Source organism: Amblyomma americanum, chromosome 2, assembly GCF_052857255.1.
Source record: "Amblyomma americanum isolate KBUSLIRL-KWMA chromosome 2, ASM5285725v1, whole genome shotgun sequence".
In the NCBI taxonomy this organism is placed as follows: domain Eukaryota; kingdom Metazoa; phylum Arthropoda; class Arachnida; order Ixodida; family Ixodidae; genus Amblyomma; species Amblyomma americanum.
Window position 1 is genome coordinate 24,132,073 of NC_135498.1, and position 144,179 is coordinate 24,276,251.

Consider the following 144,179-nt stretch of genomic DNA (forward strand, 5'->3'; position numbering starts at 1 on the left):
GAATGAACAAGTCGCAATAACGGGCGAACTGGTTCTTCGAGCCCGCGGGGCTATCTCCGCGGTGTCGGACGATTGGCTCAAACAGAAACGTGCAGTGCATCGGTGGTTAGAGTATACTAGAGCACGCTAAAGAGACGAAGCGAAGCACGGTCACTTTGCGCCGAAGCACGGCTGAGATCCCAACAACTCCGCACTGATCCCGACGTAAATCGATTTGGACAAGAAGTAAGAATTATTAAGTTATGACGCACTGGCGGCTGAGGGTCGACAAAGGAATTCAATGACTGCGAAACCGTGCAAACTACCAAACGTCAAGTTGTCGCTGTTATTATGCTCTCGTCAAGTTCCATGTTTGGTGTCAACTTCATGTAGTTCGGCATGCTGTTGCGTCGCCTATATACCTTACAAAAGCTAGAGTAAACGAGCTTATAAGGTGCGCCTGGCTGCTACCCCGTGATTGCGTTCAGTGCCCCCATAAATATCTCTTCATATATTGTTTGGTTAGGCAGCTAAGTAACGCAGCTTAGCGCTTCGAGTGAAAAGATTATACGAAGTTTGTGCAGCAACACACTACTCTTGCACTGTGCATTGCATGTCATCGTCGTCTTCAACTTCCATCTGCGGCGCGAACAGATCAGACCAGCTTAACCGTGATCAGAGCTTAACCTGAGTCTAATATCGCCGCCACACGTGCCGACGACCCATCAAAGCAAAACCATGAGCCAGCCAGGCTAAACACAAGCTTTCGCAAATCTACTTAGTTTAAGCACCTTTACATTTACCTCTTCAACACCTTGGTTACGCAATGCCTACATGACTGTTGACGTTTCTACTAAGATGATTTCTGGTAATATATGAAGGCCGTATTAGGACTCAGTTATCTTCCGTGCTTTTCCTTGTCACCTGGCTCATGGTGTGAACATGGTAGATTGTCGAGTAACCCTTCCGAAGGTCAGCCTGGTCCTTTGGTTGACTGATGTCAGAGGCTGATCTAATTGGCTTAGCGATTACCTAGTGAACACCTTATAAACCACGGATAGTAAGCTGCTGATCGATCAGAAATTTTCAAAGTCCTTGATAGTCACTTTCTTATGAATTAAGATGATGTTAACGTTCTTCCAAATTTCAGGTACGCTAAAGGTTGTGAAGCACTGCGTATACAGGACGTCAAGTTTTTTAGAACTAGTGCACTGTCCCCACCGTCCTTCAAAAAAATCAGTAGTCACTTGATCCCCTTTAATTTGCATTAGTAACTCTTTATTTTCTTTCGTTACCAGTTAGATGCCCACTTTTTCCGCACTAGCGTCGTCATTAGGATCCTAATTATTTCGGCTGTTGCACAGATCGGTGTAAAATTATTCGGCTACTGTAGGCTATCTTATTCGTATTCGTTATTCGTACGCTTCCCTACTTGTCTCTTAGGGCGTACCGCCTTTGACAAAAGTGACAGCAACTGGTTTTGCTTCTGAGCCGTGTATATATATATATATATATATATATATATATATATATATATATATATATATATATATATATATATATATATATATATATGTGTGTGTGTGTGTGTGTGTGTGTGTGTGTGTGTGTGTGTGTGTGTGTGTGTGTGTGTGTGTGTGTGTGTGTGTGTGTGTGTGCGCGTGCGTGCGTGTGTGTGCGTGCGTGTGTGAGTGTGTGTGTGTGTGTGTTGCCCCAAAGGCACAATGATATATAAAGGTGAGGACAAAGGTTTTTCTTGTCTTCACAGATTTACAGATTTGCAGCTGTGAGTGGTACCATAAGTGCTACGCTTCATGGCTAATAAACAAACACCATTCATTGGTTACTTTTGGCAGAGACGGTACATCGCATTTTTGCTCATGCAGCTGCCTCTTTCCTTTAGAGCCTGCTCGATCCTTTCTATATTACAGTTCCTTATGCCGTTTAAGCATAATGACTAGCTTTCACAGGTCTACCAGTTCTATCTGTGTGATTAGATGCTTCCAAGCTTTGGCGCTTTTTTAAGCAGGTCTTTCGTCTCTTGTGAAAGCATACCAGTATCGTGTCTAGCTACCTTATCCCATGCTTCTTCTGCGCTCTAATGAGATTATCCTTCATCGCTTGAACACTAAGGTGTTCGGCCTTGGTTAAAGCATATTATGTGTACTCCAGCGAGATCCCGAGTTCATCTACTTTCTCCATTACCGCTAACTCGTTTATGTGTTCCTTCTTTTGTTTTTCTGCTCCCTGTTCCTAGCTACTCTAATCCTCCTACGGTCGCTATACTTCACCTTATCTATCACTTCCACATCTTGCACCATGGCCGGATGATCGTGCAGTATGAAGTCTATTTCATATTTAGTCTCTCCGTTTGGACTCTTCAAAGTTCACTTGCGGTTCTCCCGTTTGCTGAAAAAGGTATTCATGATATTCGTACGCTGTTGCGCTCTGCAAATTATAATAATAGCTCCCCTGTGCTATTCCTAGAGCCTATACCAAAGTCTCCTACAGCCTGGTCGGCTGTCTGCTTCATGCTTAACTTCGCATTGAACAAGCCCGTCAGCATAGTGTACAGCATTTTTACCTTAGTCATTTTCCGTTCCATGCCTTCTTAGACCCTTTCAACCATCCGTCATCATAACTGGATGTACGCGTATGTGCGTAGGCCTGAACAACACCCAAGAAGCGGAAATGGCGATAGCCATTTCCGATAGCACATACCCTTCTGTAAGCGTAAATCTCTAAGCGTAGCGCCAAGACATGACGAGAGCCGGCACTTAGTGCACGCAAACTAGTTTCTCATTGAAAGCGAGAGCTCGGGCAGGTTTATCATGGCACGAACATAGCCTATGCACGGATAGGGCGCGAACCCGCATTATCAGACTACCTCACAGAAACGTTTGTTTTTCAAAATGCGAAAACAGAGGCTTCTAAAGTGAAAGAAGTGAAAGTGAATGAAATTTAAGCACTAACAATTTTTTTGCAAAAATATTTCTCCTAAAAAGTGGGTCGCTTAAACGAAAAAAAAAATTATTTTCCACAATTAGCTATATTTGGTGACATGAAGAGAAAGCCCTCTCTAGTTAATGAAAAATTCGGTGCTCGTTAACGCCTACCTGTATGGTTTTCTACTCATTTATTGCGACGAATAGTAAGCATATTTTATTAGAGGGCATATTGATTGCGAAACAACGCTTTCTTGCATTATATAATTTGCGAAAATTTGTATTTCTGCAGTCGTAGTTATGGTTTAGGGCCACACCATGTACGATACGCTGTCTTGCATTGACGGTGATGCCAAATTTCCCTCTAGGTAATATTTAGAAACTCTATGGGGTCATATTCGGTTTGGTTTGGTTTATGGGGGTTTAACGTCCCAAAGCGACTCAGGCTATGAGGGATGCCGTAGTGAAGGGCTCCGGAAATTTCGGCCACCTGGGGTTCTTTAACGTGCACTGACATCGCACAGCACCGGGGCCTCTAGAATTTCGCCTCCATCGAAATTCTGCAGCCGCGGCCGGGATCGAACCCGCGTCTTGTGGGCCAGCAGCCGAGCGCCATAACCACTCAGCCACGGCGGCGGCCTTTATGGGGTCATATTCAGAGTTTCACATCAAAAAGAGCCAAATCCAAAGTTACATGCTGAAATTGACTGAATATTCTCATAATCTTTCATTACAGCGTGATGTAGCGTTGCTCCAACTAACATGTAAATCATACCATAATAATTTTTACCAACAAAAAAATGCCACTAGATTTTTCATACACTTTAAATAATGTCTCAGTCGTAACAACAAATTCTGTAATATACCTAGGGGTGACTTTATCAAGCAATCTGAGCTGGGAACAACATGTAAGTAGCATATGCAAGAAGGCCCAGGGAAAGTTGTATTTCCTCAGAAGATTACGCAATGCTCCTCCTGCTGTAAAACTTAATGCATACAAAACCCTCGTGAGACCGTCCTTAGAGTACGCTGATATTATTTGGTGTCCCCACCAGAAATATTTAATAGGCAGATTAGAACGAATTCAGAACCTTGCAGCAAGCTTTGTATACTGTAACTATTGCAGGCACTCCAGCATCTCTAACCTACTAAAGAAAGCAGATCTACACAGCCTAGCTCAGCGTAGAGTGGTATCAAGACTGAAGTTCTTGTACCTCCATTATCACGGACACTTCAACATAAAAAAAGAAACATACCTTCAGGAACCATTCTACCGCTCCTCAAGGACTAGCAATACGAAAGCACTTCGTCAACCCATAAGCCACATTAATGTTCACAAACATTCTTTGTTTCCTTCAGCTATCCATTACTGGAATAAACCCCCATCCACTGTTGCGAACTGCAGCACAGTAGAATCTTTCTTACAACATGTTAGTCACCTTGATCCAACATTCTCACCGTGATGCTTCTGTAATGATGAAACTGTATTGTGTATTTATCTGTGCATATACCTGTCTCCCTTGTTGAATCTGCCATTGTAATTTTTTGTGCCTTGTATCCACTCCTGCGTGGGCCCGAGAAGGGCCTGCAGTATTCGCAAATAAATATCATACAACAACCTGGATAGCGTGGGGGTTTGTGCGGATAACAAACTTTCGTACTTTTCTCGATTTGCGTTCAGGTGGATTTGGCTCATTTCGAAAAAAAAAAGCTAGCTGTGATTCAATCCTGCTGAACCTAGTACGACAACCGGAAGCTCTGCTAAGCATGGTTATCTGAGTCTCCCAACCTAACCTAACCTAAACTAAGATTCCGCTTGGGCGGCGACGATACATCGTCGAAGCACCAGTTCCGGCACTTTGCTCATCCATGGCTTTGCGTGAAGGTAAGCACACGACGCACGCTTTTATATAGAGAACGCAATGAAATGAAATGTAAATTCGTTGTTGGGGAAAGGAAATGGCGCAGTATCTGTCTCACATATCGGCGGACACCTGAACCGCGCCGTAAGGGAAGGGATAAAGGAGAGAGTGAAAGAAGAAAGGGGTGTCGTAGTGGGGGGCTCCGGAATAATTTAGATCACCTGGGGATATTGAACGTGGTAATAATAATTGGCTTTTGAGGAAAGGAAATGGCGCAGTATCTGTCTCGTATATCGTTGGACACCTCAACCGCGCTGCATGGGAAGGGATAAAGGAGGGAGTGAAAGAAGAGGTGCCGTAGTGGAAGGCTCCGGAATAATTTAGACCACCTGGGGATATTTAACGTGATAATAATAATTGGCTTTTGAGGAAATGAAATGGCGCAGTATCTGTCTCGTATATCGTTGGACACCTGAACCGCGCCGTAAGGGAAGGGATAAAGGAGGCATTGAAAGAAGGGGTGCCGTAGTGGAAGGCTACGGTATAATTTCGACCACCTGGGGATCTTTAACGTGCACTGACATCGCACAGCACACGGGCGCCTTAGCGTTTCGTCTCCGTCGAAACGCAGCCGCAGCGGTCGCGTTCGAACCCGGGCGCCTCACGCGATTTCTGGCCGTCGGCTCCGCATACGCAACTGTGACGAGGCGCAGCGAGTCGCGGGATTCGATAGTTGCGAGGCGAGCGAGCGCCGTCGCCTCAAAGCGCGCAGCTGTGTAATGGTGTTCTTCAGCTTCGTACGGGAGTAGACCTTTCGCTCTAAAGAAAAAAAAAACTTATTTATACAGTGTACGCTTATGGACACATGAATTGTGCTTAACGTTATCCACACTCGTAAGTGCAGACGTAAAACTGCTCGTCGAAAACCTGTCACACCAGGATAGACTGCGTTTAATAAAAGAAAATAAAAATGTTCGCCTCTGTAATTATATAAAGAAATCTGCACACGGCTGCAGAAGCACGGCGTCCGGCAATGTGCATAGCTGTCGATGGATGGAAGGATGGATAAGCCTAAACCCTTTAAATTGGGCGGTCGCTCACGCCACCTAGCCATGACTCGTGAAATTTCCCTCTTCTCCAGATTTTAGCCATTTTAGCCGCCAGTCAGATAACCTTGGCTTGGTTATTTCTAGGGCGTTAAAAATCTATTTTTTTTTCTACACTGTTCTTAAACAACTGTCCTGTCACTCCCTCTGAATGGCGCCACTGAGTGGACTGGTACGATGTGGAGGCTACAAAAAGCATTTGCCACATTTGTGTTGTCCACTCACTGATAACAGCAAGAGCGCGATCTATCGAAGAGGGGAAAACCGCGCCATTATCTTATCCGCAGCGTCTCCCAGTCGCCGCACCATATGTAAAGAAAGGCGCGTGCGATACAACACGCTTCCCACGCTTCAGCCGACAAGAAAAGAGGATTGCATGGCTGATGCGTGACTCCCTGCTCCCCTCCAAGCTGCGCTCACTGCTTTAACTTCTTCAGGGGAAGGGGGGGGGGGGCGCTTGCAGATTGTTATGGTTTACTAATATGTAAAAAGAGCCGATGGGGCCTTCTGCAAAGGGTTAGCTGCCTGATCGTCCGGGGGGGTCGAGGCTTGCCCAGTGGATCCTCGTAAGAGCAATCATTCGGTCAAGAGAGGTGGCTGCCGTGAGAATGCGATCCTTATCAATGATGGAGTGGGCCCGTGCAAGTGTGATGGCGGCTCCCTCCGCCTCTACCGTGGAATGAGTTGTGATAGCGGCGACAGCCCCCACTGTGCCGTCTTCGCTGGCTAGGAGTGCCCTGAGGAGTCCTGCTGGCGTGCTCTGCCGCGCCGACATAGAGGATTTCGAAGCCGTTTCTGTACCTCTTGGTGCAATAGCTCGCTCGAGCCTGCCGCCTCCTGCCTGATGGAGGGTAGCGCTCATGGCGCGTGGGAGGGGCTTCTGCTGTATACTATTGCCTTGCGTGCGCGGGAGAATCATGAAACGGACTTGTTGGTAAAGGAATGTGTAGACTCGGACGAAGCAGTCGCAGTAGACGCTGTCCCATGTACGTATGGCGGCTCAGGCGGACCAACCGGCTGGTGCGTTGGGCCTCTTAATTCGGTCACGGTATTGTGGGTGTCGTCGACCAGGAGACATGCCGTGCTAACCCAACGTGGAAGGCGTAGGGTGGAGCATGACGGCCATGAGTATTACGATGTCTGCCGGTTCTGTTAAAAAGATTCGGAAACTCGCTCAATCACATTTTGTTGTGATGAAAACCTGAGCAAAATAAATACACTTATACGCGCAGCAGAGAACCCACAATCGCGCGCGAAAGTTGACGATCTCTTTCCGGCGATTTTTTTAATGTTCGCGCGCTCCTGCATAAGCCAGTCAAGAGCGGGCGATTGGTTAGATTCTTTCAAACGTCAGGCAGCTACCTGCTTCTAATCGCGGAGGTCCACGCAGAAAATTAGTGATCCGCTTTAGTGAAACACCTGGTATACATAAACTTCTATGCTATCAAAACGTGCAATTCTGCAAACAGGAGAAAAATCTGTAGCAGTGACCATACTGGCATTTTGTTCAGCGCCACTGCTTTTGCCCTAATCTCACTAACACTTCTGTCACACGGGCACCGCAAAGGCCTTTGAGAATCAGGTCCTTATATCCAAAGGCGTAAGGCGGGAGAAACAAGTTCGCAACCCTCCCAAGCTTAGGACAGTCAAATGTGCTCCAGCCCCGCTACACGGCTTGGAAGCGAACTCCTAGGGCTGTATATTTTTGACAAAGACTGTACCATTAACCTAAGGAATGGCGTCAAACTTGATACGCGGCACCCAACCAAAAGTTTTCAGCAGGCAAGCCCTGTGCCTTGCTCCTCCTCTCAATAAATACAACACCCACTACACCCACCTGTTCACTGCACTGGTCGTTCCTATAACACATGCGGGACACGTATACTGTTTACACTTCGCAAAACAAATACAGACCACTGCTTGCTTAAGTGACATTCAAAGGTTATAAGTTCCCTAATATATGTGCAAAAAAAAAAAATGCAGTGGCGCTGACATTGGTTTTGTGCCTTCCACTACCGGCATTTGGCTTAGCACCGGAGGCTCAAAGGTACTGGCATGGTGAATAGTTATTTCACGACTCAAGATGTTCAGTTAGCTGTGTCACTGTTGCCAATAAAAGATGAAAAACTAAGCTTAAGGGGGGATGTGGGCCTTAAATTTTTATTCTTCGTCCAATCTGAATGAAACTTCAGTGTTGACAAGTTTTTTCAGGCTGACTTCAAATCTGCAATTAGATTTTTGATAGCTGTAGCGGTTCAAGAAATGTTAAAGGTGCACTAAAGAGGAATCTGAACTTGTCTTTCTAACGGGGGAACTCTACACGTTCCGGGTATTCTTAAAAATTTCGAAGTATTGTCCTGTGCGGCCGATAGCCCTAATTAAATCAAATTAAACGTCCCGGATCCCGCTTTTTTTTTTCTTTTAACCCAACGCGGTAGGTAGGCGTAGTCAACAAACGCATAGTGTGCCTTTCAGCCAGTCCAGTGGCGGCTTCGCTTTTATTGTTTTTTAGGTTTATGTGAATAAACAGTTTCAGTAACAGACATATAGCCGCTAATTAGGCCCACGGAAATCAAAATACACTTGGACTCTGATTTACGTATCACTCCGCCGATGGCAGAGCGGCAAGCCGCCACGGGACTGGATGACGCGTTGGTTGACTACTACCTACCGCGTCGAGTTCAAAAAAAGGGCGCGAGCCGGGACGTTTAATTGGATTTATTTAGGGCAATCGACCACACGAGGACAATAATTCGAAGTTTCTAAGAATGCCCGGAACGTGCAGATCGAGTTCCCGAGGTAAAAAAAGAGTTCAGATTCCTCTTTAGTGCACCTTTAAGGCGTAAAAAAAAGGGGCATTTCTAACGGGGCTTTATAGAAATTTCGTCTCTTAAATACAAAAAGCAAGTGTGTGGCCCAATGCCAAAGACATGCTCTAAGGGGCGATGCTATTTTTATTCATATGAAAGAAATTTATGGGCAAGAAACGACCAATATTTACTGTGAACAATTTTGCTCAGTTTGTCGTTACTATCCTAATTTGTAACTAGCAAAATAATGCAAGAGATACATATAGCATCACCCCCTAGATGTATGCAGCGCGATTAACGTGATACATTTGTTATCGCCGCTCAATAACATAGAAAAAAGCACCGCAACGCCGAGTGCAATCTTCACAAACATCAAACTGAGAAAACCTCCTTTACAGTTATAAGGACAACTGCAACTTTTACTAGGATGCAGGTACAGCAATGCAAATAGCATCATTGTTTAGCTCTGCTCTTCAGGAGAGAGGCCATAACAAATGTGACTGCAGCTTCTCAAAAAACTGGCTAACGCTTGCCATAAAGCCATGTACCTACCCTTAGGATCAGCAAGAAAAACTGAATTTAGCACTTGACGTGCCTGTTTCAAAGCTAAAGAAATGCTCGAATTGTGTAATAAAGCAGTCCTGCCATAGACAAACTTATACAAGGTTTAGGTTTGAACATGGCGGCTTGTTTATTCAAATGGCTGGTCACTGTCCCAGAGTGAAACTGCTCTACAGCAGACCAGGGCTGTATGCAGGATCCCTTGCTAGCTTGTGTCGCTTATCAAGCCTGGCCTTGGCAGCACTACTGTCGAGGGGCTCCCTTTGAGACTTCTGCAGCCTGCTTCGGTCCTTCTCGAAACTGCAGCGCACGAAGCAACTTCCAGCACTGTAGCCGAACTTCTCGGTAATTTGTGTGCCGCTTTTCAGGACACCTTGGTTGAAGCAGCCGACAGCCTCGGCCACTGCCCTTTCAGTGCTGCGCAGTGAGGCATGCAGATTCTTCGGGACCTGCTCCCAAATCGTGTCGTGCAGGCTTTCATTTGAGTTGTGTGTGATCACATCACTGCTCCTCGCACAAGTGCTACAGGAGAGCACGAGCTTAGCACATAGCCCATATTCTCTGCCTGACTTTAATAAAGTTGCACTTTTCGTGCCGCACTCAGGGCAAAGCTTAAGCCCAATGAAAGTGTTCACGGCTAAGTCCACGATGATAAATTCTGCGCAATTTTTCTTGCTGCTCTTGCTCACCAGTACAATGTCTAGAAGCTTGAACTTTCTGTTGCGCTCTGCGATGGCAGACACTCCTTCGCGACTGCAGCATTTCTCGCGCACTCACCAGCAGAATAGAACTGTCAATGCAGTCTTGGATGCCGCCAGAAGGGCCCGCTGACGGTTCGATGATGCCAGATGTACTGCAGCTAAACTGGCTAGGAAGAGAACAGGCCGCTTTGGATGCAACAGGCGATCCCTGGTAATGTGCTGTTGTCCTTCGGTTCCATGTTCCGTGGACGCTTTCATTTCTTTCTGTACGATTGACGCGTCTCCGGACATTCCGGCACGAAACGGAAACACGATGCGCCGAGAAAAACGTTCGGACGAGAACTCTACTGCAAAAGCAAGACGCGCGAAGCGGTAATCGCAGAAAAAAAGAAAACGTATGACACGCCCGTCACGCCAGCCAGTGGGAGGAGAGGAGCGGAATGTTTGAAACGTGCGCCCCACGAGCCAATCGGTGGCCCGGAAACGGCCCTCGGATAACAGACAACGGTGCATGTTCTCCTTCAGCGACGCCACTTTGAGAAGCTGCGTAATGCGCACAAAGACACCAGCTTCAAAAATGCCCAAGATGGCGGCACTCAGCCGGCTGCTTCGCCCGTGGCGCGCAGGAAGTTTGAACAAAATTTTCCCTTTTCAGGCCATTTCGCGGCTCCCATGGCGTTCTGAAAACAGATTTTATTGTATTTCTCGATCAAATTCAACATTAATAATTTGACGGAAATGTGCTTTGAACATTAAAAACATTCCAAAAACGTTTTCTGAAAATCGATTTTTTTTTTGCCATTTTTGATCGTTCTAAGACCTGCGTCCCCCATTAGTCAGTGTTCTTGGAAAAAAGCTTAGCTATCAAACGATGTGAAACAACCAACATGGGAACCATATGGCTTCCGACCATCCATTTAAAATGAAGACCAGAGTTCATGAGCACAACCATGAGTTTCATTTACAATGAAATGGTTTGTTTTAATGTTGCGATGTTAGTCAAACAGGCCAAAACCCATGTCGTCGTCCTCCTCAGACTCTTCCTTCTTTTCCTCTTTCTTGGCTGATTCTGTAAGACGAGGGGGGTGGGAATAAGTTGAATGTTGCAAAGCAAGTTTTGTCTCAAAAGTGAGAACACTGAAAACAAATTACACAGATGAACAACCCATACATGATTGCATGATGACTAAAGTTATCGTGTACACACAAATCTAGCTTTGCCTAGCACTTCGGCAACAATGAAATCAATGAAACAAATTATGAGAACAATGGTGCACCTTATAAACAGTGCATTAGTTTTATGCAGCACTTTTGCAGACAGTTGTTAATGGAAGTTTGCTGGGGCGTTCACACAGGTGGCAAAGCGCTGGATATGTTGGCTGCACGCAGTGCCTGTCTAATTTAGGAGAAGACCCTAGCTGCAGTGAAATACCCTCTAGAGAACAAAGGCACTTCAGAATGACTCAAAGCACAGCTGGCGTGGAGATCAGTTGGTGCCTGCCAAGCCACACCTTGCAGTAAATACAGAAGACTTTGTTGTACACTGCTCTTAACACGTGGGTGTAGCTATGTCTAGGCCCAGAAAGGTACGCACTGCACCAAATAAGCGGGAAGTGAAAGCAAAAGCTGGTTGAGAAAAGCTATCAGTCTTGGCAGGATCCCGAAGCATCAGCGAGGGACGCCACAGAAATGTGGTGCAAATGACAAGTTCATTATCAAATCCACAGCATTCCTATAGCTATTGCAGTGTTAGATGTACTTCAGCCCGATTACCAAATTTATTGTCCTATCTCTTGTACTCTGTGATTTCCTGACCAAACTTAAGACTCCCAATGAAGCTTTAAAGCAGCAAAATGGAAGCATGCAATGAAACATTAATATTGTGCCAGCAAGTAATGGCCAAATGCTCTTGCCGCTCAAGCAGTCAGACAAGTTGAACAATTAAAGTCATTAAAGTGCAGCAACGGAGTTAACCCATGCCTTCAGATAAGGCTAGGCACAGCAACTCCAACCAGTCTACTCAGATGCTAGAATATGCGGGCCTATTCAGCACCTCTTTTATGGCAATGAGTGTTTTCCCAATAGCAACTGCCACAACTACGAACTGCCTGCCCGGTTCCAGGGTCTACCAGAACAGTCAAAGGGTAATAAAGAAGTACAAATCAAAAGCAATGGTTTAAATTCGTTCCAGATGTGGACACTCACCCTTTGGAGCTGCTGCACCACCACCGGCAGCCGCTGCAGGAGCGGGCGCTGCGGCAGCAGCTGCACCACCACCAGAGGGCATGGTAGCCAGCTTTTCCTTGCCTGCAGAGAAAGTAAAAAAAGGACAAGTTCTTGAGCAACAGCTCAGAGGCCGGTCTAATTAATGAAAGTCTGGCTAACTACCATGCACAATAATGTTAATTAATATAGTGTGCTCTCTGCATGAAAGGGAGAGACTCCAAAGACAACAAACCAACACTCCCGAAAGATGCCAAGTGACATAGTGTACCAAACTTCATTCCTTTAGCTGAAATGTGAAATTTTACTGACTTGTAAAAATGACCAATACCACTAATGGACTTAAATCAATTGCACCCTGAAGACTAACCAACCGCTGCTTTTGTCTGGCCTTCACCAGAAACTAACAACAAATACTCTCCTGGCAGTGGTTTGTATTGAAACTTGCAGCAAAATTTGTCTATTTCAGATTAACCTCTCTCTCTCATGACACACTGTCCTTCACCTTTATGCCCCAAGCAAAAAGGCCATTTGAAGCTAACCAACAGAAGCTATATTTTCCACTATTCTTATGGTGGCAAAACGGCCATGTCTCTGGTAACTGCAGATGCTGGAGGTTGATTCTCCTTTTGCAATTTCATTACCTTCTCACAGCCAAAGCAAAAAGAAAACAGCACTCTTTCCACCTTAAATGCAAGCATATGTGCTCTAAAAAGCTATATCAATGACTTTGCTGAATATGCATAATCAGCCTTAAAAGCATTTTTGGCATGTACAGGTAGAAGCAATGAGCTGGAGGCGGCCATACTTCGCAGACTGTTGTCGCAGAGAGAATAAGTGGCAAAGGCACATGCCTAGTAAGCATAGCCAGCTGCAAATGCCCATTCTCATTAGCTGTAAGCGGCGGTGCTTTGCGAAGCACGGAGGCCACGCACTCCAGTGGTTCCTCTTGTATTGCTTCTACCTGTACAGTTGTGAGCATGCTTATCTAGAGTGCTGGACTAGCAGAACAAAGTAAAATCTTAGCTCATCTACACGGTTAAGAGTACAATGCTTGTAATAAACTGCACAACTCCAACCAAAAGTGTTAACTTTAACCCAACGTTTCGAAGCCGACTCGGCTCCTTCATCAGGGGTGACTGAGGGCAGTAGCTAAGCGTCTTTAGCGAAGACGCTTAGCTACTGCCCTCAGTCATTCCTGATGAAGGAGCAGAGTCTGCTTCGAAACGTTGGGTTAAAGTTAAAATTTTTGGTTAGAGGTGTGCAGTTCAAACCCAACCAGACAGGCAAATCTGTCCAAATGTTTAGTTTACAATGCTTGTACCACTGAAGTTTATAAGTCTATGCATCTTGTTTATGGACAAGCACTGTCTGCAGAAACCATTATTGCTTTAGGATTTTGCTTCTTTTTTTTCTTGCACTAAAAGCACCACTTAAGTGCTCTAGACAAGTTTGCTCCAACAGGCGTTTCATACACCTGCCGTTTCCTCCCAGGCTCAATTAAGTTCTTTACAGCTTGAGCCCGAGATCTCAAAGCCACAATTCATACGAAAGTGCATGCACAACAGAATGCAGCAGCAAGCCCTTGCCTGACTCCAACTGATGTTAATGTCCACTGCAGTGTTCTGTTTGCATGGTATAGATGTGTGACTAACAAAAAACAAAGCCTATGGCAAAATTTACACTTCTATCTCTGGCTCTTGAGAAAAATGGCAATATTATGCGCAACTTCACTCACAGCAGCACCGATACTCAAATTACATGTTGAACAGCACATACAGCAAAGTAATAGAAGCACTGACTAACAATTCAGAAATTATTTTACTTAAGTAATTGACGTGTTCATTGCTCTTGCTCGCATTCCATGTCAACAAAGCTGAAGTACAGTGAATAATGCATGCCTTACAACAATGAGTACAATATCCTGATAAGCAGTGGCTCTTCCAGTCAGCTCAATTGTTGAAATGCGAAAAATATTTGCCTAGAACACCCTTCTGCTCTCCTGTGTTCTTTCCCAGCTTCCTTTCCTTTTCTCAATACTACTTTGCCAGATTACACAAACAATCACCTACTGCATGCTGAACACTGCAATTGGCTGGCCTTCTCGTACAAGACAAAAGTGGTAACCATGAGATGCCTCATTGGAAGGTCCACCATCAATTTCAGTCACCCGAGATTTCTCAACATGCAGACATTGCACAACAAGTTCTCGCCGCCACTGAAATGCAGGTACTATGGCTGGGATTCCGTTCCACAACCTTCGGCTCGGCAGTTATATGCCGTAGCTACTCAAGTGGGTCAAGACTAATAGAATGTGTGCGCAAGTGCAAAGCGATCCCGAAGATCAGAATGAAATAATGCATTCACACATGATTTGCTGCCCAATTGGAGCAGCGCACTTGGCATCAGATGGCTGTGAACGCACATGTGCTCCACGCCTTTTGAGAAACATGTTTCAGAAACCTTTAGCAAGTGAAAAGATGTCGTACAAAGCAGAGTTCTTGCTCACTTCTTTGTGCAAGTGAAAACCATATAGGTATATTCTTCTACCTACACTGTGACATGCAGTGTGGTGTATGACTGTGCAAGTTACGGACTTGCAACTAACTTGCTTCTTGAGCAGCAAATAGTGATATGTGTCAATTTGCCTGTCCAATCCTCGCTTATACTACTAATCAATGATCATGCTGATCAAAACAAAAGCACACGGTAAAATTACTGCAACCCAGTCTGTTCTCAACTCTTAAGACTGCAACTTGGGATGCCTTGGATAATACTCGTCACTGTATAAATTCGCGCACTACCTTCGCACTAGCAGCTTGAAAATTCAGTTTCCAAACGCGCGGTCTAAAGACACGGCTTCCCTTAAGGATTCAATGCAGTGATCAGTTCGTGATGAGAAAGCCTGCTCACCCTTCGCGATAACTTCGTCGACGGACTTCCCCTTCAGCTCGCTGATGACCTTCTTGAGTCTTTCGGAGTCGGACTCGATACCGACACTGCCCAGGATCTTCTCAATGTCGGCGGCGGAGGGGTCCTTGTTTCCGCCCATGGAGGCCAGCAGGTAAGCGGCGACGTAACGCATCTGAAACGTCGCAGTGCGCATTCAGACATCAAGCTCGGGGCAAAGGAACTCTCGAAGCAGATCAAAATCTGGGTTTTATTACTTGATGGTCCATGAAGAACTTAAGAAAAGCTGCGGAGGCAACGACGCACACAATGACACCTGCCAGCCTTTCAGTTTGTCGCTACTTGCGCTGCTCTACCGAGCACAATTACGCCTTCGCAGAACTACGAAGCGCGTCTTCTAGAAACCCTGCCCAAGCACTGTGGGGATAATTCGGGCAAACACGTGTCTGCCAACTGCCATATGTTAACTGGACTCGCGCTCTTCCTGTTTTAGAATAAGCTTAAACTTCACGACCATGACAACTCGCGCAATTTTAACCTTATGCTTGCATTTGAGAGGCGACAAAAAAACCTCAGCACACGTGCTTCACATTAGCGACTTCGCATCACACACCGCTTGTCCCGCAGTGGACAGTAACAAGCATAACTAAAAAAGAATTATAGCAATTGCGGCATTAAAAAAGGAAATGAATTGTGTAAAGCATGTTAGATCTGCTTCGTCATGCGGTGACAACGACGCAATACCCAACCTATGAGTTGGCCGCGACACCTCGCCTGCGCTCAGCAGCAACGCAGCCAAGAAAACTTAAACTATTACCACGCACCCGCTAACTACAAATAACTAGTATTTATTTGAATAAAAGCGATCCAAGAGAATGGCAAAATACAGTTTATTTTCAAGCAACACAGCGTGCATGTAGTACGCTCGCAGTCCGCGCGCGCAGCACACGTGTTGATCTGCTTAGGCTTAGTGGACCACAGACGGACAGTCGCTTTTCCAACTAATCAGCAGTTCAGCGTTAAATTCAGCACTATCGGCAAAACGGAGATAAAGCTATCCTCTAAAGAGAGAACTTATAACCTGTTGGGCAAACATTAAAAGGTTTTTAACTTACGTTTTAAGTCTCGAGGACACGAAACGTCTTCAACACCGCAACACAAAAACGATGAAAGGGAAGAGGAACTTCGGTAAAGCGCCGGTTCTCGTTTCGACGCCAGATGTCGCAAAAGTTGCACAAATGAGAAGTATTTAAAATCAATATATCTCAAACAAATAAAACATGCGGCTATACAATAAGCATTGTTTTGTAGCAAATAAAATTACCTGCAAGGTACTAATAATTTTTACAAAAGAACGTATTTTTGGCGCTAGTGAGCAGCCAACCTTCTCAACCTAACAGTAAAAAATTGGAAAGCCACAAAAAAGTATTACGTTCGTTCTTATGTGAGTAGAGCACAAAAAAATTTAGTAAACAAGGTAATCAATACGTACTAAGACGAAAATGAAACAAAAAATAAGCGCGCTGTAACTATGGCGTTTCTCAAGCGTGCGACTGCATGCGGCCGCGCAAGTGGGAGAGATGAAGAGTGAAATAGGTACGAAGAAGGCGGACTGCGCTACCCAGCCGACGCAGGCACGCAGGCGCCGTATTCTGATCCGGAGTTCCCGGGTTCGAACCTGACCGCGGCGGCTGCGTTTTTATGGAGGAAAAACGCTAAGGCGCCCGTGTGCTGTGCGATGTCAGTGCACGTTAAAGACCCCAGGTGGTCGAAATTATTCCGGAGCCCTCCACTACGGCACCTCCTTCTTCCCTTCTTCTTTCACTCCCTCCCTTGTCCCTTCCCTTACGGCGCGGTTCAGGTGTCCAACGATATATGAGACAGATACTGCGCCATTTCCTTTCCCCAAAAACCAATTATTATTATTATTATTATTATTATCGCAAGCAAAACTAGGAAGTCGGCTGAGGAGTTCACTTTATATGTATGTGAAGAACCAGGCTAGAGAACATTACTATCGGTCTCAGCCAGTTTGTGTGAAATTTACTGCATACAATTTCCCAAAACTACGGCACTCTATAGCCTGAAATCAGCGCAGGGACTAGGAGGAGGCACAATATGAAGTTGAGGACATATTCTGTAGCATAACTGCAGCATTTCGACGAAGGAGGTACATAAAATGCCTGAGCACTCACATTTTCATGTTTATTTTATAACTTACTCAACTCAAAATTGTGCGAGGAGGCTGCTGATCTACACCTTGTTGAACAATTGTTCATGTTGATAAAATGTTAAAGTGCCTCAGTGCATGTGCATGTGCATGTGCGCCCGCTTTGGGTGGTTGCCAGGAAGCTCCATTTTGGCACTCTAGTTGAAATGAATCCAGTGCCCTCCACAAATGCACGCCTCATAACCGTGTTGCTCTGGCATGTAACTAAATTAACCAAACATTATTTTCACCAAGGTACAGCTGGAATGCTGACAGTAAAAATGCAAACGGGGTGCAAACAAACGATGCAAAAGCTAGCTGGCCGGTGTTCTTGCAAGACCAGAATCAATGAGTAAAGGGAGGGAGCTGTTGCCACTGGGCTCATACTGCTAGGCCTGGTACGTCCTCAGAAAAGCTTGCAGAACACTTCATAAAAGCTGTGTGCAAATAGCACGAAGCCGTGAATAAATTCATGGCTTGCTGGACTTGCTGGCATGAAAAAACAATTGCAGCGGAACCTAAGGTGACAAAGTAGGAGACACTTTTTTTCCATATTCAACACAGTCTTAGGGCTGATGCTGTTTGTGTCTTTTTGTATCATACAGCAGTTTTTTTCATAGAAAAATTATACACAAGAAATGAGAATGTACAAGAAAAGGGTATGTACTGGCAAGCACTGCTTTTGCAATGCATGAGATATTTGTTTTCAGATAGCCTGGTCTACTGATGTTCTTGTTGGAGTTGGTTTGGTTTGGTTTGTGGGGGTTTAACGGCCCAAAGCGACTCAGGCTATGAGGGACGTCGTAGTGAAGGGCTCTGGAAATTTCGTCCACCTGGGGTTTTTTAACGTGCACTCACATCGCACTGTACACAGGCCTCTAGAATTTTGCCTCCATCGAAGTTCGACCGCCGCGGCCGGGACCGAACCCGCGTCTTTCGGGTCAGCAGCAGAACGCCATAACCACTGAGCCACCGCGGCGGACTGCAGAGAGTTGGCCTCTCAAGATTGTTGCCTCTTTCACAAGCATTACATATGTGTCCACTTGCGCTACTTCCAGGTGAGTTAAGCAGTGCTGCAAAGAAGGTGCCACTATGGAGAGCTGCATATCAAAGTGACGACAATAACCCTTGCTGTTGAAATAAAATGTTTATTAAATAACCTCTGAACAGTGTGTACAATGTCAGCAAAATAGAGTATTCCGGGTGTAAAATAAATAGTTGCTTCTTTTGAAGCCTTTTTTTGACAATGCATTCGTGCGTGCACAACACTCAGAAAGAAAGGAACAAAAAGTTAAAAACAATAAAAATAAATAAATAAGAATAAAACTTGCTCAGCACAAACCACAACACTGAAGGACAACAAGCAATATCAGTGGACCCTAACAAGTGTAAAAATGTGAAGCTAGTGGTGCGTAGATGATGCAACAAAAATGCCTCAGGAATGGTCGCCCAGTAAAATATTAACCCGAAATGTCTAGATGCTGCATGGAATGAGGTGGCTACTACACTTGGCACTTAGGTGGTTACTACACTCGACCCTTCAATAACACTTAAAGCATCACCAAGCAAGTATGGTGCTTGCCGAGGTACAGTCTATTGCAATGCACTCTTCACAGATGCATCTGGAAGAGGCTTACTGAAGAGAGATACTCTGAAGAAATGATAGCTTACAAAAAAGGCCAAGTAGTTCGCGCAGTTTCAGCACCGAAGAAAGCTGCTCTTGAATAAAATTAGAGCATTTAGCTTTTGTACTTCCTAAACGTGTCAGCTTTTATGCACAACAAAGCAGCCTGAGAACTAGAATTAAGCTGTGCCTGAAGGAAAAGATGCCTATTGTTCAGCTTCCTTCAGGAGGGACATGAATATGCTCCCTCTTCTCTGTTTCAACTCAGCTGGTGAGCCAGACTCAACAATCTGCCCAGCTTCAAGGACGATGACCCTGTCGAAGTTGAGCAGGCCAGTCACTCGGTGCTGGGAAAGAAGAAAACAAATGCTGCCATCAATAAATGCACATATGCATGCAAAGCAAAAAGAAAGAAAGAATAAAATAAAACCTCAAACTTTACATCTATTGATAAAGCAAAAAAGTGAAAGTGATGGCTATACAATAGCCTACACCTACTCGTGACCACTGTGCCCAGCACCATGCTGACCTGGACCACGTTTTCCATTCGCCAGCACGTGAATGGAGAACTTTTTTTGGAACGACATAATGACTATGACAAACACCGCAGAATCTAGAGAAAGTCCTACAACAAGTGCCAGAAAATGTGCACAAAACTGAAGCTGCAAATGCACTGAAAGAGCTCCCAGATTTTTCCTGCTCTCTGAGGAACAGAAAGGTCAGTAATAGCAGTGTCGCAGCCCCTTTGCCAGTGGCATCAATGAGCAGGCCTAAATGGCCCAGGACCACCGCAATTACTTTTTCGCTGGCCACTGAGTGAATGTGGGAGTGTTAACGCTGGAATGCATTTAACATCTAAGTGTCCACAATGTCCGTCCTCTCTAAAGTTACTGATTGGACGAGTGTTGCTATAAGGAACATGCACGAGCACAGTGAAAATGCAGATGCACAGCCAAGATGCAGATGCAACTTCCAGATGCAGGTCTTAAGAAATGTTTGGGCACAAAGTTCTTTAAAACTACATTTGTGCTAATGCAAGCACTTACAGCTATGGCCAGAACAGTTGAATCAGCCCATTCATTGAGGACAGTTTCCTGTATGAGACTGTCCAGGTTTGCATCCAACGATGACGTCGCTTCATCCAGCACCAGCACCTTTGAGGGTTGCAATAGTGCCCTAGCAAAACAAAACAGCTGCACAACAGGCAGAAGAAAAGATTAACAAGTCAGAGAGTTCCAATCTTCAACTTCAGGTCACTGTAAGGGCGTGTGTTCTAAATGAACTGACATTCACGGCTACTGGCCTCAAATCAAGCAATGTAGAAAATCAATGTAGAAAATAAGGAGAAAATTGCATTTCAGAGCATAGCAAAGGTAAGTAAAAAAATTTTACTTGACGAGTCGCCGCGATCTCTGTAAAAATCATTGCTATTATCATTTACAAATAAAATTATATGTCCCAAAGTTACAATTGTGCTCTTAGGGCTGTTATGGTGGAGACCTCTGGACTGATTCTGACCTCTTTCAGATCAAGTATCTAAAATTAGGCATCTAAGGGAGCAGGTATCCAAGATATCTTGGGCATAGGTACGCACAAGTCTCTCTATAAGGAGGGGGGCACAAAGTTTATGGTAGTGATAAGGAGGGGGGCACAAAGTTTATGGTAGTGCCCTTTCATATACGTCTTCTGGGTAGCAGGGAACAGTATGGGACAAAATTTGCAGCCGCCTCGCACAGGTTCGTTAGCCCCCCTTGCCTCCCGTCTAAGCACGCCTATGATCTTGAGAATCAGCCATTTCAGTACAGGAAAGTTTTGCGTTCCATTTCTCTTGAAACAAGACTGCATTTGCTGGGTATCATTCCTGTTACCTTGACTTCAGCTGTCCTATTCTAAAGCTCTCCAGAATCCACTGTAAAAAATATGCACTAAAGTTTTTACTAATGAGCAAATCACAACATCCAACCTGTTTCTGGCCACTGCTGAAGTTTGCACCCTCTTCAGATACCTCCCCATCTGGAAAGTAGAAGAATAAAGCAAAGGCTGCACAATGGAGTACAGACATTAGCAGTGTCTGATGAGACGTATGAACTTACCTAGCCCACCAGCAAGAATGACAATCTCCTTGAGATGCGCTTTTTCTAGCACATTCCAGAGCTGTTCATCTGTGTGAACTCTTTTTGGGTCCAAGTTTTGCCTGAAACATAGTCGGGACACTAAGAAGCTTGAGCAGCATAGATATAACCCACATGGATCAGTTTACAGGCCAGATCACACTTCACTTGTCTAGAGTGCTTGACCGGTGTGCTGCTGAGCAGATGAAGTGAATTCTTACCGCAGCTGCTCTGCAACGAGTAAAATGCTTGTGCCTTTGTGGTTCGCATGTCTACAAGGCTGCACAGGACGCAAATAATTTATCAGTGAAAGTCAATGCTCACTATAGAAATTCGCTTTATTTTCTCTGTTTGGCACCACTCGAGCACTCTAGACAAGTGTGATTGGGTCTGTACACACACATAAATCAATGAAAAAAGTTACCTTGAAATGGCTACTGGATACAGTAGTGAAATAAATGTGGTAAACATAATACAATCAAGATCTTCGAGATTTTAATGACAGAGCTAATTCATTCCATCCCGCCTAAGACGAAATTAAAAGACAGAAAAATATGAGAGGACCACACTTAATAAGGGTTCGGATTCTTTCCTTGCGTTTATACTGACATACAAGTCAGCATAATAGAGTAGCACCTGATATTTTGCCGTGCAAGAGAGAAGTCTTAGCATGACTAAAAGTGGCAACAAAAGGACTTGGAGAGCAGTCTAGAAAGGCACAATACCTATATGCAAAAGACAGCAAAAGAAAACAAACACGAGAGCCATTAAAAATAAAATTCTTTCTTGTACAGCTCCAGACTGAAATATATGCATGCCCCAAATTTGTGTATGTTTGTATGCATGTGTGTTTTGGCTGTGAGCCAGACCAGGTTTCCTTAACCTACTCTTGCATGTAGTACCTGGATATTTTCCTACTGGGCATCATTAGAGCCCTACTAAGGTGTCGTCACATAGCCTTTGCGTTCCCTAAATTTTTCATGAAAAGAAACTGAACATTACGGACTGGGTTTTCATGGCAGTCTGCACACTTATCAGAACTATACAGCAACGGGTTGCCTTAATGAGGAACATCACTACGAAAAGCATAGAAATGCCAAGACATTAGACAGGAGTAAGGTGAAATGCCTTTATCATAATCTTTTATCACCGTATCACTGCCTTTATCATAAAAAAAGGGTAAACATTTGTCCGAGAAAGGTACATAGTATCATGTTTTTGACAAATTTCTTGACATCAGTAAGGGCAAGAAAAATTATCAGAATACCTGCACTATGAATAATAGCAGCACTGTTTGCCTAAAAGCACATTGCAAGAATGTAGTGGTGCCTTTCTATAAAATGTAGGGTGAAATTATTTTTAAAATGCAATAGTATAACTACAGCTAATAAACCATGCATGCTAGCACAGCAAACTGAAGTATGAGCATGCTAAGAGTGCTTACGATTATTCCATCCTGCTTCCAGCAGAAAGAGGCAAGAGGAGGAGGGGGCAGAAGAAGAAGAAGAAAACAGGAAAAAAATGACCAAGAGGAGGAAAGAGAGAGAAGAGAAAGGCACGAGGCAAATTGTGAACAATTAATTGAGTGGTAATTTATTTCAATCACACTAGATGTTGTTAGTTTAACGCTGTTCTTTACTGTTGTCCAGAGATGACTCATTTAAGCTACATTGTCCAAGAATGTCTAAGCTGAGATTATTACAGCATACAAATGCTTCCCTAAAGATATGACAGCAACACAAAAATGTGAAGGTCTAAATCGCCATGAGCTGACTACTCACTAAAAGAGATTAACGCATGCAGACAGCAAGCTTTATTGAGCAGCGACATTACAACATCTGCATAACACAGCTCGGCCTGTAACTATCACTAGTGTTAATCACTAGCGTAGTTAATATTTACCACCCATGAACACTGCTATCTGAAGAAAACTGAGGGTAAATGTATTCGCACAAACCTTATTGTTCCAGAAAAAAGAACAGGCTCCTGGGGAATGATGGAGAGGCGGGAGCGCAGCACATCATAGGGAACCAAGGAAATGTCAATGTTGTCAACAAAGATCTTCCCTTCCGAGATGGGAACCATCTTGAAAAGACCCATGACCAGGGATGACTTGCCACTGCCAGTCCTTCCACAGATGCCAACCTTGGGGAAAGAATTGCCAACAGAAGATTTGCACTGAGCAGTAAATTACTGCACACCTCATTTATTGCATGTCCTACAAGGCAATGTCAGAAATACACCTTGCATGACTTAAAGCTGCGAAACTGACATGCTACAGAGAAAAGCAACAAAATTAAACACAAAGTCTTACAGCTCAAATTCAGGCATCAGAAAGTTCTGTTTTGAAAAATAACTGAGAAGTATTTCTGAAACATATTATAAACGAAAACGTAGCATATGGACGGGACGTAGAAGGGTGAAGCTGTTATCTTATCCACCTGAGGATGAAATAAATTAATGCATGACAATGTAAGAGTCACCTCAAACCCTGGATTCTTTGACAAAACATATATATAACAAAAAAAGGGACCCACAAAACCAATTTTCCAGGGCCTCACCTTTTCACCGGGTGCGAAAGTGACTGAGATGTTCCGCAGTATGGGGTCTAGACCAGCCTCATAGGTCATGGTGACTTTCTCAAACCGCACCTCACCTTTACTGGGCCAGTCAACAGGCACTGAAGGACCGAGAATGCAAGTCACTGTTAATAAGGGTGCGAGAACTTTGCCCTTCGCTTCCCACGGTAAGAAATAAACCGAATATATATGTGTGCGTGTTCACGTGTAAGGTTTCTGCCAAAAGTATTCACGTAAGAATCGGAAAATAATGAAATGAAAACCACATGGATTATGTCTGCCGCCCACATGTCAAGAACAGAGGCAAGTTGCATGTGAGCTTCTCTGGGTGCCAGAAGCGATTTGAACCTGAAACTGCATATTTATGAATGCCCATCCAAGTAAGTAGTTATGGGCCCCCACCTTAGACTTGTACCAGAAGTTCTCCAACTATTGAATGGAGTTTGCTCATATACAAAACTGCTTAAGCCCTCCGCAAAAGTACAGTTGCAAGTAAAAAAAGATTAGCACAAGTGACCGATGGCTCTATGGGCAGAAAAAAGAAAAAAAAAACTGTTTGGAGGCAATAACTTTCTGCTGAACCTCTCGCAAGATGGAGGATTGAAGAAGGCCTGCCATTCTTGTTATTGGCATTTTCATGAACCAGAGCTTGCAATGCTTGCACTCACTTAAAAAATAACTACTCAATACAAAGTGCAAACTGATTTAAGAGTATGCTGTTGCCTGCTACCTCCCCATACCATTTATTTCAGCAATGTTGTTGTTGTTGTATGGCGTTGTAACGTCCTAAATCAACTTGGGCTATGAGGGACGCAGTAGTGGAGGCCTACAGATAATTTCGACCAACTGGGGTTTTTTAATGTGCACTGACATCACACAGTACACTCGCCTCCAACATTGCGCCTCCATCAAAATGCGATCGCCGCAGCCGCAATTGAACCCGTGCCTTTCGGGTCTGCAGCTGAGCACCATCACCACTAAGCCACCGTGTTGGCTTTATCAGTGCTGCTGTTCTTTCGTATATTTAACATTCAAGGCATAATTTTGAAATATTAATGCACTGTTGTGGACTTTTACAAAATTCGATTCAAATTTGGAATATTTTTCATGGTGACGCGCTGTACCTGTAAGTGAAACCAAATGTAATCTTTTTTCTACATGCATTTAGGCACATGTGCACTTGGCTAAGTAACATGTAAAGTGTGACTGAATTTTCCAAGTTTTTCACAAAAGCTGACATGCCTACTTTTGCTCAACAGCATTTAGGTTATGTATATATCAGAAGTTGTAACGACAAAATGAAAAAAAAAAGAGCATTACACCACTTTACCACGTTAACCTAGTGTGGAAAAAAAAGAAAGTAATGTCTAATTTCAGTGAATAGGTCTGTTAAATGCAGTATCCCATCAGGGCAAAGACGTACTGTAGCATCACATGACATGAGCAGCTCTAATTTACATAGCAAGCTAGACAGATGCAGGAAGGCTGTGCAACACACAAGAAAAGGAGAGAGAGAGAGGACAGAATTTATTCGGTATGTAGTATCAATCACAAAAACTCACAAGTCATGGCACCAATGGCGGATGTTATTAAATTAATGCATCAGAATTAGAAGGGTCTGTGCAAGCAGAAATGGCGGCCACCATCAGTCAGTAGCCAGTGGCAGGTGGCAACCAGCCCATCAGGTTTAGTAAAACGAGCTTTTGGGCAAGTTGGTCACTTTGCTTCCACATAACTGCAGCGTAAAAATTACGAGCACAAAAAAGGGGAGAAATACATACAACACGGACAAAAGCTGCACTCACAACTGATTTTATTTCGCCAGGAATGGGAAATATAAAGGTTCCGCCGCGGATGCGCGCGCAGCAAGTACACGTACCTTGATCACAAAAACCAAAAAAACCAAGAAAACCAAATAAAAAAACTAAAAACAAAACTTTATCACACCGTGAAACCCATCTTATCGCCTGGCAGAGAGTCGGCCAGTCTGGCAGATGTGTCAACGATCGATTGAGGGAGCATGAAAGAAATTTAGAGAGAGATGAAGATGTTAATTTAGTTAAACATTGCAGGTCTTGTCAGGATTGTTCGCCGCATTTTGAAGGTGCAAGGATTCTAGGCAAAAGCAAAGATCAAACTGCACGTGAACTACTGGAAGCTTACCATATAAAGAAAAAGGGCGTTTTTTGCGTAAGCGATACTTCTGTTCATCTGTATAAAGCGGAATGTGACCTTTTCTCTGCCAGGCGATAAGATGGGTTTCACGGTGTGATAAAGTTTTGTTTTTAGTTTTTTGATTTGGTTTTTTTGGTTTTTGTGATCGAGGTACGTGTACTTGCTGCGCGCGCATCCGCGGCGGAACCTTTATATTTCCCATTCCTGGCGAAATAAAATCAGTTGTGAGTGCAGCTTTTGTCCGTGTCGTATGTGTTTCTCCCCTTTTTTGTGCTCGTAATTTTTACGCTGCAGTTATGTGGAAGCAGCCCATCAGGCTGTGAATGAACTTAGTATGCTAATTATACGAACTTAGTATATTACCTTAGATATAATGAGCCTTAGTATGCCACCTCAGATATAACGATCTTTCATTTGTTAAACGCAGATACAATGAACCCTAGTATGCCATCTCAGGCGTAACAAACTTTAGTGCGTTAACATCGGATATAACGAATCCAAGTATATGCCACCTCGGATAGAACGAACTTTCGAGTCTGGACCTCGGATGTAACGAACGTCGTGTGCTAACCTCAGATATAATGAACCTAAGTGTACCACCTTGGATATAATGAACTTTAGGGTGTCAACCTCGGATGAAATGAACATTTGGCTGCAACGCATTCAAATGATCCACCCAGCATCGCCAAGAAGTTTTTTTCCTGTGGTAGATGGTACAACAGAACTGTATGCAAAGAGCAAAAATGCCCACCTTGAATTGGTGAAGGGATGCGTTCAATTGGAAGCTGACAGTACTTGGTGACTCGCTCCACTGAACTCATGTACATCTCCACATTCGAGACTTGCCTCACAAGCCAGTTCAGGTAGATGGGTACCTGCATGACATGCCAAAAAAAAGAATCAGTTTTGCATGTGATAAAAAGATATTGCAGAGAATAAATTCTTTAGTAAAACTCTAGGTTAATACCTTGTATGGGTAGCACTATATCCGCTATGCACAGCCCAGAAAAATGCTGTTTAGAAGCTAGAATGAGATCAATTTTAGTTCATATAATCAGGGTTTAGCGATATATACTTAGAATTAATAAGTCCATGGGCTGTTACTTATTGAGGTGTCATCTATAAACACAAGGGTCATCCATAAACGCAACACAAAATAGGAAAAAAAGAAAGTATTAACAGGGCCAAAGGCATTGAGAGAAAGAAGGGGCTAATACATCATGAAAAAAAACGAAAAATTACAGATGCACACGAAACCTAAATATACTGAATTATTATGCACTATGCACCTGAGGTGAAAACTCTGAAGACTGCCTTATTCAGGGTAGGTAGTGTTAAATTAGGTAAAATCAATATGCTATCTAGCACTGTCTTGACAGAGGTTATGCTAAAAATGAATAAATACTATGAAATGAACTATAACAGAAATTAGACACTGAATAGCGCACCTTATTAGCAGACAACAACACTTGGCCTCGTCTATAGCCAAACGGCAAATTTAATTGAAAAAATCTGCCTCACTAACATGTCTGAATTCAAAGCCCTTGATCAACTAAATTCAAGCTGAACTGTACTGCCATATTACAACAAAGGTTCCAAGAAGGGTCCACTTACAAGCAGTGTGTATGTCATTGCAATACCAACAAAGGATGTGCTGGCTGTTCCTGTAATGGCTGCCGTTACAGAAGACACAGTTGCCAAAAACAGGATCACACCACCTAAGTAGTCCTGGAAAGAAAATGAAGATGCACGAGTGAGGAGGAGGAAAAACTTTTATGCAAAGAAAATACTGAAGACGAACGCCAAGACTGGAGCCCTCAGTCCAGGCACGAATAAAGCAAAAGAAAAAGAACAGTGCATAAAAAAGCATGCACTATATACACACATACAAGATGTGATTGTAGTCATCCTACTGACACTCCTGCAGTTCTGTCTGTTTATGCCTTAACTATTTAATGTGCCAAGTTGCAGCTTTGAAGGCTGTTGGTTTGATGCAACCAAATGAAAACTTTGATGGACTTATATGCACATCGACTTAGGCAGTGCAGCAAGGTTCAGCTTGGTTGCACCAATTTCCTGGGTTCTTGATTAAAACCATAATACGCTGTCATACACAAATATAAACCTGGTTTGCAAAGTGAAGTCTGGCACTGAGTACTGACTTTCAAAGCTCAGTATGGCCGGCAACACCGCCACGTGAGTAAGGAAAGCTGTGCTAATTTCCCCGAGATGCTACGAGAAAGAAAAAAGATTGTAAACGTCCAGCCTCACCAGCGAGATCCCAAGCCAGCAGTTGGCACAGTTGACCATGATGAAGGCTAAGTTGTTGTCGTTGATGTGCTCATTCATTTTCTCAACAAACCTGTGCTCTTCCCTGAGCGCACAAAAGCATGAAAAATTCGAAAACATGAGACAATGAAGGGCGAAACATGTTTCTGCACATAAGGAGAGAAGCATGAAGTATTTGTTGTAGTTCTGAAACTTACCTGAAGGCTCTAATTGTGCTCAGTCCTGCCAATGTTTCCGAGAAGTGAGAAAACACGGGACTTTTTGTAATACTGTCAAGGCGTTGCAGTTCTCTAAAATGAGAAGAAAAGCAAAAACGCGAAAATTAGACCAATAATCCTTTCAACATTCCTGGGAGGAATGTAACAACAGATTTTTTTCACTTGGTCTATCCCACTTCAAACTTACAAGTAAGCTGAAGCCACCTCAAGTTTAAGCTTGTCAAGAGAGATGATTCAGCTTTAGTGTTACTATTTGCACAGGTTAATTGTACTCACTACATTTTTAAAGCCTTATGATCACAGTATGCTTGTGAATACTAAAACAAATATTTGTCCCTGCTTTTTGCAATAATATTGTAGTGTTATCTTATCTTAAGTCAATATTTTTAGAAGCTCACAGTGCATTTATTGTCTACGTCTGAACACTGCATATGGGCAGAAATTGTAACCAATTGCTTTCACAAGTTTCACAGCTCCTAGGAGCATGGCACTGAAGCACAACTTGCAGGGCGCCAGAACAGCAAAAGGGAGGGGGGGGGGGGGGGGGGGGGGGTTAGCCCCGCCACTTCCTGTTCAATTTACATTTTTAAAAATGTATTAAATATTCATTTATATGCTTGCCCTCCCCCCAGCTCTCCCTGGTTCCGGCGTCCCTGACAATTTGTGTCTAATTAGTGGCTTATTCAAAATGATCGCAATTTACACTAATCCAAGTCATCACATAACATGCTCAAAATTCTCCACCATGCAAGTCCAATGTGTCATAGTAATCATGGCTGTCTTTTATCTTTACAAGTTTTTGAAAACTATGTCAGAACTGTCAGAACTGTGTCACACTTAGCAATGCATTATTATAATAGCAAACAGCCCATTCATGCTGTAATTACTATGCATTTCGAAGCCAGACTGCCATGTAAATTTGTTTTTCATTTACTGGCTGCTCATCAGGATGTGCGTGTAGCATATCTGAATCATCATGATGCCTGAGGATGCGAATTTAAACATGACGTGGTCAAGATAGGCTATTGCACAACCCACCACTTGCTAATGCAGTTGATAGCTATGCTGACAGTGTGTCTCAGATCATTTTTTTCAACACAGTGTCATGTCACCTCACAAACAGGAAGTGCCATCTGGTCATCTGGTCACATGATAATATAACAGTATAAGGCAGCTTTCAGCTCTCTGAGTCTGCGTTCACCTACATGCATGGTGTTCAGCAGTGTTGTGAGACATGTAAATGAAAGTATCTGGCTTTGTATTACACAAGCTCACTTTTCGGGGATCCGAATTCTAGCCACGATTTTATTCCTTTTCCCAAGGCTGCAAAAGTGAATGCTAACAGCGTAATGAAAATGAAAGTACAAGTTCACCTTGAAGAGTGTCGGAAGAAGGACTGAATGTAATAGTAGGCTGCCACAACGAACACCACCACAAGCAGGAAGTAGGGGGTCACAAAGACGTCCACCAAGATGGCTGAGATGCAGAGCATTAGGAAACGCAGCAGAACAGGCAAGGTGACGGGCAGTTTCTGCAAGGCGCACATAAAAGAGTGGAACACAGAATGAAAAAAGCGGGTAGGCAAGGTCCGAGCTGCTGATGTCAAAGAGAGCTCATCACATCATGAGGTCTGGATGATTCTAATTCACACTAATCCATACTAAGTACAGCCGTCAGCAGAAGTCTGTGGAATGTGTGTGCTTGAGAACACATTTCCTGTAGCAATGCTTTGCGACGCAACTGCCTGGTACTGATACCAGTGGATGGAGTGTGCAAGTCCGCCTATACTTACGGGCATTTTAAGCGATTGGCTTGCATGACAGCACAGAAATAAATTTTTTCCATACAACTGTGCCCTGCAAACGTTTGCTGCCAACTGCACACTCCAGTCTTGGTAAAACCGACAACCAGGCTGTATTCTATCATGCACGTCAAATTTGAAGGAGGAAACAAATACCCTAGAACTGTCATAGTACACAAGGTTAAATAATGAAGCCCACAAGAAAATACCACCTGATGTAAACAAAAAATGAAAGAAATAAAAAAAATAGAAAAGATTATAATGTTGAAGCCTGATGGATTGCATTCAATGAATACGATCCAGACAGGGCAGTGAATTTCATCATACAGTACCTTGTCAATAACTCCCATGTCACTAGAAAATCTATTTATGATTCTTCCAATGGGGTTGGCATCAAAGAATCTGCAAGAAAAAACATTACAGCAAGAAGTCATTGGGAAGAAGGCACATAACTGCAAACATACTGCTAACATGTCAGGCTGTTGTAACGATGCTATGCTGACAAATAATTTCTCAGATTCTTTTTTACTGTTCAGGCTGCATGATGACATTTCATAGCTCACTGATGTTATGAGTCACAGATAAGTTTACTGCATGAGGAATCTTGCTATTTTGTAAAAATACTCTAACGACCTCGTTTTGCCCAAACCTATTTTATAATTCCAACTACTATGTGAGTCCAACAAAAAAGGAAACTTTCAATTGTGGGGTGAACTAAGCACAATTTACTGCTATAAGGCATGTATTTAGCTCTGCAGAGGGCAAACCATATTTTTTCTTGCGGCCATGGACTAGTCTTTTGCAAAAACGACTGCAGTTACAGATCGCACTGAACCAGTTTTCCAAATAGCTGCACTGAATCTTTTTGCACCATCTAGCCATCCCTTTTGTAATGCCCTCATGGGAACTTGAAAGAGGAGCCTTGAGGGTTTTCTAAAAAATAAACAACTAAATAAGTTCATTATATCCATCCAGGTGGAAATGTAAGCAGTTTCATGTGCGAACCAAAACATAATGATTATGCTGGCATTTATGCTTGAAGTATTACTCGAAATGCTCCAAAATGTGAAAAACTTTAACAAGATGCTTAATGTTTTTTTTTTCCACCAAATTTTTCAAAAATAACTAGGCACTTAGAGTGCCAGCATATATCCCGTTCCTAAACACACCTAGTAACTTTGTTTGTTACAAATCATGACAAAGAACAAACATACTAACTTCTGTTGATCCAAGCTACGTGTTCATTCGTAAAGTCTTTGTCAAAACAGAGTAAAGCAGCTTAGGGAGCGTTTTCTGCAAAGTTCAGTACAGTACATACCTCATAGGACACTGGACGATATTGTCGATCATACTGTTGTGGAACACCTTGACTGAACGAAGGGAGACAAGCTGAGCGGACATGTTTGTCACCAGTGAGAGAACGATGCAGAAGAGGGACAGGCCCAGGTAGCCCATCAGGTAGCTCCATGCCAGTTCGTCCTGCATTTTATGAAGTGCTTATTTGTAATCTTTACTCCATGACTAATGAGCCATTACCACTGGCCGCAGAGCAAGAATATGTGAGATGCAAAACTGCACTCTAGCAAGGTGTCAGTGTCATACATACTTCTAGTAGCTCGGAGACAGTAAATTGCGCCCCAACACCATTTGGTGAAGAGGCAGCTACTGCTATGTGCTTGTGTCTTTTATGGTGCCAGTTTTTACCGTAGTGCATCAAATCATTTTTCTTATACACACGTACATCGTTGGTCAAAAGTAACCACGCCACGAGGTCTAGTCTTGAGCACTATAGTAAGGCACAGCGCCTAAAGTGCTCCTCACAAATGAAAAGGAGATTACCACCCCATCCACCCTTCATAGGTTTTGAGCTTCAGGGGTGTGATAAGTTCCCTGCTGCAAGGCTCGAAGGCAGATCCGGTGGTCTGGAAACATTAAAGGGACGTGGAAGACAACTCCATGCAATTCATGCTGCCTCTCTAAGATATGACTCTACGGCTTTTTCTGGGTATGTCGACGTTTGTCTGCAGCAGATAACAGATTCGCTGTTGAGAAAATAGTATTAAAAATTTCCCCGCCAGACAATGCAAACTCGTGACATCTGTGCACTGAAAAGGACTCCAATATCACCAAGTGAATGGTAGTGCAGTCCACCCTCCACGATCTGTGCCCCAAAAAACCTACGTTGATGCACGTAGTCTACTTGCGAAATCAATCGATAATGGAAATACCTCTGCTTTACCCTTTGGCCTTTCCTAGTAGGCCTCTTATAAAAGCTATGTGGTATCTATTAATACAGGCCAACTTCAATTTGTGCTCATGTGTCGCATTAACTCGCAGATGCCTTGAAGCCCATCTTCGAATGTGAAAATACTGCACATTTGAAAACACATTAGTACACATACAGGACCAGGCATGTTCTGTACCTTTCAGCATGCAAGCAGTGCCAAGACAAGAAGAAAAGGTTCAGAGACAAAAAAAAAAATTTTTGCGTTGGCAAGCAGTGCTTCAGAGCTCCCAACAACAAATGCACGATAACAGCCATGTGAACAAGACAGCACAGACCAACCTGGCTTGCTGGAACAGTGGCATTGATGTCTCTGGACGCTTCCGACCAGCCGGTGAGCCAGAAGTCGGATCCGAGCTTGGCCCCCTGGTTTGCCGCAAACAGAATGCACACCAATGCCGCCAGCACGAAACGGCAAGAGCGCATGTACGCTGTGTAGACCGAGCATGGTATCTTGCCCTGCTCCCGGTCTTCGTCCTCGATCACCTTCCACTGGGCCTCTTCAACAAGAGCAAGGGAGTCGGGCCCACTCAGAAGAGGGCCAGTTGCCCCTGGGTTTCAGACAAAGAGAGCACTGTTAGGGGCCCCAAGGTCACATAAAACAGTACCAAATCTTGAGAAGACAAGGAAGGAAATAGAGGGGCTCATTACGACATATATGACAGTAGCCAACAGTCATCGAAACTAAGCAGCATAGGGGATGGTTTTTGTTCTTAATTTGTGGTGTTCATCAATGGGAGATTAATATGGTAACTTTTTAATTATTCTTTTAAAGATAACGGATTATAAAGTCAAAGAAAAACCAATCACATGCCGCTGGTGAGAACCAAAAACGACCTCTGAATTTCGAGTCCAGTGCTCTAGCAACTGCTGCCTCAAGCTGCTGGAGGTCATGGGTTCGGATCCCACTGGCGGCACGAAGTGGCTCGAGGTCTCGCTTTCCAAGCCAGTGGGCCTATTGAGGGCTTCTCAGACAGGGATCGTCTTGTGTATTACAGAGAGATCACACAGCATTAAGGACTCCATAGAGCGAAGTACCCCCAATCATTGACAAAGATTCAGGCCACCTCTTGGCACGGTCTCCAAAATCATACATTCCCGAACCTGGTTATGTATAGTCGTTATTATCCGAGACAATATTTAAATCAGTGCAAAATATGTAACGATAAAGCGGATCTCAACCATATTCTTTGGGAATGTCCACCTGGAGGGAAAAACAAAGTAGCTTGACCAATGGGAGGCTCTCCTACTCAGCTCTGATTCGGGGGCTCAGACAAAGGTCGTCCAACTGGCCAAAGACACCGCCAGGATCCAAGACTTTCTGGCCGTCGTTTAGGTGAGGGGCCTAAAGCCTCTCAAACTGTCGGAAATAAAAGTTTTATAATCCAATCCGCATTTCTTTAAATGCATTAAAGAGGCTTTACTGTACTGAGTTTCCATCGCTTAAGATCTTCTCATTTTGCTATTCTTGTTTCAATTGTCTTGTTCGCATTTCATTTATTCGCATTTAATTTATTGTAGGTGATAGTACCTGTCGACTAGAAAGGATGAAAAGCATTGTGCCAGATGTTGTGTCGCAAAATCCAGAATCACCGCTGAAAGTGGTAGTTCGACAGCACGGCTCTCAGGCTACTATCTCGGCACTCATTTTGTACCCACCATCCTCTCCGGGCTGATCAGTGCCATTGGCAAGCAGCATCTCTTTTTTCTTCCCTTCGTGATCCTCCTCCTGCTCCTCCTCTTCCTCAATGAAGTTTTCCGCTGTGTTCGAAACCCGTGAGCTCAGGCGGGACGGAGGGCTCCGCATCCATGCACCGCGAATGAGTGACGAAGTGTTGGAGCCAGCGGTTGACGTTGAGTGCATACTGTCTGTGGAGGCACTGGTCCTGAACCGGAAGCCCACCGAATTGGGCCTCGGAGTACAGGCCCCACGTGGCGCCGTGCCCGCTTCGTCATTGCTCAAGTCGTGCAGTGGCAGTGGACTTGAGGGGTCGTGTGACAGCTGACGACTCAGGGTAACGGGGCGTGGCTGTGGTCTGACATCCTGGAGACAACACGAGTAACAACAAGAACACTATGAGAAGCGCGAATTTTAGTTTTATTGAGAAAAGAAAAAAAATCTAGTGTAATGTGTTTGAGGAAATCCCCGGAGTTTGAGCGCAGTATGTATGTCAAATAAACGAATATTAAATACTAATACTACAATTAACACCGACCCAGAAGCAACAGTATGGGCATAAAAAAAAAAGCTATGCCGTTTTAAAACATATCTGCATTCATTGATAAATTTGGCTTCACTTCGTCGTCTGCTAACCAGGCCCACTATGTTCTTTGGCAGAGAGACTGTCCCAGCAAAGCAGCTACTTTCAGTTTGTGCCCCAGGTGAAAAAACTAATATTTTTTTATCGTAATTTCAAGAAAGAAGTGAGGCCTTCTTCAGCAGTAAAGCTCAGGTAGATGTTGATGCAGAGTGAAGAATTGACAATGTCATGTGAGCTTACCTGTGTAGAACCCGAGTTAGCCAGGTAGAGGGACTGCTTGGTGATCATGCGCATGAGCTTGTGGCGCTCCTTGGTTGTGTTGTCTCTTGTCGACGGAACCTCCTTTTTGGTGGAGCGACTTAGCACGGTCGCCAAGTCTGGCTCCAGCTTTTCGATCTCGGCCAGGTTACCCTGGCACCTAATTTTTCCTCCTTCCAGGATTACCACCTGCAAGCAAGGAACTCTCGTCATTCCTTTCCTGCATTCCTTTTAATTTTTTGCTTGTTTCATTTGTGATCATAATAGCTCTAACTATGTCCCTAAAAACAAATTTATACATTCGACTATAAAGAGGGATAATATCACAATAAGAAGAAGATGATTCATTACATTTATGAACACAGGTGTACACTACTTGGCATATGACAGCATACCACGGCTTTCATTTGAAATGTTCCACACAAAACTTGACACACATCTGCTTTGAAAAAGCTTACAAAAGTAGTGCAGTTTTTCTAAACCAATGAAACCTGGATGTAATTGATAATTTGAGAGAATGATGATGACAATGGATTTTTATGGCGCAAGCGCATCTATGGCCAAAGAGTGCCATGACACAAGGTGTTTTCTTTTTCTCAAGGTGGGGTCAAAGACCCATTTCCCAAGCATTTGACCCTAAATAAGCCGAGCACCAGACCAGGGGAAACCTTGTACCCATTGTATCACCGGTGGGTACCCGGCAGCACTAGGGATCGAACCCCGCACCTCCCGCACGCGAGGCGGATGCTCGACCACTTGGCCACCGCTGCGGTCAATTTGAGAGAATGATCTGTGCAATTTCTCAAGGCCAAGCAAACGTAAAACATGAGAAATAAAACCACAAGCATGTGAAACTGGTGCACAATAATGGCAGTGCAAGAGTATGCAGATCACCCTCTGTGCTGTTAATTGAACCTTAACAGCTCATAAAGTTTTCGGAATAAGGTTTTTGCAGACACTGAGCAAAGTGGAAATAAGCTAATGGCATTTCCAGAGAGACATCAGATGATGCACAACATGCACTGATAAGAAACAGTCATCACCTTTGAAGCATGAATCAGCAGTTCCTGCTTGTGGGTCACAAGGACAACAGTACGGTGCCTTCTAAGCAGAAGGTTCCTGACGCCTTGTTCAAACACGTGCATGCCAACATGGGTATCGAGTGCGGACAAAGGGTCATCCTAAGAAGCAGATAAAGAGGAAAAAAAAGAAAATAGAGTGCAGACATTTACGAATAAAGCCTTTCAGACATTCGCTTTCGAATATACCGGGTGTCCCAGCTAACTTGAGCCAAGGGTTTAAAAAATAATTAGTAGAGACAGGCGAGTGAAACCAGCTGCATATTGATGACAGCCATCTTGAGCACCACAGGCAATTTTTTTTTCGCAAATAACTAGTAATTTAATTAAGTTTAATTATCTAAATAATAAATATCGATTTTAGACAACAAATTGCATTTGAAGAGTTGTCGAGCACCTTCAGAAACCCCCCTTCCACCATTTACGATAAGGAAATCCTCACGTGCGTCTTTTTTTCCCAGCTCCAAAGATAGCCCGCGAAATACAAAATAAACCACGTGACTAACGCACTTGCACACCATGATCGTGCTGCTTTCAAGCGTGGCTTGAGCAAACGAAATCGCCCGCAGCCTTGACTCGACGGCCCTGTAGCAGCGGCAGGCCGATAAGTTGGCGGCGGCAACTCGCACCGTCACGTGCGCCACTGGCTGACGCAGACAAGTACCCACCGGCAACATATCGACCTGCCACTGTTGCGGGGGACATCGAGTCAAGGCTGCAGGTGATTTCGTTTGCTCAAGCCACACTTGAGAGCAACATGATCATGGCCCGCAAGTGCGCTAGTCACGTGGTTTATTTTGTATTTCGCGGGCTATCTTTGGAGCCGAGAAAAAAAGACACACGTGAGGGTTTCCTTATCGTAAATGATGGGATGGGGGTTCTGAAGGTGTCTCGACAAGTCTTCAAATGCAACTTGTTGTTTAAAGTCAATATTTATTAATTTAGATAATTAAACCTCATTAAAATATTAATTAACTGTGAAACAGAAAATTGGCTGTGGTGCGCAAGGTGGCTGTCACCGATATGCAACTAGTTTCACTTGCCTGCCTCTAACAATTCATTTTTTAACCCTTGGCTCAAGTTACCTGGGACACCCGGTATGTGAGCGCTACCCTGCAGTAGGTGTATCATTTATGAATTATCCAGGATATCTTCCCACACTGCAGTCTACCCCAGTCAGCTATCTGGCTACTGCTGCCTGCCTGCAGAAACCATAGCTATGTAATCACTCCAGTGAGGGATATCTTCTGACGATTTCAGTAACAACGCACAGAGATACAAGAAAAAGGCGCACGACAGCACACGCAATTAAACAATGACACAGTGTATCTTCAACACTTCTTCAAAATGGTGCGATGCTCGTGAAATGCAAAAAAAATGCTCGTGCAGTGAGGTTTTAACGCATGTTACGAGACCTAGGTGGTTGAGATAGGCCCAAAGCACTCTGCTCAATGTGCCACAGAGCTTGCCAATGGTTGATGTGGCTTGTAAAAATCCAGCTACCATTAACCTTTGATGAGCAGTTGCATGGCCTTACCAGAATAACTGTCTTTGCTGACGAGTAAAAGGGCTCGAGCAAGCGCAATCCTCTGACGCTGCCCGCCGCTCAAGTTGAAGCCACGTTCACCAATCTCCGTCATGTCACGCGCTGGCAACAGGTCTATGTCTGGTTGCAATGCGCAGGCTTGAATGACTTGGTCGGTACCTGCAGTGCAGTAAGTCCTGCTGTAGGATCCCACAACATCAAATGTCACAGAAACATGGTGATGCATATCGCAATGTGCAATGAAGATGTACCGAGTGTTGAGACCCTAGCTTATCTAAAAGGAGCCCTTTAATCATGTAATTATCTGCAGATTCTTTGTGGCTATGGAGAGCCTGTCTGATTTACATACAAAGACTAGCACAAAAGTATGACATGAACAGCACAAGATAAACGGATACTGCATCAGCACTGGTGACGCACCTCCGACCATCATACTGCTGCCCAAACAGGATGTTCTCTTTCAAGGTAGCATTCAACAACCAAGGCTTCTGTGGTACATAGGCAATGCAACTGGTGCTGGAAGATAGAGACAAAAAAGAAAGAAAGATGATGTTTCCATTTTATCATCTTACCCTATTTGTTATTCACTATAGGCAGTAAAACATTGCCTCAACATCTTTTCCTTCTAAATTTAATACAGGAATTACTATAAGCATCCTCTGACCTAATATACGGTTGCAGATGAAAGCTTCAGGGGGCAATTTACTAAGTAAATTCCAAACACAAAATTTCGTTCCAAGTTTTACCGCAATGGTTCGGAAATGTTTTTATATCGAGAATAATATACTATTTGAAATTTTATGTCTGAGAAACATCAAGAAGACGTGTGAACTTAACTTCCATTTGACCAAAATACAAATCTGCCATTATAAAAAACTAAGGATTGCAGAAAGTACATTATCTAAACAATACCAGACCAATCAGCAGCTGTATGTTCTTTTTGGTAACTTCACCAGGGAAGTCAGAACAGTATGCGAAAACTCTGGTAGTCAGTCCTGATTGAATTACTCTAATGCAGGTGTTTGGAGCAACAAAACTAACAAGCACTAAACACTGCTATGGGCATATGTGCAATATAAAAATATTATTTCAATATGTAACATAAGCCAGAGTTGGAGCTGTATTGCTTTGTTTATACAATTACAGTATGCAAAATTCCTAAATAAAGTGCTATGACAAACGACACATCACATGCTGCAAAAATAACATGAAAACATCAAATTAATCTACCTTTTATAAATAATAAAGTAGAACCAAAGATTACCCACTTTGCCCACTGCACTGTTCCTTTGTACGGAGTCAGTTCTCCCAGCATGCCGGACAGCAGAGTTGTCTTCCCACTGCCAACTGGTCCGATTATATCGTGAGCTTTCCTAGAGAGAGTGAAGAACAATTTTAAAAGCAGCAAATGTGCATTTAAGATGGATGTGCTACCAACATCCGTCCCCCCCCCCCCCCCCCCCCCCCCCCCCCCCCCCCCCCCCCCCCCCCACCTTCCCAAAGAAAAAAGAAAAGGAAAAGAGACAGGCAAGCAGGTCCACCTTAAGCAGTTTCTCACCCGTGGGAACTGTGAAGTTCATATCCTGAAGGATTGGTATTTTGGTGTTCATGTCATATGTGAAATAGGCATGGTTCATGTTGATCACAGAAGGGCTATCAATAGGAGAATAGGCTTCTGACAGGAAAACATCAGAATCTTCTGCAGACCCCAAGAACTTTTCCAGCAGTTCACTGTCCCTGATGTTGAGCTGAAAAGAATGAAAGTGAAATAAAGCAGTGGACATATTTTCAGCAATCTGTGAACAACCCACACAAATGCAAATGAATCAATCTAATTTAGCAAAGAAAAGCAGAAACCAACAAAACAAAATCAAGTATGTGACGTGTATTGCAGATATCTTGAGCATGAGGCTTTATGTAATGGATTCTTCATAAGGTTACCTTGAATGTGAGCCAATACATGACATTCACGAGCCTATCAAATACTGTATCATTTTAGCCTATATATAGTTGAAACTCAGATACATCTTTAGCAGCACGCTGAAAAGAGGAATCAAAACATCACAAAGAGGTACTTACTTTTAAAACATGAAGATGAGCTTCAATTAGTGAGCACAAATGTCCACATACTTTATAAGCACACACATTAAACACGTACAGTTCAGTATAAGAACTGCCCCTCACTCCCTTTCCTTGAGTGTTGGTGCATAATGCAGAACAAAGTCTTGAGGCAAAAGCATTGCAATGAAAATATGACAATCAATAGATGACCTTACCAGAACACTACCACTCTCTGGCATGAACTCAACAGTAGCCTTGGTGTGTCTTCCTTCTTCCGCCACGGAGCATCAGAACCAACTTCGGGTTGGTTCAGAAATTCCGACAGCCTCTTTGTGCTCACCTGAAACAATGTTTATGCTGTCTTGTAGTAAAGATTTGCATCACCAATTACACCCTCGGCACCAACATTCTCACGGTGGAGCTAGTGCCTCGGCAATTAAGAGAGCAACTTTCAAGTGTATGAGGAATTGACTTATGCCTCATTAAAAGACTTCCAAGAGATCACAATATCCGGATAACCGCTGCAGCAAATTCTCAGAACATAAAAGATCAAATTTTCCAGGCAGAAACAAGTGAAAAGCAAAACGTTGGCGCCTCTTCTTCTAATCAATCATTAAGATATGATGCAAGTTAAAATCACAGTAACAGATTTGCCAAAGCAAGCAGATGTTCCTTTAACCTTGGTGCTCTGGTTGTTCAATACCTGTGATAACAAATCAATTTCACCACACTCAATTTGCATGCATTACAAGGTTGGGGTAATAAGTCTTAAGAAAAGGTGCCATTTGCATAGATGTTTACTTGGCCACCTACCAAGGGGACTGAAGATATCCAAAAAAACTGGGAGGGGGGGGGGGGGGGGGTGATTAGTATATATGCTGTGATGTGAGAAATCAGCATTAACAGTACAGCTGCACATTTCCCTTCTACACTGATCGCCATCCATTGTATCTTTTAATTTGATTTTTCTGTCACTTTTTTGGTCCGCTGCTGAGTGGGCTTTTGGAAGGTGGGAGTGGGTGGACCTTCTGCATGGCAGAGGAGGGTGCAGGTGAGTGGGTAGGTGGGTGGGCGAATGGAGGCTTTGGATATACAGCCAGTGGAATTTTTGCTGAATGAGGGCTATACTGCTAATACAGTAAAAAAAAAACTGTCTTTATTTCACGTCACGACTTCCTTGGTAACACATTTATGGAAATGTTTCAACTAGCCACAACACATCTATTAGGATGAGACAGTAATAAGAATGAAAATTACTCACAATGGAGTTGATGACAATAGGAATGACAACTGGAATGATGTACAGTGGAACCGTGAGCTGATTGAACAGTGCAAGGCCAGAGAACACCTGTGATGGCGTGAGTGGTCTTCCTTCAATTACGGAGTAAAGTGAGAACGTCTGAAAAATAAGCAAACTACCATGCGAGTTTGCACTGCCACACCAAATGTGCACTTGAAATCAGCGAAAGAGCAGTCAGTCCTTTAATACATTTTCGACAGCATAACTTTTGTTTTCATAGAAAATGGCACAAAACATAAAGCATGCATGTCCTAAACAGTACAATGAGGAAAATGGTGACGTTAGGAGTAGACTATAGGAGGTGCAGTGCTGATGCTTTGCAAGCAAAAACAGAGTGTAGACATGAAGCATAGATATCACAAGTGTGTTTGTTTTTTTGCCAATACTGCTAGCCATGTTTGCATCCTTCTTTAGTGCGAATCATGAGCCCCTTTTCTGGCCATCTCAACAGAGCACTGTAACAGTGAAATGCAGTCAATCTTGTGTCATTTGTTTCTTAGCCGCAAAAAAGCACACCTATGTCTCACTACATGCCCAGGCGATGGTGGCTGCTTTTCAATGATGGCTAAATGCAAAAGGTGCTTGGGTGCTAAGCGATGTTAATGAGTCCCAGATGGTCAAAATTAGTCCAAAGCACTCCACTACAGCACCCCGTATGTACTGCGTGCTGCTGTGAAATGTTAATCCCCACATACTGTGTCTGTAACTAATATTTTAGTTAACTCAGAGCCAAAAAGACTTGCAACAAAATAATATTTTTACAGCTGTAATAAGCACAGAGATTGCTGAAGACTGCTTAAAATGATGGAAGGCTTGTGACCTTGCAGCACAAGTGGATAGATAGATAGCGCGAGAAGATATACCCTTGCATGATGACATACTTATACGTACCACAAGTGTGAGCAAGATGGCTGAACCCTGCGTGATGAAAGCTGAAAAAAGAAAAAAAATGAACAGCCTGAATACAAAAATGAAGAACCTTGAATACAAGAACTCCATGGCTAAGCAAGGCATTAAAAATAAAAGCTGTGAAAATACAATAAAAAGACAAATCAGCTTAGTAATATTACATGGCTCTCTGATTACACAGACTTTAATAGTTTTCAGCAAAAAACAAGAAGTATTTGCAGAAAAATGTTACTGATAACAGCCCCACAAAGACCTAATGTAGTTGAAAATATAAAATAATTTGCTTAAAATACAAGGCTGAAATGTTCACATACTGTTTAGGGCAACAAATATTGCATCTTTTCTGAGAACAGCGAGTTCTTCTTTGCGAATCTGTTTGACCATGTTGGCATACACTTTCTCCCAGCCATGCAGCTTCAGCAGCTTGATGCCCTGGAGTAATTCACTTGTGTGTTTTATTCGTTTGTCTGAAATGGTCTAGAAAAGAAAGCATACGGTGTAAAATGTTAGAGATTCCAGGCTCGTAATATGAACTATGTGGTAACAGCTGCAATTAGTGCAGCATTGACAGCCAACTAGAACAGCTCATTTGTCCACACGTTATAAACTGCATACGAACAGTTAGACATTATTTGAAATTTACAGCACTGTTTATGCTTTTAGAATTACTGTGTTGTGCAGGAAATAGAAAAGAGCGATTTTTTTTGGTCTCCTTTATATGGTGTAACAAAGTTTCACTAATTGTGACCTATACTGTGCCACGAGATGTACAACACAGTGATTTAAGAATTTTAAGAATTACAATTTTCTGAAATCTCTGTGCAAAATTTCACCAGGAAATTTCCACTCCATATAGGGCACTAAAATCTCTCTTCCTATATTTATGCAACAGACGTCAGAATAATAAGTGTGGTCCTTAATTATGAGTGTCCCTGCACCACGCATTAGGTTGTGAAACTGCTGGATCTAAAGCTGTAACAGTAGTTGTGGTATGCTGGTCACATCACAATTTCATTGCTATGCAATCCAGTAAAACCTCATTAATCTGGAAAGTCAGATAATTCAGACTACCTACCACCAGAGTCCCCGGGACGAAATGCCCAGAATAAACGTGCGTCACAAGCTCGCTTACTCGGATGCCCCGGGTCTGGCACTGGTTAATTCGAACGAGCTCCTGAAGTGGTGCCATGTTGAGGTAAGGCCTACGTGACTAACAATCATCCATATCCCATTCTGTCACAAATTACGATCTTGTAACATGAAATCTTTCAAACTTTCAGCTTGCCGTAAGGAATATGCCCTGACAGCGCAAAAAAAAATTCAGTCCCCCCTTAATGATCAATATACGTTTTTTGTTTGGTCCTCATATCTCCATGTCATGACTCTACGCTGTTTTCAGGATATCAGTTGTAATTATTTTGAGTCATTTCTGAGAGAGGTCATTATGTGAATAACTCAGCTGATTTTAGTGCTTTTGGAAATGTTGAAGCATGCAAAACAAACAAACAAACAAATACACAGAGTGTGGCGCCACACCAATACTCCCGGGAAATGCGAAGGCGTGATTTTTGTGAACGGTTCTCGGCGTTCATTTCTCACGTCTGACTTAAAACGGTTGTACGTGGCTTAACACAAAGAGTTCAAAATATAAGCTCAAGACATTCATGGCATATTATAACCCAGGAGTAGCCGAAGACAACAAAAAAGAAGTTGTGCACATATTTGTGCACCCCGTGACTGAAGAGGATATATTTGTCCTCAGACCTGAACTGCATGTTACGTTGTTTCCCATGCCCTTCTGAAATGCATGCAACAGCAGGCGTGTTGACGATCTGCACGCCACTGTCACTGGGCCGAGAGGGTGTTCGATCACGTAATTTCGTTTTCGAAGCTCCGCCGCCAGCTGCATGCCATTTAACACAATGACTGCCTTGCCGCTGGTTTTCTTCACGTGGTATTCTCTTTCTTCCAGCACGCTGAAACTTTGCACTCGTCACGTGCTGTCTGCTGTCTGTATGCTGAAGCCTCCTCGCTTGCGATGCCATGCCACATGTGTAGCACACTAACAGCCGCAGAGACTCTTCCACTATGGAGCAGTTCCATTTATGACACACCCAATAGCATGTATAAATTAAAGCATTTGGTGGAAGTGCAAAGAATCACCACTGTCTCACATTTTTCATATTGAAAGGAGATCACTATTGCCTGGGTTTTCTAAAAGAAATTTTATGTTCATGTGAACAGAGTTTGGCAGCTCAGTGTGTGTGTATGTGTGGGGTGGGGGCGGCATCTGATAGTTTGACATTTGGATCATTCAGTCGTTTTGTCTACTCCCTTGAAGTCCATTTCAACGAGGTCTTACTGTACATGCAATTGAAGATGGCAAGATTTCTTGATACAAAATTTTTAACATCCTTTTTTTTTTCTTCAATGAAAATACCAATGCCTACAGGACAGTATGCACCCATCAGCAAAACAGCAAAAGAACCAAGAGCCAAGCAGAGACAAATAAGCGTGACTATCGTAAGCTAACGGAGGACACAAATGACAGCTGAAACCCCTGTAATTAAGAACAAGGTGTCCGTGACACTCACATAGCTCTTAGACATTTTATTTGCGCAGTCAAACATGATCTGAAGTATGTTTCATAAGCATGAAACAGTTTAGATTGCGTTTCAGCAGTGAAGTTTTGTTTGGCTCAGTGAACAAAAGGGCAACAGCTTCCTTAACCTTCTTTTTCCCTTATTGTTTTCTCGTGGCAGCTGAGTACCCCCCCTTTTCTTCCTTATATTATTTCATACCAATTCTCCTGGCTCCTTGCAATCTATACGATTGCACATACCTCCTCCCGTTCCATGATGCAATGGTCATTTTGCACATCTCATAATTGCATTATGCTACTAGCAGCAATGGTTCAGGCAGACGCCACCAGAACTGCAAGGTGGCTGCCATCATATCCACTTAATCTCCAAATTGTGTCCAAACCAAGGCATTACATTTGAATACCTCCAAATGATTTCCCACACTGCAGCTACAAAGTTAATGTCGGGCGTTTCCAGCAGGGCAGGATAGCTGTTACCCTGTGCTATGTGTGAGAGGGAACACAGAAACACAGCACGGACAGTGAGGGTTTGCAGCATGGTGGGAACGAACTGCTATGACATCACGCAAAATAACACTGTACTAGTAGACAGCGAGGAAACAAAAAGCGCCTTGCTACAGAGAGCACGGTGCAGATAGGAGAAATGTCAGTGAAAGAAAGGAACATCGCACATGTCACTTATTCCCACATTATGCAGCATAGCATAAAGCTCTGCCAGTTTTTTTTCTTTTTATGCCTTTCACTTAAAAATACAAAATTTGCTAGCCCAACAAGTGGAAGTACCCCAAAGTAACCGTTAAGTTTTTGTCAAGCTGTAAGTACTGCTTCATTCGAAATTGTACCAGTGACAAAAGCAACAACAGGCAGGTCTCAAAAAGTCATCTTCGAGATGGCTTTAGGTCAAAACCAAGCTGCACATATCATCGGGTCTATTTAGAGCCTTCTGGAGCCACTTATCATGATGCCCATTGGTAAAAACTAAGCTCCACGTGTTCGTGATCCATTTAGTGCCACTTGACCTATATAGACACCCGAAGAAGGAAGTAGGTGTTCACACTCCAAGGCACTCTTAACCCAGATCAAGCCTCAAGGGCCAAAGATAAGCCACTTTCAGGCATTGACATCTGTGGGTTTCCCCTGTCTTCAGTTATTCCTTGTTGTTTATTGCATCCCAGCTGTTATCAGTCTAGGTACTCAAAGATCTCCAGGGAATTGATATTGTCTGCAGCCATTATTTTGACCAAAATACAACTACCTCAAAAATAAAACCAGCATCAAAAGGAAGAAGAACATTTTATAGGAGCTGCATGAAATGGGAAAAACCCAATGAGCATGATACATGCTGTGTTGGCTTATCTACCTATGTCTGCTACATGCATTTTGATATATATCAGGTGCTTCTAACATAAGAACGTATAATTTTGCCTCTCGCAGTATGCTTTCAGAAATGCCAACACCAGATAACAGCAACTGCAATAGCGGAAGTCTTACCCAAGTAAAATATACAGCAAGTCCCTTTTGAAAGTTTGGTTCAAGTTACATGAGAAACATTGCAGCTTGCATGCATGTATGTGGACATATGCGCACGTGCACACACACGTACAGACACTCACAGTGAGCAGGCATATGTTTGTAAGATGCAGGCGGACAGAAAAAAACTTTATTCTAGTGCAGTCAAGCAAGCCAATTACTTGATATTCTTGCAAATATGATAGGGCATGCATGCTTCATCTACTGATATCAGTGCAGGTGACTGGACCGTGAGGCAGTGTTACAATATATTTGTTGCCAAGCATAAGCATCCTATAAACTTTTGCTGCTAAATGTATATGCGTGCGTGCATGCATGCACATATGTGCACGTGTAGTACTCTCCGGAGCAATGGTCAATAGCACGCGTTGCAGCGTGGCTTGCTGCTCTTAAGTGCATTTTGGCATTTTTACTAAGTACGAGTGATAAGGACCGAAACAACCAACTATCTGACATGCCTACAGATAAGAACACTCACCTTTTCATCTATATTGACAGCAAAAGCTGCTGGAAAGTGGCACGGCAATGAAGTCTGATCGAAGCTCGAGTAGTATTCCCCCACTTTGCTCCCAACAGTACACGTGCACATGCATATGACATTAAGCAAGAGCTGCCTAACTTGGCAAAGAAAGAATCCTTGCACAAAGGATCAAATCTGTGGCTCACAGTACCAAAGACTCCTTCTGTAGTTCAGACAGCTTGGTGCAGACCCAGTACTGCAGCGGTGCTAAGATGTAGATGGTGGCTGCCCCGACGAGAGCACTGTAGCCCAACTGCTTGTACAGCAGAGCCAGAAGAATGATCAGCTGTGCACACGAGGGAAAAGACGTGGGAGAAAAGAGCTTCAAACTACCACATCATTACATCCCAAAGCTACAAGTACAACAGACTATAGGAGATGCTACAGCGCAGATATTCAGTTTAATGTCGACCATATGGTGGAGTACTTGAGAGAGAGACCAAGGCATCCGATGCAAGGCCAAACAATGTAATCTTATCAAGAACAAGAATTAGATGGAGTGGAAGTAGTAGCCGCTTTGTCATAACAAATGCAAAAATGAATCACTGTTGGCCAACTGCGATTTTTCTTAAGTGTCTGTCTAACTTGCACCAAGATATCAGCATGTGAGCTTTCCTACAACCTGAAGAAAAGTTACACTAACTGATATAATTACATTCTGATGGTGCCAATTTAGCTAGAATGTATTCACCTACCACCGTGACTACAGGCCATAGATAACAACTTAACAGGTTCATAGCTGGTTTGGCAAATTAGTGGACAAATAATTATACAAGCACCATAAAGGGCCACTATTTTTGCCCCTAGAATGCTTTCTGACATGGTTCCGAAGTGAGAAAAACATGTCATATCACTGAATAAAAAACTGATTTACTCTATCTGATGCAACACTCAACATAAATGCAGCACATCACTGTACAAACACGCACTGAGCGGCATGGTGCAAGTTTCTGTTCTTTCCAAGGGCTACAGCAGTCCGCCCTCACCTTGACGGGCACGGCCCAGATGTAGTGGCCCATGGAAAACAGGAGCATTACGTTGAAAGAGTCCACTGACATGTGGTTCACAGCCATGCCCACATCTACATCACTGGCAATGGCCAAAGACTTCAGGTACACCAAGCTCTGGAAAAAATGAAGAAAGACTGTTGAGATGTGTGCGTCACTGCACATGGTACCGCTTTTAGTGCTGTTAAGCCAGGTAACTACAGGCACTAATTTAGAAAGAGCTACCAGCACGACCTAGTATGGCAGAAAAACAACAGGTACCATAATGTGAAGAAAATAGACAGCTATATAAGCACTGGAGTATAGAGGTTATTACTACCAAAGTAAAACCAGAAGTAAACAAAAAATCAAATAAAGGACTGGACACAAGGAACAGCTTGCTATAAACTGTAAAACACAAGTCCTTTTAAAAATCTCGAACACCTCTTACATTACAGATCAGATTCATGGACCCTGCTAGCTCTTCTGAAGGGTATTATAATGTCATGCTAAGAGGAAAAAAACCTATTCAGCAAACATTCCTTATTTGTTTATATATTTACAAAAATATTTTGATCATATCAGATTTAATATTATAAGTACTCTCACAAGCTTTCACTGTTATATCTCCAGAAAATTGTTTTGCAATATATCTTTTTCCTTTGAATCTTGTAAAAAGGCTGCAGAGTTAAGAAAATATGGTAGACGGCTGATTCAACATTCACTGCCTTCCTACTGGTATTCTTCAGGTCAAGACATGCTTAGAATTATTTTTTTGCAAAGCACAAATTTTTGTGATGCAGCGTTCCCTAATGTATCTAGAGTGAGAAGAAAATTTCATACAAGAAATTTAAAATTCACAAATTTGAGAAACAAAGAATGTCTTGACCTGCAATGTTGCCCTAGGAATGCAACAAAACAAACGAGGTCAAAAAAGAGTTCAAGCAAGTTGCAAAGAAACTCACAAAGTCAGCATCTAGTCAGAAAACCAAAATGGAGGAAAATGCCAATTACATGAGTGTTTCTCTGCAACATACGCCTGCCACGGTTCACGAAACAATTTTTTTAGAGTACTTCCTGGTCGATTTCAGCTAGGAAACTTCAGGATAGCATAAAAAATTGAGCATTCAAGCAGATTCAAAAATTATCAAAAAATTAATTTTTTGGCAATTTTTCGGGATTTCAAAGCCACGTCTCCCTTTACAGGAAAGAAAAGGATATACATCTGAAATATTTCCTGAAAGTGATGAAACACTTTTTAAGTAACTCGATCAACTGCAGGATGAGATTTTTTTTTTTCAACTGGTGCCATTACAAGTAAAAGCACAGGAAACAAATTTTAACAAATGCGCCAGAATTCATTCCCCGAGAACTCATTGCAAAGTTCATATGTTCCAATAAACCGCTAGCTTCTTAATCGCACTAACTTCCTTCACTAAAAAAGTCAAATCCTGGGGAAAGTATCAGTCAAATTTGCAGCTTTACCTACAAGCACTTGCACTTTTAAAATGAATTGATTCTGTAAGGTCACAATGACAAAAAAAAAAAAACCCTGGACATACTAAGGGCATGACTTAATTTTTCTCAGACAAGTCCAGCGTCTTGCCCAAGCGAAGATATGATGCATCACCGAGGAAAGCCCATCATTGAGATAACGGACAAAAAAGGCTATCTGTACAAAAAGCGCTCCATAGTACTGAGCAACAGGAGCAACTACAACCTATTGTGCAGAATAATAAGAACAGATGTCTCCTAGGAGTGTGCAACGGATTCCTGCCCACCGCTTAAGATAAGGGCCACAAACGCGTGACAGTGACAGCCAGCGCTATGGCCTGATAAACCTTATCCCTCCACATACGCAGCACCTAGCAACATTCATTCACTGAAAGGAAATCTTGACGGAGATAATTCTCTCTTAGGTCCTTTATTTTACATGCAATATTGCATTATACTTTCATATACTACCGGAAATGAATGCTATTTTCTTTTTTGTTTCTGCTGTTTAAACTGCAGTTGACTGAAACTTCCCACGTCAAGAATAACAGCACAAAAAGCCTCAGGAAGCGAGTGTCAAGAAGAGCTCAAGAGCCAGAACATATGATAAAGGCAGGAATGTGTTGTGTAAATGCTCCAAGCATTAGTCACAGTTGGGCATTGATCAGATACACATGGTATGCGAGCGCAGCATATTTTCCCCAGCTCACATGCACCAAAGCACTTAAACAGTTCAAAGAAGCTGGAGCAGGTATGGGGCTCCTTCAGTATATATGACAAGGAAGTCAAAAGTCTTCTAGTAAAAAAATAATGTGCAGGGAAATAGTAGGGCTTATAAGTGCGGCTGGAAATTTGCTTTTACTTTCTTTTTCAACTGCTACAAATTCTCCCAGGAAGCTTTTATATTACAGAATTTCTAAGCCAAGTAAAAGAAAGTTTAGACAACATGAATCTTTCGTTATGATTTTATTTTAAGTTGCCTCACTGAAAAGACAAGTTGTGACTGGACAAGAAGAAAAGGGAGATACAAACACAAGACAGAGCACAGCAACTTCGAAAGTGTCACATCAACAAGCACACCAAACCACTCTTTATCAGTATGAAACCTACAACCTACCTACACATGTTGCATGCTGTGCTCTGTACGTTTAGTCCACTGCAGCAGCAGTTCTATCTTCCTATCTTGCTTACGGCATGGAGGTTTAAAATTGCCCTTAGACTGTTAACTAGCATCACACTGACCACAGCAGTGGATGTGGACATGCCACATACCACATGCAATGTGGCATGTGTATATGTATTCCTAATTTAAGTTCATGTATTTTTTTCTTCGTGCCACAGGTGGTACAAAGTTAACCCAAACCAGTTGCTGCTAATGACACTCTTGTTTTCAGTTCCCTCTCTGCCTCGGCATTTTAATACATAAAGAATGCTTTTGCTTAATTTTGGCAATACATCTATTCACTGCTCAGGTCCAAGACACCCACATTAAAGGTCAAACCAGTCTTGACTTGCCTGAAGTGCAGACCGCACATGGACGCTTTCCATGATAGCCATGTGGTTGAAATTATTCGAGAATGTGCTCTGCAAGAAGGTGGCTAAGAGGATGACGACCGATAATATGTAACCATTCCCCAGGACTTCATATGCAGTTGGATAGGAGTCTGCACTCTGCAATAAGACATATGTTCACATGACATACAACACTATAACATTGACTTTGTACTTTTTGTTGGTTGCTTGTTTGTTTTAGCACCAGCAAAGGCTTCCTCAATTCTATGTGGTTGAAGACAACAATAAAGTCCTAGAAGCCATTGTACTCTGTGCGCCCTGTAAAAAGTCGCAAGCAATTTTTTCAACAGTGTGAATGTTATTAATAAGAAACATGCTGTAACTTGGTTTACTTTTTCTCAGCAGTTCTGGAAAACAAACCTCCAAGTTCAAGTTTCTTCTACCATGCACCACAAGTGATTTGAAAGAATTATAGATTTTCTGTAAAAATTAACTGCAATGATAATGACTGCCACCTGTAACACATAGGCAGCACCAGTGTACGAAAACTAAAATAGAGGACAGAAACTGCAAAATCACTGAAATAAAAATCAACAGCACATTACTGAAATTAAAACTGAAAAAAAAAATGTGCTGCACTACACCATAGCTTAATATAAACACTCCAAGCTACACAAATCATACTGAATTGCCCATTTGTTTACATCGTCAAGGCTAGAGGGAATTCGAGAAGGAAGTGGTTATACGCCGCACGGAACAAAATGGGCCATCATACCATAAATTGAAAAACAAAAATAAGAAACACACAGCAAGAAAATTTTAATTTTCTTCACCCCCAAAGACAGGCTCTCGTGTGTTACTCAAGGGCTGCCACCACTAAGCAGGCCTAGGTGGTATCAAAGAGCAGATGTCCAGAATTTCAAACTTATAGAGAGCTGAGTATAAACAGGGAGAATTGAACCATCAGAACTTGTAATTACTAACAGATTATCACACCTATACTGAAAAATTCTCAATTCGCAGCTTGCTGCAAGCAATTAATTTGTACACGTATTCACTTAACAATGTTTTCTAGAGTTTCACACTCACCACAGTGGGGCCACTGCTTGTAGTCACATCGTCCACATACTGAAGGATCAGGCTGATAGAAATTGGACCTACTAAGCCAACCACATCCCCTAAGACTTTGATGAAGCCACCTGCCAGTGCGGTCCGCCAGTAAGTTTTCAAGAAACAGCACCACAGTGACACATTCGTGCCCTTTTCTTCAGCCTTGGCCTAAGTGGTTAGCACCATTGAGGTGTAAAAAAAGGGGGGGGGGGGGGGGGGGGGGGGGGGGGGGCGTATAAAATTTAAAAAATCTAGCTAACCAATGAAGAGCTCAAAACAAAAAAAAAATTAAATGCATTTGTAGCTCATTCTAGAGATCAGCATAAGAATGTGTTAGCCACTCGAAATGAACAAAATTTAAGTTGGCCTGCTCTTAGTTAAAAGCAGCAATATGTTATTTTACTTGAAAGCAAACTTAAATGCATTTAAAAGCGACTTGGTAGATACCAGTATGACCATACAAAACAAACAGAGTCAACAAAATTTTACCTTTTCCTTTGAGTACACGTCATTAAACCGTCTATACTGATTTTCATTTGTATGTTTCTGAAAAAAAAAAAGAAATGTTTCTCGTAAATAAATCGTGGGTACATAAAACAGCAACATCAAAGCCTGCTGCACGATCCATGCCAAAGTCACACACATGAGGCTAACATTAATTCAAGCTACTGAAAGGCACAATTTTATTTTCAATTAGCAGAGGCCTGAGTTATCTCAAATGCAATTCAGTACTGTGTCAGACAAAATTACTATAGCCGAATGAGTAGCTATAAGCATAAAGATAACACTTTTGGTGCTTCCACCTCACACTCAAGCATTTTTTAGCTTTTCGTCACACAAGTGCAGTTGTACCAAGGTGCATACATATAATACTGCTGAATCTCTCCCAAGATACTTATTCAGCCAATAATTCTTGTTGAAAAGGACAAAGATATAAAGAAGCAATTACTTGTAAAAAAAAACTTTTAAATTCACCTGATGAATGAATATTTATACAGAACACACTCCACTTATCCAGTGCTGTATTATATTTGTCTGGCAGCCACTGGATCCAGGATATATATTTTTTTTTTTGCACAGGCATTTCGGGAGAAGTATTGTAAGAATTCTATACGCATATGAAGATGCAGATACTAGACCAAAGTTTTGTCGCACATGCTTCAGTCACCTGGAAACATCATATACCTTTCTCTTGAGTTATTGTCATCTAAGAGTACTAAGATGTTTGGAAAAAAAGGCAAGTTATCAAAAAATAAAATTCAAATGCATAGCGCTACCTTGCTTCGACACCTTTGAATACCACCAGGCCAATATTTTAAAAGCTGTCAAAATAAGAGTATTGTCAAACTAAAATTAGCAGGGTGCGCTTCAGTGAGCATAAACAATAGCATCAAACAAGGAACAGCCTATGACAAAAGGGAATGCGTCTTTACTTCTGGCAAGGAGCCAAGGTCGGCCAGCTCTAATGGACGGCGGTAGCCGAGCCGTAGCAGAGGCACAAGCCAGTGGAATGTGCACTTCGAGAGCAGCGACGCAGAACTGTACTTATACGTGACTTGGCTGTTGTCGGACAAGTCTCTGGGCTCCTCCTTGAACTCTGACTTGCAGTAGTACGTCTGTAAAAAACAGAACTGTCAAGCACCACCATTAGCATAATACTGCTTGGCTTTAGAGAAAGATGCATCACAAGAATATGCAGAGAAGTTCACTCATACAATTAAGATCCGCAATACCAGGGTTGTGGAGTGTTCTGGAACTGAAGACGAAGTGCCTCAAGAAAACACCCAGGGAAATGTCAGGGTCACTGAATTAAGTGATCACCTTATGCAAATACTAAGTACAATTTTTTTTTTCCACATTTTGACGTTAAGTGGCAAGCATAGTGAGACATACAACAAACATGCACTCTACATGAACATGCCCTCTGACTCCTTCGTGTTACTGTAACAGTGCAGGCCTGCACAAAGACGAGCTTATGCACTTACCTTATGCGTGAAAGTTAACAGCTCGACGACAAACATCGTAAGGTAGAAGATGAGACCAAGCCAAGTGCCTTGTAAAGTGGCATGCTCGATAGAGAGTCCTTTTCCGTACAGGATCACTAGCTTGGACATCTTGAGGGCGACAACACAGGGCCAGAAGAACAACAGAACGGACAGTCTCCTAAGCTTGCCGTATTTTTCAACCTTGTGGAAATAGTAAATGGCCAAAACGACGGCCACCAGTGACGTCACAGCGGACAGCACAAAGTGAACATTTTGTTTCAGCCGCTCGCGCCTCAGCAGGATTAAAACGCCATCGGCCAACTCGAACAGGTGCACGGCGATGATGACAAACGTGAGGATCCATCGCGAGTTGTGCTCCTCGAACAAAGTTCTTCGCACTCGGCGGTTTTGATCTGAGCAGAGAAGGAACGTGGCCACACACACTGTCACCACTAAGGCAGAGTTCAGAATGCACGTTCCCAGGTTAGCAACGCACTCTCTGTCGACGGTGTCGTCAAGTGTGATGCAAAAATCCGACACCGACATCGCTCACTTTCGTCGGTGCACACACAAGACAGCACAGCGCACCCACGCACTGGTGGATCAACTGGAGCAAATGCCGTTCTGGACGGTCGAACGTGCACCGATGCATAAACAGAGTCGCATAGTTCTTTTTCTTGGCGTCCCGGCCAGCGTTTTTCCGACAGACAAGTTTTCTCTGGAGCTAAACTTAGCAGTGAAGCACGCGGACAGGCACAGCTGGGATTCTGCTCAACTCACGCGCCGCTCCGCAACTTTGTTTCCCTTGCGTCGGTGACGTAAAACACTTGGCATTTCCCCTCGCACCTCAGCAGCTATCAATCGAGAGTCAGTTTCGTGGAGACGCGCAATGAACATTACGGTCCTCCGCGGCGTCACGCCCACGTAAACGCATTAACTCATTCCGCTCATTCTCGGCTGCTCCGAGCAACTTGAAGTTGGCCGTAGTGGCCGTGATGCGCGAGAGAAACTTTTTAGTTCTTGTGCCGGTGGTCAGATGGCGACACCTGTTCACTCTCGTCGTGGCTGTCTTCCGACTTCGTCGTTGAATTTTCCGGGTTTCCGGCTTCTGGCTGCTAGCGTCGAAAGTAAAGATGGCGGCCTCCTTGGAAAGCATCCCGAAAGATCTGAGAAATCTCAGAGCATGTCTCTTATGTTCTATGATCAAGGTAACTTTGCTTTTCCCTCGTTTATTGAGTATAACTCCTGCGTAGAGACAAGTCTACATGCGGTGTGTTGACGATCTCGCCATGCTAGATTCAAAATTGCCTCGCATATTCTGAGTGACGAACGAAGCATCTAGCAAAAATGATGGTGTTATTTCGCCGTTGCAGTGATCATTTAAAGTTTATTGCCTTGTCTTGCAGCTTCCGTTAAGGTTAAGTAAAATTGCACTAGATAAGCTTGCCATACGCGTGTGTAGGAATTTTTAAGTCAGAGACGCTGACGCTTCAATGGCGGCCTTTGTTCATGCATACCAAACACGCACAGTAAAATCTTTTCTATATTTCTTTATCTTCTTTAGACATTCGAGCAGTTTGAGTTCGATGGATGCGACAACTGTGATGAATACCTTCACATGAAGAACAACAGGGATATGGTGTATGACTGCACGAGCTCCAACTTTGACGGGTAAGTAGGCGCGCTTTTCTTTCGCACGTGTTCTTGTGTTAATAATAATAATTGCTGTGGGACTTCACCGTTGCCGACCTTCACGCCGCTTGTGCCTAGCGATGCCATTATGCAGCGCATCATGTTTGCCTTCATGCACTGACGCGTCCTGCTTAAAATGCCGCGAGGAAGCATTGCATGCGGCGATTGATATATCGCACAGACGTGTGAAGTTGCTGTCGTAGAACCATGCGATATTATGTGCTGCTCACCGAAATACAGTGCGAGATGATAGGAAAAACTATGTCGATTTGTACTACGTCTCGTAAGTTGTGCCGTTTGTTGCCGGACAAAAAAAAAAAAGAGAGAACTTAGCCTAATTGTTTACTCGACGTATTGCAACTTTAAAAAGAAACTTGTGCGAAGATTTCAAGAGGTTCGCAATAGTAGAACATTTGCTAGGTTATTAAATGTCTTCTTGATATGTACACATAGATGTGTAGTGCATAGGTGCATCATGGAGCTAGACTACTCTTGAAGCTCCTGATGAAATATCTTTGACAGGATATGTGGCAGGAACATGCGACTCAAACATTGTTATATATCAAGCTAGGTGGTTATCTGCCATTGCTGTATTTATGTGCTCAGAGAACCAGATCTTTTAGTCAGAACACTAGTGTGTGCTTCTGCCTCTCTTACAAGACAATTCTTTATGCTCATGCAAAAATTGCAGTCTTTTTGTGGCTTATAGGATTCTCTGCATTCATGTAATGAGTGTTTTGATTTTTGATCACTTTGAGGGGGGCTCTTTATGACTGGATCTTGTTACCTAACTATGTAACTTTATATTTGAATGCCCCTCCTGCTTGGGCCACACTAAGGCCTGCAGTATTGTATAAATAAATAAATATGAAGTATGTGTACATATTTATGAAGCATGTGCTCACCCTAGCATCCGACATGTAGGACACTACTTTTCTGCACAGTAACTCTAAATGTTTACTGTGTAAAAGCTTGTGCTCGTAAGCATAGGTTTAAGAGGGTCTGAACTTTTCCTATGCGAGGGTTGTGTTGAGTGTGTTCAGTTGTGTGTGTTTAGAAAGATCGGTCAGTCTTCTCTGGACTCCATTTTTGACATTCGACCCCATCGGCTACATTGTAATTCTGCTAGAAAAACATAATTTTTTGTGCGTCATAGGAAAACCACCGCACTCGATTAGAAATATGATTTTAAAGTTGATGTCAGATGTTTGAAGCTGTAGCACACTTAACAGGTAGCAAATTTGCCCAGTACAATATAGGACGGCTCAAAAGACGGTGCCTGCCGGCCAGTGTTGAGAAAAATATTTCAACCAATAAAAGGGTTATTTTGAATTGGGAAGTGAAATAAACGTTTTATATCGAACAATATTAAATTCTTTTTCCAATTTTTGAAGTTTCAGCACATATGGGTTACCACTTCCTTTCCAGCATTTGTATATACATATTGGTCATATTGCATGCATCTCTTTCTCTGATGTCATACATGGGTGCTTACCCACATTTGCAAGATGAAAGCCAGTACCACTGGTTATCTGTTGCTCCTCTGCCATCCTTTTGTGCATTTTTTTTACCATACATTTAAAAATGATTGCTGGGGGCACTGGCAATGCTAGCATACCCAAAACATGAAAAAACGGCAACTTTCTCAGTGGTGTAGCTTTCTGATGCTTTTTTTTTTTTCTGCTGGTGATGAGCTGAAATCAACCGAGGGTTAGGAACTCAGCTTCATTGCTTGCTTGGATGCATGGTGACAGTGAACCATGTTAGCTGTAGGCAATATGTGTTGATATCATCATCCTGTACACTTCAAAGAATCCTGTAGATGAAGATGATGGAAGTGAGAATTCTCCTCTACGATACCTAGCCGGCAGTGTTCTACAGCTGAACAGCTATAGAAGTGATTAGTATTTTTTTTCTCTTATCCAACATTTTATTGCACCCTACATTGTTATTGCAGCATTATAGTCTGTTTTGAAATTGTCCGTGGCACTTTTAAGTGGCAGTTGATGGTGCGATGTACCATCCATATATCTGCCTCGTTCGCCGATGCCTCTTCTAAACTTGTCTACCATCAGGTGCCAGAATGCACATGAAGTGATGTCATTTTTGTTTTTAGTGGCCACCTCATTTTCCTGTCCCTTCACAAAGGCATCAATAAGAAATGACTGCAGCATAGTCTATTCATCTAGAGGTGCACTAAAGACTGCTTTTATTTTGTTTTTTGGGTTTCCGTGAATAAATGGTTTCAATCGTAGACAACATAGCTGCAAATTCAGCCCACGGAAATAAAAATATGCGTGGACTCTTTGCTTTCACAATACTCAACCTCATCAACTTGCGATTGGCAAGCGAAAACTCTGAAAACAGCCAAGGCCATTTTTATTAGTCTTTTTGGACATGACTTATGTAATAGTGTGATGAAAGCATTACATATATGTTGTTGAGAGAACATATCACCGAAAAAACAAGCCCGAAGCAATCTATGTTTTCTTTTCGTCTGCTGCCGTGGGGTGATGCTCGCCACCGCCTGTTCCGGCAGATGCACATACCCCTCTTCTTTCCTTGTGGTGCATCAGTGATCACGGTGCCCCTTTCTCAAAGGTTCTGTGTCTGCCCCACTTGTCAGTTTTGCAATCCAGCGGCATCCATGGATCTACACTTTTTGATGTGATCTGTGGGACACTATCACGTTTTGTTGCAAATGTTGTTTGGTTTGCGAGCAACCCGCACGTTTTCGGAGACCACTCCACGTATTACTACTTATTACTCCACTGATGGTGGAGCGGCACGCCACCATGCGATTGGCTGAAAGGCACTGCACGCATTTGTTGACTCCTCCTCTCTTACCTTCCCTGAGTTAAGAAAGACTGGCAGGAGTCAGGATGTTCAATCCAATTTAATAGGGAAATTGGCTGTAGAGGACAAAAATTCGAAGTTTCTAGAAATGCTCGGAGCGTGTAGATCGAGTTTCAACGGTAAAAAGGTGAGCCCACAATTCTCTTTGGCCACAGCAGCACAAAATGGTGTTACGGTGGGTGGAAAGAGAATCATACATAATATATGCAGGAGCAGGCAGCCATGAAATTACAGTGCAGCCATGGCAGTCTATCATACGCTACACAACATGAATTCATATAATTGTATTTCAACATCAGTAAAATTGCAAGGACGAAGCAGATAAATCATTAGGCATAAATGGCAGAAGTTTCATTCGCAACCTATTCCACTCTCCCTTAGTCCTAGAAACGCTAACGCCTTTTGTGCTTGAGTTCTGTGCATGTCCATTGGCGCCCCGCTATTCCCATATTTCTCCAGCGAATAGTGTCACCCAATAGGCATCTCCTGGTTTACGTCATCAACCCATGTGTTTCTGGTCTTGTGGGCAAAACATTCGACTTCTGGCAGCGTGGTCCAGCAGATGCGAGGCGCGCAGGAGGGGAAAGGCGATGGGGGAACGCTCAACACATGCAGAACTGGCTCTGAAGCTAAAGTGGACGATTTTGCCCACCATGCCATGCCTCCTTTGAAATGGCATTGTTTACATTATTGAGCGGTCTTCTTTAAACCTTCCTACTGTTTCAGAGGCACACAGGAGTCTTTTGCATTATGATTCCGTGTCCTTGTGCTCAACAGCCGAACACCTTAACCACTGAGTGATCGTGTGACTGCTGCATTTTTACCTGTCTGCTTTATTTGCTTCGCTTGGGTAGCATCAAAGGGGGAGAGAGAGCAAGGACAAATGTAGTGGGATAAGTGTGTTTAACGTTTTGTGGGACAGCATATATTTTTTGCGAAATTGATTAAGAATTCTTGATTGCACAAGCAGATGAGGTACGCAGAAACAGTTCTAAACAAATTTCACAACTTCATTACAAATAGTTGAGTCGAAAAAAGTGGGACGTATTTGTCCCACTGACTTACGTGGGTCTCTTCTAACTACATCAATTCGTTTGCCATTTGTTTGATTGCTAATGAACTTGTTCACACTACTACTCCCATCGTGGAACAGCAACAGCGTCTACGCCTTTGCTCGACTTCTACAGGGTTGTGTCCTTAGCTGATGAGCCGAGCTTCACCCAGGATGCCAGCTATGTTTGGCCATTCTGTTTACCCTCCATGCTCATTCGGAAGAGTCTCTTGCGGCTAGCCGTTCTGAATATTTGGCTAATGATGATTTGGCGCCCAAGAACAAACTTGTTAAGGGTAACTATTTTCAGTATGGTAAAAAAAAAGTGCTTTCCTCTTATTACTTTTTATCTCAAATCTTCGGAACAAGCGCATGTTGTGATCCAGAGTTGTACCTCTCTATGCAGAAAAAAGGAGTTGCTCGCTGGGCATTTTGATTTTTTGTTTTTTTGTTGTTGTTTTTTTGCCAGATCGAATATAGTCAAAAACTTGTCTCATTTAGTGGACGTGGCTGAAATCATTTTTAAAAAAATCACTGAAATAATAAGATATGTGGGAGCACAGTATAAGTGGGACTGCTATGTCTCACTGCCTGTTACGAGGGGCATAGATGGGACATATGTGTCCCATTGTCCTGCAATGGATCAAGCTACCACATCTTTGAAGGCACTTTCAATTTCAACGCCAGCACCTGCCTCACTCTGCGCAAGAAGACTGACTACAGCGTTTTCGTTTAATTGATTTAGCATAGCGCGGCAAAAGGCTTCATGAGACGTTTTCAGTCAACTACCGGATATCCGGGCCGCAACTCACTTCGCATTCCACCGTATCTGTTAATGGTGAGCAAGCTGGCCTAACGGACGTTTTCTTTCTCCCTGTCTTTCAGCATGATTGCCCTGATGAACCCCGAGGACAGCTGGGTGGCCAAGTGGCAGAGAATCAGTGAGTCCGTATGTTCATATCCGTCGTATGTTGTATGGGTGTCCCACCGCTGTTCTTGCGGAGCCTCAGCCATGAATAATAATAATAATAATAATAATTGGTTTTTGGGAAAAGAAAATGGTGCAGTATCTGTCTCATACATACCTGAATGGCGCCGTAAGGGAAGGGATAAAGGAGGGAGTGAAATAAGAAAGGGAGAGAGAGGTGCCGGGGCTAATTTCGACCACCTGGGGATCTTTAACGTGCACTGACATCGCACAGCACACGGAGATGCCTTAGTGTTTCGCCTCCATAAAAACGCAGCCGCCCGGGAATTCCGGATCAGTAGCCGAGCGCCCTAACCACTGAGCCACCTCGGCGGGTATTCTTATTCTGTACCACAGCGGTGGCCAAGTGACTGAGCGTCTGCCTCGCATGCGAAAGGTGCGGGGTTCATCCCCAGTGTCGCCGGGTGCCCACTGGTGATACAACGGGTACTTTCCCCTGGTCTGGTGCTTGGCTCACTTAGGGTAAAATGCTTGGGAAATGGGTCTTTGACTCCACCTTGAGTAGAAAAAAATACCTTGTGTCATGGCGCTCTTTGGCCATAGATGCCCTTGTGCCATAAAAATCTATAATTATCATCATCATTTTTATTCTGCAATACAATTAAAACCGCTTTGTCTAATCTGCGCACGGTATCAAAGTTTCACTTGTTCGGATCAAAGTCTAAGTACAGGCCCTTTGAATTGGTGCTTCTCAAATCCCAGCCCTATCTTCGGGATTTAATAAGAATGATTGGCATTTGTGTTTCACTTGCATTATCACACAACGGTTTGGAACATGTGTGCAGATAACGCAATTTAATTTATTCCCTCGGGGCAATAGTGCGAGTGCTATCAGTTTATGCGTGCTCCAGACGTCGCTCTAGCCTGAATGATGAGACATGAAAGAAGAGACTACATTGATGCACATATCCAGATTTCATGTAGTGTTTCCGGCATGAAAGGTGCTAAATGTATGTACAGAAAAAGTTGGAAAAATGAACTTGGAGGTAGCTTTCAGATGCGCAGCAGGCATGACTCATATTGGATATTAATTCCCTTTTTTATTTGATAAAGCAGCAGACAATGCTGACAGTTCGAGAGGTATCAAAAGGTTCTTCTTGGTGCTTCCCAAATCACCTGAGGATAGTAAGGGTGATATAAAAGCTGGGGAAGTCATTTTTCATTTCAAGGCATAGTGCAAACAAAGATGAACAGAACGCATTCTGTGTTGTTTACTCATGCTGTCCTGCATTTGCTCATGATAGCACTGTCTCCGAAAGGGCAGCTCAAGCGATTCTTTGATTGAACTCTGTTTATTTATATTGCTGAGGGCTTCCTCATCTGAGTACATCACTGTTCTTTAAATGCTTGAACAGTAATTTCAATTAAGCAAAAACTTTGAACTGAAACTCCATCACACGGCCTGGAGGGCTGCTTGGCGTGATGCCAATGAATGCTACACCTTTGGTAAGTGAGCCGCATTTGCAAGCTGCACCATAAGGGATCATTCCACGCCGAACTTCCCAGGTGTTGCGTTAGACCATCTCCAATTTGTTCAAAAAAATTCATGCAAACTTATCATAATGTGTGTAACGAAAACCTGGAATATTTTTGCCAGAAAAATTTATTTGCTGGGTGAGGGCAGTTTGAATATTTAGAAAAGGTGAGAAACCAGGCACTGCTCAATAATTAATTAGAAAGCACTTCAAAATTTTTTCATTGACATTTGCACAGATTTTGTCTTTAGATATAATTGGGAGCGTGCAGATTTACATGGCATAACTATTTGTAAAAAATCGAAAATGTATGAAAATGTATCTTTTTTGTCATTTTTTGTTTTAAATATCAACTTTGTCTTGCAAATTCGGAAATAGTCGTTTTGTTCCTCGAGATGTCTAGTACCTAAAACAAATGTTACAGGTGATGGAACTGTGTACACAGAAGTTAAAAAAAAATACTAAATTTGCAAAAAGTGCGTTTTGAGCCAAAAACACTCTTTAATTTCACCCTGGGGTGGTCTAAGTAAAAATACAAACAATAGTGGGTTATGTTGAACAGTTTATTGCCTTTCGTTTCTAAAATTTGCATTGAGGTAATTTTCGTTTTAAGCGAGAAAAGAATTTTTGAAGTTGAGCTCTCGGACCGCAAGTTGCGTCGTCTCTTAACGCCTCTTCACCGCTGAGCACGACACTGTCGGCACTGTAGCCACACGAAATCTATAGTTCTTGTTCTTAAGTGAGGTTTGCACTGCAGGAAAGCATGGGAACGTTGAGTAGCTGGACAGGTATTCGTATGAAAGATTTTCTTTACGTTGCTAGGGCGGTACATGTCCAGGCGAGATAGTTGTTCGGTGTGGTTCTTTCGTAGTCAGTCATTCTTGTCGGCGCCATGACAGACGTAATCACCAGCATAAGAGCTTGTGAGGCGCCGATCTGGAAATGACCAGAACGATCCGATCCGGTGTTGAAACAATCCGCGACGTAGCAGCACCACGTAGTACCTGACCCTTGTGGCCGTCAGAGGCTCATGCCCGGTTGTTTTCGATGTGATGTGTTTGTTGTATTTGATTTAATCAGTGCAATTTCTGCATTAATACTCCAGCAACAACTGTAGACAAGCCACTAAACTGGTGAAGCGCCTTCATGTGAGTGACGCACCTACGCGCGAGCGGGCCGCGTTCACCACCAGAGCGTCTCGCGTTACTCTCCGCAGCGGTGTGCACTTCGCACCTTCACGTGCATGTGCTCCGAGGCGCGCCCTCTCCGCGATCTTTTCGGATATAACTAAAGCACTTGTGATATGCCTGCCATGCCAGCTGGTCATCCCTCCTCGTGTTTCATGCGAGACACCACGTTGAATATCCTTGTTTTTTCTTCTCTTGGCCGCCCCGCACCAAAGCGGGTCTGTTCGAATTTCGAAAGCGAAAACGATCTCGTTTATTGCATACCATCCGCCGAATGTCGCGCAATATCTTCTTTAGCTCCAGCCCTAAAAATACACAACAGCGAATGAAGTTATGTGGCCATAAGTGTCGTGCCATGCCAGGTGCCGTGTTCTGCGGTGAAGAGGCATTAAAGCTTTATTGGCATCTGTGAATGGAAAGAACTCATGCCAGTGCAAATTTCTTTGGGTTTTCACTATTACCGCCTTTTCCTCTTGCAATGCTCTGCACCTTATCAAGATTTGAGTGTGCTGGCATGCCATTAAACATGGCCAGAGGATACAGCAAACCCAGTGGCACCTTCAGCCTGCTCTAACCTAACCTTGCACCATTGTGCCCCTTCCCAGGTGCCCTGAAATCACAATGGGCACTGGTGGAAGTGAAGCCGGCCTCTCTCTGGGGCCTCGCCGGTGACGGGCTCTGCACACAGAGACTCCCAGCTTGGTGCCACGCCTGGCCCAGCTGTGTGCTGTGTCTGTGCTTCAGCCAGCGCACCCTAAGCCCTGTGCAGTTGTGCACAAGGCTGCCTACTGGGCCAGGCGACAAACCCTGCAGCCCCACTTGTGTTCAAAATGCTGGGGCTAGCTGAATGCGAATCTTGCCTAACTTGTGATTATGATTTCTCCTAACATCCATGCGCATCGCGTTCTGGCAGCCTAGAAACATTTTTTTTATTATTCAGTTTTTTTTTTTATTTTCTGCCCACACCTCTTGGAAGGGTGTGATGATTATGGATTTTTATGGTGCGAGGGCATCTATGGCCAAAAAGCGCCATGACACAAGCTATTTTCTTTTTCTCAAGGTGGGGTCAAAGACCCATTTCCCAAGCATTTCACCCTATATAAGCCGAGCACCAGGCCAGGGGAGAGCTTGTGCCCATTGTATCACCAGTGGGTACCTGGCGGCACTGGGGATCGAACCCCGCATCTCCCGCATGCGAGGTGGATGCTCAACCACTTGGCCACACCTGCGGTGCCTTGAAGGGGACTCTAAGGAGAACTACATCTGCTTTTTGTTCTGAGTAAAAACCACTTTTTTGCCCTGCACCAAAGAACGCATTTGTCGGTGAGGAAATTGCATTTTAAAAATTTTCCCGGTCCTCGATTCAAACGTGTGCAATGTCTACATTTAAAAAAAACTCAGTGGTCGCGGCAGCCACACCCAGAAATGCTGGGTCGGTTGCATAGCAGTTTACTTGCACAATCGGGCAGTGATGGTATTTTATTTTTATGAAAGCTTTGTTTTCGGCTTAAGCGCCATCTTTGTCTTTAGAGTGCCGTCTTCTATTGATACAGGCAAATTGTCCTCACTGTCCCCTTATTAGGTTGTACTCAGATGGAATCATAATTAGTGAGATGCACATGCACTGCCATTCGCGCTGCATCTTTAGGTGATCATTCATAATCTTGTGAGCACCCACACACGCATCTAAGGTTGCACTGTAGCTGTTGTCACTCGTGTCTATCGTAGCTATGCGTATTTGTCACATGATGTTGTCATTAAAACATACAGCTTTGCTTTTCTTTACACTTTCGAATTTTGCACAGATGTCTCACTGAAATCTAGCACTTTGAAAATCTTCCCTGCGGATTTCGGATTGCCAGATCTCTTATTAAATCTGTTGCTTCACAAATAAAGGATCTACAGTGTAATGAATTTTGGTGAGTAGCTGGGACTTATCTTGAATATTAGACCCGCTTCCAATGAAGTTCTCGCTGTCTGTTCATGTAGCCTGTTGGGCATAAGCGGTGCAGGCGGGGGCATCTTGTTTTTAAGTCTGTTTATGGCAGCCCCAAACTGCACAATGTCTTTTCCGTGTTTTGTGAGCGCTTTGTGCGGCTGCCCACCCAACATCATCGTCCGCTAAGTGCCTATTAGACCCTTGTCAAATCTCGCGCGTAACGAACGCACCACGTGATTAGTGCAGCCTGATCGGTGACTTCGGTGGAGATGTTTGTGAAAACTGTCTTCAAAGACAGCCGTTTTATCACACATTTATCGCTGCTTCATTACCTCCACCAAAATGGTCTTGCGTTGAATGTCTGCGTTCTGTACGACGACCCTGATGAAGGTTGTATACCGTGCATAGATAGTGCTGAAGTAAGCACAATGCACTTGTTGCAGTTTCTGCCACTGGAACCGCATATAAACCTGCCGCGGTGGCTCGGTGGTTAGGGCGCTCGGCTACTGATTCGGAGTACCCGGGTTCGAACTCGACCGTGGCGGCCGCGTTTTGATGGAGGTGAAACGCAAAAGGCGCCCGTGTTCTGTGCGATGTCAATGCACGTTAAAGATGCCGCGGTGGTAGAAATTATTCCGGAGCCGTCCACTGCGGCACCTCCTCCTTTCTTCTTTCACTCCCTCCTGACCCACCGCGGTGGCTCAGCAGTTACGGCGCTCGGCTGCTGACCCGAAAGACGCGGGTTCGATTCCGGCCGCGGCGGCGGAATTTCTATGGAGGCGAAATTCTAGAGGCCCGTGTACTGTGCGTTGTCAGTGCACGTTAAAGAACCCCAGGTGGTCGAAATGTCCGGAGCCCTTCACTGCGGCGTCCCTCATGGCCTGAGTCGCTTTGGGACGTTAAACCCCCGTAAACCATAAACCATCTCTCACTCCCTCCTTTATCCCTTCCCTTACGGCGCGGTTCATCTGTCCGCCGAGATGTGAGACAGATACTGCGCCATTTCCTTTTCCCAGAAACCAATTTTCATTTTTTTTTTCACGCATATAAGTCCAGAGCTCCTACTTACGGCTCAAGAATGTGAATTCGCTGGTTCGACAACTACTCTGAGGCTGGGTGGCTGTAGTGAAAAAAAAAAAAAACCGCGCGCGTGACAACACGTTGAATAAAGACTGCATAAATCATCCCCTTAAACGCTTCGCTTTTCTGAAGAATTCCCTCCAGTTTTGTTGGCTTCCCTTGTCCGCGCTTTTTCCTTCTTTTTTTTCTTCTGTTATATCTGATTCGCTCGTGTCATCCATTCTGCGAATTTTCTAGTTCGTGGAAAGGCAATGACTCGAAGCGTTCGCGGTGCCCTTTTTCGGTCGTTGCTGGTAGCGCGGTGCAAACACTTTTCTTCCACTTGTCGAACGTGTGGTAATCTGCGGACGTTTTATCGCGTCGTAAAAGTGACTGATTGGTTAGCCGACGAGGAGAAATACGCGGAGAAGAGGGCAAGGGGAAAGTTACTGACGGGCAAAGTAACATGGCAACCCGTCCTCCTGTGTGTTCTGGGCGAGTTTTTCCATAGCCTCCTATATGCTCCTCCATAAACTCCTCTATGTACTCATATACCTTTCTATATACTCCGCTATATATATATATATATATATATATATATACCGGGCGTCCCAGCCAAATTGAGCCATGGGTTTAAAAATAAATTATTAGAGACAGGCGAGTGAAACCAAGTTGCACATTGGTGACAGCCATCTTGCGCACCACAGGAATTTTTTGTTTTACAGTTAATAGTTAAGTGAAGTTTAATTATCTAAATTAATAAATATTGACTTTAGACAACAAATCGCATTTGAAGAGTTTTTCGAGCACCTTCAGAAACCCCCCTTCCGTCATTTACGATAACGAAACCCTCACGTGTGTCTTTTTTTTTCCCCTGCTCTGAAGAAAGCCCGCGAAATGCAAAATAAACCACGTTACTAACGCATTTGCGCGCCACGCTCGTACTGCTCTCAAGCGTGCTTGAGCAAACGAAATCCCCTGCAGCCATGACTCGACGGCTCCGCACCAGCGGCAGGCTGATATATGTTGGCGGTGGTTTCTCGTCTGCGTCAGCCAGTGGCACGCATGACGGTGCGAGTTGCTCAAGCCACGCTTGAGAGCAGCACGAGCGTTGCGCGCAAATGCGTTAGTCACGTGGTTTATTTTGCATTTCGCGGGCTTTCTTCAGAGCTGGGAAAAAAAAAAAGACGCACGTAAGGGTTTCGTTAATTGTAAATGACGGAATGGGGGTTCCTGAAGGTGCTCGAAAACTCTTCAAATGCAATTTGTTGTCTAAAGTCAACGTTTATAAATTTGGATGATTAAACTTCATTAATTAATTGCAGAACATAATTAATAACTAATTGCAGATGATTAATTTCGAAACAAAAATTGCCTGTGGTGCGCAAGATGTTTGTCACCAATATGCAACTGATTTCATTCACCTGTCTCTAATAATTTATTTTTTTAACCCTTGGCTCAAGTTAGCTGGGACGCCCGGTAAAGTTTATAGGAGGCTATGGTTTCGTAAGGCGCTTGTTTTGCTGCATTTTCCCTTGTTACTGGAAACCATAACTTAACTGGAGATGTGTGTTAGGCTTATAGTTAATAGATTTGATTTGTCGATTATTGTGTTTCACGATGTGAGAAACGGGAGCAGTGGATCAATTATTTAATTTGGGGATTAACCTTGAGCATCTGGACGGTCTTTGGCGGGCTCAGAAGAAGTCAGTACTCCAGCGTTTTTCCATGTCGCCTCCGTCTAAATGCGACCGCCGCTGACGAGAGTCGATCACACACGCGACCTCGTGCATCAGTAGCAGAACGTAGCTGATGAGTCACAGTGGCGGGTGAGTCCTAGTGTAGGATTGATTGTCTTTATGGTGTACTTTGTTCCCACTTTGTTCTCGTAACGATGCTTTTTTTTGTTGAAAACTAATTTTTATACTGATTTGCTTCGTTCTGCCGAAGCGCTGATGATATCTGTTCCCTCATGGGGCTAAGAAAGTTTTCCAGGAAAGCAGATTAAATGAAAACGGTTCACGTCCTGAGATATGGCCGCGTGCTCGGCAGAAGAAACAGTAAAAAATATTAGGCTGCAAGCATTTTAAAGTGTCTTAATAGATAAAGATGAGAGATACCGTACTGTTTATCTTGCTTATGCATCGTTGTCGAATGCAAAGAGACAGTGGTAAGGGCGCGCGCGGGGGGGGGGGGGGGTGATTATAAACTGTGGAGGTTTTTAGATATCGACAATATGTGCCTGCAGATACTCAAAATGCCCCCTCAACTTTGCCAAACAAACCAAATATTAGGAAAAAAAATAGAAAGAAAGAAAGACGGGAAACTGAATAGCGTGTTGGGCCTACACAGATTGTACAGGGTGGGGCAAACGAATTTTCTCCCAATTTCAATAGCATCGAAGCGGCCGCTTTTCTGCGGCTCTTCAAGCTCTACGCATTCTCTTCTCTTTTTCTCTCTCTCACTCGCCGTTTTCCTGTCGCATTTTCGAACCGCTTATATATTTGGTCATCCTTTTGAAGCGTGCCCTCTCCTGTCTGCCCCCCACGCCATTACGTGATCGTGAACAACGGTCCATCCATCCCGCGTAAGTCTGCCTCCCGACCGCGCGCAACGATCGAGAGCGGTCGAAATTGAGGGGCGTCGCCGCTGGCCCTGACCGTGAAAAGCGGGGAGAAAATAAACCACGCTCCCGCAGAAAGGACGGCCGTTCGGAACCGCGCGCGCGCGCCGAATAACTGCACTCACTGCGTTGCCTACAAAAAAAAAGAAAAAAAGCAACCGGGATAGAGAATAATGGGTGGTTTCTTTTTCTTTCTTCCTTTCTCTCTTTCTATTTGGCTGCTAACAGCTTTTTTTTTTCTCCGACCCGTGCATTTTTTTTACCTTGCTTCGGTGTGTTTGCGTTCGAAAAGGTGTCGCCATCTTGGGAGGTTGTCGGTAGTTTCGGTTTTCCTTCTTTAGTTTCGGTTTTACTTCTTTTGTGGATTGAAGCGAGGAAGGAAAGAAGGCGCGTCTGTAGGCGAAGACGGCCGACATATTGGCCGGAACTGTAGCGTGTGCACACGCTCGCGCGGTCACTGGGCCTTTTCTCCGGCTATATGTCGTCGATAACGGCGTGCGGTCACATTATGTCGCAAAGCGCCCGACAAAGCGGACCCGGTCACTCGGACTTCCTGCGCCGCGAGGATTTGCCCGAAGAGAGATTTGCCCCTCGCCTCCTCCCGTCTCGCGTGACGCCGAACGAACGAGGCTTCTGCGGAGACGAAGAAGGCGATGACGGCCGGCTGCCGTGTGACAGCAGCGCTGTATATACGTTAGAGTCGCTGGATAAATTATCGTGACTCTGCTATACCGTTGGTGGAGGGCTCCGGGCTACTTTCGACCACTGGTGGGAAGGAGGGCGGTAAGTTGAAATTAACATTGGTTTTCGAGGAAAGGAGATGGCGCAGTATCTGTCTCACATCTCGGCGGACACCTGAACCCGGCCGTAAGGCAAGGGAGGAAGGTAGGAGTGAAAGAATGAATAGGTGGCCGTAGTGTAGGGTTCGGGAATAATTCGACCACCTGGGTGGTCGTTAACGTGCACTGACATCGCACAGCACAGGGGGCGCCTTAGCGTTTCGCCTCCGTCGAGGCGCGGCCGCCGCGGTCGGGTTCGAACCCGGGTACTCCGTATCAGTAGCCGAGCGCCCTAACCACTGAGCCACCGCGGCGGGTGCTGTGGAAGTTGGTAATTGGTTTTTGAGGACGGAAAATGCGCTGTGACTCTCTCCCTCAGTGGCACCTCAACGCCTGTGTTGAGGTGAGATGCCCTCGGTGACACCAGTGTTGTGCCATTCCCCGTACACGCTAAAAAAAAAAATAATCCCAGGTGATAGAAACTAATCCAGAGTCCTCGACTATGGCGCCTCTTTATGTCTCCGTTCTTTCACACCCCCCTTCCCTCAGTTTCCTCATAGCTGGCTATTAGTAACAGCGCTTTGTCGCCCCTTTTTCACACGGGCTTTTCCCGCCGAGTGCGGGCAATCAGCTCCTGAGCCGCCGCGGCGGGATTAATTGGCAACGATCGCAGGCGCGCGGTTCTCGCAGGCACACAGTAGCCGCGTTTACATGAATGCGACACAAGTCGATTCCAGTCCACATATTGAGGGAAAGCGCAAAAACTTCGAGGAAGAGAGCAGAGGACGAGTAACGCCTGCTGTTTCCATCAAACTCAAAAAGTTCACTGGAGTCGACTTATGTCGCATTCATGTAAACGCGGCTAGTCCCAACCGCCTTTTGCCTTCGTATTGGCTCCATGATTCGATTCCATCGTCTTCCTGCACAACAGCAGTGTTCGCGTACGCCGAGCTGTCGTCGTGGCGGGGCAAGACGCAAAGCGAAAGTGGAGCGCATAGCACCCCCCCCCCCCCCTCCTTGCTCCCCACTTTCATCGCAGCGTCTGGAAAGCGAACGCCGATGCGTTTACGTCAACTTGCGTCAGTGGGTGTTTGCGGTCGCGGAGAATCCTCGTGGGCGGCTTTGGCTACTCGACGGAAACTAATGCGGAACATAACAAGGGGCTCGCCGCAATATATAGCCCGGCCCGTGGCGTGGGTATAGCTTTTGTGGACCTGCCGGCATTCTTCTCTTCGTTGTTTACACGGGTGAGTCGAAACGGGCGCGGAATGCGTGCGCACTGCTTCTTGACTCATCCTTGCCGGCGCGCTCGCGAGCACGTCCGGCCGTTATTATTGCGGCGACGCGCCCAGCGCTCTTTTTTGGGAGCGTTCGTGTATGCGGCAGGGAGGCAAGGCGCGAAGTGAGATTGCACCCTTACAAAAAATTTTTAGACAGTCATTGACTGTCCATAGACTTCTGTCTATAGATTCTGTAGACTATCTATAGCCAAACCCTAGAGAACAGTCTATAGGTAATACAAATCCCTTAGACAGTCTATAGACGATCTAAAGATTTATGCCTGTAGACGTTTAGTAGACTTTTGTCTATAGCCAGTCTTTAGACTACGAATAGGCAAAAAGAGCGATCTATAGGATCTATAGAGTCTGTGAGAAGTCTATAGACTTTTTGTAAGGGCACCCAGAACAAATTTTTACAGCGCAGCTGTTATGCGCGTTCCTGGCTTCCGTGTCGTAGTCTTCGGCGTAGCCACGTTGTCCAAGTAGCAGAGAGAAACGCCACTTGGAAGATAGCTGCCACAGGAACATCCCGAGGGGTGGCGAGTAGTGTTCCTGTACAGGAACACTAGGTGGCGAGCAGCGTGACACGCCACCTGTCGTGCCACTACACGTCGACGTAGTCGGCACAAGACGCCGCCTGGTAGGTCACCCTGTCATCTGACAGATGACAGGTTAGTAGCGGAGGGAAGTGCCACCTGCCACGGCGAAAGCGCAGGAATAGACAGCTGGAAGATCCCGAAAGGTGGCAAAACTAAAATACGTACTGGAGAGCTGCGCTATCGTAATCGCGGTAAACCCGATTTCCACCCGGAAATGGACCTTCGGGAGGGCGTGCTTTTGCAGTACACAAAGCTAAAGACAGCTTCTCTGTTCCAGAGGGGCGCTTTCGGTTAACTGGTGATTTTGAACCTCTTATAACGATAGCGCTTGAATTCATGGCGCGGTTAAACCGGACGGCGATACCTCTTTCAAGCGCGGAAAATAAAGGGCACTTACGTAGAATGTCATTTGCTAAATGTGCAATCTATAGCCCATTTTAAACGGCGCAACGTAAGCGCGCTTTCAGGAAGTGCGCTGGCAGGTACTGCGCATTCAGGTCGGAGTTGCGAGCACGATGACGGCCGCTTGGAGCAGCGATCAACACCCGAAATAGAAAGGAGCAAAAAGGCAGTAACCTCTCCTCTGTCGCGCTCTCTTTCGTAGATGGAGTAAGCTGTAATCTAACCCTTTTATAAAAGGGAGCTCACTCACTTTTTACTCCCAATTGGGCATAATTCGTGTTGAAGGTGTGCGCTACCGGGACAGCTTGTTCTTTTCAACTCCCCCTAATTGGTGTAGTAATCGTGTTTAGAGTGCAGGGACGCACGGTGGCGCCTTGATGTTGTCCGCGCGTCTCTGCTTAGTGCGGCAGCGACGAAGAGATTCGCGGACGCGACTCGCGCTTTGCTCGAGCAGCTCTAACTGGACGCTTGCCGCCTGAGCGCGTAACCACAGTGGCCGCGAACGTAGCACTCCATCGGTGTGCTTTGGGTTGCGACACTACCGTCCGCTCGTATTGCCACTCGAGATGGGCAAAGGATAGACGGGCAACGATGTGTGAAAGACGCTGAAGGTCTGAAGCCTGTTTCACATGGTGCGACGGGAACGAAAAATTACGGCCCGGTCGCACCGTCGTTGCGACGGTAATCGCAGCCGCCGTTTCACATGCCAACGATTTCTGTCGTTGCCGTCGGCACCCTAGCGTCGGTGCGGCCTTTCAGTGGACGAAAATTCTTCGGCTGCAATAAATGTCAAACATCGTGGCAGGCGTGTATTTCGTAATCGTGAGTAATAATATTGAGCTGTGATGTATTATTAAGTTCAATAAAACGTTTTCGAGATTTTCCTGTCATGTCGCTGAACTCCTATTGGCTGACTACTGTGGCCATCGCTGCGACCGCACCGACGCTGCGACAGTGCGACCAACTTGTTGAAAGTCTGTCGCAGTGGCCCTGCGACGAGAACGACGCGCATTTCTGTCGCACAGCGGCAGAAATCGCACTGCGCTGCGGCAACAATCGCATCATGTGAAACGGCCTTGATACTTTATGTAGCGATAGCTACATCACTGTACCATTCCGAGCCTTCGGCGTGGCGGGGGCGGCGCTGCCAACCTGTGGTTGTGCCGCCACGCTGTCACGTAGTTGGTGACGTGATGCGGAGCAGCTGCCGGCGGCGCGACGCCGTTGCTGACCACGTGACCAAGTTCCACTCGGCCAGCTGTAGCTATCGCGTCACTCCAAGTTTAATCACAGCTAAACCACCGCCATTTTTTTTATTCTGCGTGTGCTATCAGGTTTTAATAATTTAAGTTAGGTTTAAACTGGCGGTGTCAGAGGTTGGGAACAGGTTGATGTCACGTCAGCGGCAAGTAAATAAGGCGTACACTTTCCTTCTGAATAGACCCAGCTTGTTTTATACAAGGTGCTTCTTGGGAAATTCATTTAGTAGCATTCTAATTGAAAACAGGGGATATAGATGTCATTTTACTTAAGGCGGGGTGAGACTTTGTTCTGCAATAAAAAAAAATTCGACCTTTAGAATATGTGGGTTTCAGATAGAACATTTATTTAGCTTCCAGAAAGCATAGTAATAGAAAATTCACTTTGATATTCACGACTTTCAGAAATGCATTGGTATCTTTTTTACTTGTAGGAGCGGGGAATTTGGAGTTTCGGAAAGTGGGAGTTTTCAGAGGGTTTATTTGCGTGTTTCTCAAAACAGCATGCTTGGAGCTTTAGATATCATGTCGGTGACTGTAAGGCTTAGGCAAACAAAATTTTGCAGATTTCAGTCAATGCCTTTTACTTTACTGGAGCTAGCATTAGTAGCCTGTGTCAGTTTGTATTTTTATGGTTAAATGAGTCGAGAAATAAAAATACATAATAAGTCTACTTTTGCTCAGAGCGCGCAATTTTATTCTCGTTTGTGTAGAATACACGTTTCTACTGTCGTACAAAGTTCCAGGACTCTGTATTCAGTTTATTTCTAGAAAATTGTACTTTAGTGGAAAAAGTAAAAACAAAACTAAATAATAGCCAACAAAATTTTGATATAGTTTTCAGTTCTAATGCAAGGTGCATTCTTTTAGAGGATTGCTAGCAAATTTAATAGCCTTAGCTTTTATTACCGTTACTCTAGAACCAATTTTTGAAAACCATTTTCGAGGTCTGACCACACCTTAAAGAAGTACGGACACTAAAATATGGTTGTTTGTTCTCTCTTTTTGTAACGATGAGCAAAACGTTGGTCAACGTTAATGTGGAATTAGCCTCCACCCAGTACGTAATTTACAATTGAATTCTCGCTCTGATGTTTCGGTTGCAGCAGCCGAGCAGTGGCTGTGACGTCAGTGTTCAGTTTACGTCACGTGATCGAGGCGTGCGAAAACGGCGATGTTTTGGCCGCTTCTTCATTCGTTTTGATTCCTAGTTTCGAGGCAGGCTGCAGAATGAGGTTGGCAGTGAGTCAAAACGGAAATAAACTTTGACGTTATAGCTACTTGTTGAAACCGGAACCGAAACAAAGTGAGAAAATTCAGTGCGAAGTTGGTTACCGCGACTACTGATCCGGAGTTCCCGGGTTCGAACCCGACCGCGGCGGCTGCGTTTTTATGGAGGAAAAACGCTAAGGCGCCCGTGTGCTGTGCGATGTCAGTGCACGTTAAAGATCCCCAGGTGGTCGAAATTTTTCCGGAGCCCTCCACTACGGCACCTCTTCTTCCTTTCTTTCACTCCCTCCTTTATCCCTTTCCTTACGACGCGGTCCAGGTGTCCAACGATGTATGAGACAGATACTGCGCCATTTCCTTTCCCCAAAAACCATATATTATTGTTATTATTATTATTATTATTATTACCGCGCTGGCGAATTCCACCCGGGGCCATCCACGTGTGGCGTCTACGTACATGGACCACGCATGAGGAGTGCGAGCCAAGTGCGTTGGAGCTTTGTTTAAAGGGAAAAAGCACTGAACAAGTGAAGTGACGTGCCTTCGCAGGGTGTTGCGTCGCGGGCAAACTTTAACCTGGCCTTCGAGCTATTCGTTGCATACAGCGCGATCATCTGCAGAGAAACGTGTTCTTTGGTGAACTCTGGTAGAGATCATTGGTATGTGATTACCAGTGATGATGACATTGGGCGCGGGACAGGAAGTTGCTGGGTCCTGGGGACATCCGAGACAAGAAATTAAAACAACTTCAGAGTATAGTGTCCCCTTAAAAGAAATAGAAGTGAAGACATTAGGGTTTACCCGCCGCGGTGGCTCAGTGGTTAGGGCGCTCGACTACTGATCCGGAGTTCACGGGTTCGAACCCGACCGCGGCGGCTGCGTTTTTATGGAGGCAAAACGCTAAGGCGCCCGTGTGCTGTGCGATGTCAGTGCACGTTAAAGATCCCCAGGTAGTCGAAATTATTCCGGAGCCCTCCACTACGGCACCTCCTTCTTCCTTTCTTCTTTCACTCCCTTCCTTACCCTTCCCTTACGGCGCGGTTCAGGTGTCCAACGATGTATGAGACAGATACTGCGCCATTTCCTTTCCCCAAAAACCAATTATTATTATTATTAAGACATTAGGGTTGCTGAAACGAAAAGCTGCGTTAGCGTTATAGAACCAGTGTCGTTACCCAGTTGTATACTTTTCTGTGTAATCGGACTAGAGCCGTCTCGTAAACCGTGTTGCCCGGCACCAAGATGCTCGAAGAATCCTGGAATCTAATTTACCCGATCTAACATTGCGCCTTTGAGGGACGACACAGCCACGCTTTCTGGACTATACTTTCTGCGAACGTTACGTCAAGTCACGACCCCCCTTCCAGCGAAGGGACCAGTAAAGGACGCTACTTCGTGCGAATGCGCCTCTTTCGTACCCCGTGAAAATGCGGTCGTCCGCGGCCGCAGTCACAAATGTGAGTGGCCGATTGGGGTGCGCAACTGGGCTGTGGGGAACCAATGTCCCTAATGTACCCGGCAGGTGTCGCCAAGGAGTGGCGATGGGGAAGAGGGGAATTTCGTGGAAGAAGAGATTTGGCGCTGTGGGGACCGACAGAAGGATAGCCTGCGGCCGTGGTGCTTTTTCTTTCTTCAGGAAGGGGGGGGGGGGGTTGTGACGTGCGTTTGAAGGCGGGTGGGGATGAAAGCGAAGAACCGTTATAATTTTTCTCCCCTCACTCTTTGACCGTCGACCACCGAGACCACGACGCATTTGCGCCGCATCCGCCCTTCGGTTCTTTCACCTTTCCCGTCGGTCCCGAGTTACGGGAAAGCGGGAAGGGGGGGGGGTACGAACTATACGAGAAAGAGGGAAAGTTGAGGGAGGAAAAGGTGGGCATTGGGTGTGTCGCTTTGCTCACCATCCTTCTATTTAGTTTTTTTAAATCGCCCTCGTCCGCTCTCGCGCGCGCGCGCGCGTTGGGCGGCCCGTCGTGTTTTACGTCACCTAGTGAAAGTTTTGAGCGGGAAAAAGAAAGAAACGAGCCAGTAAAAATTGCTGAACCGGGAATGAAATCCCCTAAAATCGGCGGGGGGGGGGGGGGGGGGGGGGGCTCTTCCCTCTCGCTTTCCCTTTTGAAGAAAACAAGAAGGGAGAAAACTTCCCCATCAATGGCTTCTTGGTTTCGTTTGGTTTTAGTTTTGGAATCCGCTTTCCACCTCCATATTTGTCGCGCCACAGTTGAAAAGAGAGAGAAAGTTGAAAGTTCAAGGGGTGGGCCATGTGAGAGGCAGGAAGATCAAGGTGAAAAGGGAGGGGGGGGGGCAAGTAAGAGGGAGGGGAGGTTGTGTAAGCGCAAACCGGAGAGTGGGCAGGGCAGGGATGTGAACGTGCCTCCGTTGTCGTCATATCGCCTTCCGCCGCCTGCCTTCTTTCTGCGTCGATGGCCGCCAGGGGGTTGGGGGGGGCTTGGAGGGATGAAAGGCCCACCAGGGTGGGGTGGGGTGCGGGCTCCCGGCTGGGGCACGTTGTCGTGCGCTGCTTCTTGGATGCTTCTGTGGGCCGATGGTCCTCTTCCGTCCTGAGAGCACACATACGAGACGGGGGAGGGGTTCTTTGCCTTCCGTCGCCGTAACCTATTGCAGCCGTCCGCCGCTGCTGTCAGTACATTGCCGGCCGGCAACGTATATGACCGTCGGTTCTATATCGTTCCGAGAATGACGACAGTACGTCAAAAAAGTGCCGCTATATGCGCACGCCGCTCCCAGTGTATGTCTGTGTGTGTGTGCGCTTGCTTGCTCGCCTAATACCATCTTCCCGGACCGGGAACAGATGTTGCGTCGACAGCGGACCACCACCTATTCGTGGAAAAAGAGAGAATAAAAAAAATATATCAGCAGCGTTCCGAAATTCACTTTTCACTTTTCCCTGTTCGCTACGGCCTCTCGCTCTTCTTTGCTTGTTCTTTCTCCCTTTCCCTGATCCTCGCGTCTCGCATCCTGTGAGCCGCGGCCGGACCGAAAATATCGCCCTTTGTCCGAATAATGGGAAGTTTCGGCGAAGAATAAACCGCCCGATTGTGTCGCCGGTCACAAAAGAGTAACGTTTCGCTGCCCGCGTGGGGACGAGTCGGACGCTGCAATTAGCGCCCGCGGACATCTGCGCGGTGAGCCCACGTTCAACGGGTCTTTATAAACTGGTTCCAATGCGGCAAGCTTGCTGAAGTGAAAAGCTGGAGAGAAAAAAAAGGAAAGTAAAGCATCTCACGCGTGTGTTCAGCGCCTTTAGGGCAGTAGGACGAGGAAGGAAAAAGCTAAACAAAAGCCGACCATCGAATGGTGTCCCTATAGTTGTTTGGAGAAAATAATGTGTAAATTAAGGTAAGATACTCAATCAACGCCTCGTTTTGTGCTAGTTGGGGCATATTTGAATTAGAGAAAACCTAGCGCCAAAACCATGCAAACCACAAGGACAAGCGCTATTGTCTCACAATAGCGCTTGTGTCCCGTCGTCGTTCGTCCTTGTGGTTTGCATGGTTTTGGTGCTAGGTTTTCTCTAATTCAACACAATAGCGCTTGTGTCCCGTCGTCGTTCGTCCTTGTGGTTTGCATGGTTTTGGCGCTAGGTTTTCTCTAATTCAACACAATAGCGCTTGTGTCCCGTCGTCGTTCGTCCTTGTGGTTTGCATGCTTTTGGCGCTAGGTTTTCTCTAATTCAACACAATAGCGCTTGTGTCCCGTCGTCGTTCGTCCTTGTGGTTTGCATGGTTTTGGCGCTAGGTTTTCTCTAATTCAACGATAGCGCTTGTGTCTCGTCGTCGTTCGTCCTTGTGGTTTGCATGGTTTTGGCGCTAGGTTTTCTCTAATTCAAGTATCTCACAATAGCGCTTGTGTCTTGTCGTCGTTCGTCCTTGTGGTTTGCATGGTTTTGGCGCTAGGTTTTCTCTAATTCAACACAATAGCGCTTGTGTCTCGTCGTCATTCGTCCTTGCGGTTTGCATGGTTTTGGCGCTAGGTTCTCTATAATTCAACACAATAGCGCTTGTGTCCCGTCGTCGTTCGTCCTTGTGGTTTGCACGGTTTTGGCGCTAGGTTTTCTCTAATTCAAGGTAAGAAACTTAATTTATAGTTATGCACAAGTACTCAATATGCGCGAATATTTATGTGATTATGGGGGTATTTTCAATATAGAACCCGTCAAGGGGCTTTTGGGCAGCGCTTTAAACTTCTAGGTTGAAGAGAAACCGGTGTCATTGCTGCACCAGACGTTAGGGGCTCCTAGCGCCACTTCTCGGCGGCTGGTAGCATAAGCGGTGGCGTACACATTTTTGACAAAATGTGCAGGCGCTTACGCATCGCTGTGTGGTGTGTACATCTTTTTGGCGAAAAGGAGTGAGCGCAGCTGTATCGCTAAATAGACGCTCGAGTTATATATGGCGTAGAGTAGTTCTTCTTCCCAGGCTAACGGGATTTACTTTTTTTTTAGGCCGAATTATGACTTTCTATCGTATAAAAGCAATGCTGCGAGATTGGTGGACTGAAGAACAAGTTTTTGCACTTTTTTTTTTCGCCTTCTCATAATCGTCATCTGCCGTGGAGAGCACTCTGGTCCGCTCAGGTGGAGCCCAGTGCGACCACCTCGAAATTGTCCTAGACTGTACTTGTCCTTGTGGCGTACAGAGTATGGCAAGCGGACATCAAATGAGCCCAGCGCTGCATGTCTTGTTGCGCAGACTACACCTCATGGGCGAACGACTGCTCATAACTGGGCGGTACCTTTCGTACGAACGACGTTTGGCCAGCAAATGCTTGCACATACTCTGCCCACTCTGTTAAACTATTTTCCCCAAAATAAAGTTAATATTCAAAATGTAAACAAGAAAAGAATACATTCATTCTTTCTCTCGCAAATGTAATTTTTCTGCTTTTCGTGAGGCGTGTTTCTCGTGTGTGTCTTGGATTTTTTGCGGGTTTGTTGCTGTGTACAATTGCTATTATTCGCTGATCATGTTTGTCATTCATATTGTGCCTTTACCTTTAACAACAAAAATACTGAACTATGCGTATTAAGGGCTAAAACGTCTGTAAATGTACTGGGATGTGCTGCCTAAATTGTAAGTGCACCAAATGTTACTACCGACACCTCGCTGTTTTCCCATTTAACGGGGCCCGAGTGCCGTCAAGTGAATTAACGTTCACTTTTTGTCTAGGGTCCCTCATTTCTTACTGAAATTAAAGTAAACTTCAAACTTTCGCCCAAAGAAATGTGTTCATGGAACACTGCGGCACATAGAACCGCCACGTACAGTCAGGGACAAAAGTCTCCGGACCACGCACTCCACAAACGAAGCTCATAGCTCTTTTCTTAGCCTCCGGCTGAGAGACCACACTTGTAGAGGGGAAAGTACAGGATTTTGACTTTCACCTCCACAGGCGTGGCCTCCTGCCGCAGGCTAATAATCGAGCTATGAGCTTAGTTAACGGAACACGTGTTCAAGAGACTTTTGTCCCCGAACTTATACCTGTAGTCTGCGCACAGTAGGCTTAGTCTGCGCAGCGGGGTTGTTCCCGTTTCTGGGATTTCACATCGGGCGGCATTAGTTAAGCTCTGTGCCATTTGTATACTTTTTGCTGCCGTCTGGCACAGTTTGAGAGGTTTCGCCGTTCTTCTCATGTGCCATAATGCGGCTCTATTTTATCTCACATCAGGTTTGTGTGCAGACTGCAGTATATCGCCTAAAAGGTTTTCAAGTGCCAATCTGAAATTAAGCTCCGGGTTCTGCTAGCGGACATGTAATCGCGTCTGTACGCGTTCGACTCTTTTGGTGATTCCTTCTTCCAAACTGGCAATCCTTACTCTGGGAAAATTATCCTGCACGTGTCTACGAAGTAAATTCAAATTTCGAACGGCTGTGTTCAGGGCTTTATTTTTTCTTGCTCCTACTTGGAGCGAATGCTTAAGGCCAACAGTATTATATGGACATCAATAACGCGTTAAATTTATGAAGGCTTACAAATTGGTACCGTATCTTTGTTGCACTGTCTCCCTGTGCGCGATGCCTGGAATAAATTCCCTGCTGCCAGTCAGTATAGGTTATATTATTATTATTATTATTAATAATATTATTATTATTATTATTATTATTATTATTATTATTATTATTATTATTATTAATTATTATTATTATTGGTTTTTTGGGGAAAGGAATTGGCGCAGTATCTGTCTCATATATCTTTGGACACCTGAACCGCGCTTTAAGGGAAGGGATAAAGGAGGGGGTGAAAGAAAGGAAGAATGAGGTGCCGTAGTGGAGGGCTCCGGGATAATTTCGACCACCTGGGGATCTTTAACGTGCACTGACGTCGCACACCACCCGGGCGCCTTAGCGTTTTTCCTCCATGAAAACGCAGCCGCCGCGGTCGGGTAGATTCCAAAAACATGTTTCACACAACTGTGTCGCTCTATGATGGGCACCGCTTTTTGCTTCCATATTTAGCTCCAGCTTATTCCCGACCTGTTTCCTGAACCGATACTTGCATTATTGTCACAAAGTGCTGTTGGCCCTGTAGCGGGGCAAATTGGAAACCTCGATAGCAATCCCCGCATCTGGAGGAACAAAAATAAGTTACCGGTGGCTTGCCCAGAGCCTCCCGGACCTTCCTGTATACTTGTTTCGCTTGCACCCGCGTCTGCGCCTGACTGCAGCGCGCGAGGCACCGGAATTCCATTTACCGCCTAAGCGCACACTCGTCTTGGATCTACTATTGCGCTCTGTGTTCCAGGTCTTCCACTGACTTTTCTCTGCCACCCTCGTATACGCTCTCCGCAGCTTCAGCCCCACTGCACTCTTCTGCGTTTGGACCCCGGTTTGCGGCTTGCCCTGGCCGTCATGCTTGCCTTTGGCCTAAAGGATTTTCGTCTTTAAAAAAATTTCTCTCATTTCCCTGGTAATTCTTAAAATTTTTCTCAAGACTCACCAGGATTCTCTTTGTCTTAGTATGGGCCCAATTATAGGTCGGAAATTTCCTGGAGGAAGGGAGAATTCCTCGAATGTGACGTCACAGGCACGCCGCAATCGAATGTTAAATGTCGCTCCGTCGTTTTAAGTTAGCTGATTGACTGTCTATCCAGTACGAGTTACAATAGGCCGTGAGGGAATTAACTAAGTGCTGAAACTTGGAGCGTGCTGAGACAACGGGATCGTTGGATCAAGAAGTGCAGTTTTACAGTCGGATACTAAATTATCTGGATCGCGTGCTCCGTATACGAAGCTGATAACTCTATTACTAGCCGCCGGCTGGCGTATGTGACGGGTGAAAGTTAAAAATTTTGTTGTTTCACTTCCATAAGTGTGATCTGCAGCCGGCGGCTAATAGTTGAGCTGTTGGCTGGGTGTTTGTGGCGCATGCGGTCTAGAGACTTTTGTCCCCGAGTGTACCTTTTTAGGCATTCATCTGTTATTTTCGTTAAACGCCGATGGCAAACACATGAGGCCCCACTACCTCGTCAAGTGCCTTTCGCTCACAGACAACAGTGCGTCGCAATCACCGTATGCACTCGCATTTATCACGGCCAGATAAATAAAATTCCGTCGTCAAGGCGACTGGACAAAAATACCTTGTTCCGCTTGCATAAGCGAGGCAAGTGCATGTGTGTGTATTGCTCCCGTACTGCTTTCGCCTGTTTCTTTTCTTTTCTCGTTGATTTTAGTTTTTATGCGTCCAGATTTTTAGATTTCACCGTTTATTTGTTGTCGTTTCTGTCTTACGGCCCCGATCACGTAAATTGTTCACTATTATCTTATTCGTCTTAAGGCGATATATTTCACAATGCAACCACTACTCAAAGCAAGACCGTTTTTGCGTTAGTTGCTTCTACATAAAGTTCTTTTTCCAACAAAGAAGCCAATATGAGCTGGACGTGCCTTTTCATCTTCGAGCTCGAATTATCGAGGCTTAGATTTAGAAAAGGCACACTTTTCGTCTTGAAAGATAAACTTTTGGTCTTTCCTTGTACAGAGGGTGGCATCTCCCATTGCCCGTCGTGAGGAATACGGTCACCTTGCTAAAGAAGCCCGCCCGCAGCCAAGAGGCATGCAAGCGTGCGATCGCGCACTCGAATACGCAACCTCTTCTTACGTTTGAAGCTAGATTGCAGGTAATTCCGGAAAGAACGGCGGTTTTTCCGCGGCCACTCGTAGCCGCGGAGCGCGTGCGACTTGAGTCCGAAGAGGACGCCGCTTCGAAGAAAGCAAAAGACGTTCGATTCCTGAGCCATTGCGCCGATTGCGTTAAGCGACACGAAAGATCAACGCGCGATACGATTCGTGGTTTTTCCGCCGCTCAAGCTGACTGGGAGATGGAAGCGGCGTATCGTTCGGCTCCGTGCCAATTGTTGTCGGCGGTTGTCGCTGCCTCGTAGGAGAGGTCATGTCACGATCGGTCGCGGTATCGACGCCAACGACCCTTAGCAAGAGCGTCGCGGAGACACCCTTCCGTCGCGCTTCCGCACCCCACGACGACGCTCGAACTGACTCGAGGCGCTGGCGACAGATGGCGCCACCGTATCGCTCTTTGCAGACTGGTGTTCGGGAAGCGCGCGAATCTCGAAGTCAGCGCGATGGATTGTTTCCGCGAAGCGTGGCGTTGACCTGTTGTCATCGAGCAGGATCTGCGGTGTACTTCTGGCACTGTAACACCTTTTGTTGTGCCTTCTGTATTCGGCTCTGATTGTCAACTCTTCGCGGCTTCTCTATGAGTCCGAGGACGAATGAAGTTGGCCAGTATCGATAGGGTACCCCGTTCTGATCACAGAGGCCGCTCTCATCGATAGCGAAGCTTTTACAACCTGGAAAAAGACTACAAAACGAAATACAGGTGTCGCCATCACCGGCCGATTTCGCAAGTAAAATGTTTGCGTCGACGCGAAATTTTTCGCGAATCCCGAAGGCTGCGCTACACCGCCATTCACTTCAATACGGTGGCAGCCTACCCTTTTCGGTTGTGACGTCACGAGTTTGACTCGCCTGGCGGGATGATTTTTAAATCCAACTTTTTCGGCGATAAACGCGTCTTTTGCTTCCAGACAAACGTCAGCATAGCTGTAAAAAGGCAGGGAATTAATTCTAACGAGAACAATAATAGTATAGAGTAGAGTTGCCCTCAGTGTCCCTTTTAAGTGAACTCACGAGGAGCGCGCTTCGACACCTGAAGTGGCGCTTAGGCGACGCGGTGCTAAATGGGGGAGCACCGTGTTGCTTGTATAGTAGGAGACAACTTAAGAAAACAGCAGTTGGTAACACTGGCCACGGTCCGCGGCTTACAACTGTGAGCAAAATCAGTATGTTGATGTTGGACTCTATCAAAAAAGCTTCTTGTTTAAGCAGCAAGAGAAGCCTTAACAGCGTTTTATTTTTTGTCACGCAGGAATTCTGCTCGGCTGTCCTGAGTGTGGACGGAGCTTGAGTGCAGATTTGAGTTGTATCCGACTATAGCAACAAAAATGCCGACTCACAACGCGCGCGATGCTTGAAAAAGTAGACGGAAAAGCAATAACTTGTAAAGATTGATTGTTAGATGTGGTAGCAGAAATAAAACAAATTTACGTAACTTTTTAAGAAAGGGAAAAAAATGTAAAAGACATGCAAGAAAAGTCAGGACGAGCCAAGACAAGTTCGCACCCTATCCGGAATTATAACAACAAGCAATATGGCGGCGTACAGCGACGTTCTCGTTCCGTTACTGTGTTGTTTCGCTTGCTGCTGTAAGAAAGAATTCTCTTTCAGCAGTGTAAAATAAGGTCGTTAATGCTTTTTTCATGCGTTACATTTTGTGCCTTTGAAATCGCTGCCTTTCGAGGCTACACCCTCAGCCAGCGAAGTGTGTTCCGTGAAGGCACTCGAACCGGAGTGCACTATTCTGCTATTGACACTCCACTTGCGCCGTCTAAGCTTTGCCAGATCGCACTTATAGCGAGTGCGATCTTCCTGACAGGGTTCTTAACTTCCCCTGAAGGTATCGCTGCAGGCTGCCCCAAGATTAGCAGCTTTTTCGTCGCCTTTACCCGTCGATGGCTCGGTAGTTCAAGTGGACTCGTCTTGCGTGGAGTTGCTGTGCAAATTATTGCCCGTAGGCGGTCGAAATTATTCCGGAGCCCTCCACTAGGGCACGTCTTTCTTCCTATCTTCTCTCATTTCCTCCTTTATCCCTTCTCTTGCGGCGCGGTTCAGGTGTCCAAAGATATTAGAGACAGATACTGCGCCATTTCCTTTCCCCAATTAGCAATTTGTTATTATTATAACCAATGCTCGTAAGTGAAGTGCGTGCAAAGAAAAAACTGAGGAATGCTTCGGACTTCATGTTCGTTTCCGTTGACAGTGGGCTTTCTCGCTCGGCATAAAACTTCTGTTCCAGCTTGAAATGGCCTGACATGGAGGAGGTTCACAGATCGAACTCATTGCCTTCGCTCAAACTTGAGTCGCGAGAGCGTCCAGGTCTGGTTGCCGGCAGGTCGCCAAGATAGTCTCTCGGAGTTTATCTCTTTAATGACAGACTAGAGGTTCAAAGAGCGAGTTCAGTGGCTTGGTTGCAGGGAGGTCGCCGAGTGGTGTGCATTTGCAGAACGGCTCGCTGGCATTTTCCAACCAGCTCGTTGTTCTTGTGGACGTCACGCTTGCGGGGCCGTAATTGGAACGGCCCAGCTCTACTGCTTTCTCGCATCGTGTACTTTATAATGCCACAGTGCTCATCATAATGTAGAGTCGACGAGTGGTCACTGTTTTCTCTGTTGAGCTTTTTTGTTATTCATGGTTTTTATGTTTGTATGAGTGTCAAAGCTGTGCCCGAGGCAAGCTCTGTAGCGGCGTGCCCCTGAGCTTAGTATTGACCACCTGCAGTTCCTTTGCATTCCTATATATAAGTGGCGGCGTGGGCAAACCTCAGACATAAACACGACAGGGAAAAGCCTAGATGAGGGATGAAGGTTGGGGGGGGGGGTTAAATGGGTTGCTCTGGGCTCTGGCTCTGGGGTTCTCACCTATAGTTTGTTTTTCTTTGTGGCCCTAGCTTTTGACCTCGCCGTCGCCTGGCCATCCCCACCCAGTGTAAGGTAGGCATCGCTTCACCTCCGGTGATCGTTGCTTCATTTCGCCGCAAGAATGACACGCGGCCCAACGGGCGTCGTTGGCGCTGCTCGGCCGTGGCCCGAGCCCCGATCGTTTCCAGGAATCGTAACTTTTCCCCGCGGAGACCTTTGTGTGCGCCCGTGGTTCGGTCGGCAGATCGCGAAGGTCACCGCAGTGTGCTTCGCAGACCGGCCGCAGACACCAGTCCTTCGGGGGATCGCGCACATATGAGGCCCGCTCTTGTTTCGCTGTTTTTTTTTATTGTTTTTTTTTTTCGTTTCCCGTTCCGTAACGGCGCAGTTTGGTGAGTGTTGTACGCGCTTAGGCGTGCCGCGTCTGTCCGGCGAGCGGAGATAGTTTAGCGCGGGGTTCTTGGGCGCGACGGCGGTACTTTACGTTTCCTCTCCTACAGGGAGTAAAAAAAGAGAGAGAGAGAGAAAGAAGCAGTAACCTTCCTTTCTTTCTTCTTTTCTCTCGTTCGTAGAGCGTCTATCGGCATTCATCGGGAGGGCAGGGCCGCAATTTACGACGTCCCTTTCAGCGGACAAGATGCGCAACCAAACGGTCACGGGGTCAGGGCGCGTTTTATACCGATTCGGGCTCGAAGACTGGGATTTGGGAAGGGGGGTCTCTGGGTAAAAGCCATAAAAGAAAGGAAGCGTTCGAACGGGACAACGCCCGGGTCACTGTGTGCGTCTGATGCATGGCTTGTATCCGTCGCGGAGTTGAGAGGCCTTTCGTTTTTTTGCTCCCCCTGGCCCGCATACGGTACCGTATGGTTTCTACTATTCTTCTCTGATGTCCACCTGTAGGTTTCGGAGTGTGTGCTTATTTTTTTTGCGTCACGGTTGGCCGATTCTATCGCTAGACTCCGCGGGCGTTGCCTTGCATCGTAGAGCCGTCCGATCGCAAGTCTTCCCCTAGTTATCGCACATTGTCGACGCGCGCCGCGGCGAGGTATCGAATGCGTCGGATTCAACGTTTACACGTGTGTGCGTTCGTGTGCGTGCGTTCTCAGACGTGCCGTATTTGACAGGCGGCTATTACGTGGCTGCTCTACAGCGTGTATAGTGTTCCCTTTACATAAATACATGTATGCTGTAGGGAAGAACAGGAAAAGGGAAGCCGCTTCGTACACACTGGGCAGTTGTTTATGTGACACCCTGTCCGAGTGGGGCAGTGTTGATCTCAAGAGAAGTCGGGACTCTTGTCCTCCCCGTCGGACGTGTCCTTGTAAATCAATGCAGCGCTTTCGCCTTGTGAGCGACAGACTGCGCCACCGCAGTGCCGTCCGAACCGGCGACGTGTGTGTGTGCGTAGCCACTATGCGAAAATCTCGCTTCCTTCTTGCGTAGCAGCCGCGACAGCTGTGGGCGACGCCGGTGCGCGTTCGAGTCGTCGCCCGTTTCCTGCCTTTGCGCCGCGTTAGCGCTTACGTAATTTATCCGCGGCGTTTATAAACGCTGACTGCCGGAGCGTGTCGGGCGTCTTCTGTCGTCCCGCGTGCGACCGGAAAGTGAAAGTTTACCGCTCTCTTTTCTCGTTGACATTTCTTTCTTTTCCTTTCTTTTTCACGTGAGTGAGAACGCGGACTACCTCGGTTCTTACGCCTCCTTACAGATGGCGGTAGTGTGTGCGAAGCATGGCCGGTAGCGTCCGCTTCCGAAGTCCTTAAATTGGGAACTTTAGGGGCTGACGTCTTACTTGCTCCTGTCACGAGTGGCAGGTGACATCGAGCGGCCGTAGAGCGTGACGCGCTTTGTCGTATCTTTTTGTGTGCGCGCTTACCTGTTTTCTTCGGTTTTTTTCTTTTCGCGTCGCATAAGTTGTTAGCTTTTTCTCCCAGATTATGAGAGGATACCTGCAATGGATCTTCGAAGACTGTGTTTCGCCCTCGCCCGCCGGGCTGGTATTAGGGAGGCGACGGTCTTTTGGGGAACTACACCCAGACAGCAGTTTCTTCGCCCTCTGTCCCACCCGCCGCGGTGGCTCAGTGGTTAGGGCGCTCGGCTACTGATCCGGAGTTCCCGGGTTCCAACCTGACCGCGGCGGCTGCGTTTTTATGGTGGCAAAACGCTAAGGCGCCCGTGTGCTGTGCAATGTCAGTGCACGTTAAAGATCCCCAGGTGGTCGAGATTATTCCGCAGCCCTCCACCACGGCACCTCTTTCTTCCTTTCTTCTTTCACTGCCTCCTTTCCCTTCCCTTACGGCACGGTTCAGGTGTCCAACGATATGAGAGACAGATACTGCGCCATTTCCTTTCCCCAAAAACCAATTATTATTATTATTATCGCCCTCTGTCCCGCTCCTCTCAAATCTGAGGGAACGACGGTCTTCCTTTTCTGTCCGTTCGTGCTCGGCACCTGGAAGTTTCGATATGACCGCTGAGAAGGGTTTTACCCTGTAGCTTATTACTTCATCCTCTTATCGCCATCTCCTGCCGTTAGATTACAAACGTCGCAATTGAATAACCCTCGAAAGGAACGTGCACCACTCGAGACCTATAAGTTCACAGCACGAGGCAACACCCTCGACGCGGTCACATCTCCCACTCCGCTCACTTGGAAGGCCGGTCGCATATGTGACTCCCGAATTCCCGGAAGCTCTCCCGCCCTTACAAAAATTTATTTAGACAGCCTATAGACTGTCCATATTCTTCTGCCTATAAAGTCTGTAGACTCTCTATGGACCTCCTGCATGTTTGTAAACAAACGAGGTGGCGCTGCAGTCGCTAGCGAGCTCGTGGTAGGCAAAAGGTCGGGGAGTGGCGTCGCGGTTAGGTGTTGTGCGCGGGTTTTCAAGGCTTGTAGGCGCGTTTCCAGTTTCTGCGAATCATAGCAATGGTCGATGCTTCCAACTTAGTAATTTGTCGAAGTACACGAGCTCGCGTTGGCCACGTGCGGCCTATAAAGAGAAATAGTTTGCCACGCGGTATTGTATATATGGTTAGTAGTAAACATGTAGAAAGCGTTCCTGCCGTTTATTTATGCGCTAGTCATTGAATAAAACAAGTTTTGACACTCTGCACTAGCCGGAATGATTTTACTTCGGGACAATAGTGAGGGGAAGTGCTGGCGTTGTTTCGTCGGAGCAGACATGCGCTCACCGTCTGCTGACATACGTACGTGTCGCGCTGCGCGAAAAGTGGGGACAGTGTCGTGTCCCCGATCTCCTGTCTCGCTTAGCGCTGTTATTAGCCGCATGACCACGCACCAGCCAGGCCGACTTGTCCTCTTGTTAAGCTGGTCGATTTGATGAAAATTTTTGATTTCTAGAATTATTCTCTTTCCTAGCCCTGAAGTCTAGTTTCGTGACGAAAAATTATAGCAAAATGTTGAGTACAAATTTATAAATTACACTTTTTAGAAGTGTGGTCGTAAAAAATTGTGAGGTAATTTCTTTGATTTCAGTGCCGCATTTCTTTGACCAAAGCGAAAGCGAAGATGCATAAACGAGGGAATAAACTTTAAGGTTCGTTTTCTGACCTCTCGCATTTTCTGCGACTGGATCACTCACCTTCGTAATTCGCATGAAAATCAAATGATTCCATTTGTCGCAAACTATTCCTGAGACGTTGAAGAGCGTAATAAATCTCTCGATTTTTTCCCCACACGTGCAGTATTGTGTTAGTTATGTTTTGTAAGAAACGTTTTCATGTAACTATGCATGCATAAGTACTGATCATATAGAAAAAGAACTAATCGCGTCATCATACAGAACAGGGCTTTATGCACATGCTGGCATAAAAAAACTGCGCACTATCTACTCAATTATTTGAGACCTAGCTTGGGGGACTTGACGACGGTGTTAATTATAATTACCCAGAACTCCACCAGGTATAGCTATAAACAAAAGGAATGACTGAAACTAGCGTAGGAATTTCATATTTGCACCAAGTTTAGTTACATATCGCATGCATGAATAACGAAAACACTTTTCATGCCGCGTCCCCTCTCAATCTCGCCACGTGTCTGTTAGTAGCACGCCTACGGCTACTTCTTTCCAAACAAGCTTCGCGATCATGTATTACCTCATGAAACATGACACATGCATGATGCAATGAAAAAGCATATGGCGTTTAGCACACTTAAGGTACGCTATTCTAAGCACACCAACGCGACCGCGCAAGATTGACACAACGTACCAGACTTGTTTCTGCTCGAATGAAATAATTACGTCGTCATAAGAAGAAACAGTTTCAAGTAAATATTAAATGTCACAAAACGCGCCATTTAAACATGGTGTGCTATTAACAAAAAAACGCATTCCTTGGGGGCGAGTGAACCTGTCGGCGCCCCGTGCACTCCGGCTCAAGGTGATAAGTACGTGTGCAGCTACATATGTCTTTTTTTTACTTGAGCAATTATCAGCCTACTACCCTGAAGTTCAGGTGAATGAACGCAGTAACTTGCATGCTATTAAGTGCATTGAGTGGCAGTGCCTATCGACTCCCAGACTTCGCGCTTTACTACCGTGGCCCAATGCCTGTTAGCCAGTTTCCGAATGCGGCATTTATGCGCGAGAAACCTATCGAGGCTAATTTAATATTTTTTATGCTACTGCGCGGATCCAGCAGTGACGCAGCTGGTCAATACATGCTGCTTCTGCAGTGCACAGGCTTGAAGCAGCCGCCGGTAACTGCGGCAGCTGCGGTAGGCACCGGCAAGCGGAACCTGTTTTGCCTACCATGCGAAAGTCGCTGCTAACATCAGCGCCACCGCATCTTCGTGACGTCGCGGGGTGAAGGAGGTCCATAGACAAACCCTAAAGAACAGTCTGTAGGCAATACAAATCCTATGGACCTCCTGCATGTTTGTAAACAAACGAGGTGGCGCTGCAGTCGCTAGCGAGCTCGTGGTAGGCAAAAGGTCGGGGAGTGGCGTCGCGGATAGGTGTTGTGCGCGGGTTTTCAAGGCTTGTAGGCGCGTTTCCAGTTTCTGCGAATCACAGCAATGGTCGACGCTTCCAACTTAGTAATTTGTCAAAGTACACGAGCTCGCGTTGTCCACGTGCGGCCTATAAAGAGAAATAGTTTGCCACTGTGTATTGTATATATGATTAGTAGTAAACATGTAGAAAGCGTTCCTGCCGTTTATTTACGCGCTAGGTATTGAATAAAACAAGTTTTGACACTCTGCACTAGCCGGAATGATTTTACTTCGGGACAGTAGTGAGGGGAAGTGCTGGCGTTGTTTCGCCGGAGCAGACATGCGCTCATCGTCTGCTGACACACGTACGTGTCGCGCTGCGCGAAAAGTGGGGACAGAGTCGTGTCCCCGATCTCCTGTCTCGCTTAGCGCTGTTTTTAGCCGCATGACCACGCACCAGCCAGGCCGACTTGTCCTCTCGTTAAGCTGGTCGATTTGGTGAAAATTTTTGATTTCTAGAATTATTTCCTTTCCTAGCCCTGAAGTCTAGTTTCGTGACGAAAAATTATAGCAAAATATTGAGTACAAATTTATAAATTACGCTTTTTAGAAGTGTGGTCGTCAAAAATTGTGAGGTAATTTTTTTTATTTCAGTGCCGCATTTCTTTGACCAAAGCGAAAGCGAAGATGCCATAAACGAGGGAATAAACTTTAAGGTTCGTTTTCTGATCTCTCACATTTTCTGCGACTGGATCACTCACCTTCGTAATTCGCATGAAAATCAAATGATTCCATTTGTCGCAAACTATTCCTGAGACGTTGAGGAGCGTAATAAATCTCTCGATTTTTTCCCTACACGTGCAGTATTGTGTTAGTTACTTTTTGTAAGAAACGTTTTCATGTAACTATCCATGCATAAGTACTGATCATATAGAAAAACAACTAATCGCGTCATCATACAGAACAGGGCTTTATGCACATGCTGGCATAAAAAAAAAACTGCGCACTATCTACTCAATTATTTGAGACCTAGCTTGGGGGGACTTGACGACGGTGTTAATTATAATTACCCAGAACTGCGCCAGGTATAGCTATAAATAAAAGGAATGACTGAAACTAGCGTAGGAATTTCATATTTGCACCAAGTTTAGTTACATATCGCATGCATGAATAACGAAAACACTTTTCATGCCGCGTCCCCTCTCAATCTCGCCACGTGTCTGTTAGTAGCACGCCTGCGGCTGCTTCTTTCCAAACAAGCTTCGCGACCATGTATTACCTCATGAAACATGACACATGCATGATGCAATGAAAAAGCATATGGCGTTTAGCACACTTAAGGTACGCTATTCTAAGCACACGAACGCGACTGCGCAAGATTGACACAACTTACCAGACTTCTTTCTACTCGAATGAAATAATTACGTCGTCATATCAAGAAACAGTTTCAAGTAAATATTAAATGTCATAAAACGCGCGATTAAAACATGGTGTGCTATTAACAAAAGAACGCATTCCTTGGGGGCGAGTGAACCTGTCGACGCCCCGTGCACTCTGGCTCAAGGTTATTAGTACGTGTGCAGCTGCATATGTATTTTTTTTTCCTTGAGCAGTTATCAGCCTACTATACTGAAGTTCAGGTGAATGAACGCAGTAACTTGCATGCTATTAAGTGCATTGAGTGGCAGTGCCTATCGACTCCCAGACTTCGCGCTTTACTACCGTGGCCCAGTGCCTGTTAGCCAGTTTCCGAATGCGGCATTTATGCGCGAGAAACCTATCGAGGCTAATTTAATATTTTTTATGCTACTACGCGGATCCAGCAGTGACGCAGCTGGTCAATACATGCTGCTTCTGCAGTGCACAGGCTTGAAGCAGCCGCCGGTAACTGCGGCAGCTGCGGTAGGCACGGGCAAGCGGAACCTGTTTTGCCTACCATGCGAAAGTCGCTGCTAACATCAGCGCCACCGCATTTTCGTGACGTCGCGGGGTGAAGGAGGTCCATAGACAGTCTATAGACAATCTACAGATTTATGGCCATACACTTTTAGTAGAGATTTGTCAATAGACAGTCTATAGACTGTGAATAGACGAAAAGATATATCTATACGAAGGCAATACAGTCAATCAGAAGTCTATAGACCATTTTTATAAGAGTCCTTTGCCGTTCCCGTCACAGCCGCGGGTCGTCCGACGCATGCTCCTTTCAAGGCGACCAAGGACGTCTTCGGCATGCTGAAAACGTCTGGTGTCTGCGCTCACTTCCGACGAGCGCGCAACGCAGCTCCGCTTGCTGGGGAGCTACACCGACTTGTACACCGACGACTTCGGGCGGAGCCGACACTTATGATTGGACCGCCGTTGACCGCTTCATTCGATAATTGCGAAGTGTGGCTCGCGGCGCCGTCCACTTGTTGGGTGCGGTCGTTAGGGTGAAGTTGAAGACGACGCCTACGATCGCATGTCTTTCGATTGCAGCTGCGTCTGATGTCCGTCGGATGGATGTGGATGTGCAGATAGCTCCAATATGAAAGGACCGGTTAGTTTGGACACAAGGACGAATTCTTGTGCCTGCGCTGAAGTTGAAGATGTCTCTTGGACAAAATCCGCTAGGAGGAAAACTGTTCAGAACAAATCGAAACACTGTGCGTTCCGCTTAGGGAGTATTGGTTGGTTGAATGCGGGTAACGTCTTCAGGCCTCTTCATACTTCCGTGAATGCACGAAACGCGGTTCATGTGGTGATTCTTTAAAATTTAAAGTGCTACAGTACGCGGATCGCTCTTTTCCCTTTTTTTCTTTTTTATTAGGCGCTCTCGAAGCATGCCCGGTGCACCGTCACAGAATGTACAGCCTTGGTCAAAAGTCTTAAGGCCACAGCGTTCAGCTGCAGCGAAATGAATGTGCCTAGAATGCTCCGTGTAGCTGATCTTTCAAAACACGTCAAGCAGGAAGCTTCTCTACCGCAAGAAGAAACCTTATTCTAGCATTTCAAGGTCATTCGGTTTTTGATACTGCCGTAGTGGCTCTGTCACGCGGCTGAAGAGAAAAGCCTATGGCCTTAATACTTTTGACCAACAGTGTACCTGAGGCAAGGCGTGCGCGTTATCGCTTTCCGGATGAAACGGCTGTCTTGGCCCATGAGACGCCTTTCGAATTTTTTTATTTTTTCTGGGGGAAGGGGGAAGGAAATGGCTCAGTATCTGTCTCACGTATCGGTGGACAGCTGAACCGCGCCGTAAGGGAAGGGATAAAGGAGGGAGTGAAAGAAGAAAGGAAGAAAGAGGTGCCGTAGTGGAGGGCTCCAGAATAATTTCGACCACCTGGGGATCTTTAACGTGCACTGACATCGCATAGAACACGGGCGCCTTAGCGTCTCCCCTTCATCGAAACGCGGCCGCCGCGGTCGGGTTCGAACCCGGGAACTCCGAATCAGTAGCCGAGCGCACTAACCACTGAGCCACCGCGGCGGGTTATGTGACACCTCTTTACTGGCGTTTTGTGAGCGATCATAGCGAAATAGAGCTAGAACTCGAATGTCTGAGCTACCTTTTCCTGCTGTGTGTGTGTGTGTGTGTGTGTGTGTGTGCGTGTGTGCGTGTGTGTGTGTGTGTGTGTGTGTGTGTGTGTTTCGTGCCGTCAGCACGCCGTTCGTTTAGATATCGTTTAGAGTGGCGCGATGTGCTTACGCTCGCGAAACTCTGCCGACTTGGAACAGTAGGTAGCTTTAGAATAGGGTGACGCTATCGATTAGAGGGATAGGGGAACAGCCCTAACAAAAATTTCTTTTACACTGTATAGACTGTTCAGTCCATAACTAATATAGACTCTCTGTAGACAAACCCTATAGAACAGTCTATAGGCAATACAAATCATATACACAGTCTATAGACAGTCTATAGGTTTATGGCCATACACATTTAGAAGACTTTTGTCTATAGGCAGTTATAAGTTATGAATAGACAAAAAGAAATATCTATATGTAGAAAGGCAATATAGTCTATAAGCAGTCTATAGACTGTCTATAGATCATTTTTATAAAGGAGCGGGGTGTCAGTGCGCATGCACGCGACAATAACCCCAGGGGCACTATATATGAGGAATCATGAGAGCCTGACAATACGCCTCCAGTGACTTTGCTGCCCGCCATTCTCGAAGTACTAATCATAACAAAAAAAAAATGATTACGGACGTGTTGCTTCTCGACTGAGCGTTAGGCATGACAGCGACGACAAAAACAGGTGCGAATGCGGCGTGCTTGCAGCTGCGCTGTTGCGTGCCGCGTAATTTTTTTTATTCTTATCTTTGCCCGCGTTGTCTAGCGCAGCGTTGCCTGCACTGCTGCCAATTAATGCCGCCGTCCCCGCTTTCTGAGCTTCGTGCGCGTCTGCTGCTCTGTGCCACCAAACTAAAGCTAAATCGGAGAAGTGTCAAGAGCTTTTGCCCTGTCCCTTTCATAAAGTGACGCTGTTGAAATATGTTGCACTAAGCTGAAAATTTAGGATAACCCCCTTTCCGGCACCACGTCACTTTTTGATACATATAGTCCTCGCCAGCGACGATAGTCGCCCTCGTTTTTATTTTTTTATTTAGTACAAAATACTGCAGGCCAGCGTTGGCCCAAGCAGGAGTGCCACTGGTGGTTCTGAAACACACTGCAGTCTTGGCCTGAGCCATAAATAGTATTTACGGCTCAAGCGTAGGTTGCAGTTCTCTCTAGAACGTAGAGCCAGTAAATGTTTCTTTGTTTTTGCTAATGGTGTCCTCCTGTTGTGTCGAATCAATGACTTGATCTCGTCCAGGAAAGAACATTTCGAGCGAAAAGTGTTCTTGCATGATCACTTAATCGATGTTGCACTTCAGCATGCTGACCACCACTTACTTATTCGCGAAGCACAGGCCTTTTGCCACAGGAAAACAACTTTATTGGAGGCCAGTAGAGGACCTCGTCAAAAGGAACGATTGATCCACTGGGGTCCGTTGGTGGTCCCCTGGTTCGAAAGAAGGCAGTGTGACTATAGGAGGGAAGGGGACAGATAGCGAAGTAGGAAAAGGCGATGGCAGCGTCACATATGCCCAGAATGCGTTCTGTACGTGACCTGATCTCCGAACTGTCGGACTGTGAGCTAATTAGATGGGTTTCGTTAGCTTAAACATTTTTGGCGCATACATCTGCTGAAAAATGTTCCGTGTTTAGTGACGTGTGCGGTTGATGGTGTGGCGCGGTTTTTTTTTTTTTTCTTTGACGTTCTCATGAAAAGCGTCGAACCAGCGCTTCCATCCGCGCGAACTATCGCGTCAGCTTGAGAGGCCTAGCAGTAACATTTTTGGAAAGCTCGTAGTGCGCTCGGCGCTACAGTCCGATACCCTTTCGTAGGCTCTATAAACTGCACCTGCACGGTGCTCCGAGTATCTGTTGACTGCACTCTAAACACAAATACACCTATATGGGAGTAAAAAGGGAGTAAGCCGTCCCCTAACGCACACGCTTTTATAAAGGGGTGTGCGCTAGAGGTCAGTTTTACTCCCTTTTTAAAAGGGTGTGCGCTAGAGGACAGTTTTACTCTCTCTTTACTCCATTTGTTTAGAGTGTGTGATCTCGCTGGCGACCAGATTGGAGGCCAACAGATCCCCAGCGTGGCAGATCGCATCCAGATGCTCGTCCCCAACGTGGCCGTGAAAGTGACCGTCCGCGGAATCGCGTAGAGTCGCACTAAACGATTGCATTGTGCCCGCCCGCCAGACGGCGCCGTCTTCGTCCCTCCGCCTGCGCCAAGGTTCCGGTTTCCGAGCATGCATGTATGTCCTCACACTTCCCGAAGGTTACGTTGGCGCGGTGACAGGTTCGCCTGCATCGGCTTAGCCGAGTCGCCATCCCCTCCTTTTTTTTCCCGATCCCGCGGTGTCCGCGCAGCGGAGACCTTGTGGATGTCTCCCCTCCCGTTTATGACGTTTTTCCTCTAAGGATGGTTTCCTCTCGCTGCGCCTGCTAAGTAGATCCTTCCGTGTAGCCTCTTTGGAGCCTTGAGAAGCCGCCTCGCCTCGCTTCCCATTCTCCTCCTTGCTTGTTATATGCGCGTTTGTGCTGTGTCCGAGACCTCCCCCCCCCCCCCCCCCCCCCCCCACCCCCCAGCCCCTGGCTCTTTGCCTTTGTCGGTGGTCAGCGCGCAGGGAACGGCTTTCTTCCGCGAGCGAGGTGTTGTGAGTGGGAGCGGCGACTGCCAAGGTCAGTTTCACTGTGAGCAGCAGAGCGGGCCAGTGGGTCACAAGGAAGTCGCCTTCCGCCCCTTAACTGGCGGCAACCTGAAGAGGTAATGAAAAGCGACTGCCGCATGTGGAGGCGATCAGCCTCGTCTGGAGGGGAGCTTTTTCGTTGCGGTGGACTGGAAGATGTGCCAGGAGTTGGGGACACTTCGCGGGAATTTGTTTTGGAAAGGATTTCGACAGTAATCTTCTTCTGCGGACATCAGTTTATAACTAGCGAGGTTGTCCAAATCTGTCACGTGGAATTGCGATACTGGACGTTTGAACGGGAGACCCTGTTAAACTTACACACAGTGACTAAACTCTGGTTGCGCAGTTACAAGACCCCATTTCTAACGGTTCAATTTCTACATTTTGAATGACTGTATGGCTTACGCACGGCTCTGGTGTTTTTCAAAGGTGGATACGATTTTCTTCGATGATTGTGGTGGACACTGGGGGAGATGGGGGGGGGGGGGGGCTACCTTTGATTATTTTTTAAAAACTTCCACACGGCGACATAAAAGCAGTTATCTGTAACGATCATTACGAGGTGGCACCGCATCTAGCATCCGTGGTTTATATTGTCGGCCGAAAGTTCCATCCGAACGCTGCCCTTGTGAAAACATGCGTACTTCCCCTCCGTGTAGCGTGGCGCTCCTCGGCTCCCATCGCATGCGTTGTTGCTATGTGGCGCCGCTTTGCACTGGCGGTGTTCGCACAGTCGGGGGGGGGGGGGGGGCACTGTAGAGATCCCTCCGGTGGGCGGTGGTGGGGCGTCCTTGAGGAGTCGATCGTGTTCGCTGGAAACGGCGTAGCCACCGTGGAGGGGGGGGTGGACGACCCTGAAAATGTGTGCCTGGCTGTTCGCTCGCGCCGCTCAAAATATAAGTTGCAAGTGCGCATAGCGGCGAGGACGACGTCTCGATCACGTCTCAAGCTCTTGTCCCGCGCGTTCGCCCCCCCCCCCCCCCCCCCCCTCCCTCTTCGTCGCGCACATCCGACATTGGGATTCACGGACGGGAGCGTAACTCGGGGCGAGTTACGTAAGCGGAAGCTGCCTGCCGCGTGGCTTTTGCCGCTCTGCAGGAAGAGGATGGCGACATGCTTGCTTCTGAACACGCGTTCACGTACATGTGCGACCAGCACGAAAGGGAGCACCTGTATAGTGCGCGCGTGAGGACGAAATGTAGCTTTGCGGCAGTGGCGCGGACTTCCTCCGCGATGAGCAGCTCCTCTGGTCGCCTGCTGGTCGAAAAGAGTAATATTAATAATTGGTTTTTGGGGAAAGGAAATGGCGTAGTATCTGTCTCATATATCGTTGGACACCTGAACCGCGCCGTAAGGTAAGGTATAAAGGAAGGAATGAAAGAAGAGAGGAAGAAAGAGGTGCCGTAGTGGAGGGCTCCGGAATAATTTCGACCACCTGGGGATCTTTAACGTGCACTGACATCGCACAGCACACGGGCGTCTTAGCGTTCTGCCTCCATAAAAACGCAGCCGCCGCGGTCGGGTTCGAAACCGGGAACTCCGGATCAGCAGTGGAGCGCCATAACCACTGAGCCACCGCGGCGGGTAGTCGAAGAGAGTGTTTCCAGAAATAAGCGCTTGTTCACACGTGTGTGCATGTGTGTATCGTCGAGCCGAAATAAAGCACGAGCGCAGTCACCACATCTTTGTTGGAGTCTGTGATGTGTATCTGTGCGCAGTCAGGCGACAGACATGCATTAGGCACGACGCCGCGGGTTGAAGCATCAGTCGCGCCGGTTGCTCGCATGCGTCAATTTTGGAACGATGCAGTATGTTTGCGTCGGTTGGCACTAAATGGTTCACTTGCTGTGCTGGTCCGAGAATACATACAGAGAGACAGTTGCTGAAAATAAACAAATTAATGCTGCCATCATTATGAAAAATGCAGAAGCTGAAAAAAAAGTAAACAAGAAAAGGGTGTGGCTACAAAAGCGTTTTGGTTCAGTCTCTTTTCCGGTATAACCAAATTTGAAGGACTGTTGAACTTCGAATTTGTAAAAAATACCATTCTTAACAATGCGGGCATACTACCGCCATTCCCAGCAGTTCGCTATCTATAGTACGCCAGTGGTCGGACTGTAATCGCGCCAAGCCTGTTGTGTGTAAGCGATGCAGTCTGAGGCGCCTATTATTGTTCTATCTCTCTAGGGCAGCCCCAAACCACTGACTGTGGTCGCACGCCTGTAATGGGGAAGTGGCGAGCTCAGGCAATTGCTGAAGTCCTCCTCGACGCATTTGACGGCAAAACCGGCGAGCGACGGTATAATCACTGCGTTACCGGACGCCCACTAGCTCATTAGCCTTAGAACAGACGAGGCCTTGTGAATGCGGCCATGATCCTTTGAATTAGTGCGACATTCTCGCGCTGTGTTCGGCACGGCTGAATTCATTACTTTCCTTTTACTGCTGGCCTTGTACTTGCGTACATATTTATATAACCGTGGATGCAAGTTCCGCCCGGCATTACGTTTTGCCGCAGTGATCGAACGAAATGAGCTTGAAAGGTGATGGGTGCGCTGTTGTGTAAATACTGCTGTAGGCACTTCAGTTGGATCTTAAACCGGACTAATTCTTCGTAGCTGCCTTCCTTCGGTCGCGTCTTATTACACGTGTTTCTGTGATTTCGTTTTACCGTAGCCTTTCACCGTTACAAAAATTTCTTTAGACAATCTATAGACTGTGCATAGACTTCTGTCTATGAAATCTGTAGACTGTATAGACAAATCGCAGAGAACAGTCTATAGGTAATACAAATCGTATAGTCAGTCTATAGACAACCTACAGATTTATGGCCGTATGCCTTCATTAGACTTTTGTCAATAGACAGTCTATAGTTGATGAATAGACAAAAAGAAAAATCTGTAGGAAGGCAAGTGAGTTTATAAAAAGTGTATAGACTGTCTGTAGGCAATTTTTGTAAGGGGACATCATTTACTGTAATACAGATTCAAGCTATACATTCAGAAAAGAGCATCTTTGTGTGTTTGCGTATATGTGTCTCCTACACACTGTAGAAACCTGTAAGGCTGCCTTCACGACCCCTTTTCCCCTCTCGCAGGTCGCAAGGCCAAGGGAATCTACGCCATCTCGGTGTCTGGCCGGCTGCCGCTGGCCACGGTGCGCGAACTCAAGAGCAGGGGAATCACCTACAAGTCTCGGGACACCAGCACCGTCTGAGGCGACAGCTGGCGCCCTCTCTCCATGCCTCTCCACCCATCTCCCTCCCTCGGGTTACTGTAAATAAAGTGTGCATATCAGTTTTCGTCTTCCGTGTCCCTCTCTCTTTGTTTCCGTGTACTCCGCTGCTACTCCATCGCAGGCTCGAGCGGAGAGTTGGAGGACAACAGATGGGTGAAGTGAGCGGGACGTTGCACTGCTTGTTCTACATGAATTCTCTTCTAGTCAAACGACACCTCTCCATGCAATTCTAGAAGTCTGATCGCATACGGAAAAAAGAAAGAAAACCACGTTCTGGGCTTCGAATGTCAATCCTTACAAAAACTTCTTTAGACAGTGTATGGGATTTCCATAGACTTCTGTCTATAAAGCCTATAGACACTCTATAGACAAACCCTAGAGAACAGTCTATAGGCAATACAAATCCTGTAGAAAGTCTTTATACAAGCTATAGATTTATGGCCATACACTTTCAGTAGACTTTTGTCTATAGACTGTCTATACACTATGAATAGACCAAAAGATATATATATATATATATATATATATATATATATATATATATATATATATATAGGAAGGTTATAGAGTCTATTAAAAGTCTACAGACGGGCTATACACCATTTTTATAAGGGAACATTTGTTGAAAGGCTTTTCGGCGACCACCTGAATCCTGCACCAAGTTTCGCTGAGGAGCACTGAAGCAGTCATGCATGCGTGGCGAAAAACAAAACAAAAAACTCTTATGGTACAGCAGGCTGGTCAGGCCTTTTTTCGTCTTGCTTAGTTTGAATTTACTTGGTTCGTATTTTGTTTCCTCAAAAAAGGTAAAGATGCCACGAAAGGGTCCAGAAATTACGCTCAGTGGTAGTGCGTGTGCGCAGCATTGTAGTAAATCTTGTACTTCTTGATTAGTTGGCCAAAAAACACTTCCCATGAGACAATCCTGATGCGTGTGGTTACTAGCCCGCTGCTTCTAATTTCGAAACGAAACGGAGAAAGCGGCGCTTTACTAGACGGTATGTCGGGAAAGTTCGTTCGCTCCGTTTCCTTGCCGTGGCAGAAATTCGCGTTTTTTGTAGGTTCATTTTACTGTTTTTCATTGAAAATGATGAATTGCATTAACGTGCAGCAAATCGAAACGAAGCTAAGTGAGTGTACTATTGGATATTATGCATTTTAGATACAAATATTAAGCAGTAATGTGAAATATTGTTTGTATAATACGAACTTTGCTGAAAATTATGCTAAAGAATTGTAACGTGAAGATTCTAACGCGAAAAGAGTGTTTTGGTCCTAAAGCACACAAAAAGGTTTGTTTTACTGAATGAAGCACATGAAAATTTCAATGCTTTCCAGCTACAAAAAATGCTTTCTGCTCGTTTCTAGCAGCTGTTCCTGCTGTTACCGTTTGCCTCGGGAGATGGTACAGGCTTTTTCTTTCACAAAATATATTCATTGGAAAATGCTAGGAAGTACAAGCACATCAGCAAACAACAGCAATGTGCTTCTGAACGATATAAATTGCAAATATGAAATTTTAATGCACAAGGAAAGTTTTTAACTAGAAAAATTAATGGAAAGCGACAGCAAAGCTTTGAAAGGTAGGCAAACATCATGAAAGAAAAGAATTGGCTAATATGTATCGCGCGCTACAAATATTTTGAGCAGGAAGAGAAAAGCATTCACGAACCAATCCTCACGTTCCACTTCGCGTAACACCTCCTGAATGTTGGAACTTCATACACTGAACGCAATCAGCAGAACAGTAAAATACTTTGTGTAAAACCTGAGAGGACTCGTCTACTAAGCCGGAGGACCCGGGTCCAACTGTTTGCTTTTCGATGAAGGCCAAACGCAAAAGGCGTCCGTGTGCTGATGGCGGCGCACGTTAAAGAACCTCGGATGGTCTAAGTTAATCCGGAGTATCCCACTACGGCGTCTCTCATAGCCTGAGTAGCTTCGGGTCGTTAAACCCCACAATTTGAATTTTGCAGGGAGTGAAAGAAGAGAGAGGTGCCGTAGTGGAGGGCTCCGGAATAATTTCGACCACGTTAAAGATCCCCAGGTGGTCGAAATTATTCAGGAGCCCTCCACTACGGCACCTCTCTCTTCCTTTCTTCTTTCACTCCCTCCTTTACCCTTTCCTTACGGCGCGGTTCAGGTGTCCAACGATATATGAGACAGATACTGCGCCATTTCCTTTCCCGCGAAAAACCAATTATTATTATTTTATCATGAAAAAAAAGCGAGAAAACAAGCTGACATTGCTTCAGTAGAGATGCAGTCGTAGCTGCTCGATGTATTTGTAAATGATCGAGCCATCGAATGACACCATCCTGGACTTGCGACCTTTTTTATGGGCTATTTGCTTTACCGAAAGATTTTCTACTAAAGATGAGCATCCAGACATACATAGTCATGCTGATTGAAATCATATTGTTTTATTGAAAGTCACGACATCGACGACGTTTGCAAGAGGGTCCGGCTATTGGGAGTTTATTAACGCTTCGATTTGTGCTAGTTGGTAGTGATTCCTGATAGCGCAGAGATGCAAGACGCAGAGCACACAAAGCAAGCGTTGACTCGCAATTGGATTTTTATTCGAAGAAACGTTACTGACATGTTTTTACAACACGTAAGAGAATAGAAGTCCTCATTAAAAGACGCATGCTACTCATCATATGCATGGGCGCAAAACAAAACACCGCATCGCCGTAGTACATGCGCAAAGGAAAATTAGATGTCGTTGCCAGATAAATTGCTTATATCTTTATCACTCATTGTTATCCATTTGACGACTTATGCAAACGTATTTGTTACTGTGAATATGGAAAGCTTCTAAGATCTCGCGTATTAGTTGATCTTTATGTTCGCTGAGCATGACGGTGCCAGAAAACTAAGGAATGCATTACCCTTTGTCCAGTGAACAGCAACATTTGGCAATTAATCAGTGGAACTGGACTTCTCGTCCGCACATAGCCTGGCATGGCGGGAGTTTGCTATGCTCGCTAATAAAGGTTTTGCTTCCTTCTTTCCAGCACCACACAAAAATTTAACGCTTTGTAGCATACATACTGATTATTTTAAAACTGCAAGTTGAATTATTCAACCATATAAGTGATAGCGTAACAAGCTGGAGGGTGCGTTCGTAGCTTTGAAATAACCAATGATATCCATGAGTCACCGATGACGCATGCTCAACGGACACTGTAAGGAGAGTTGCGTAAGTCATGCGGCAGCAGAACATTGAAATTGGATGCATCATGCACGGACTTCTACAGGAAAATAATTTGTGCCGTCTGCCGAGACTTGCTTCAGACTTCCTTCATTTCTTCGTTACTTTCATTTCTATTAGCGCATGATGAATTGTTGGGGAAACTAAAAAAATCTTTCACAGAGAGACGTCTATCAGACGCGAGAAACAGCTAACACATCTGCAATGCAACACCACGCGTGATGAATTATCTCGAAGAAAACTTCCCTTTTACTGGCGAAAGCAAGTTGTAAATGGACCTCAGTCGGGGCAAATAAAAAGCCGGTAGTTCTCGTGCGAGTTGCATTGAGTTGTTGTATGCTACAGGTGGGATTAGCCTTGCTTATTCTGCAGGCAATTGCTCCACCGTAGCGTCACTTCTATGTTAATAATGACCTAAAGCTGTCGGATCTCCCCCGCTATGCTCAAAGTCACTTATAATAGTACATATTCCACTCCCGCAGTCACCATCTATGAAAACATTCACTCACAGTAGAACGTAGTCCATTCCAGAAGTCACCATCTATGCACATATTCAGTCACAGTAGAACATAGTCCATTGCAGTGCCACCAACCAGCACACATTCACTCACAGTATAACATAGTCCACTCCAGAAGACACCATCTACGCACACACACATTCAATCACAGTAGACCATAGTACGTTCCTGCTGTCACCATTTAGAGACAATATCAGCGTTCTCGTCCGAAACCGGCATGTATTTATGCGCATTTCCTCTCTTCGTGACCACCTCGTCACCAGCAACGCTTGGCGGTTGCTACTGGTTCATTCATTCGCAAGTGGACAGGGAATCATCATTCTATTGTTATGATGATGCTCTACCAGCACCACCTAAGAAAGGGTTCAGTTTTGAAAAAAAAGTTAGCAAAAGTATCCTTCCGTATTGTAGTGTTACATTTATGAATCAGCTGAGAAAATGAAAATGACACTCCGACCGTCATTTTGGGAATTCGTCGCATTGCGTGAAAATATGTTCCACGGCTGCTGTCAGATTCTTGAAAACTATTACGACTGCGAGTGAGTCTGGAGCTTCTAGGAAGAGATATGTCTGATGAAAATTTGATGAGAAAAATTGGCAATGATGAAATCAACGTCGTGAACTCGACGTGGAAATAAATGCTTGTCATTGCAATGGGCGGGAATATCCTGATCAAGGCGTTGTTCGCGCGTCAAATTTTTCTCCATCGCATTAAGAACCAGCGCTAAATACACACGACGATACGACACACACGAAGCCTCGTCTCGTCCTCTGTGTGTTTTTAGCGCTGGTTCTTAATGCGATGGATCACAACCAACTCGCCCAATCCTCAGTTCTAAAATTTTTCTCTCTGCTTTCATTTTTTTTAGTTCAATTCCTTTTTCCCTTATGTATGTATTCCACGAGAGAAGGCACTCAAATGAGGGCTACTACCTAATATAAGGAATGCTATGAGACGAATGAGGAAAAAAAAAAGTCAGTTTTTTTTTAAAGGAAAGCACTGAAAGCGCCATCACCTGCCCACGCATTACTGCTGAGAACTCGTTCAACACCTCGACTCCATTTGCACCCCAAGCTCCACGTTCACTATAGTTAGTGGCATGAGGCCTCGTTTTCTTGTACGAACTAAAACTATCTGTAAATTGTCGCTGTTTCTATTTCATAGGCCGTTTAAAAAAGAAATGGCGGTGGTTTAGCTCTGGTTAAACCTGGAGTGTCGCGATAGCTACAGCTGGCCGAGTGGAACTTGGTTACGTGACCAACCACGTCACGAACCACGTGATCAGCCACGGCGCCGCGCCACCGGTAGCTGCTCCGAACCACGTGACCAACCACGTGACAGCGTGGCGGCGCCGCCACGCTGAAGGCTCGAAATGCTACCGTAATGTAGCATCGCTACAAAAGTCGCTACCAAATTTGCACAACATTCCTAAGGAAGCGTTTCAGTTAATGGCACATGCATAGACTCGCAAGGGAATCACTTCAAAGGTGAGAAGGTTACTAAAGTCGGATACAACTAAAGTCTGCAGTGAAGCTCCGCCCACATTCAGGATTCCTAAGGAAGCGTTTCAGTTAGTGGCACATGCATAGACTCGCAAGGGAATCACTTCAAAGGTGAGAAGGTTACTAAAGTCGGATACAACTAAAGTCTGCAGTGAAGCTCCGCCCACATTCAGGACTGCTGAGCAGAATACCTCCATGATAAAAGTATATTATTGTTAAATCTTTTCTTGTAAACTAAACAAGAAGCTAGTAACGACACGAAATTATAAGCGGCGTCCCTCATAGCCTGACTCACGCTTTGGGACGTTCACCCCCCCCCCCCCCCACCCCCCCACCCCAAAAAGACCGAAATTATAAGCTCTAGTATTTTTGTTGCCTTTGGCTGGTTTGACACATTCAAACATGAAGAATCTGATTTTGTTGACTGTTGTTGATCAGCGGAGCAATACAGGACACCGCGACCGTGGGCCATTGCTACAAGCTGATGTTTTGTAAAAGTTTATCCAGCTGTAGCTTCTTTTTTCCTGAAATCAAGCTTTACTTTCTCATGTCAGACAACCTCGTAATTTCTTGCCAGTGGACAAGATAGATAAATTTAATGAAACGGAGGCAAAGAGGTGGGCCAGAAAGATTGACATCTCGCCTTCTACTCTGCTCTGGGGAACGGGAAGAGGAGAAGAAAGAGGGTCGTGCTGGGTGAGGAGAGAGATGATAGCCTGTGCACGCGCATTTGATGGCATCATAACCGCGAGTCGAGGCCCGTGTCACTCAAACAAAGCGAAAACGCCCGCGTTGCCTAAGGCTGCTGGCCAACTTTGCGGCCAAGCGCCTAGCAGTAAGTCCTCCGAGAGTGACCTGCTGTCCAGACGCTTCAAGGGAGCAGCCAACGTTAGTCTTTGGGACGCATATACCGGACAAACCACTAGCACATGCTCCACAGTCTCGGCCATGCCACGATGGCTGCGTGCTTAAGGACAGGCCACTGACGGCCACTTAGCCACAGACGGAAACGTGCTAATAAGCACCTCAAGATGTCTAGACCCGTGGGTGGCAACCAGCGAAGTAAAAGTTTCTGTCACGAGCTCCCTCATGGCCAGGGCTGCTGGCACGGTGGGCCATCTGCGAGGTCGCACGTCAGCGGCACGTGCGCAGAGCTCCACTTTCAAGGGCGCACGCGGTGTGGGCACCGGGTGCCCCCTGGCAACAGCAGCACCTGGTCAAGGCAAGACAATGGGGACACTGGGGCGCCCACTGCGGAACGAAAGGGAAACGCGCGCTCCCCTTTTGTCTGCACCTTTCCCTACGGCGCGCGTCGGCCTTCTCCACAAACCCACTCACTCCGCCTGGCGGCGACCACCCTACCCATGCAGCTTCCGATCCGTGCGTCCTGTTTCCATTGACTGCCTCCACGAGGCAGCAACACCGGGCACTACGAGGGCCGCCGTACGCAAATTTTGATCAAGGAAAAAAAGAAAGCGGGAAATCCTTTCCCCGCCAGACGGCTCGGACTGTCGTCTTCGTTTTTTCCCCTCGCACCCCTTAAGCGCCAGCTCTCGGGAATGGTCGTCTTGCAGACGGCATCAGAGGTGGTCCCCGTCTGCAAGCAAAAAGCGTCGAAGACATCGCGACGGCTCTAAGCTTTCATTTTTTTCTTTCTCACCTTGTCTATATTCTATTTCACTGTACCCTGTCTTCTTCTGCGCCATGTTTACAGTTCTGACCGGTCGCGCTTGTTTGTTTCGTGGCCGCATGAAGGGAGCGCACGTGCAGGGTTACACGGAGAAACCCCCATTCCCCAAACCCCCTCTGTTAGTCGCCAAAGAGGGGCACCCCGCTGCCAGCACCCGCAGACCTCCGTCATCCGTATCCAGGACAGCGGCGTGCATAGACAAGGTGGACAATGGTGGGAAAAAAAAGAGGGGGCTTGGAGGAGCTTGGGGCTTCTCCAATCCTTTTTCGGGACCGGACGAAAGCGGCAGACGTCGCCTTCCCTCTTCTTCCGTCGGTCGCTTTGAGGAGGGAGAACCAAGGAGAAAGAGGCACAGGAGTTTAGGGGGGGGGGGGGGGGGGGGTAAAAGGTAGAGCGCGCATAAAATATTACACGCACAAACAGTGGGGCAGTTTTCGATTTCCAGAGCACTACCCTTTCTCGTCTTTTTCTTTCGTTCTCTGTGGGCCGGCAGGAAGGAGGGGTCATCGTCTGGGTCTTCGACCCATTCGACCCAGACTCTCCAGCGCTGACGCACACCGCACATACACTACGCCACAGGCGGCTGAAAGCAGCGTAGAGGGTGTCGGGAGGGTTCTGAACGGGGTAGACCCCCGCCCCCCCCTCCCGCCGCTGTTTCCGAATCAGTTTTTGGTGCCCCAGAGCACTTTCCCCGGCTTTTTCGGGAAGGCCCTGGCCGCCTTTGTTCCACATCCGGTAGGTAGGCAGGCGGGCACGTGGACATTGAGATAAGACGCCGTAAATAATTTTGTTTTCTTCCGTTTTCTTGTTCTTTTCTTCGGCGGACTGGTCCGCCGGCACTGCTACTGCGCGAGCTCGATTCAGGGCGCGATATCCGCTGCCTGCCCCCCCCCCCCCCCCCCCCCCGTCACCTTCTCTCCATACCGCCACGTTCCATCTAGATCGCAAGACGTGTCTGCAAAGAGTTGCCTTCTGCGTCTTTCGCACACATTTCATAGCTGCTGCTGCTGCGGTGATATTTGGAGCGACCTTTCACTTTCCAGAACGTTCTCGTCGGATCTGAGCGTCTTTTCCTCTGAGCTGCCCCTTGCAGTCTTGCTTCACTTTTACCCTCTCTCTCTCTCGTTTCTCTTTGTACCTTCTTCCGCCAGCAGTGTCGCACCCGACCGCCACTCGCCGAGCTTTGCTTGTTAATGTGCTTCTTCAGCTCTGCTTGTCTGAAATCCCTTTCTACAGCACCGCCCCGGCGACAAGAAAAGCTCGACGGGGCACACAGAATTTCATTTTCGCGGTCACCTGGTCCAGATGACAAATGAGGCAGGGAGAAACCGGCTTGATTCGCCCCTGTGGCCTAGGCTACCCCCCAGCCTCCGATTTTAAAAGCGAGTATATTGCGGTCATGTAAAACTAAGGGCGGCTGACGTGAACAAATGTTCAGCGCATGAACACAGCAGCAGAACTATGTGAACGGTTCCTATATCAGCGGTTGCTAAGTTGCCGGGTTCACATCGAGGGTTGTATGCGAAAGCAGGCATTTTGGGACCCACTCAAAACAATAAAACCACGGGATAGTTAATGCGTATGCAAGAAAAAGCGGTAAAGGTACTATGACATCATGTTATGTGTGTATGAGGTGGCCTTCTTTCTTATGTAAAGCTGCAAATTGGCCTAGTTGGTTCATAGTTAACTTAATTAGTGCGGTACTCATGAGAACGAACTACGCTGGACGCAAAAACTACACACTTACAGACAAGGCGCAATTTATTTTTGAAAGCCGCTTCAAGCATGCTTACCCATACATCTCAAACAACCGAACTCTATAAAGCACGCAAGTCACAAACATCCAAAATAGAACAGCTTTTATCTGTTAGCTGCTGAGATCTCAAGCTCTTTATGATTCAGGAAGAAATATGCTGTGGTTATGTACAGTCTTATATTTTCTCTGCACGTATAAAAAAGCCTCACATTTCGAGGTAATATTTATTACTGCCGCATCCAAACAACGAGGTCTCGGTACAAACCGGCCTACCTTTATGCTGACAAGAGTGGAATGAAAAATGGCCCCCTGTTTCTGGTTTCATTACAGCGCATCGAGGATGCAACGAATAATTCATACATCTTCCCGCACGTCATGTAGATTTTGTACACAGCCAGTTGCAGCCAGATGACGCTTGCAAAGCGCCTGTGTCATACGTTCTTTACCAAAAACAAAATGAGAAATTCTTCAGCGGTCCACTCAGTGTCTAGCCCGTGTCAAGCGGGCTGTCCGATGCTTCAAGTGTCAGAGCTGAGCTATCGAGCCAATGCTGTAGTGCTGTCTGTTCATGACTACACAGTGTCGACTGTTTACTGCCTACACTGGTGCCTGTAGTGAGCTACTACTTACCAAGGGAGGCATTAACAGACAGCAACTGAAAGTAAAAATGTGGACGTTGGTAAAAGAACCAGCATAAGGCATTGCGCGTTGCTCGAATAATATTCAGGACGTTTCACCTAATACTATCCGGAACTCGAAAGGAAACTATCTCATTTCGCGGAAATGGAACTCTGATATACTGATGTAATTTTATTTTTCACCTTGAATAAACTAATTGTTTAATTACGGCTACCACTGAATCTTTCGCCCGCTGGAAAATCGGGAAAAGGAATTGATCAGCCAGTAGTAGACTGCCAAAAGAAACACCAAATGGCGTGTTCCGCGATAAGGTATATAGCTTTATTGCAAACGTTTTTCCCACGCCTCAAATCCTGCTCGCGACCTGAGCTCAATACGGCAGCCCTAAGAATCACATGGCGTGGTTCTGGTTATTCAGAGCAGACGCTCGTGATGGAAACATACCAAATTTTGAGTGCATTGCTCTGAGTATTCTGTTTTAACTTTTTTTTTTTACAGTGCAGCTGTTAATAGATAGTTGCTGGGGCGAATGGCTCCTGGCTATGTAACACATCACGTGACCTGCACCGCTCGAAGTGTTTCCAGACGATGGACTACGAACCGGGATCGCGGGCCGATCACATGAGGCTGACCGCGCGCGGCCCGCTCTTGCAAAAATGATCTATAGATAATCTATAGACTTCTTATATACTCTATTACATTCCTATAGATATTTCATTCTGCCTATTCGCAGCCTATAGACTGTTTATAGATAAAAGTCTGCTAAAGCTGTATGGCCATAAATCTATAGATTGTCTGTAGATTGTCTATAGGATTTGTATTGCCTATAGACTGTTTTCTAGGGTTTGTCTATTAATAGTGTATAGACTTTATAGACAAAAGTCTATATACAGTCTATAGACCGCATAAAAACTTTTGTAAAGACGGCCGGCGAGAGAACGCAAAGACCAGGCCAAAATAGCGTACGACAGGTCAGGCCTGGATAAATACATTCTTGACTATACGTGACTGCGCGAATTGCCCGTATAGCACGCCGCTTTGAGGTTACTTGTGATAGACTACGTATTTGGCCATTCAATAAGTAGTGCAACATATTTTTTTTCTTAAAATAGGATCGTTTTATTCTTCGTTTAAATAAACCAGATCATTCTGTAAGCTACAAATCTCTATTTTTTTTAGCATAATATCCGTTGCAGTTTATGGCCTTACGTCATCTAATTGGGAGAGCCTGTATTCCTGCATGGTACCACTCTATACTGGCCTAGCTGTTTCTCACTCAACGTCTTATATGCTTCATCAATAACTTCCACATCGTTGCTGTAGTGCTTCCCGCGGAGTCCATCCTTCAGTGAGCCAAAGAGATGGAATTAACAAGGTACAAGATACGGTCTGTAGGGTGAATGAAGTTTATGTGATCTTCAGGGCGCACAGACCTGTGTGTGGCCTCGCGTTGTTACGGAGAAGAAAAAGTTCTCATTTTTGTGGCAGCGATCGAGCATGAATCGTTTCTTAAATTTCTGAAGAGTCTTACAGTACAGTCTTCGCAGTTGTTCGCTGTCTTTCTGTCTGTCTGTTGTTGCCAGGAGGAAAGGAAAGGAAAGTGCACAGGCCTGCCCACTGGCTCAAGCCGAGCCACAATCGCTACCACGTGCAGATAGTAGGAGAGTTGAAAGATGGGATAGAAAGACATGATAGAAAAGACGCGCGGTATAATGACCCAGGCCGATCCCGGAGGCAGTGCAATACCTGGCCAGAAGAAGGGAGTATGTCGATGAGAACAACCCCCTAAGAGTCCCACAAAAACTGTAGCCATGACTTTGCCAGCGGAGAGTCCTGTTTTGAACTTTTATATCGAAGGACCCGTTGCGCGGTGCCACTTCATCGTTTGCCATTTTGTTTGAGGCTCGCAGTGGTGGTGAACCCATGTTTCATTTCCTATGACAGTTTTTGAGAAGAAATCGTCACTATGAGCCTCATAACGAGCAAGTATAATTCGGCACAGATGTTTCTTCTTCGTTCTTATAGTGATCCTCTGTTAAACCTCGAGGAGCACACCAAACACAAACGTTTTAGTACGATAACTTTTGGACAATTATGTCGGCAGTAGATGTGAACTCGTCCGTTGAGTTGCTTGATAGTGATTCGTCGACCACTTCGAATGAGAGTGCCCGTATGTTGCACAGTTGCAGGCGTCACAGCTGTGTGGCCGGCCGGCACGCGGGAGATCACAGATTTCCTTGTCATTGTTCTGATGATCTAGCAGAAAGATGGCTGACGCCAACCAGGTTTCTACTAAATTAATTTTCCCAACCAGACAGATTTCTGTCCAATGTTTTCTTTTTCTGTTCGGATGATGACGGGCTCTTCGCCTAACGACTCACAGTGCTTTTTTGTATTGCCACGCCTCCGTAGACATCCTGTAAGCGCTTGTGAATATTTGTGATTTCCTTGTCATTGTTCTGATGATTTAGCAGAAAGACGGCTGACGCGAACCAGGTTTCTACAAAATAAATTTTCCCAACCAGACAGATTTCTGTCCAATGTTTTCTTTTTCTGTTCGGATGATGACGGGCTCTTCGCCTAACGACTCACAGTGCTTTTTTGTATTGCCACGCCTCCGTAGACATCCTGTAAGCGCTTGTGAATATTTGTGATTTCCTTGTCATTGTTCTGATGATTTAGCAGAAAGATGGCTGACGCCAACCAGGTTTCTACTAAATTAATTTTCCCAACCAGACAGACTTCTGTCTAATGTTTTCTTTTTTTGTTCGGATGATGACGGGCTCTTCGCCTAACGACTCACCGTGCTTGTTTGTATTGCCACCCCTCCGTAGACATCCTGTAAGCGCTTGTGAATATTTGTGATAGTCTAGTTTTCCGCCAAAAGGAATTCGATCACAACGTGCGGTTTGAAACATACCTCAGTCTAGTTTTCCGCCAAAAGGAATTCGATCACAACCTGCGGTTTGAAACATACCTCAGTTAGAGTCGCCATTTTGAAAGCTGTTTTTAAACCTGTCACCTATCGAAAATTACAAAAAATTCACGAGGTCAGCGGGAGGTTTCAAGGATGTCTTACAAAAATTTCAGGCCGCCGCGGTGGCTGAGTGGTTATGGCGCTCGGCTGCTGACCCGAAAGACGCGGGTTCGATCCCGGCCGCAGCAATCCAATTTCGGTGGAGGCGAAATTATAGAGGCCCATACACTGTGCGATGTCAGTGCACGTTAAAGAACCCCCAAGATGGTCGAAATTTCCGGTACCCTCCACTACGGCGTCCCTCATAGCCTGAGTTGCTTTGGGTCGTTAAACCACCATAAACTAAACCAAAGCAAAAATTTCACGTTTGAATTAAAATTTAGTCAGGAAAAAAATGTTTCCTTACTTATTGAATGCAGTATTATAATACCAATCGAGGCGTGCAAAATCAGGGGCATTTTCACGTGACGTCACGGGCGCCATCTTTGAGTACTGAAGCTAGGTAGTGCAGTTTACGCGGTAACCAGTTGGCGATAAGCGGATCTGCAAATTTAACGCCCAGACTTTCGCTACGCTTGCTGGTCCCAAAGATGGCTGCCGCAATGGCGTCCGTGACAACTGTGTACTGGTGCCTTGCACATGGAGTCACGGGCTCCACGGTAGCAGCAGATGGCGAAAAGAGGATTAGGCATGTGCACGGTTATTCTCCGTGCTACGTTCGCCGACCTGGGCGGCAGTACGTCCGCGGTTCTGCGGCCAGAAAAAAAAATGCTGTGGCATTTCTCGTCCGTTTCGGTGCGAGTGCATTGGTGCGGGCCTCACAGGCCGGGAGCAGGACAGCACGCAACGCATGGTGCCTGAGCCAAAACAACTCGGTATGATTTGTATGATTTGTATCATATTTCTATGATATTTATATGAGAAACTTTATGCCTTTATTGCATAATACAACTTTTTTTCAGCGGGGAGACGCGGGAGACTCGGAGTATGGCAGAAAAGATGGATTTTTATATGGACTGCGGGAAGCGTCATGCAAAATCGAACTGAAGAGTGGTTTTTACAGAGGTGGCTACAATTGGTGCGGCTTGAGACGGGCGGTTGATGAATTGGGGGGGTGTAGCGTGTATAGAGCGAAGCTCGTGTACTATGTCGATCGTTCAGCAGGAAACAAATTAATACGCCATGCCACAGAGTGACGCTCTGAGATCGACGTCTCCGGGTTACCCATGCAATTTGCGTACGATGATTGGCACTTGAGTGATTAGCTGTTGTAAACGGCCTGCCAGAAGATGGTGGCCACTCGGGTACGGGGCCACGTGTGTGCTATCGATGTGCAGAGAAACGACACCTTCCCTGGCATGCAGCAGTGACTACAGTTTCTCCGAACCAACCCGCTTCGCTCCGGCGCCCAGTGACGTGTGCAAGGGCATCGCTTCGAAGACAATGCGCGGTGCGCCGCTGTGGGTCACGTAGAGATCAGCACTCGGCCGTGTCCTTGACCCAAACGTCGGCGGAGCTTCGCGCCGCGCCCAGGCGTGCGCGGCGCAGCGGCCGGAGTGGTGACCTATAGAGCGCCGCTGGCCAAATTGCCGGGCGACGAAAAGGTGCGCCGCGCGTCGCACTCTCGCTCTTCTGCGCAGCGCAAGATAAATGGCCGCTCATCCGCCGGAATGGTCTCCGCCGGTGTGCGCCGGTGCGTGCAGGCCCCGCCGGAGCGTCAGCGGGCAAGTTGGGTGCAGCTGTGTGGAGGAACGCGATCCTCCGCTTGAACGCAGCAGCCAATCGAGGGGGCATCGAGCAGCGGCAGCACGAACGCGTAACATGCATAAGTGCAATAAGAGACGCGCTCGGTACATCACTGCCTGCACTGAGCTCGCAATAACGCTGATGGCTGCAAGAACCTTCGGACAAAGATTGTAGAAATTCAGGGTGTGTATTACGCCGATAAGACGTTGCCACTGCGCGCTATTCACTTTCAATTGACCCTGCGCTGTTTAACCAGATCTTAACTAAGTCAACGGACGCCATTCGCGAAGAAAGCAATTGTTAATGCGCTTCGGAAAACGCGCCAGCGAAAAACACGCTGTCCTGCATCCTCGTAAGACGAGCGCAAATTAAGCGCATGTTCATTCCATTTGTGTACACAGATGGATTGGTTCGGCGCCGGGCACACGCACGAGCCGGTTGTTTGTTTCCTGCAATCGCAAGTGCTTGCCCGATGTCCAGCCCAGTGCTGGTCGAGTGTGGGCACAGGAAACACATGTTCGGGTTGACTTGGTGGGCACGGACATGTGGAGTGTCTCTGTCGGCTCCCCTGAACGGCCGACATGCTGCACCTAATTGGCTCGAGGAGGCGCGTGGTTGCGCGTGCTCGCGCGTAAAGAATGCGCGCGCCTCATCGGGACAACCAGTGAGGGCGAGGCTCCGCGAGGGCCTGTGCAGCAGCAGCATCAGCAACAGAGCTGCGTAATTACGCGTGCTACCAGCAGTGCATCGCGCAGTGCGCTCAGCTGGCACGTCGTCCATCCATCGTGTGCGCTGCGAGCGGGGGGGCACCCCTTCTTCGCGCCGCCCATTGCGAGACTGGGGATGCGTCGGGCCCACATTGGTCCCAAGGCCGCATTTATTATGTCGTTGACCCCCCTCCTTGGGCTTTCTTTCTTTTTGGGGAACTGGTTTCGGCCACCCTCGAGTGTGTGTCTCCGCACGCTGACCGAAACGCCCTGGGCGCGCTCAGCGGCAGATGGGTTTCCAGCTGGAAACGGGCGGGCCCTTCTCGCACCTACGTAATAGCGCGCGCGCGCCCCACTGATCGGCGCAGCACCAGGACCACTTTCGCCGACCGGGCCCCCCCACGCGTGCGACGTGAGGCCGTCCTCGCGCAACCCACGCGAACGGACGCGCACCGCGCCAGTTCGACTCCCTCGCTTCGGCCCGGTCACCAAGGAACGGGGCAAACGGGACGCCCTGTCCCAACAGGGCGAAGGCGCTGACACGGGGGTCTTCCCCGCTGCGGTGAGGGTGGTCTGCCGGCCCCTTCATCGCACAAGGGGGGGGGGGGGGGGGGGGAGTTACAATCAGGATACATGCGAGCGGCGTTGTGTGTGGTACCCCGCATGCTTTCGAAGCTGCTAAAGTTTCAAGTGGGAACACGTGGAAACCTTAGCCCTGCTGGGCAAGATTGATGGCACCAGGTGGTAAAAAAAAAAAAACCCTGCAACATCTTTGTTCATGACCTCGTGCTACGTATTTGTCAGTTCCATACGCGCCATAATTGTTTGGGCGTGTTCTCACCACAGGCCGCGAGTGACTAAATAGGCCGGTTCTTCGCGCGAAGCAGTGGTTCGACAACAGAAAACGCGCGGCTACCCGCCGATGCCGTGTTGCACTCATGTTGGTCCTGCCCTCAAAGGAGCGATGGGCTGTGAACGCAGTTCTGGGGCCCCACAACAATTACCAGATTTAAAACATGTGACCGCTGGAGAACGTCAAGTGAGGCAGTCTTCCTGAAACCTGTGCCATATTATGGTGGCAGTTGTTGTTGCCTCAAAAGCGAAGCCACATACCCACGGTGGGGAGTGGCGGTCTGCAGGCATGTTGACGATTCATGACCGAAATGTATAGCGCAAATAAAGGCCAGGACACGAGGACACGTGTGGCCAATGTGTCCTCGTCTTTCTTTGCGCTGTACATTTACATCTGTGCCGCAGAGTACAAAGGCAAGCAGAAGCTGCTGAGAGGCCTTTGGCGTAAACTCTAAGGTCGTCTTGCGCCTGCAGTGTCCCCGACGGTACATGACGAAACACCGTTTGATTCGCATATATCTAATGCATTTTTTTTTGCACACTTCACCTGTAGGCATAAGTCCTAACTGCGTTTTAAGTGGTATTTTTGAGGCGCGCCGCCTAATTACACCGAGTTCAACATCTGCAGTGTCTGGTTCGATGTAAGTGATGCACTTCACGATTTTCTAGGGGTGCGCGAACAGCACTTTTTCCGTGTCGAATCGAATACGGATAGTGTAGATAAAACCGAATCGAAAACGAATCTGGTATATGCGCTAATATTCGTTACTTGTGCTAAGAGAACGAAGAAAAACGGCTCGAATTAAATTTTTTGGTCGTTTGTATTTTTCAAAACTAGGCATAGACACCGAGGATTTCATAACTAAACAGTTTCATAACTAAGAAATCTCGTCATGAGCATAAACGCTACATTGAACCCATTTTTGCCCGCACGAATGCCTATAAGTATTCATTTTTTCCTAATACGATTACTGATTGGAACTCACTGCCTCATGATTCTCCTTTGCTTGCCCGCCCTGAGTAATTTCAACCGTCGGTTGGCGCTGCCTGTGGCGCGCTATGTTGTTGACACTGCGTATTGATTCTTTCATCCTGTGCCTATTTAGCGTTGTATAAGCGCTAGTCCTTTGTTTAGTACTTGTTTTGTCGTCATGTATGTTTTTTTTTTCTTTCAAGGTCGAAGTTTTGTACTCCATTGTTTTGTACTGTGCCCCTCCTGCTTGTATCGTATTTGGTCCGCAGTATCTGATAAATAAATAAATAACATAAAAAATAAATATTCGTAGAAAACAGGAAATTTTTCTCCTGCTACTGATGTCAAAAGAGAGTAAACTAAGACAGCATCTCATGACACGAGACGCGTGACCAACGTATGAGTCATGGCCTCCGAGATCGGGTATCAAAGCAGGCAGGGTTTGCTCATCTTGTCTGAGACCTGCCTAGTCTGCCACGCATGGGCATTATGAACGCCGCAAAATGAATAGACCTCATCGCGGCGTTAAACCCTTTTTCCCGGGCATACTAATCGCGGCAGTATGGTACGCTGTATCGGTGTGGGTCGTGCTTAGAAGATTCGTCGAATAATAATAGAGCGGGCCTTGTTAGAGCCTCGTGAGAACGTATTTGATTCGCTTAGAGTCAATTTTAAAATACTCTGAGGAGCTTATTCAAGCACGCCCTTACCACCAACGAACAATTATACCCAAGCAGCGCGTGTAATCGGCACAATTTTGGAAATGTATTGGCAAAGGCCGGTCCAATAAAAGGACCAGAGCTAAACCATCCATTTCCAATTAGGACCCATTACCTGTGCTGCAAGGAAACGATGAAGTGACGCGCACAAGTGAACATCACTTGGAGAGCTACGGCCGATGCATTTCTTGGACGACCTGTTCGGAAATAATAAAAATAATTTGTTTTTTGGGGGGGAAAGGAAATGGCGCAGTATCTGTCTCATATATCGTTGGACACCTGAACCGCGCCGTAAGGTAAGGGTAAAGGAGGGAGTGAAAGAAGAAAGGAAGAGAGAGGTGCCGTAGTGGAGGGCTCCGGAATAATTTCGACCACCTGGGGATCTTTAACGCGCACTGACATCGCACAGCACACGGGCGCCTTAGCGTTTTGCCTCCATAAAAGCGCAGCCGCCGCAGTCGGGTTCGAACCCGGGAACTCCGGATCAGTAGTCGAGCGCCCTAACCACTGAGCCACCGCGGCGGGTCGACGTGTTCGGAAATGAGTTTAGAGTCTTGCGCCCTCGATCACAAGTCTGGGCGATTTGGCTGCATTTCCTATCGGGGCCACATCTGCGGATGTTTAGCGTCCACTTTCAAAAGTTATCCACAGAAAGCACGTCAGACGAGTACTCTTGGTGACGACGCTGACCAGCGCTATACTTTAGCTTTTTTTTTATAAATATTTCCCTTTTATGAGCGCCCACAAGGGTCAGCAAAAGTGGTGGCTCAACTTTCCCCGTAATCCTTCGTGCTGCCGCGGATACCGTCTTCTCCGGCCTTTTCTTCTCGCCGGCCCCTTGGGGCCCCACTTACGGGGAGCGAGCGCGACGCTGTCGCCGCGACAGCAGTGGACCCATCTGGCAGATCGGTGGCGGCGGCTCACCTAAGGCGAAATTGTGTCGCCCGACATGAAAAGCACCACTTGTTCAAATGACGGTGCCCATCCAGGAAGACTAATCACTGCTGTGCTCCAGATGCATAATTAATGGCGTGTAATTGCGTGCGCAGGAAAGGCATGAGGCAAAATGGAAGAACGCTCCGTTTCCACTGCTTCTTCCGCGCAAAGTTGCGACAGCTCTGCTTATTAAGCCGCGCCATAAGTAATGGCGCCAATTTTCGGGCGTCCTGATAAATTCTGCCGTCTTTTCTCTCTCTCCCTCTGCTGGCGCCAAATATTGTGATGGCCGCTGCTCGTTCGCCTGTGCCTGATTGCCTCATTCCGGCAGACAGAAAAGTAACAGTAACCGCTTATAAGTGACGCGATGACGAACGCGTAGTTAGCCTCGTAATAAGGCCGGGCGCGCGTATATGTCCGTTCTTTCTCCAGCTCCACGGACGGCAAAGAGGACGCGTTCCCCACAGGCCACAGTTCCCCAAAATTTTCCACTGACGTCGAGTAAACGACTCTGCAGACGCAGCGCCTTGGGCTGTACAGCTTGCGCTGACCATCGCTGAAAGAAGAAAGAAAAGCACCGTGGGTGCGTGAAACCATAGCTCCGAGCCAATAGACGTCGTCGAAGAACCGCCTCTGGTGGACAACGTAAAAGTTGTTTACCAAATACGTGACGCGTCGGCCAAATTCAGAGACGGGTTGATAAGATTCTAAAGAACTGTCACAAACGCGCACGGGGCATATAAATTGGTTCAGGCGGTAGAAGCGACACTTCGCAGTCGTCATTTGGCATGCTTCCAAGCATATGGTAGGATACAGCGCTGATCACTCACTTGGAGAGATGTATAGGAAAATATGGCGCCTTGCCGTTGTGTTAACCCTTAAAGAAGTTTTTTAGTCAGTCGATAGACTATCCATAGGCTTCTGTTTGTAAAGTCAACAGACTGTCTATAGACAAATCATAGAGAGCAGTCTGAAGCAATACAAATGCTATTGACAGTCTATAGGCAATCTATACCTTTATGGCCTTGTACTTTTAGTGAATTTTTGTCTATAGGCAGTCTATAGACTATGAACAGACAAAAATAAATATCTACAGGAATGCATCAGACTCTATAAGAAGTCTATAGACTGACTACAGACCATTTTTATAAAGGAACGTACCCTGGACGTATGTAATGACATATTTCTTGACACTTGAACTTGAGCGCGCCTTTAGTTCGAATATTTTTCCGGGGGACAACTTGAAGCAAGGCATGAAGAGAGTAGATGCGACGTGTGTTCCTGAGGGTTCTATTGAAGGATCTGTATACTGTCAATGACATCATGAGCTGTGCTGGTTAGATCCGAAGAGTGGGTGCAGGTTTGCTATCGAAACTACCTCTGCCCTCGCTTTTACCCAATACCCATCTGGAGAACATTTCGTGACGGGAGCGCTGCCTGCCAGGTGTCCCGTCCAGGGAGCATCGCCCTATGCTGGCCATCGTTGCATGTGCGTCTGCTTCGTTGCCGGCGCTTGCACAAGAACGCTCGTCCCAACGCGCGTGCGCGCGGACGCTGCTCTTCTCAGAAGCACGAGTTGGGCGGCACACAAGAAGCAGCCTGCCCGGTGGCTCGGCCGGGGCCATTCTCTGAAATAACCCCGGAAACCCGAAAGAAGCCCGAGGAAAAAGCGGCGCAGCCCAAAGGCGATCGCAGAAACTTTCTCTTTTCTCTTTATCGCCGTTCGCCCGAAGCCGCGGCGTCGTAAGAAGCGAGTAATGAAGCGAGCGCCGGCGATATCCATCCCTTGGTTACACCAGGCACGCGGCAAGACGTAATTCGTTGCTCGCTTTTTTTCTCTCTCTTCTTCTTTCTCTACAGCTCTTTCTCTCTTGCTTCCATCTCGTCTTGCTCTTCTTTTTGCGCGCGCTGACGCTGGTGGTCCTGGAGGCAGCAGCAGCAGAAGGAGCCAGGAGAGCGCAGGACAGTCCTGGGTCGGCAATGGAGCATAGCCGTGGAAGAACAGAAGACGCCGCCGCCGCAACCGGTTGGTTCCCGGAGGGAGATTCGGTTGCGTGGCATTGAACCGGCGACGGAATCTGGCCGCCCTCATCAGCGTCCACGAATGGGCCTCGCTCTGCCTCGGGCCTCGGCCACTTTCCCGTTCCGTTAACTCCGCGCCGGGGAGAAAGTGAGGCGGACGCGACGATAAGGCGGCCGACCGCTCCGCTTCCTGGACCACCACCGGCACGGCGACGTGGTAGCACGTGGGGTTGAACGTCCCGTGCGAAGCACCGATGTCGACGGACCTGGCTCCTCCCGGAACTGCCAGCCATGACCCAGTCACTCGGAGGGACACCCCGCGGCAACACCAGTCCCGGGTTTCACTTTGTGATAAGGCTTGAGAGGCCGTCTTTCGGCAATATACTCCAGTGCTGGGGCACGGGAATCAGCTTTGCGATCCGTACAAAAGGGGTATCCGCTTTCGTATTTGTTCGTGCGAGCGTCCATCATCGTTGAAACTGAAAATTAATAATACTAATAATAATTGGTTTTGGGGGAAAGGAAATGGCGCAGTATCTGTCTCATATATCGTTGGACACCTGAACCGCGCCGTAAGGGAAGGGATAAAGGAGGGAGTGAAAAAGAAAGGAAGAAGAGGTGCCGTGGTTGGAGGGCTCCGGAATAATTTCGACCACCTGGGGATCTTTAACGTGCACTGACATCGCACAGCACACGGGCGCCTTAGCGTTTTTCCTCCATAAAAACGCAGCCGCCGCGGTCGGGTTCGAACCCGGGAACTCCGGATCAGTAGTCGAGCGCCCTAACCACTGAGCCACCGCGGCGGGGACAGAAACTGAAAATTGAAAATTGGTTTTTGGGAAAAGTAAATGATGATGATGATGATGATGATGATGATATATTTTTATGGCGCAAGGGCATCTGTGGCCAAGGAGCGCCATGGCACAAGGTATTTTTCTTCTACTCAAGGTGGTGTTCAAAGACCCATTTCCCAAGCATTTCACCCTAAATAAGCCGAGCACTACAGCAGGGGAAAGCTTGTATCCATTGTAACACCGGTGGGTACCCGGCGGCACTGGGAATCGAACCCCGCACCTCCCGCATGCGAGGCGGACGCTCAAACAACTAGGCCACGCTGCGGTCCTAGGGGAAATGGCGCAGCATCTGTCACATCTCGGCGGACACCTGAACCACGCCGTAAGGCAAGGGATAAAGGAGGGACTGGGAGAAGAAAGGAAGAAAGAGGTGCCGTAGTGGAGGGTTCCGGAATAATTTCGACCACCTGGGGATCTTTAACGTGCACTGTCATTGCACAGCGCCAGGGCGCCTTTGCGTTTCGCATCCACCGAAACGCGGCCGCCACGGTCCACCATTTGATACCATCGTTTATTTAATATTTGATATCATCATTTGTTTCCGTCCAAACCGCGGCGCATTCAGAAACGCTGGCTTGTCGAATGTGCTTTATTTTCCTGCTATTCTGGCGAGCTGAAGCAGGTACACCTTAATGTGACGGCCATCCCCGAGAGTAACTTGCTCAGATGTGCCACTGAACGTGTTTTGCCACTTGTGTTAATGTCTTCGAGGCGATTCTGATCTTGATCTAACATAGCCGATATATCCTGAACGCCCACCGCGGTGGCTGAGTGGCTTTGGCGTTCGGCTGCTGATTTCCAAGGTCGCGGGATCGAATCCCGATCGCGGCACTGGGATTTCGGTGGAGGCGAGATATACAAAACGCCTGTGTGTTGTGCTAGGTCATCGCACATCCGGAGCCCTTCTCTGCGGCGTCCCTCATAGCCCATGCGACGCTTCAGGACGTTAAACCCCTCATACTATATACCAGTTCATGCCCGTTCCTTAATGGAGACTAGCGCTTTCACTCGCCAACCTCTCCATAATTTCTCGGTCCAAATTTCCGCCTCATTCGCTTGTCCTGCGGGAGTTTGGCGGGAATCAGGCCTTTAGTGGAATTCCAATCGGAAGTGTCACGAGGGTACAAGGACGACTTCGTCAAGAGAGAACTGGCTCTATACCAGCCGTGTTCGGACACTGGGAATATTGCGTTCACAAATCGTCTATATGTACGTGAGAATTTCTTTTAAAGCAATCTAGGCCGTCGTCTCTAAAAAAAAAAAAGATCGATTTGCATGCTTAGGCCAAAGGCTAATTAGGTGCGCTAGAAGTTCGGTTTTCACTTCGGTTCCGGTGCTCAGCGATAATTCGGTCCCGGTGTTCAGATCCAGTGTTCACGGATGGCAGCTGTTCGGATGGCGATAATGGGTTGACGTCCAAATATGCGCAATTGGATCATTCTCTACTTTCATAGATCCCTGCAAGCCCCCGACCACTCCTGGTGCAGTGGTGCAGCGGTTAAGCGATGCGCCACTGCTCTTCTATGGCAGGCGCTGCCGTCGGTGGGATTTGTGTTGCTTGGGTTGGAGTAGCTATTCCCTAGCAGCCTCTCGCGATTAATTTAGCTGCCGCCTGCCATAAAACCGGCTTCAGATAAGCAGACAAACACACTTCAAGAAATGAGGCTTTGTAGCGCCCTATTTCTTGAAGTGTAACATGCATATCCAACTAGCCCGGCAACAAACGTCACTGCATGAGACAAACACACAACGGCGAAATGCGGGGAAGGGACACTATAAGTGCTAGCTCACTAAAAATGGGCGTTTATATATCACAGTGCTTTATAGTCAGAACATGATGAAATTATATATACGAGGACGTTTCACAGCAACTGGGCTGTTCCGGGGAAAAAAAAAGAACGAAGAGTTTTTCAGGTTTGAATAGTGGCGCTGCCACTGTTTACTCCTTAACAGCACGTCGCGACCGGAAGTTTCCGAGTTCACTGGGTGGCAAGTGAAAATGTTTCCCACGGGTTATTTGGGAAGTTCGCGCTGCTGGGAATGCACCCTGCGTCGTTATTTCTTGCAGGTGGGCCTCGCTTTTTGTCAGCCTCGAAGTGGCTGCAACCGTTGGAGCCGAGGATTACGGAGCGGCACAGTGGTTGTCACTTTTCACTGATATTATAACTCGGCCAAAGCGGGAGGGGTGGGAGGGGGCACTGCCTATAGCTCGGAAGAAGGACATCAACGTCATCTTATCGTACATAGAACTATGCACCATAGAACTATGGTGCATAGAACTATGCACCAACTAGCCCCGCAACAAGTGTTACTTGATTTCATCTTATCGAACGAGCAAAGGGAACCAGATTACGTCACTGGAGTCCCGAACTAAGGACACCACCATCCTCCTCCCAACCCTCCACCTGTACTATTATAAATATTTTAACCATCATCCCCCTTGCACACGGGCGAAGAGTCCGAAAGTCCGAAAAGTGTGGAGAGTCCCGGTGCCCTGGATACCTGGAAGCCCTCGACTGAGTGACGGCTTTCTTTCGCGTTACGACGCTAATTCAATATAATGTGACCATCAAATTAGAAAAAAATCTCAGGCGCACCTAATTACATTACGCGTTGGCAGTGCGATAGTATTAGAAGCTATTGATTCTTTCACGCCACTTACGGTCTCGTGACGTCATTCCCCACCAGCCAATGAGCGAATTTTGTGACCGAAGAAAGTTATTTTCCTATCAGGCCACGAATGTTACCACAATAATAATTAATAATTGGTTTTGGGGGGAAAGGAAATGGCGCAGTATCTGTCTCATATATCGTTGGACACCTGAACCGCGCCGTAAGGGAAGGGATAAGGGAGGGAGTGAAAGAAGAAAGGTGCCGTAGTGGAGGGCTCCGGAATAACTTCAACCACCTGGGGATCTTTAACGTGCACTGACATCGCACAGCACACGGGCGCCTTAGCGTTTTTCCTCCATAAAAACGCAGCCGCCGCGGTCGGGTTCGAACCCGGGAACTCCGGATCAGTAGTCGAGCGCCCTAACCACTGAGCCACCGAATGTTATCGCATCAAAAAAAGAGTTTCAGTGCCTGGATCAGTACTGTAACTCTCATATCCGATGCATGTGACTTTCGATGCACAGGGAGGAACTATTTTTGCTGAGAGATGTGCAAGGAGTGGTTATAACTGTAACTGAACTGCGCTTAAAAGATATGGCGCCTACTTCGCGTATGACCGATAGACGCGTGGGTCATTCGTAGGCTCAGTAAGAAGCAGACGGTTTTCGTTATAGTTTGTATGGCAGACTATGTTTTACATAAAATATAAATATGCGTTGGCTGTCAATGTATTTAACGGCGTTCCGCCCCTACAAACTTTGCAAATCTCAGTAAGACATGTGTGAAAAGTAACACAAATATGCGTTGGCTGTCAATGTATTTAACGGCGTTCCGCCCCTACAAACTTTGCAAATCTCAGTAAGACATGAGTGAAAAGTAACACGCCTCTTTCTTTAAAGAGCATTGGTGAGGGAGCCGTTGTTAGGTTAAAACTGGTTTCTTGTTCATAACTTATGCCTGTGTAAACCCGACAGTTCAGTGCTGGGTATTTACCCACATGATTCGTAGACTATACCCGCACCGGAGCGAAGTGAGCGTGCACACTTCTTGCCAGTCACGCATGTACTCTGGTGATGTCCCGTAGGAAAACCAATGGCTCAGAATGCGGATTCATAGTGGAATTGCCCCTCTTTCTCTTTACGGGAGAGCAGAGCTCTAGAGAGACGTGGAAATGTACATAATGTATGCCACGTCCCTTTACTTCGAAATCTTGAGCTCATTTATGAGTCAGCGCTGTCGCCTTGAACATCATGCGCCACGTAAATTATCTGATTGAATTAGGTTAGACGTGAAAGGCACGCAGGCCGGCGGAAAACGTGTGGGGTAACAATTGCTAATGATGCTCACTGCAGAAGTTGGCGTAGACGCGCAGTGCAGGATATTTGATATTTTCAGCAACGCGTATAACATGTATAATACAGCGGCCGCTACGCACGATTTCTTGACCCCCCCCCCCCCCCTCGACCGTTTTATTTTATGACTTTCACAATTCTTCCACATCATCCGACAGCAGGTAAAACTAGTCGGCAGCGTGCGGTTGTGGAATAGCATGGAAGTGAATGGAGCCACCACTAGTACCTTCAGCCACCGCGGTGGCTCAGTGGTTATGGTGCTCGGCTGCTGACCCGAAAGACGCGGGTTCGATCCCGGCCGCGGCGGTCGGATTTCGAAGGAGGCGAAATTCTAGAGGCCCGTGTACTGTGTGGTGTCAGCGCACGTTAAAGAACCCCAGGTGGTCGAAATTTCCGGAGCCCTTCACTACGGCGTCTTTCATAGCCTGAGTCGCTCCGGGACGTTAAACCCCCGTAAACCAAACTAGTTTCTTCAGTGGTGGTAGAATTAAGTCCTCTTTCCACTCTTACCGAATCACCCGTGAAGCCGTGCAGTGTCGTGCAGTATTCTGCACAGTACGTTTACCTCCCACCTGCTACATCAAAACTACGCCACCTGCATCAGCCCTCCTTGTCGGGTGAGAGAGATAATAACTAAAGTCGAGTCCTACTCCCCCCCCCCCCCCCCGCCCCCGCCCCTTCTAAATGCTGCCAACAAGTTGCTCTGAATCTTGGCAAGCCGTGTTGATAATAACTGCAAAGTTGTGGTTGAAAATTGCAAGAAAAAAGAAAAATATAACTTCGCATTGTTGTGAACTACTATAGTTTAGCATCCAAGAAAGTTTTGTGCGTAAATTGTGAAGCTGAGCAACTTACTGCGTCCTTGATTCGTGTTATGACGAAGAAATTTAATAGAACAATAATTCAGCGAAGAATGCGTCGAAGACTACGCATTTTTTGCCTTAATGAATGAATGAATGAATGAATGAATGAATGAATGAATGAATGAATGAATGAATGAATGGCCGGAGAGGTTGGCCGTAAAGATGAATACCTGGTCTGCTACTCTGCAGTGGGGAAAGGGAAGAGGAGAAGAAAGAGGGTCGTGATGGGTGACGACGCGGTGACAGAGAGATGAGAGTATGTACACGCACATTTGATGGTATCCCTATCGCGAGTAGAGGATCGTGTCGCTGAAAAGGTGTGGAGACGCCCGCATTGCCTGGACAGCTTTCCAACTCTGCTGCTAAGAGCCTAGCAGAAAGTCCTCCGAGAGTGGCCTGCTGTCTAAACGCTTCAAGGCAGTGGGCAACGTTAGCCTTTCGCGAGCATGTGCTGGGCACACCAGATTGAGGGGAAATGTCCTGACCAGAAGATAACCTCCTATCCTCAGCACGGTCTTCCAAGACTGGGAGCGACCATTAACCTCCGCTTTAGCAATTATCCCATCGCATTCTTACTCCTACCCGCCGCTGTGGCTCAGTGGTTAGGGCACTCGACTACTGATCCGGGGCACCCGGGTTCGAACCCGACAGCGGCGGCTGCGTTTTTATGGAGGAAAAACGCTAAGGCGCCCGTGTGCTGTGCGATGTCAGTGCACGTTAAAGATCCCCAGGTGGTCGAAATTATTCCGGAGCCCTCCACTACGGCCCCTCTTCCTTCCTTTCTTCTTTCACTCCCTCCTTTATCCATTCCCTTACGGCGCGGTTCAGGTGTCCGCCGATATATGAGACAGATACTGCGCCATTTCCTTTCCACACAAAAACCAATTATTATTATTATTATTATTATTATTATTATTATTATTATTATTATTATTATTATTATTATTATTATTATTATTACTCCAAAGTACGCCTGTCACCTCAACAGCCTTCGGCGAGCTCTTCGCTGAACTGCTTGGTTTGGAAAAGAATCAGGCAAAATATTGTTTACAAGAGCGAGAGAAAAATTTATTGGAAACTAATCTTTACTTCTGCGGGTTACAGGATGTGAAACTTTCTTTTTTCTTTGACCAGTTTGTCAAGTTCACACCCAACAATTCTAGACAAAAGCATCTTTGAGCGGGAAACCGTTTACGAAAGCAATTTTTTTGTATAATGTAAGATTTCACTATAATAATCAATACGTCTGCAGATCACCCGGCGTAAGTCTTGATTTATTTTTCTATTAACGTTTGGGCGCTAGTCTTGGATTTCTTTTTTCTATTAGCGTTTTTGCTATCATCAAAAGCATTCCCCAATTGTTTTCTACGGAAGTCTTTACTGTTCGAAGTGATCGATGGAAACACTTTCAAAGGAATATTTTGCTACATATCAGAAGAATGGACCATTACCGTCAATATTTCCATAACAGCACCTTTTAATTTTCTAAATTTTGAAAGTTTTTGTGCAAGAATGTTGGATATGCTACTCAGCGCAACTGAACCAAGACGCAGTGGTCAGTAACGCTTCGCGAATCTTTCCATTTTGATTTGATGGCGGTGCCACGCGAAATCTAGGATGAAACCAGCCCGCACTGGAGGAGTTGTTCATTCCATCCCAAGAACGCAACATCAAATGAAGGCAGCTTTATTTCAAAACCAAATTAGCATACATCAAGGACACCACATTTGCCACGACACATGGTGTAGTAGCAGTAAGTGGTTTTTATTAAAATAATAATAAAAATGAAGGAAAAGATTTTTGCTAGCCACGGCATCTGCCATCGATACTGAAGCACCTGAGCTGGGGCAACGGAAATAAAGGATATCAGGCAGAATGGAGAAATGAGATGAAAGAGGTTACGGGACAGGAAGAGAGGATAGGGGGAGAGGTAATGTACACAAACTATTTACACAATAAGGAATGTGTCCAGGTTGTGCGTGTGATTAGTTCAAGACATGGCGTGCAAGAACCGACAACTCGCTGAAAATAGTGTGTGCTATAGTCAGAAAGCGTGTCGAACGTTATAGCAGCTGCATGGACGATCCATATCAGAGAAACAAAAGTATTTGCAAATCGGTCACTGTGTGGGTATCCTCCGCCATTTCTCACCCAATTAGCAGTCTATTTTTTCCCCTTGATTCGTGTCTTTTCGCGCAACAACAAACGGTTTTCTGAATGGTGTTCTTTATTTGAATCACATTTCCCGCGCAAAAATTCTTTCTCGAGTATAAACCACTCATCCCCCTGTTTTCTGAGCACTGACTTTTTGTTGGTAATGTTGATGATGGCTGTGTTGTTTCTTTGGCGGCAAAAGACGCATTTATTGATGAAAAAAAAACATTTAAAACTGAACCGTTTGTTTTCCCAGCCACTCGCTAATCCTCGTTTCTTCGGCAAAGATCAGGACTCCGTGATATGTATTTCGTTTAATCTTTGTTTTATCTGATCTAACTTAAACCAGTTTCTCATGCAGTGAAGGTAACATATTAGTCATTAGAACGTAGTGATCAATCGATACAGGCCAACTTTGATTTTTGATGGGTGTCCTCTATCTCTGCCCCCGCTGCAGGGCCCTCGGTGATGAGCGGCTGATTGGTTTATACCATTTTGTAATCTCCTCACCTTTTGTTCATCTCAAGGCTCATTTTAACAATGTCGAATGAAGTATTGTAAAGTTATCGCCTGTGCATGAATCGCTTCTCCCATTTTTGTTTAAATGCGATAGCATTACAGTTGTCACACTACAACCACGCCGATGTCCGAGACGAAATTCCCTGACTGGGCACCCGCCCACCGTGGCAGGTGGCAATGAAATTAATTCAAATAAATTCGGCGCAACTAACAACTGACCACTGTGGCACCGCGCATCAGCTCATTGGTAGAGAGATTGGCAGCCTTCCGACGAATTATCTGTGCAAAAACTGTGGCAGTACAGGAGCTCAGCTCGGGAAGATCAACCTCGGTGTCACAAGCCCCACCGGTGGATGTGCTTGAAAGAGTCACCTACCGCTGCAGGTGACTCCCCCGAGCAAGGTCTTGGGATGCTTGTGTGCTCGCGTTGTTTGTGGGTTTGTGCCCGCGGCGGCGTGAACATATCAGCTTCGCAGGCCGCTGCGTGACAGCCCTATATAGTCATCGCTGCAGCCGAACACGCCCCGTGTTGTTGTTGTTGTTGTTGCCTCGAAAACGATGGCACATACCGACGGTGGGGGATTGGCCAGGGTTTAGCGCAGATCCAAACAGGAAAAAAACTCGTCCAGGTTTATCTCAAGCGGCTCATAAATATAGAGGAATGTGAGAGAAAAAGAAAATCACGAATTTTGAGAGATCTTGAGGAAATCGGAATGAAAATCGAGGAAACAAAGCGGTGCGGTTGGTTGAATAACTAAATTTTAAAGCATTAATCAGAAAGAAAATAATTTTGAGAGGAAAGTAAAGGCATCGAGAAGTCAACACAAAAATCTCCCGGTTTCAATGATATACTTGTGAAGAAGCTGGCACACCTGCCTAATGGCATGCCCTTTGATGGTTGCATCGAAGGATAGGAGGACGGGAAGAGTAAAGGGCAGCCCTCGGCCGGCGCCTCGTGTTAAAATGTTGTTGTTGTTATTAGCCTATCAAAAGATGGCACATACCCACACTGGGGGATCGGCCAAGAATCGGGTGACTATTCACCTGTATTCAGGCAATTAAAATGAAAAGCACGCGGGAAAGCAACACCGGAGGTTCTTCCTCGTGAACAGAAAAGGAATGAAAGTTTTGATTTCAATAATAATAATAATAATAATAATAATAATAATAATAATAATAATAATAATAATAATAATAATAATAATAATAATAATAATAATAATAATAATAATAATAAACAGAGGGACTGGAAAGATTTATTAGGTCAAAATGTACTAATTGAGAGGAAAGAAAATTTTGTAACCCTTAGCATGGCAGTCAGTGAGATTCTAGCGGGAAATTTAGAACAGCGGCACAAAAAATCAGATCTGTGGCTGAACCCAAATATGGTGGCACCAAATGATAGCAAGAGCGGGCTGCTTAAACTAAGACCAAGGGGCCGCAAGGGCTCTTCCATAGACCGTCTTCTCAGAGAGGTGTATCGGCGACAATAGAGCAAAAACTGCTCAATGGATTCAAGCTCACGGCAAAATGCACAAAGGGGAGAGAGCGCCAAACCCGACCTGTGTAAATAGAAATTAGAGGAGGTATACGGCACCGCAGCCTCGTCAGAGATATTTCAAGCTGCCGAGACCGACAAACTTGCCTGTTCCAAGAATATCTGAGGTGCTGACAATCCGCCGATGTTACAAGCGTTGTCCCTTGCGTGCTTAAAAACGCACGTCGCCGAAACCTAGATGCTGTAATATAGGCTGTAGCCGGGATGATAGGCAAGACGGGGCCGCTTAGGGAAGCCTTTGCGAGCGTATCAGCAATCTCATTAACTGTCACACTGCTGTGATCGGGAACCCATACTAAATGAACAAGACTCAAATGCGGAGGAAGCAGGGGCAAGAGTGTGTTGAAAATGGGACCGTCAACATGCGCGGCGAGGGACGAACACAGCGATAAAGAATCGGTAATTACTGCCACTGCGGCAATAGAGGGGTCTAGCTTGCGTAGAGCAAGTACTACTACCAGAAACACTGCTTGAAAAATAGGGGTGAAATCTGGAAGCCGCAGTTAAAAGGACCAATCTATCTAACTGTGAACAGAATATTCCCACACCTGCCGTTTCATTGCACTGCGATGCGTCGGTTGCTATTGCAATATTTGTAGGCAGGGTCCTTAGATGATCGTCTAGTAGACCATTTAGAATACAGGGTGGTAAAGGTTTTGCATTTTGGGGCCAAATATCGTCGAAAAAAATGTGGACAGCGGGCCTCTGCATAGTGCAGGAAAAATGTCATACATTTTCGCATCTAAAGGCTGAAGTAATCTTTGCACAAACACTACCTGTGGGGTATGAAAACGAGACCAGAGGGCACTAAAAAAGGAGGTCGGCTGTCAACAGAAAATGCTTTGGGAACGGTGGAAATGCGATTCGTAGATTCTTAGGCAAATCTGCACAGTTAAAAATTGAAGTCCATATAAGAGAGGGGGAATGCGGGCTTCAAGGTACAGCACATTGGTAGCCACAAATTCTGGGAGGCCGAGGCACATCTTAAGTGCTTCCCTCTCCAAAAGGACGAGAGGACAAAGTTTGTATGTAGCCGAGCCTGAAAACAAGACAGATCCAAATTCCAAAATTGGCCTGACACACATTTTGTAAATCATTAATGGCACATCTCTTCGCATACCGTACCGGTGACTACACAGTCTACGCAACATGCCCACGGCCCCAGCCCTCTTCACCGCGACATGGTCAATGTGGGGTCGCCAGGTGAGTTTATCGTCATAAATGACCCCTAGGCATTTTAGGGAATGGATCTGCGGTATTGGTTGTAAGCGGCAAGTGAGAGAGACCACTACAGGATTCTGTAGAGGGAAAACAAGGATGGCGCACTTGCTAACATTTAACTTCAGCTGCAAGCTGCTCAACCAGTGCTCAAGTGTACTCAGATATAACTGCAACAGACCATGCAGGGAATGTATATCCGGCGCAGCCACAAATAACGCAATGTCGTCCGTAGACGTAAGTGCGTACATGTCGATGGAGAGGAATTGAGCTCAACCGAATATTAAAGAGCACAGGAGAAAGAACAGCTCCTTGCGGTACATCTCGCGTTTGTATGTACCTCTCTGAATGAACACCATTATGGACGCAAAAGAATTCTCTGTTATAAAGAAATGCAGATATCCAAGCAGCTATATAATCTGGAAACTGAAGAGACTGTAGCCTATGTATTAGGATGTCGTGTTCTAAACTGTCGAAAGCTTTGGCGCCGTCTAACGTAACCAAAGCCGCGACCTGGCGCTGACGACGAGCAAGGAGAATTCTGCTCTCAAGATCTGCATGTGCATCCCATATCGAACACCGTTGCCGGAATCCGAGTTGACACGGGCTGAGTATATTTTTGCTGTCCCCGAAGGCTGACACCCGAATTAGTAACACCCTTTATATTAATTTTACCACGTTTGATGTTAAAGAAATTGACCTAATATTATCCAATTCATAGCCTCCACCCTGATTTTTCAGTAAAGGAATCACCTTGGCCAGCTTCCACTCAGGAGGTATCCAAGCGTGTTTGATAGCGTAGTTTATGAGGTGCGATAAGGAGCCGAGAGACTCCCCATAGAGAATCGTGAGCATCTTTGTAGTGACACCATCAGGGCCAGGAGCAGCCGCTGGTAATCTCTGTACAACTTGGGAAAGCTGCGATCGATTAACTTGTGAGGCATTATTATTTGGCACCACTGACGCAAACAACATTGCTCGCAAAGACAGTAGAGACGAAAACCGCTTTTGCAGGCCCGTGGCAATTAATTCAACCGCCTGGATAGCTTCTTTAGGTGACATAACTAACGACTGTAAATTACTAGAGGACGTGAGCAGTTTTCTAGACCGTAGAAAGCGGAATAGTGCGCGTCGGTTGCCCGACTTCGAAAGATAATCGAAATGGTCTGAGTCAAATTTTTCCTTCGCACGAGAAACTGTGCGTTTAAAGGTGGCTGCAATAAATTTATAATCACTCCAGTTATTTGGGCAATGGTTATGAAGAAACTTTTTCCATGCTGCCTTTCTCCGCCTGTAATCTCTTGCACAGTCCGCATTATACCAGGTAGAATTCCCTGTTGTTGGCCGCACCAGAAACTCCGACTCTTTACGGCATTCTTCTATAGCCAGACATATGCTTGTAGACTGGTGGGCCTCGGCGATGTTAGACACTTACGCAAGGGCAGAGCGCAACGCCGTCTGAAATCTGTCATAATTTACATGTGGCCGCAACTGAGAAGACGCAGGAATTACGCGACATATGATATCAAAATGAATAGGTATATGGTCACTTGAGGTGCCGCAATCAACAGTCGACCAATTCGTTACGCCAATTGCAGGACAAATGAACGTGAAATCTAAAACAGATTGAGTGTGTGAGCGAAGATAAATGGCCGATCCTGAATTTAAGCACATCAGGTTGTGATCAGAAACCCAGTCCCAAAGGCGCTTGCCTGAAACCCCACGACACATGGTGACAATTGAAGTCGGCAGCCACGAGAACTGGGCTTTTACAGTTAGCGAGTAACAAGTCCAGAGGTCTAATACCCTGTACTCCAGAGGGGAAATTGCTATGGAAAATGGAGAGCACCCAGGAAGTACAAAGTCTAATGCCAAAATCTCACAGTCTGGCGACATTTGTTGAAAAGATACCTTAGCCCTGTGGAAAAATTTTGAAGAGATTAAAGTTAGTAAACCACCTCCTCTTGACTGGCGATCTAGGCGAAATGAGCGGTAATTTTTAAACGGCAAATGCAACGCACTCTCGCGCTGTGCATTGCACGTCGTCTTCTTCACCCACCTATACTCCTATGAAACTGATATTCGCGCTTTGAGCTATGCGGTGGTAGTGACAGAGAGATGTGTGCTGCTTGCGTTGGCGTGGACAACGTTGTGGCAGAGACAAGGCAGCAGAGCAATACGCGTTGGCGTTGGCAACACTGCTGCAGAAACTCGGCATTGGAGCATAGGTCGCCGGCGTACATTGGGCAATTAGCCTTGACGATGAAAAAGCTGAAGACGCCCATAACTCGCTCCCTGGGTCAGTGGATACCTCAATCACGCTTTCAGGTACGTGGAGGTAGTGTCCGCCTGCAAAAAAACCGCAAAAAAACAACCATACCGCCGTTGGGATCCGAACCCACGACCTCCGAATATCGCGTCCGGTGCTCTTTCTGCTGCTTTATAAGTAATTTTCTTTAAGCAATAGATTAATCTAAGTATTAGTATCACACTGATAAACAAAACACATAAAAAAAATTAAACATTCCCCTTTGGGAATGGAAACATTGGAAACATTCCCCTATATATATATATATATATATAATATATATATATATATATATATATATATATATATATATATATATATATATATATATATATATATATATATATATATATATATGGTTGCATGGCGGCATGGTTGTTTTTTCTGCTGGTTTATAAGTAATTTTCTTTAAACCAATTGATTGGCATTAGAAATTGAAAAAAAATAGAAAACATTCCCCTATGCACCTTGGTTTCGTTGACTGTTGGCTTCCTTAATATGTTTGTCAAACGAGCCCCTCATTTCATTTGCCTTGACTGCTAATAGCTTAACGGGGGTCTCGGTTCTGGCAGTCTTGACGCCATAGGTAGCATAAGAGGGCTCTCGCACAGTTTCCGCCCTCGCCGCTGGATGACGTTCTACGTCACACTTGCGGTATTACAGGACGTGCTACGTCCACCGCTATGGACGAGGGTGGCGCTGGTGAACACTCTCAAGGTTCGCTTACAAGCAAAACATAAATACCCACGAAAGCAGCAGATTGGACAGCCGTCACCGTAGCTCAGTTGGTAAGAGCACCGGACGCGATATTCGGAGGTCGTGGGTTCAGATCCCGCCGGCAGCATGGTTGTTTTTTTCTGCTGCTTTTAAAGTAATTTTCTTTAAGCGATTTATTAATCCAAGTAATATTATCCCACTGATAAGCACTACACATTAAAAAAAATAAAGTTGCCCTGTGAACCTTGGTTTCGGTGACTGTTGGCTCCCTTCAAAAGTTTGTCAAACGGGCCCCTCATTTCCTTTACCTTGACTGCTAATATATATATATATATATATATATATATATATATATATATATATATATATATATATATATATATATATATATATATATATATATATATATATATATATATATATATCCGGAGTTCCCGGGTTCGAATCCGACCGCGGCGGCTGCGTTTTTATGGAGGCAGAACGCTAAGGCGCCCTTGTGCTGTGCGATGCCAGTGCACGTTAAAGATCCCCAGGTGGTCGAAATTATTCCGGAGCCCTCCACGACGGCACCCCTCTCTTCCTATCTTCTTTCACTCCATCCTTTACCCTTCTCTTACGGCGCGGTCCAGGCGTCCAACGATATATGAGACAGATACTGCGCCATGCATTTCGTTTCCCCCAAAACAATTATTATTATTATTACAACGCGTATAGGTTCTTGCAGTTTCACTGCAGCTAATACAGCAATCGCGCACATCCTGTTTGCTGTACAGGCGTGCTTTCTCAAGACGGCGCCACCAGCGACAGCGATGACGCCGCGGCTGGCGCGCGCGGGCGTCGCTTCGGCGCTGCAGCCTCTCTCCAAGCTTTGCAGAAACATTTCCACGCCGGAGCCACGGGCATTCCCCGTACGTGATGCTACGTGCCGGCGTCTACGCAACACGACGTCGCGGAAACAAGCGCAAGACGGGGCTGTCGGGAAAGCGAGCCTCGTGCGCAGGTAAACGCGCCAATGTGGGTTAGCAGTGCCAAGCACTGGCGTCACTGCGTGTCCTGTCACACGCCGCACTCGTGGGGCGAGCGGAGAGTGCCCTTGGCCGAATATCGCGCGCGTACTACGCAGTAGATGAGCGGGGAACGCGGATGGCAACATGGGCTCCGAGACACGCGAACACCATCGATGCTTAAGCGCCCGCGAATAAAAAAAAGAAAAGAAAAAAGGAGAACGAACTCATTGTGCAGTCGCGCTCGATTCTTCTTGGAAGAGCAGAAATGAATTCCCGGGAAAGGTAACTGACCGTGTTAAAAGTTGATCGCTTTTTAGTTCGCTTACTAGCCAGAGAGAGAGAGAGAGAGGCAGAGCGACACACAATACGACGTTTCGTTTTCGAATGTCACAACTAATGACTGGTTAGTAGAAACATAGTACGTGAGTAATCCCCGAGAAAACATGTGGTCTTTGAGAGTGCATATATGCGTATAGTTAATGCCCTGCGGGTGGGGAGTCCACCCACAAGGCATAAACGCTTTCAAGGTCGTAGCAAACGGTCTCCTTTAGCGGCCCTCGAATTATGCAAAGCACCTTGCTTGGGCAAGCCTTGACCAAGAATTTTACAGCTCTTTCCCTCTGCGGCAAACAAAGCGTTGTGAATATAGATTGTCCAACGCAGTTGCTCTCAGTTAACAAGGACGCAGCAGTCGGGAGTACAGATCATGATATCGCATTGATGACGTGGCATCTCCCACGTGCATGTAAATTGGCTTTGAGGAAAGAAGGACAGTACCTGCCTCACTTCTCGGTGGGCACCTGAACCGCGCCGTGAGGAAAGGGGTGAAGGAAGGAGTGAAAGAAGGAGGAGAGAAGAGGTGCCGTAGTGAAAGGCTGTGGAATAATTGCGGCCGCCTGGCGGTGGATCTTAGACGCGCACTGACATCGCTCAGCAATCGGACGTCTTTTGCGCTCAATAATAATAATAATTGGTTTTAGGGGCTTTAGGAAATGGCGCAGTATCTGCCTCGTATATCGGCGGACACCTGAACCGCGCCGTAAGGGAAGGGATAAAGGAGGGAGTGAAAGAAGAGACGGCAGGTAGTGAGGATTGAAAAAAAGGCGCGAGGGAAGGAGGGAGGGGGTTGGTTGGTTGTGAAACTTTATTTCCAGCGGATATAGAGGAGCGACACGAAGTCGCCCCCCGCTTAAACGGCGGCCGCTATCCCTTGGGCAGCGGCGGCGTCTTCAGCCAGCTGGAGGAGCTTGATCTGTATCCCCGGGTCGGGGCTGAGCAATAGAGCCTCCCAATGAGCAGACGGGGGAACAAAAAGGCACAGCAAGTGCACCGACATTTCTCTTCACCACGCACAACCACGGGCGGTCAAAATCCGGAGACCTCCACTACTGCGTGGCTAATATGCGCATCGGCGCGTGGCAATTGGATGATTCACATCTGTGCAGAAATAACTCACAACCCCAAGTTTCAGAGAAGAAAACAAAAGGAAGACTACGAGGGCGGCCGTAAGATGCCCATATCCAAGTTTCCTTGAAGAAAATGTTAAAAGTCCGTAGCTTGTCCGGCATGTGTTTCAAACGGCTTTGAACCGAAAAGCGGATGTGGCGGCAGCATTCGCGAATGCATTCACCAAAAATTTTGAGCAACCATTCGTCGTACAGAATTCTGGGCGTGTCATAGCATTTCTCTTTGCACATAGCTTAAGAGTTTTAGTCAAGTCGGAGGCTAGCTTGCGACAGGGGTTCGGACCAATGACATATGCACCTTCAATTGCATGCTTTCTGAGACGTGCGACAGGGATTAGGACCGATGACATGTGCACCTTCAGTTGCATGTTCTAAGGCGCAGTTGAGGTGTCCGCGAGATGTCGGAGAGCTACTGCGTCCTTTCCTTTTGTCAAAATCCTTCCCTTTAATAATAATAATAATAATTGGCTTTTGGGGAAAGGAAATGGCGCAGTATCTGTCTCATATATCGTTGGACACCTGAACCGCGCCGTAAGGGAAGGGATAAAGAAGGGAGTGAAAGAAGAAAGGAAGAATAGGTACCGTAGTGGAGGGCTCCGGAATAATTTCGACCACCTGGGGATCTTTAACGTGAACTGACATCGCACAGCACACGGGCGCCTTAGTGTTTTTCCTCCATAAAAACGCAGCCGCCGCGGTCGGGTTCGAGCCCGGGAACTCCGGTTGGTTGGTTGTGAAACTTTATTTCCAGCGGATATAGAGGAGCGACACGAAGTCGCCCCCCGCTTAAACGGCGGCCGCTATCCCTTGGGCAGCGGCGGCGTCTTCAGCCAGCTGGAGGAGCTTGATCTGTATCCCCGGGTCGGGGCTGAGCAATAGAGCCTCCCAATGAGCAGAGTCGGTAATGAAGTGACTCGCGGGTAGGGACTGCGGGCAGTTCCAGATCATATGATTTAGATCGGCTTTCGCATCACAATTTTTGCATTTGTTTGAGTAGAGTCCTTCCGAATAGAAGCTACGCAGTAACAACACGTCGGGAGCGTCTAGTTCGTTTGTAAAGTAACAGAAAGTAACAGCTGTCTGCATATATAGAGACGAAACAGCTATTGTCAAACAGCGACAACTGCATGAAAGCTGACCTTCACATGCAGTCTTTTTACTATCGTCTTCGTTTGCTGCATCCTCTTTTACCGTCCAGCACATAGAGTTTGCTATACAAGTAGACTGCAACGCCGGTTGGTTGCACGTGATGTGCCTGCGCTATTGCATCAGCAGCTCACCCAAAAGCCTTCACTGTTCGTGGAGAAAACAAAAAAAAAAGGGGGGGGGAGGGCTTGCTCTGCATGACAGCGGCCGTTGCGCTAAAAAACTGGAAGCAGACTTTTCCTCCATTCCTGCGGTGCTCATCAGGATAATACGCCCGTTGTAGCATTGTACACCACGAATTCGTCTTATCCCTGGTAGCCGGGCAGCCACCGCCGCACCGGGCGACTTCTCTACTCTGACCGAGCTGAGTGGGAGCGTCCTTGAGTTCCACCGTCTTTTAATCCACTCGGTGACGTCAGCAGCCACGGCCTAGAGACAAGTTCTTTTTAATTGGAAGGAGGATGGGCTGATCACGTGGCTTCGACTTCTGGGAAGGAGGTTGGGGAAGGAGGAAATTGTGTTTTGTATAATGCCTACCACGTTTCGAAACGCATTACCTTACCTGGTCACACTCTCACCGAAATCGTTTCTTAACAGAGTATGGATAAGGACGGCTACTTCTCTTTCCGGCGAAGAAAAATTGGGGAGGGGGGGGGGGGTGTAAGCTGACCGTAGAGCTGGATTGTTTTACATCTGGATATATGATTATTGGTTTTACGTACGTTTTATGACTGAGGACAATTTCTTTATGACCTGAAATATACATCTTCCATGATTGTCCAAGGGGAACCTAAGATTGCCAACACAGCTCATTCATTAAAAAGAAAATGAATAAATAAATAGATAGGCAGCAAATCATTGAATAAGCAGAAACAATTTATGCTTCTGAACTCAGTGCACAGCGTCAAATACCCGGCTTGATATCTGCTTCTTATGACCCACGCAATGTTTAATTACGTGACTTTGAGAATGATGATGATGATGATGAATCAACATTAATTAAGCCCGAAATAAATCGGTGGTGCACGCAGGCACCAAACAGGGTGGTTCCCTATTTACGGGACCCATATGTTTCCAGCAGCTCCTGTCAGTTTTAAAGACGATTCGAAAACTGTGTGATGACCCCCATAATGCGCAGGTCCACACGGGACGGAGAGGCAAAGAGACACCGTATGGCTCAGTTTAAACAAACAGGTATATTCAATAATTACACATGATTAAGGTTATACATCAGAGGCTGGGGCGTCCGAGCTTACGTGCCGACGACTTCATGGGGGCGATGGAGTGGCTCCGGAGTTGGGCTCGAGCGGTTGCTGGCAGAAGCTGCACGCCGTCAGGCTTCGGCGCTGAAGGCCCTCTTGGCGAACGATGTCGTCCTGAGCGTGTATGCAGTAGAATTTCAGTAGTCGTCCGTTTCTTCGAGGATGGTTCACAAACCCTTCCTCTAGTGTCGTTCGGCTTGGAAGATGAACAGGAGGCGAGCTTGTAGATGATGACAGCAGAGCATAATTTTACAACATACATATACAGAGAGTTAAACTGGAAAAAGCAGAACTGAATTTACAAAAGAACAAACTTTGCACTACTTTACTCATCGACCGGGCAGGTTAGTGCCTAAGTAGCATCACATTACATGCTAAGCATGGAGCCCCAGCTCAGCCTGAACTGCATCCGTTTACATGCGTTTTTAAGCACTTGATTAACAAAGGACTAAGGGCGGTCATTTCCAGTGGCCCGCCCAAAGCATCAATTCTCCAATCCAAAATAACATGCGAGATGGGGACCACCCCTTGGGTTGGGCTTAGCCTCGACCCCAGAGTCTGTTAACAATACAAACTAAATAAACAACAAAAACGCCACCACTCTCTCTCAAGTGAGAGTATACACAGGCTCTCTCTTCGGAGCTAATTCACTAGCGCCTGTCTTTCCACATTCTTGGCGAGTACTGCCTGTCTGTCTGACAGGTGTCCGTCACGGCCCTTCTGGGAAGCTGTGGGTGCCTTCCCGGCGATAGCCCAAGACAAAGGGGGGGGGGGGGGGGGAGGGAAAGAATGTTGTCTTCGCGGTAGCGCATAGCGTCGGCTGTGGTACGGCGCGCTCTGGCCCGCTGACAGCTTCCTTGTCCTGGAATGTGCCCGGAAATTGGGGAGGATAAAGCCTGTTTCCCCGGGGCGGCGGCGGGTCCGGTTGTTCTGGTCGTCACTCAAAGAGCATGGCTGGGTAATTGATGATGCCGCTGTCACGGGTCTCCGTCTACGCCGCGCCGTCGAACGTGGATCCTCGTAGCACACACGGAATGTCACAACTGGTTGTTGAACGCTGACCAGTCGCTTCAGCACTGAGCTAGACGTAGGAGCGATGAGTCCCTCAGACCCGATTATCATTTTTGGTGAAACTGGTTCTTGGAATCCAGTCACTTAAACTGTATCGTTCTTTACTTCCTGTTGTGCATTTCGTTAATTTTCTGGGGCCGCTGGCACTTCGCACTCACGCAGGAACCGGCGCTGGATAACGGTTGCCCAGAATTCGCCGATTTCTGCGCTTGTGTGTGCGCGCATATTCGTTCTTACTTTTATTTTTTGAACTTGCCTATTGTTTATTTTTTCAATATATCTTTTAATGGGCGATAGGCAGAAAATTATATCCTTTCAATGGGGACCACCTTATACCCTTTCAATTATATCCTTTCAATGACCCGGCGCGGTGGCGCAGTGGTTAGGGCGCTCGGCTACTGATCCGGAGTTCCCGGGTTCGAACCCGACCGCGGCGGCCGCGTTTTTATGGAGGAAAAACGCTAAGACGCCCGTGTGCTGTGCGATGTCAGTGCACGTTAAAGATCCCCAGTTGGTCGAAATTATTCCGGAGCCCTCCACTACAGCACCCCTTTCTTTCTTTCTTCTTTTACTCCCTGCCCCGCCACGGTGGCTCAGTGGTTAGGGCGCTCGACTACTGATCCGGAGTTCCCGGGTTCGAACCCGACCGCGGCGGTTGCGTTTTTATAGAGGAAGAACGCTAAAGCCCCAACTCGATGGACACATCCTACGCGTACCAGCGGAGCGCCTACGCGCACGGGCGTACGCTGGATCCTGTCTGCGCATGCGCAAAGCGCGACGCGCGCGCAGGCGCGAGCAGGGGCAGATATCTGTCCATGTCAAATATCCGCGCCTGAGCGCGCGCGCTTGCGCGCGCGTCGGAAGCGGGGTCCGGTTTACAACAATAGGAGGACGGCGGGGGCTCTCGGGGACTCTTTTCTTTATGGCTTGAACCTATCCCAGGTTCCTGGAACGTTTCTTCGCAGTTTAAGTTGTCCTTTCAGCGCCCCCCAAATCCCCTTACTTCACGCTTGAAATTCCTTCGGTCGGCTCGAGAGGGAGAACGCCCCAGCACAGGGAGCATGGAGGTGTATGACTTTTTTCGACGCTTGGCACGGCACGGCGCTGGGCGCGTAGGCGCTCCGCCGTACGCCTAGGATGTGTGCATCGAGTTGGGGCTTAAGGCGCCCGTGTGCTGTGCGATGTCAGTGCACGTTAAAGATCCCCAGGTGGTCGAAATTATTCCGGAGCCCTCCACTACGGCACCTCTCCCTTTCTTCTTCCACTCCCTCCTTTATCACTTACCTTACGGCGCGGTTCAGGTGTCCAACGATAAATGAGACAGATACTGCGCCATTTCCTTTACCCCAAAACCAATTATTATTATAATAATTATTATTATTCATCCCGTAAACTTTTGCTGCCGACCGTACTTGCCCCACCCGGCAACAGACGCAAAACAGAGCACGCAAAGAAGCCGAGTGCGGAGAGGGATTACGAGGACAGCAAAAGACTGCTGTGGCTTCAGTCTATCCATTCATCCATCCATCTGTATACCAATCGGTCCAGTAGCACGCTTCTCCAGAACCCCTCTTCAATCCCTCCATTCACTCAGCTCTGTAACACCGCCCGCGGCGAGTCTCCATTCGCATACGTTAAGCTTCGGCGTCTTTATCTCCCGCGGTAAGAAGTCGGAGGGAGAGACGCCACAACAAAATGAATATCGCAGAGGCCTAACCAGCGAAACATGACTCGTATATATATTTACATTATGTGCGCGTGTGTATGTGGGTGCGTAAGCGTGTGTGTGTGCGCGTGGTGAGAATAGAAAGGGGAAGTCCCGATAACAGGACGCAGGGCAGGGCGGGGGATGTCCGTCCCGCGATCGGGCCAACAGGTGTTGCCTCAGACGCGGAGCGCGCGGGCCGGCCAGGGTGCAGCACCGTCAGCTGACGGCAGACCCTGTCTCTTATCACGGCAGCCCGCTCGGACCGAAGGCGATCGTCGTCTGCATCGGCTGAGCCGGCGTGGAAACCAGCACGGCCAGACTGAACGGCGCCTGCTGCACGAAGCGCCCATAGCGCGGCGTCGCCAGGAGCTGCCGCAGCAGCAGCAGCTGCATCCAGTTTGTGTTTCGCCGATAGCGAAAGTTATGTACGGCCGCCTCGTGTATAGCTAGCTGCTCTCTCTCACTCTCTCTACCCCCTCTCTCTCTTTCTCTCCCTCCCCGTGTTCCTTCTTCGTTTTTCGGCTCCTTCGTTTCTTGGGTTCATTTTCCCGGCGAAGCTAGCCGGGAGTGTTCTCACCCCTTGTCGGACCGGTTGCCGCAGCCACTCCAACCGGCGTGGACTTCCCCCGCGTTTGCCAGCGACGATCGGTCACGCCTGTGCTGCAGAGGCAGCCGCCGCAATCCTCCACTGTTCGTGCACTGAAAAAATAGAAATAATAAAAATAGAGAGAGCGAGAACGAAAGAAAAGAAGCGAGCGCAGTCCCTGAGAGCGAGCGAAGAGAGCGAAAGAAAAAAGTGATGAGCTCCGGAGGCAACTTTTATTCTTATTCTGATCCCCGGGAGACAAACGGTGATAACGGAAATGTATTCGTACCGCTTATCGGCCCTCGCTGAAAACCCAGCGCGCGTATTGACGATGCTGCTTTTTCGCCCACCGCCCTCTTATCTTTTTTTTTTAGCCCTACTAGTGAGTTTGAATTTATGCGGCGATGGTGATGGAAACCGGTGCGCCTTTTAGCCGGCGACGCATTCGTGTACGCTTTGGCCGAGAGGGTGTCGATCTGTGGCCATCTTGCGCCGTTTAACACCCTCTTTAGAGGCAACACAATTCATCCAATCGCAAAGTCACCCCTGGGTCCCCTTCGCACGAGAGGTGCCTACAGGCAAGCTGTGCATTTCTCGGGGCATAAAAAAAAAGGTGACCTGAGAATTTTCCTGACTGAAAATACGTGGCAGCATGCGATGCTGCAGGCACGGACCTGTATCGACTTCGGGTCAAAAGCAACGTGCACATTAAACACGCTGTGGCTCCGCAATTGTTTCAAGTTAAAATGTGTAGAGCGCTGAGAAGCTGAAAACGTTCGTCAGCCGAAAGCATGGACACTTCACGGCAAACTCGTGCCGATTGACCTTGAGGGTGGATTATAGGGCTGAAACTCAAATATAAGAACTGTGGCCAGGTACCGACCGCAGCGGCTGCGTTTTTATGGAGGAAAAACGCTAAGGCGCCCGTGTGCTGTGTAATGTACAGCCTTGCCCACAAGAGTTCAGAATAAAAGGTTCGCCTTTGACATTTATTGGCGGTCGATTTGACACTGACACTTATAGTAGGATGAGTTACGGAAGGCTGACAGATAGGGTATTCCACATCGTCCTGTGGTTCGGAACTAGGGGTAAACTATATTGAAAAGGAAACTCTCTTAATAATAATAATAATAATAATAATAATAATAATAATAATAATAATAATAATAATAATAATAATAATAATAATTGTTTTGGGGGGAAAGGAAATGGCGCAGTATCTGTCTCATATATCGGCGGACACCTGAAGCGCGCCGTAAGGAAAGCGATAAAGGAGGGAGTGAAAGAAGAAATGAAGAAAGATATGCCGTAGTGGAGGGCTCCGGAATAATTTCGACCACTTGGGGATCTTTAACGTGCACTGACATCGCACAGCACACGGGCGCCTTAGCGTTTTTCCTCCATAAAGACGCAGCCGCCGCGGTCGGGTTCGAACCCGGGAACTCCGGATCAGTAGTCGAGCGCCCTAACCACTGAGCCACCGCGGCGGTGGAGAGAAACGCAAAAGACGTCCGTGTGCTGTGCGATGTCAGTGCACGTTAAAGATACCCAAGTGGTCGAAATTATTTCGGTGCCCTCCACTACGGCACCTCTTTCTTCCTTTCTTCTTTCAATCCCTCCTTTACCCCTTCCCTTGCGGCTCGGTTCAGGTGTCGCCGAGATGTGGGACAGATAGTGCGCCATTTCCTTTCCCTCAAAACCAATTTTCAATTTCAGGTACTATTGTGTCCCCTCTTCCTGTCCCTCACCTCTTTCATTTCATTTCTCCGTTCTGCCTGCTATCCTTTATTTCCGCTGCCCCAGCTCAGGTGCTGCAGTATCGAAGGCAGATGCCGGGGCTAGCAATGAATGAATGAAAAACTTTATTGAATTCTTTTGGTCAGTTCCGGAGAGTCTCCTTGCAGCTGCGTCTTGGCGCTTGCCGCAGCCGCCGCCGCCGTCGAGGGCTCCTTAGCAAGGGTGGTCCCTCATTCCAGGGCTCCACTGGTCCTGGTCACCTCGCACGCGTGCTGCACCAATGCCCTTTGGGCGGTGAGCTCGCTGCTGGTGAGCAGGCCCTCCCATTGCTCCGCACTCGGGTTAGTCTGTTTGTGGAAGGTGTAATTGTGTTTACACTCCCATG

At 46.3% G+C, this 144,179-nt stretch overlaps 3 protein-coding genes across 3 annotated transcripts; 1 reads left to right on the forward strand and 2 right to left on the reverse strand.

Annotated features, from left to right (window-relative positions):
• Nucleotides 1–10,919: 10,919 nt before the first annotated feature.
• On the reverse strand, nt 10,920–16,348 carry RpLP2 (ribosomal protein LP2). Its single transcript, XM_077653485.1, has 4 exons — nt 16,213–16,348; nt 15,101–15,272; nt 12,170–12,271; nt 10,920–11,033 (listed from the first exon to the last, which is right to left on the reverse strand). Exons 2-4 carry the CDS (start codon nt 15,270–15,272, stop codon nt 10,960–10,962), a joined length of 348 nt encoding a protein of 115 aa, XP_077509611.1. The 5' UTR covers nt 16,213–16,348; the 3' UTR covers nt 10,920–10,959.
• A 2,092-nt stretch (nt 16,349–18,440) lies between these two features.
• Nucleotides 18,441–54,492, reverse strand: LOC144120786 (ATP-binding cassette sub-family C member 9-like). The gene is given in 35 exon segments (XM_077653488.1): nt 18,441–19,277; nt 19,977–20,123; nt 20,894–20,943; nt 21,024–21,124; nt 22,999–23,186; nt 23,603–23,721; nt 26,547–26,670; nt 27,410–27,523; nt 28,067–28,169; nt 28,282–28,374; nt 29,676–29,833; nt 30,436–30,505; nt 31,422–31,582; nt 32,670–32,938; nt 34,047–34,431; nt 34,889–35,095; nt 35,950–36,087; nt 37,523–37,552; nt 37,554–37,678; nt 37,941–38,047; nt 38,800–38,893; nt 38,896–38,904; nt 39,090–39,279; nt 39,808–39,848; nt 39,851–39,932; nt 40,854–40,991; nt 41,784–41,824; nt 42,116–42,278; nt 46,605–46,739; nt 47,440–47,577; nt 50,449–50,604; nt 51,535–51,723; nt 52,045–52,101; nt 52,989–53,186; nt 53,541–54,492. Coding segments are annotated over 35 exon segments (5,007 nt in total). The 5' UTR covers nt 54,087–54,492; the 3' UTR covers nt 18,441–19,136.
• A 99-nt stretch (nt 54,493–54,591) lies between these two features.
• On the forward strand, nt 54,592–99,474 carry spt4 (Transcription elongation factor subunit spt4). Its single transcript, XM_077653487.1, has 4 exons — nt 54,592–54,748; nt 55,105–55,211; nt 60,025–60,080; nt 99,261–99,474. Exons 1-4 carry the CDS (start codon nt 54,674–54,676, stop codon nt 99,377–99,379), a joined length of 357 nt encoding a protein of 118 aa, XP_077509613.1. The 5' UTR covers nt 54,592–54,673; the 3' UTR covers nt 99,380–99,474.
• The last annotated feature ends 44,705 nt before the right edge of the window (nt 99,475–144,179 follow it).

Bases quoted from the DNA above. Each gene is read 5' to 3' on its own strand.
- RpLP2 (XM_077653485.1), bottom strand. From the start codon at position 15,272: ATGCGTTACGTCGCCGCTTACCTGCTGGCCTCCATGGGCGGAAACAAG. The intron at 12,272-15,100 runs GTGAGCAGGCTT...CTTTCTCTGCAG, and splicing joins CGACGAAGTTATCGCGAAGG to GCAAGGAAAAGCTGGCTACC. The intron at 11,034-12,169 runs GTGAGTGTCCAC...CTCGTCTTACAG, and splicing joins TGGTGCAGCAGCTCCAAAGG to AATCAGCCAAGAAAGAGGAA.
- spt4 (XM_077653487.1), top strand. From the start codon at position 54,674: ATGGCGGCCTCCTTGGAAAGCATCCCGAAAGATCTGAGAAATCTCAGA. The intron at 54,749-55,104 runs GTAACTTTGCTT...TATCTTCTTTAG, and splicing joins TCTTATGTTCTATGATCAAG to ACATTCGAGCAGTTTGAGTT. The intron at 60,081-99,260 runs GTGAGTCCGTAT...CCCCTCTCGCAG, and splicing joins GGCCAAGTGGCAGAGAATCA to GTCGCAAGGCCAAGGGAATC.